This window comes from Myotis daubentonii, chromosome 18, assembly GCF_963259705.1.
Source record: "Myotis daubentonii chromosome 18, mMyoDau2.1, whole genome shotgun sequence".
NCBI lineage: Eukaryota > Metazoa > Chordata > Mammalia > Chiroptera > Vespertilionidae > Myotis > Myotis daubentonii.
Window position 1 is genome coordinate 17,471,223 of NC_081857.1, and position 131,095 is coordinate 17,602,317.

General features: G+C 37.3%; 3 protein-coding genes and 2 non-coding genes across 13 annotated transcripts; 3 read left to right on the forward strand and 2 right to left on the reverse strand.

Annotated features, from left to right (window-relative positions):
• Window positions 1-2,643: 2,643 nt before the first annotated feature.
• Window positions 2,644-32,190, reverse strand: ODR4 (odr-4 GPCR localization factor homolog). 2 transcript variants are annotated; one of them, XR_009449939.1, is made up of 15 exons: window positions 32,038-32,190; window positions 29,013-29,133; window positions 26,622-26,756; window positions 24,118-24,213; window positions 21,447-21,553; window positions 20,422-20,458; window positions 19,520-19,660; window positions 18,127-18,222; window positions 17,111-17,176; window positions 16,515-16,643; window positions 15,468-15,558; window positions 10,921-11,106; window positions 4,358-4,468; window positions 3,028-3,222; window positions 2,644-2,891 (listed from the first exon to the last, which is right to left on the reverse strand). XR_009449939.1 is itself a non-coding variant. In XM_059675485.1 (14 exons), the coding sequence occupies exons 2-14, from the start codon at window positions 29,109-29,111 to the stop codon at window positions 3,155-3,157; spliced, it is 1,362 nt and encodes a 453-aa protein (XP_059531468.1). In that variant the 5' UTR covers window positions 29,112-29,133; window positions 32,038-32,190; the 3' UTR covers window positions 2,961-3,154. The 2 variants fall into 2 exon arrangements, 1 of the variants encoding a protein (XP_059531468.1); XM_059675485.1 differs by lacking the exon at window positions 2,644-2,891 and having other exon boundaries at window positions 2,961-3,222.
• Window positions 32,191-32,224: 34 nt separating this feature from the next.
• On the forward strand, window positions 32,225-101,897 carry TPR (translocated promoter region, nuclear basket protein). Of its 5 annotated transcripts, none has more exons than XM_059675478.1 (52): window positions 32,225-32,382; window positions 32,730-33,038; window positions 34,438-34,542; window positions 37,025-37,098; window positions 39,790-39,886; window positions 41,234-41,337; window positions 41,671-41,835; window positions 42,291-42,383; window positions 42,764-42,844; window positions 42,925-43,012; window positions 43,734-43,874; window positions 44,748-44,839; window positions 45,084-45,281; window positions 47,431-47,538; window positions 48,460-48,686; window positions 50,357-50,520; window positions 50,935-51,068; window positions 51,150-51,298; window positions 53,562-53,724; window positions 55,982-56,116; window positions 56,613-56,753; window positions 57,895-58,054; window positions 59,109-59,275; window positions 60,276-60,428; window positions 60,822-60,938; window positions 62,233-62,436; window positions 62,542-62,726; window positions 63,130-63,277; window positions 65,163-65,300; window positions 65,398-65,529; window positions 66,233-66,363; window positions 67,775-67,985; window positions 69,454-69,597; window positions 69,956-70,154; window positions 71,270-71,475; window positions 71,876-71,937; window positions 72,532-72,740; window positions 74,149-74,421; window positions 74,647-74,795; window positions 75,415-75,498; window positions 78,476-78,673; window positions 80,733-80,864; window positions 81,068-81,158; window positions 91,187-91,368; window positions 92,478-92,546; window positions 92,659-92,753; window positions 94,973-95,079; window positions 96,908-97,015; window positions 97,143-97,302; window positions 99,244-99,362; window positions 101,056-101,151; window positions 101,693-101,897. In XM_059675478.1, the coding sequence occupies exons 1-52, from the start codon at window positions 32,313-32,315 to the stop codon at window positions 101,746-101,748; spliced, it is 7,323 nt and encodes a 2,440-aa protein (XP_059531461.1). In that variant the 5' UTR covers window positions 32,225-32,312; the 3' UTR covers window positions 101,749-101,897. The 5 variants fall into 5 exon arrangements, with proteins under 5 accessions (XP_059531461.1, XP_059531463.1, XP_059531458.1 ...); XM_059675475.1 differs by having other exon boundaries at window positions 32,226-32,382; window positions 57,895-58,060; XM_059675479.1 differs by having other exon boundaries at window positions 32,226-32,382; window positions 57,895-58,060; window positions 96,920-97,015.
• Window positions 45,558-45,685, forward strand: LOC132221429 (small nucleolar RNA SNORA66). Its single transcript, XR_009449980.1, has one exon. It is a non-coding gene; the product is annotated as a small nucleolar RNA SNORA66 (small nucleolar RNA).
• Window positions 51,337-51,438, forward strand: LOC132221418 (U6 spliceosomal RNA). The gene has a single exon (XR_009449972.1). It is a non-coding gene; the product is annotated as a U6 spliceosomal RNA (small nuclear RNA).
• PRG4 (proteoglycan 4) lies at window positions 101,840-116,609 on the reverse strand. 4 transcript variants are annotated; one of them, XM_059675481.1, is made up of 12 exons: window positions 116,526-116,609; window positions 113,827-113,949; window positions 112,374-112,490; window positions 109,493-109,642; window positions 108,885-109,007; window positions 105,908-107,527; window positions 105,280-105,357; window positions 104,194-104,330; window positions 103,766-103,922; window positions 103,118-103,315; window positions 102,580-102,705; window positions 101,840-102,031 (listed from the first exon to the last, which is right to left on the reverse strand). In XM_059675481.1, exons 1-12 carry the CDS (start codon window positions 116,605-116,607, stop codon window positions 101,934-101,936), a joined length of 3,009 nt encoding a protein of 1,002 aa, XP_059531464.1. In that variant the 5' UTR covers window positions 116,608-116,609; the 3' UTR covers window positions 101,840-101,933. The 4 variants fall into 4 exon arrangements, with proteins under 4 accessions (XP_059531464.1, XP_059531465.1, XP_059531466.1 ...); XM_059675482.1 differs by lacking the exon at window positions 113,827-113,949; XM_059675483.1 differs by lacking the exons at window positions 108,885-109,007; window positions 109,493-109,642.
• Between the last annotated feature and the right edge of the window lie 14,486 nt (window positions 116,610-131,095).

A 131,095-nucleotide genomic window follows, 5' to 3' on the forward strand; every position in this document is an offset into this window, starting at 1 on the left:
TTTGAACCTGCATTTTCCTAGACCATGGTCTATTTTGTCTAAGTTTTTAAATAAAGATGCTCCTGGTAGTCTCTTATCATTTTCATCTTTACTATATCTATAGGTACTTTATTATATCCTTTTTCAATCATTATGTTGTTTACTTGTGTCCTGTTTTCCTCTTATTCAAAATTTTATTTTGTCATGAAAACTCTGGCATTGTGATTTTATTTTCAAACTCATTTGTTTCTTCCATTGCCTGTGTCTCCTTGCTTCTACATTATTTATTCTGTTGTTCTTTTCCTTAAGTTACACACTTAGTTTTGTCGCTTAGTTTAAAACCATGTCTCTCAAAGTGCAGTTTCTGCTGCACCGCCCGATTTTCCAAATGTAGTACTTATAGATTCTAAGTATGCTTTCTTCTTTCATCTGTAAAGTTTTATTAAACTTGTAAATATAAGATTTTTAAGAATTAACTTTTATTACTGACCTCTAACTTATTTCTGATTATCCATTTAACATTAACTTTTTGAAATTTTACTATAACTTATTTCATGTGTAGCACATGGTCATTTTTTGCTGATATACAATGATTAAGAAGAATATTCTCTGTTGATTATTCTAAATATGTTCACTGGCTCAATAGTGAAAATTAAACTCAAATCTATATTCACTAATTTTTTCAGTCTGCCTGATTTATCTATAATTAAGAGCTATTAAAATCTCCCATTATGTTGTTCAATTTGTTGATTTAGCCCTATAGTTCATACATTTTGAGGTCATTTTATAGAGGAAATACAAATTTAAAATTGTTATATATTCCTAGTGAGTTTATCCTTTTCCATTTAGTAACCTTCTCCATCTTTACACATCATAAAATCTAATTTTAACATCATTAAAACTACACGTATTCTCTTTTGCTATTTGCCTAATGTTTGTTTTTTTAACCCAGCAAAATTTTTAAAAATCAACCTGTTGGTTAATTTATTTTGGTCCATTCATATTTATTTTAATTATTTGATGTCTTATTATCTACTTTTGTTCTTCCCACCCATAATTTCTTCCCCTTTTTTGTACTTCCTATCCCATATTTTAAACTTATTTTCCTCTACAATGATTCATCCCATATCTATTCTTTAGCAGTTATACTTGAACATTTTACCATATATATTTAACAATTTTAAAGTTAAACAATATCTTACCTATTTTCTGAATAAAAGAACCTCAGAATACCTTAATCCTAATCACCTTCCTCTCATAAGCCATTGTCGTTTTTCAATTATATCCTATTTTAAAAGTACACATTAATATTGCATAAAATACTGTTTTACATTTGTTTACAACTTAACTTCTTATAAACACTTCTTTCGTTACAATTGTTTTCGTTACAAGTGTTAAAGAACACTTGATTTCCATGTTTATTATTTTATTTGCTCACTAGCTCTTCAATTTCCAATCACCTTTTTGGAATCCTTTTCCTTCTTGAGATCATGCTTTTGCAGTCTCTTTAATGAAGGTCTACTGATGGCAAAATCTGTTTTTCATCTGAACATGTCTTTATGGTCATGTCTGAACATGTCTTTCAGTCTTGCTTGGCTCAAATTCTAAGTTGATTAGTTTGTTTTAGAATTTTGAAGGTGTTGTTTTACCATCTTTTGGGTATATACATTGTTGCCATAAAGAAGCCTACTCAGTATTTGTCTCATCTTCCTTGATCCTTTCCTCACTTTGATTGCTTTTAAAATTTTGTTTGGTATCTAGCAGTTACATTCATTGGGGTTAGGTATGAATTTCATCTATATATGCTTGGGATATATATTGTGTTTCCTGAATTTATGAATTCATGTTTTCCAACAAATGTAGAAAATTGTTATTTCTTCAAATATTGCCACTCCTCCATCCTCTCCATTCTTTCCTCCCCTAGTACTTTAGTCTTCATGATCTTCCTTCCATACCTCTTAGTATTTAGATCTTCCAGCAGCTCATTTCTCCTTGCTGTACATTGGGTCATTTTTTAGATTTAGCTTTCAGTTTATTCAATGTCTTTTCAGATGAGTCTAATATGACATTCAACATTTCCAAGGATTTTTTTTTTAAATTTCAAGTAACATTTCTCATTTCTAGAGAATGTAATCTGAAGGTGGTTATTTCTATAGGTTCTTTCTTATGCTAGTTAGTTTCAATTTGTGACTGGTGATCTCTAGTCATGAAATAACATTGATTTATCTTAATCTATGAGAATTTTCAGCCTCTATCTTGCTGCTGTCAGGCGTTATAGGGGACTACAAATTGAGGACCACTTCAACTGTCCTGGCTAGGGTAGCATCTCAGATTCAGATTATTCTCGTTTCTGGTCTGAGGCAAACTGCCTAAGGCAGTGCTGCAATTGGTATCTGCCATCTGAGCAACCACAGCCCACCCATATGCTTAATACAGTATTTACGATTTCCAACTCAAAATGTATTCATTTTTGTGGCAAAAGAAAAATAAAGGTATGGGTTTTGGAGATCTCCCCTACTTTCCTTGAGTGTATTAATGCATTCAAAGGTATATTTTTATTCAGGATCTAGGTGTTTTATAGTACCTAATCTAATGTACTGCTGGAAGAAAAAATCTTATTTAATATAGTGAAACAATTATGATATACAAACATGAGAAAGCACATGATTTATGGCAATCTTTACTGATTCAAATCCGGAAAGGTCTCCTACTCCTTGATCAGAACTTGGTCAATATTTTGGAACTGGGTAAACATTAGAAAGGTCCTACAGTATGAACTTACCCAATAGGTTGTTGCCCCACTTTGTAGAAATTTCTCCTTTTGTTCTATGACTAAGATATTCAGCCAACCCTGACTATTCAAATTCTCAATGTCCTGATGAATATGTGATCCAGATCAAGAGGACTAAAATCTGTGAAAATAAACCATCAGTTTGAACATTTAAAAATAAGTAATAATGATTTGTTACATGAAGCTTCCATCTAGATAAACAATTTTATTGCAGAGCTAAACAAGGCAGCTGGTGATTTCATTTGTCAGAAACACACCTAATAGGAGTTTGGCAGCAGATTGGCTGCTGTTGTCTTAAATGCAGAAGGCTTGTTTGCATCTTTTATTATTCATAATTGTTGGTCAGTGTTCTGTGGATGATCAGGAAGCTCTTTGTGCTTCACCCTAATCACTGAAGTAGTGAAAGGCGATACCCACAGCAAGGACTGCAACTGCAAATGCTGCAATCATACCTAAAAGTAAACAAACACAAAACAAATGGAAATGGAATGAGTGAAAGAAAGGTTTACTTGATTCTAGCCTCTAAAATGTAGGTAATTGATGGGCCTGAACAACAACAGCACACACACAAATACATATTTTTACACACATATAGACATGTCCTAAAAGCCGACAGTCTTAGAGGAAATAGAGCAATAAGTTTTAAAAAAAATAGATTGCAAAGGTTAGACTGGTAATCATGTACTTCATCACTTTAACGAAACCTTAAATAACAAATCATAGTGTCTTTCTTACACATGTATGCACTCACACACATCTAAGAGAAAAACTAACACATACTTTAAAAGGGTCCTATCTATTTATATTGAAATTCCAGTTGTCTCATGCAATTAAGCTTAAACCAAAAAGCTCTAATGTGCAGTGGTTCTCAATCATTAAATGCAGTCACTTGAACAACTATTGAAAACTACAGAAACTCAGATCACCATTCTAAAATCTAAGAACTAGTAACTCATTTTTTGCCCCCTGATTGTTAAGTTAAAAAACAAACAAACAAAAAACCGGACTAGAGAAACACACACACACACACCCATAAGAATTTATAAAATTAACTTAAGTTTATCTAATAAATAAGTGACAAGAAAAACAAAACTCTGGCTCTCTGTCAAAAACCTTAATACTTTCCATGAAACAAGAGTGTACATGCTCTTTGATCAGTAAGTCTGAAAAATGTGAAAGTGACTGCCATGCTATCATGGAATCTTTTAAATACTTAAGTGCATTATAAATTTCAGTCTCAAATTTGACTTTTTTTCATAGCAGATATCGAATCTGCAGTAACAATCCTGGGAGAAACAATTTGGAAAGTATTGGTCCTACTATAATAGTCAATTCCCCAAACTCAACATGCTTTTCTTCTAAAAGCACCAATAAAATTAGTAGGAAGAGTCATCTTTGAGGGCCCTTGGGATAATGCATCATTTGTACATCTTTCCATCTCCAGGTCTTAGCACGTTCCACAATTCTCAATAAATACTGGCTTAATCTAGTACCTTTAAGTAAACTAAAACCCAGTAATTTTAAAGTAACAAGAAAACGGAAATCCAAAATACCATCTTTTTCAATGTTACAAAAGAAATAAAATACCCATGTTTTGCCGAATTTTCAATACTATTGAAGTTTGCATTGGTTCTTTTGGCTGTTCATCATCTCTATTGTCCAACGGAGCTTCAGAATTCATAGAGGAACTCAGAAAAGCTGCAAGAGAATAATAATAATGAATCCTATTGTGGTTTTGGCAATTAATAATTTCAAATAATTAGATATTAGTACTAGAGATGGGATCAGCAAACTGCTGCCCATGGACCAAACTTGCAGGGGTTGGCCAGACCTTATGTGTTCCACAAAGCCTAAAATAGTAACTATTTGAACCCATACAGAAAAGTTGTCCTGACTCTTGACTTAACCTGAAATTTGAAATATATAAGCAAAATATGAAAATAAATCTGACCATTAAAAAAAATTGTTAAGCAAGGCAAGCACGATATCTCATTTTACAGATGAAATATAAAACCTGGGAAGTTAGTGCATAGTTGAGGTCATGGGCAGCAGATTGAGGATTCAGATACAAGGTTTTTTTCTACTTAATTACGGGTGAGAATAATTTTTGTAGGTTTGCTTAGCTGAATTTATTTAACACCGACTAAAAGCATTTGAAAAGAAAACATTCTTAGAGATCATATAGAGCAGTGGTTTTAAGACCCCTAGTGCTAAATAGACTGACATAAAACCCAAGCATGTACAACAGGTGACAGTAGCATTACTCTGGTTGAAGCAGGGATAGGTGGCTCCTGGAGCCAGACTCCCTTCCTCCTCTCACGGGGCAGTGGAGTTCAGGCCTATAGGACTCTGGGGAACTATGTCTGAAAGCAACTACTTCATGTTGATCCTTCTATTTACAAAGAAGAGGACCACGGTGAAAGACAGGAAACACTACTGTTCAAATTCCAAGTAAAGTAGCCTCGTACATGGATTTAAAATGTCCTTATAAACGAGTGTATCCCCATATACTAGCACATAAACCTATTGAAAGAGATACTTAGCGTATCAAAATGGATGAAAGAAAAAGGGAAAAATGCCTAGTTCTCATCAATTTCCCATGAAGAAAAATTTACTGTCATTTTTGGAAATAATCCTTAGTAACTACCTCAATTAGAATCAAGGGAAGTCTCATTCTATTTATATCCTCTTAACATATAACTAAAGAACTTTAAAAACAAAGGTATTTTTTTTTCCTACTCCACTACCAAGTTGTCACAAAGGCAAAAATTTCTTACTATGAACTGTCTCTAAAACTATTCAGTCTATTTCTACAGCTTCTTGTTTGCTAAAGGGCCATAACACCTTAGTTCTAGACAACATTAGCCTACCAGTTCCCAATTTCCCTTAACTTTATCTGACAAAAATTGAATCTCTGTCAATCTCTCCTTTACCCACCTCCTCCTTCCTCCCCTTTACCCTTTAGCCCAGGCGGGAAGGGGGGCGGGAGATGGAGGAAGGTGGAGGTGGGTAAAGGTGAGATTGACAGAGACTTGACTTGGGGGGGTGAACACATAATACAGTGTACAAAGGATGTGTTGTAGAACTGTGCACCTGAAATCTGTATAATTTTGTTGACCAGTGTCACCCTAATAAATTCAATTTAAAAAATGGAATGGATAACATAATTTTATTCATGTTAAAACACACGCACACACAAACTTTGGCTTTTCTATCAGCAAATATCACTGGTAAAAAAACTTTTTCTTTGGGCCATATATCTGTATCAGGTAACAAACAAAAATATTGGATAAAGCATGAATTATACCTATTTGCTAAAGGAATTTTTTTTTTAAATGTAAGCACTTGTACATAACGAGCACAAAAATGGTTCTATTTGTCATGATATATGATACATTTAATATTGAACTGTTACATGTGAAGATCATTCTGCACAAATAATATACTTCTATAAAAAAAAAAAGACATTCCATTGCTCTATTATTTCCATTTTTAAATCGGTCAAAATCCTGTGACTTGATACAAATTCAAGGTAAGTTTACTGAAACAGAGCACTTTTCAAGAACAAATAAAGCCCTGTCATAACAATTTACTTTTTGTGAGGGTCTGTAGGCTTTTAATTCAAATCTCAGGCACTATGTTATTTTACCAATACTTTAATTTAAATGCAAATGACATATGTTCAATAAGAAATTAGATTGTAACTATTCCTTAAAGCCAGGTAACTTAACTTCAGACAAATCATGTAAGAAAACAACTTTCTTGAGCAACTGTTAACCGAAGAGACAACAAGGGCCATGTTGAATACATGCGAATTGTCAATGTGTTCCATTTCACGACAAGTTAACAGCTGGGCAGGACTATTTAGAAGCTTAAAATGAAACATTAGGACGTGAATTCCTTTGGTTAGTTGTCTTCTTCTCCATCTCTGAATCCTAAATTAATGAGGTTTCCCTATAGTCAGTGATTTAGCCAAAAATTACATTTTCTGTGTTACTTTTTCCTCATAATTAAAATTAGCAACATTTAATGAAACAGCAAAAATTAATTTCAGTTCAGATAGCAAGACAGAATTAGTAAAATGAGTTTCATCCAATTTTAAAGGTGTGTCTCCCAATTTTAGCTGATATTGTGGATAAAGTACATCTGAATTATTAAGTTAATATCTACTAGGAGGTGACTAATGCATTTAAGTAATTTTAAAGCCATAGTTATCCCTCACCTTAAGTGAGTCATTTTGACAAACAAATTGTTCTTCATACCTTAAGTCATTTAAACCTATGTTATTTTAAGATATTTACTTGGCAAATATATATTTTAAACATAGCAACTACTTGGCAGCTATATTATAGAATAGAAATAAATAATAATCAAGCTAGATACTTATAAATTTAATGCAACTATATAGCAATTGACTTCAATTTTTAAATTTAAATATTTGAGCTCTACTTTTTATGGTTTATTATATATAAAAAGATTAATTTAAAATATTTAGGAAAATCTATGCACACTATAAAAATACTTTCCTACTTTAATATTACTATTTTTCATTATAATCCAGAAATCATTATTTTAAAGCCTTATAATGCTACTTATTATCATGCTGCCTTTATGTTTAGAAAGTATTTCACCTAACATTTTTACTAAATTCTCATACCAACCCCAAGAGAATCTGAGGTTCAGAGGGTACTTGTTTAAGGTTATACAGCTGTGAGTGGCACACCTGGACTAAGCTAAAGACCTATCTTGGAAAAATTATGCATCTAATATTTTTGAGTAAATTAATAAGTAAATGAATGAATGACTAAGGAATGACTAAATAACCAACAGGATATTTATGTAAAAGCACTTAATTTTTCTATTACAAGGTTTGTTTTCACCCTACCTCATAATTTGGAAATGTGTCATTTCATTATTAAAAATACACTAATTACTAAATCATTCCTTCTCATTTAAACATTTGATGAAGCAAAACCAATATAATTCTAGAAAAGTAATATTCTTGGCTACAATACAACTCCTATCAGTGTTCATTTCCTGAAAAGCCTAGAGTCACTTTTACTGTATTCATCCTTCCAAATGAACTCAAATGTTACCTGCTCTGAGAAGTTTTCCCTGAATCCCTTACAGGTAGAGTGCTTGTGCTAAAGATTAATTTAAAATATTTAGGAAAATCTATGCACACTATAAAAATACTTTCCTACTTTAATATTAATATTTTTCATTATAATTCAGAAATCATTATTTTAAAGCCATATAATGCTAGTTATGTAGTAAATAAATGTAGTAAATAAATAAGACTGCAGTCTTATAGTCTGTATTGGTTAGGTCCCATGGAAAGGTAGTAAAACAAAATTGTTAGAAAAAAAAACACACAGATTCTAGAATCAAACTGCTTAAGTTTAAGCTTCACCATTAGTAGGTATGTAACCTGACTAAGTTATTTGACCTTTCTGAGCCTGAAGTCTCTCATCTGGAAAATGAGAGAAAAGTCATCATGGAAAATGGGGCTAATAATAATCTGGATCATAGGGTTGTTGCAAGGATTAAATGATTTCATATTTGTAAGGCTCTTAAAACAGTGTCTGGAATGTAAGAGGTTCTATATAAATAGCTAATGTTGTTATTAGAGTATTAGGTTTAATTCATGGTAATATATTTCAAGGAAGGCAAATCCTATATAATAAAAGAGTAATATGCAAATCAACCAAATGGTGGAGCAGCCAGTCGCTATGATGCGCACTGACCACCAGGGGGCAGACGCTCAATGCAGGATCTGCCCCCTGGTGGTCAGTGCATTCCCACAGGGGGAGTGCCGCTCAGCCAGAAGCCCAGAAGCCGGGCTCACAGCTGGCGAGAGCAGCAGCAGTGGTGGGAGCCTCTCCCACCTCCGTGGCAGCGCTAAGGATGTCCTAGTGACGACTTAAGCCCCCTAAGCCATCAGTCGGACATCTCCCGAGGGCTCCCTGAAGGCAAGAGGGCGCAGGCCGGGCTGAGGAACCTCTCCCTCCACCAAGTGCACGAATCTTGTGCACTGTGCCTCTAGTCAGACTATATTTAAAGAAGGCCTTTTTATTTATTTTTATGTGTTAGTAGACTTTTTTTTCTTTTTAATATATTTTTATTGATTTCAGAGAGGAAGGGAGAGACAGAAACATCAATGATGAGAGAGGATCACTGACCAGCTGCCTCCTGCATGCCCTCTACTGGGGATGGAGTCCACAACCTGGGCATGTGCCCTTGACTGGAATCAAACCGGGGACCCTTCAGTCCACTGGCTGACGTTCTATCCACTGAGCCAAGCCGGCCAGGACTAAAGAAGTCATTTTTAATTTTTCTTAAGTCACCAACCCCTTGAAAGCTACAGATCTCTTCCCCAGAAAAAACTATACAATTACTTTCAAGTAATTTGTGGATCTCCCGAAAGCTATCTATGACCCCAAGGGTTTTGGACACCACAGGTTAAAAATTCCTAGTCTAGAGAAAGGCAACCAAAGTGGCAAGATAAAATGAGGTCTGAAAACTACAATAAAGAGATTAGTTAAAGGTATATGAGAATATCTGGCTTTAAAGTATTTAGAACATAACAGTTACCCTCAAATTTAAAGCGTGGACCCCCCCCAAAGTAGTACTCATGTTTTATTGCTGCAGATTACTGAACAAAGTATAGATTACAGGAAGGCAGACCAGTATTAGGAATAAGGAAGAATAGAGTCTAACCACCCATCTGCAAGGAATATAGATTCAGTATTATAAGACAGAGGATGAACCAGGACAACTCTAATGATCCCACATAAAGTGCATTCAGGTACCAACAACAGAATGGGTCAAGAATTATTGGTAGGCATTAGTGAAAGAAGTAAAAAAACAAAACAAATAAAAACCTCTACCCTCACGATTCTATGTTTGGTTTGCAGAGATATCACAGTCACTAATATGGGAAAACATATTTTGAAAAGTAGCAATTATTTTTTCAACTAGTCTACTTTCAAAATCTCTATTAGAAAATATAAGTTCTCAAATTATTGAACCACAGCTACTGCTTTAACATCAGGTACCGAGCAATTTGGAGTGTTGTTGTTGTTTTCCTTTAAAACAAACTTACTATTCCACATCATGATTAATACTAACCTGGAGCTGTTAAAAATCAAACCTGGTAATCTCCAACTAACTTGAGACTTTACTGACAGATTTGTAATTCACCAAACAAACACTTACTTGACATCATATTAACAAGAGAACTCTGAATCAAACACTCTACTTGGTGAGGGATGGGAATTAGTTAAACAACAGAGGAACAACGAAAAAATTAGAATTTGAAAAAGAACTTAAAAATTGCTATATTCTAATTTCATAAACATCCATATTCAAAAGTAATCTAAAGACTTTATTAGTATATCGGAAATTTCAAGATTGATAAATGACTACGTATGCAATATTCATTGATATTTGCAAATAACTACTTCTATGACATATTTTTTAATGTTTCAGGAAGTCTGTCAGACATGCCTGTACACATTTATTGACATGTTTTCATAGCCTACTTTCACTAGAAACAAAAACAAAAACAAAAACAAAAATGAAGCAAAGCCAAACAAAACAAAAAAATAGCCTTCCAAAATGTAAGGTCAAATGTGAAAATGATGGGTAGGAGAAAATTAAGATAGTTTGGCAAATCTATACTCCATAAAAATAATTTTTGGAACTGCCTATTTCAGCTTAATATCCAATTATATAAAGGGGGTTAAAAAAAATAAAGGCAAATAGTATGGAGAAGACATTTAATAAAGTATTTTTAAAAACTTTGTGATATCATGTTTAACCAAATAATTAATCAAAATAATGGGTTTTGAGAAAACTTCTCTTACAATAAAAGAAATACCTCAAAACCTCAATACCTACTTAAGGCTACTCTTGTTTTCAGATCTACTTGCTAGGCTTAGAAAAACCTGAAGTATCTTAAATGTTGGTACAATTTTCCAGGAAAACTGACTGCATGTTTATATATGCAGAAATTAGACACCTTTTTAAATGCTTCGGAAGGATCAAACAGAACTAGCTTTAAGGAAAAGACATGATATTAAACTAATGTCTCATAGGTAATCTTAGCAGTAGTCTAATCAGATTCTTAAATAACATCATGGTATTACCTGTGTTTATTTCCTCTGCAATTTCCAAATCTTCTATTTGAATCCTATGATCTAACATCTCTATAAAATGGTCTCTGATTTCTTCAGCTGACTCATCACCAAATTTATAATCACATAACATTACCGTGGATCCCAGAATGGGGACAAAAACCCGGTGAGGAAGGATGTGAAACTCTTTTTCAGAATCTAAAAGGAGAAGAAACATTATCAATATTTAGATAAGTCTGTCACTGGTATCAGTGCCATATATTTTGTAAGTAAATGAAAGTGTCATATACATACCAATAGAAATTTTAAAAAGTTGTTTTTATTCTCTAATTGACTTGACACAAGATTGCTGTTATTGAATTCTGCTTTACTTCAATATCCCTGGCCTCTCTGCAAGGGATCTAAATATTCCTGTGAAATATAAGCTTATCACTGCCTTCAATATGAGGATGTTGTTGATTATATATTCTTGTATTAATCACCCTTCTATGAAAGAATAACCAGGAGAAAATTTTGTTCCTGATTATTTTTCTTGTTTGTTTTAACTTTACAAACAATTTCCCCCTCTTCATGCAAGTATGGAGCCAAATTAGTGGCCCATCTATATCGAGTGTATAGAACATGACAGCATACATTTTTATACATGTATGTACAAAATAATCTCACCACTCACATAATCTACAAAGTGCTAGTCCCCTCTATCAAGCATGTGTATGACAGCAAGTTATGTTTTATATACTAACCTCACTACCAACTCCATCTTGCTTTCTTTTCATTTTCCCTTTGCCTCATTCTTATTACTAATATTTATTATTCTAATCATTAATCTTAATTAAGTTCTTAGTTACTCCTAGGGCCTTATTACATGCTGTACATAATTAATAATGCATACATATTCTATTTTTCAAATCACGTTATATGCTTCTTGAGGGAAGGAATCTGGTCATTGCCTTGTATCTATCACATTGCCTTGAACAGAACAAATGCTTAAGGATTATCTAATAAATAGACATACTAAATGCTATAAAATAGAAGTAATATTCCTGGGACAACAATTAGTGCAACATATTGTCATAAATAGCATTAAGTAATTTTTTGAAAAAATAATCTGGATCTAAATAAATAATGAAGAACTATGCTTCACTCTTCTTTGAATACTCACAAAGTAAAATATATTCCCCCCAATTTCTAACATCATCACTGGTCCACACAAACACAACTGGTTCTACACCATGATTCTAGTGAACTATCAACAAAGATCAAGATTTTGTGTAAAGAATGGATATGATTTTTAAATTTACCACTGTACAGGCCAACTAGAAAAGCAGGGCTCACTTTTATAGTAACCTTTTTTCTTGCCAAGAAACTAGTGGTAGTTTTATATAACTACAAACAGAAGACAAAGAATGTCTGCCAGGGGAAATGCAATGACTTAAATTATGTGTTCCTGCCATATTATACTTATCTGCTTTTCATATGAGAACAGGAAAAGTTTTACTCTTTGACCAGACTGCCACCTATCCGTAAAATTACATTACTACAATTTGTTCTGCAGCACGTGAACTGTCCACACAGATGGTTAGAAATCTATTATTTTATTTGGGGCCAGTTTCTTGAAATAGGTTAAGTTCAAAACTTTCAAAAATAGCTATAATGTATATGTATAATTGGCATGCAAACTGCACTCATTCTAGTTTTGCCTAAAAAAGGGATAAATATACTATAAAATTAAATGTTAAAAGAATTGGTTATGATGAATTTTAATTACTCATTAAAAAAGAAAAGGCTCTTATAATTTCAAATTAAAAAGTTAATTTAGCCATTTAATATCTAAATAAAACCAAGTTTTCTAATTGGTCTGAGGCTAAAAATGGGAGGGGAACCTTTGTAAAAAGACATCTTAAATAGCATTCCAAAAAGTAGTCCTTTAGGAATAGTCCCACAGCAGATTATCTAGTTCAACATTATTTCAAAAAGTTCAAAACAGAAAAAACATTTAAATTTAAGCCAATATGATAAGAATTGGGTTTCTGCTGATTAATATCGAGTCCCAATTCATACTGAAGTATTAGAGTAATTTTTGTAAAATAGGTGTTATCTAAGCTGACTCTTAAAAGATAAGTAGCCATTTGCATGAAGGCTGAAACCATGACCACAGGCAAAAAGGATTGCACATGTCTGAGAGGACAAGTGATATGAATGGATATGGTGTAGCAATGGAAGAAAGTAAGAGGTTTCAAAATTGATGGCCTCATTTTCATAAGGAGTGGGTCATCTTCTGAGAGTAAGTTGCACAGGATTGAATGGAGGCTAATACAGAATAATGAAGATGGTCTGAAATACTTTCTAAGGGGAAGACCCTACTAAGTAAAAAGAATGACTGGAATATATATATATATAAAATTTTTTTATAGTCATTGAAGTATTAGGTTCTTTCATCTGGAAAGCCAGAATCTAAAGACTATATTTGCTTTAAAATAAGGAATTTAAAGTTAATATGCCCTTTGCAGACTTACTGATGCATGCAAAAATATTTTATGGCATATATTCTACATTTTGCAATTCTACAAATCTACAAAATCTTACAAGCATAGGAGAAACATAAACTAAGTAAAATGAGTACTAAATCTAAGATCTAACAACTTGGTGTATATATATTCAACTTCACTTTTACATTTGTTTATATTATTATACTTGCAATTTAGTCTTTTATATTGATATCCTAAGATCAACTTACATGTTAGTGGAATAAGTATCCTGTAACTAAAGTTTTAAAAATATATATTTACACTTGGGTTTCTTTTGGAAATATAATGCTACACTTCCCAAAAATTAAAGTTAAGAAATTTTAAGACAAGTATCATTAATTAATTCTCTTCCTTCATTACCTCTAACATAATAGCAACTACTATTTACTGAGGGCTTGACTTAACAACTTTAAAAACATCATCTTGTTTAATCTCACAGGCTCAAAAAGTAGCTACTATAATCTGTTCTTTATATAAGATAATGGATGTTTAGATAGGCTGAATCATTTGCCCAAAGTCACTTAACCAGTGGCAAAATAGACAAGGAAACCAAGACATTTAGTCTCTGCTCTTTCCATCAAACTACAATGCCTATTCTCTTCACATAGCCTTAAAGGTTACTCAATTACAGTGAAAAATGTTTTTTATTTTTAAAAAATTAATTTATAACTACTGCAACTGCTCTTTGAAGCAATTAATCATACTGATTGGACCTCAGCAAAGTTTTCAATACTCACTCACTCACAAAATGATACCAGGACAGTCATATAATACCATTTTTATAAAGCATTTTTAAATAGAACAGAGTAATTAAATAATATGTGTGATTAGATAGACCTTTGGCATTAATGACGGATGTATGTCCACATCCCTGAAAATCTCAAAATTCACAGTTCATCTGTAATCATACTGTTGCTCAGAAAGTGAGTATTTAACACCACGAGAGCTATACCATCCCCAAGGTCAAGTAGCAAAAACAAAGCCTTTAAGGAGATGAGGTTGGTAGGCTGACTACGTGGTTAAGTTACCAAGTTTCACACAAATATCTCAACCCATTGCTGCACGTAAGAATCAAATTCATGTCTCAGCAAAACTATACATTTCACTATCAGTGGACAGAACTTCAGGGTTATTTGTGAAGTACCGCAAGGACAAATGTGAAATCTGGCAATTCCAGGAATCTATCATACTAGCAATATAAAAAAGATTGTGATTAGCCTACCAAACTAATATACTACTTACTAAAAGAAGTTAATTTTGTAGAGGAGCTATGCTTTCTTCTATAAATATAAAAATATTCCCTTAACAAGCTAATATATATGTTTCAATTATGTGTATATTCAACTGTGAATTGCTAATCTACTCACATTTGAATGGTAGCAAGGTGAAGATGAATATGTAAGCTCTAAAAAGCATACTCAATATTCTAATTTTCTTTTTGAATAAAATAAATATTCTTAATACAAATTACAAAAATGGTAGAAATTATTTATGTTTCACAATAGATATAATAAATATAATAAATAGGTTATGACACCATGGCCCAAACCTTTTAAATCTAATTAAAGCCTGTTAGAGTAATCGATAAGAAGTATATAAACTAGTACACAAAAAACTTGGTAAGAATAATATGTCAATTGGATATAGACCACAAATTAATACCTATTAAATAATCTATTATATAAATATTCAACATTAATAAATGTTTTGATTATGAATGAATTATTTTTAAAACCTTATATTAATTTTTAAAATGAGCTTTAAAATGTTAGCAATTTTCTAGTCTGGCAGAAATTCATGCATAATTTTTTTTTAAATCTTTCTAGAAATTTGTTTTAAATATTGATAGATTTCCTATTATAAGGTGTTCACAAACTATTTTTTGTGCAACTGAAAATTTTTTATTCAATAAAAAAAGATGACATATCATGAAAAATAGATATAAATATGGAAAATGACATATCTATTACATCTTGACATCCTATCTAGTGAAATCATGCCCCCAAAAAGTACTTAATTTTATACTCATAACTTTTTTTTCTGGAATTTCATTCAAAAGCAGATCCTCAAATAGTATTTCACAACGATCGGCAACTGTATTCAATATATCTCTCTTCACTGCCTATGGAAAAACAAGACAATGCAAATTACAGTAAGAAATAAAACTGTTACTTTAGATTTGTATTATTTCATTACTAAGAAACCCTCACATAACTGGTCTCCCTATATATTCACATCCACTAAAATAACTGATACATCATTCCTTTTTAAATGTCCACTTAACATCCTAATTAACATTAATAGTTTAAAAGAAAATTTGCCTGCCTCATATAAAGAATAAATAAAACCAAATAAATAAATGCAGTTTTTCTGCATCTAAACAAATAATGCTACTATTCCGAACTAGGAAATGTATAACTATAAAAAAAGTGCTAGTCGTCCTTTTTAAAATTTCTAAATTACAGAGATTATAGAATACTACCTAATCATTCTCTCAATAAATACTTTTCCTATTATTTAAAAAGTTCAAGCCCTGACTGGCTTGGCTCAGCGGATAGAGCATCTGTCTCGGACTGAAGGGTCCCAGGTTCGATTCCGGTCAAGGGCATGTACCATGGTTGCGGGCACATCCCCAGTAAGGGGTGTGCAGGAGGCAGCTGATTGATCTTTCTCTTTCATCGATGTTTCTAACTCTCTATTCCTCTCCCTTCCTCTCTGTAAAAAATCAATAAAATATATTTTAAAATAAATAAGTAAAAAAAATTAAAAAAAAATAAAAAGTTCAATTTCCCTTAGAGAAAATGATTTCCAATGTACTAATAAGTCACACCGTGGAACACGTAATGAATTTGTATAATCATCACTTTAAAAAAGACATAAAATAGACATTCTACATATGAAAATCTTGTGATCAATTACATGGTATAATTGTATTGCCTAACCGACTGGGCCTTTATTAGTCAAAGTTAAATTAATAATAATGAAAGCTGATACTGAAAAAATAAAATCTTAGGATTTTTGAATAGTCATGCTAACACGCTTCTGCTTTTCATGTACCAGTTATTACTCCTTCTGTACCTGCACAGCATCCTTAACCTTGGGTTTATTGCTATGAATGTAAGCTCTGCACTTCACAGCGCCCTTAAGGTTTACAGAGCCGCTGCAGATCTGGACGGTGGCTGTGGATCTGTGGTCTGAATTCAGAAGCTGAAAGACAAAAATCACTTTAAGTTCTAATAGCCAACATTATATTAACTATATAAACTACATTAATAACTACAAGAAATATTTAAACATAATAGGAACCATTTCGTAAAGTAATAAGACATTTTAGAGTTTAGACTGAACCAAGTGTTTAAAAATTTTCTTCATAAATTATTAAAAGGCCTTCATATTTCTCCTTATATAAGCTATATGTCATTTGTTGAGCATTTGAGTATAGTCAAATACTTTATGTTAAATTTTTAATAGTTTTGGGCCAAAAGACTCAAATAGGTTTTATTAAAATAATGTTTCTTGTGAATAACTTTCCTAGAACTGGACATTTTTTACAGTCTCTTACATCTCTAAAATTCTTTGACTCTCTAATTATAAATATAAAAACAGAAACAATTTCATTAAGGTTATTCTTAGAAATAATGTACTTTAGATAAGAAGGATTTTAAAATATTTACCAACTGTGTTAACACTCTGACATCAAAAGAACAACTACTTGCTTGAGCATTTCCTCTAGGTTTTTTCTAGGGAAAAAAAAGTTAAAACTTGATTACTGAGATCAAAATGAACCATAAAAGACAATTTAGGAACTATCCTACACATACTAAGTAACTTAGAAGGAAAACGTATTATTATTTATTTTATTTTAGCTATTTCTATAGATATGTTACTTTGTATATTCTATAGCAATCGATGTATTTTGAGAAAAAACAAAATAAAACATTAATTCCCTACTTTTATTTCTCTGCAGTGGTTCTCAACCTTCCTAATGCCCCAACCCTTTAATACAGTTCCTCATGTTGTGGTGACCCCCAACCATAAAATTATTTTCGTTGCTACTTCATAACTGTAATTTTGCTACTGTTATGAATCGTAATGTAAATATCTGATATGCAGGATGTATTTTCATTGTTCGCGACCGACAGGTTGAGAACTGCTGCTTAAAGCAAGGACTAGCAAACTATGGTCTATAGGTCAAATCCAGACTACCACCAGGCTATATAAATAAAGTTTTACTGGAACACACTAAGATCATTCATTTATGTATTGTTTGTGGCTGCTTTCATGCCACATCAGAACTGAATAGCTGCAACAGAGACCAAACGGCCCTCAAAGTCCAAAATATGTACCATTTGGTTATTTCTGCAAAGTTCGCTAACCCTTGCTCTGAAAGGAGAGATCACCAAAGTTTCTCTTCAGATCAAAGCTATTTTAGGAGCCCATAAAGACCCTTCTTTAAAATGGCAAAAGTTAGTCTTCAAACTGTCATAAGGGCAGGATTCTGGTTATTTCCGAAATAATCTCATAATTTTATGAGAAAAACGTCTGCCCTTTACTTCAAAAGGCCTTAGAAATAAGAAGTAGGTGAAAACTGTTTTCATGAAGGAAAGGACTATAGAACTAAGGATACGTCATCTTTGTTTTTCCTTAATGCAAATAATTTCATAAGTAAGATGATTTTCTCTGAACTCACCTGTCCTTCTAGTAGGTCACAATCTTCAGCTTTAACTTGTCCATTAATCAAATAAACACCATTTTCTATTTGCTTCGCCCAGCGTGCAAGTCCATTCTTATAAGAAACACAACAGGGGTATCTTTCAAATATCCATCTCAAACTCCCCACAATCAACTTTTTCCACCTAATTCACTGGCGTAGTGAAAAATCTCTATGTAGCAGTTTTTTGCACCTTACTCATCCTATGTAATAAAAGCCTAGTATGCTAAGTGACCCGTCGACTGTTAAACCAATCAAAGCATAATATGCTAATGATATGCTAAGGCCACTCAACCACTCGCTATGATGTGCACTGACCACCAAGGGGCAGACAGTCGACCAGTCGCCATGACGTGCACCGACCACCTGGGGGCAGACACTCCAACTGGTAGGTTAGCTTGCTGCTGGGGTCCGGCCTATTGGGACTGAGCGAGATAGGCTAGACATGCCCTGGAGCCCTCCTGTGATCCCTCCCTCGCCCCAATCGTGCACTGGTGGGGTCCCTCGCCCTGGCCTGCGCCCTCTCGCAATCTGGGACCCCTTGGGGGATGTCGGAGAGCCAGTTTCAGCCCAATCCTGCAGGCCACTCTCCTCAAAAGGGCGCCCGACACAGGGCTCATGGCTGACAAGCGCTGCTGTGGTGGCACGAGCCTCTCCAGATCAGGACTGATTGGGCGCAAGCCCGCCGCTGGCGCAGTGGGGCCAGGATGAGTGGGAGTGAGCTGCAGGCAGCTTTGGACTATGGGTTTTGGCCCAATCCCCACAAGCCACCCCGAGGGACCCCCCACCCATGCATGAATTTTTGTACCGGGCCTCTAGTATTTAATAATAGTTTTTCTAATCTTTATCTCAAACTACCATTTACATCACTGACTTAGAAGGTTGAATAACTACATGACCATAGTTAAATAAGTTCAATAATTCCCATTATCTTTTTAAAATGTGAGAAGAGAAAAAGCCTCAAATATATAAAGCAGTATTTGCCTCCTTCAACAGAAGAGAAATGAGACATAAACAAAAGAATGATACAAAAATTCTTAAAAAGGACTAAAAAAGAGAAAACAAAACTAAAGATCATGCAAAAGCAAAAAGACCAAACAGTATACCTTCTTACATAACTATATTTTACAATGTACGTAATTATGTTAATTAACAAATATTTATGGAGCACCTATTATGCTAAATATGTTAGTATTACGACATTGTCCCCCCTCTAAATTTGTAATCTGGGGTAATAAATTAGTTACCTCTAACAATATCATTACAATTAGGATGCAATTTTTGAGGATTATAAAATGAACAGTAGACAACCAGAATAAAAGCAAATTATCTATTCAGCAGTCACTACAGAAAATTCATTTAACCCTGATACCTTTGTATTTTTCTCCAGAGGATAGCTGACAGAAGTAGTAGACAGTGGGATGTGAATATTAATATGAACTGTACACTCTAAAGAAAGCCATGAAGTTAATAGTCCATTTTGATACTTCCAATCTGCTGGTTTTGCTGAACTCTTTAGTGAGAGAGGGGTAAAAACATAAAATATGTGCTTTAGGTCATCATATGTAAAACCTAATAACTTGAACAACCTGATAACTAAGACATTTAGCCAAATTCTTTCAACAAAGGGCAATAGGTTACAACTAAATAAAAACAAAGCATGCATTTCATTTTAGTAATCTTCAGAATACTGAACTTGGTGACTCCCCCTCCAGTGGTTGGCTGGAAAAGACCAGATGGTCCATGTTTAGAATTCTGAGGAGTCCTCTGGTCCTCTAGCTCTCATCTATAGCTTCAACAATGTTAATTCTGAAGCTTCTGATGTGAAGCAAATAGCCACTGAGTGGCTTTCAGGTGCCAGATGTTCTCCATTCTGTCCCATCCACTCTAACAGAATTCTAAAAAGTTACTTTTTCACATTGCTTTTAAACACCTTAGTAAATGTTAGTTTGGATTCTGCTGAGTGCAAATAGCTTGCTTACTAGGCACTATAGCTACCAAAAGCCCACATACTTTTATTGCTAGCCTCTCAAATATAATACTAAACACATAAACAAGGCAGGGGGAGTTTAATAAACATATGTTAACAACTAAAAAAAACAAAACATAAATTTTCCTTGCCTGTAATGAAATATTTCAAAATAAAAAACTATAGGTGGTTGTGGACATCAATAGGAAGGAACAGCATTGAAATTTTTTAAAACTAAATAATTGAATTTTGTTTTAAAAATAGTTTGCAACACAGAAAAATCTTTAAAGAGCAATTTTTCTTACCTTTGGATCATGGATATCATAAGTTCGACAAAGTATTCTTTACTAATTAAGGATAAAAATGACCCCAAAAATAATTCTTGATAATCAAAAGAAAATAAATAATCAAAAAATAAAATAACTATAAGCATCCAACAGTTTTTACAAAATTATACCATTTTACACACTTAAAAGATATATACACATATGTATGTAATTATACAAATATATACACATATAAATTGCTCTGACTATAGTTGTGGTGCTTTAAACTAGTTCTTAGGGCTTATAAATCCTGCTAGTCATAATGAATAGAAAGCACTTGCTCAAATACACACCCTGTATAACAAATAGGTGCGCTGTTTTGGATGGAGTCAAGCCTGAGAATCTTTATTGGGTCAAGGGGCCTGTACATGAAACTTTCTAGTTAAATATACAAAGGAGTTTAAAGCCCAGCTTCTGCAGGAGCGATCACTGTTTGAATTTTGTCTTTTCCAAATCCTGATTCATTAGGCCCTTGCATTGCTTCACTCTCTTCCTAAGGCTGTCGCTTGGGAGGCATTGTTGCCCTGGCAAGATGTATAGGAAAGGGGTCTCTATAACGGGCTTTTAGTGCCATTTGATCTTGGCTAAAGTCCTAAAAATTTCTTAGCTACCCTAACTGTCCAGTTCAGTGCACCTGTGCTTTGAATTGAACATTTTACCAATAGCAATTGGAGGTAAAAATTTAACATAATAAAGCATTACTTTGCCTAAGCTGTCAGCTGGGGTATCTACCTCTCTATAGGAGACCTATTGTGCTGGTAAACAGTTCTCATTCCCTAGTCCTTGACACCTCTGTCAAACTCTTTGCAACCTTAAAGCATGACTATATTAGTAGTAGTAGTAGTAGTTGTTATTGTGCTAAGGATGTATTATTTACAGAAAAACTTAAAAGCTAAGCTTATTTTTTAAATAATGATTTAAATAAATGTTTGGAGGGAAAACTTATAGGAACATTATTTTGGTATTATATACATTTAAAACATAAACACCTAAATAAAAGATACTTTTTTGTAGAAGAGCAAATATGAAGTGTCACTCGATCTGAGACTTCCTCCTCTGTGAAATTCCACAGTCTCTTTTTATTCATAGATTTTTCCACAGCAAATACTAGCTGAAATAGAGGAAAACACACACCAATTGAATGCAAAGTGAAAGAAGAAAGGTGAATGCAGAAAAACATACAATTATTATGTCCCTAAGATCCCATCTATTTAAAATTTCATGATTCTATAATTAAATTGTCTTTTCTTCAAAAGAAAGAGTGAAACTGATTACTAACCATTTGAGTTCCATTTACACAATTGGTTTTTTAAATAGAAAAATATAATCCACCACCATTAAGAATCAACTGGACATAAAAATTAATTTTGGGCAAACATTTAAGTGAAATATAGAATAAAGACTTTATTATAATAAGAGTGAGAAAGGACAAGTAATTTTTAAACTATAAAAATGGAGCATGTCACCCATTTGGCATTTCTTATTTAAATGTAACAAAAAATCTAAGGCAATATATAAGGACACATACAGTATAGTAGCAAAATAAATTAAAAGTGAAAAAAAAGTAGAAATAGTGACATATATTTATACCAGAAATAAGAATTATGGAAGGGCATACTTGATATATGGAGAGGAGTTATAAATTTGGCTCTAAGCTTTCTAACAATAATGTGCACAAAGAAACCTAATTTGTTACCTACTTCACATGGTCCATAAAGCTGAAAACAATTGATCAGAAGAGGCACAAGTTTCTTCATAACGATATCAAAAGAAATTTCTTCAAAGACAATATAATGTGATATAATGAACAAAGTTCTTAACAATGATCTTATGAAAGACACTGGCAAGTTTTATAATGTTCTTTCTTATAGTGTTCCTCAATGCTGGCCAATGGAAACAAAGTTAGATAATTCAAACTCAATAATTTCTGAAATACAGCATTTCTAAAGTTTCATATGATTCTTAGGAACAGAGATATAAAAGCAACAGGAAAGAAGATCTGACTATATTTCTCTAGCACTAAGTCCACATTCACCCCCATTCAATCCAGCACCAACCACAAAAGGATGCACAACCTTTATGTTATTAATACATAAAGGTTTTGATCATATTCCAAAATGCCATTAAGACCAACTGTAATATACATTTATTAGAAACTAGAGGCCCAGTGCATGAAATTCGTGCATGGGAAGGGCCCTAGGCCTGGCCGGTGATCAAGGCCTTCCAACTGCTGGCCAGGGCCTCCCTTCCCCAGCTGCCGGCCAGGGCCGCCCCCTGGAGGTCAGCGCACGTCATAACAAGTGATAGAACTACTCCTGGTCTCGTGGTCAAACTCCCATGGGGACACTTTGCATACTAGCCTTTTATATATATATATATATAGAAGATGGGAAAAATAGCAGAATGTTGAATAACTTCCCAGGGGAGAGGGAAAAATCTCCATTGTCTTCCCTTACTCCCTTAGGTACAAATATCAAAAGTTTGATAGTTAAGGTTATTAAACTGGAGGAATCTGTAGCATCTGGAATTCTTAGTTGCACTTTTTTACTAGAAAAAGTTTGGGGGATTTTCTGTGGGCTTTTGCACTCTTTAAGATTATGAGGTCTGCTTCTCTCTTGGTGGAGGAAATAACTTTTTTAAAATTTATTTATTTAAAAATATATTTTTATTGATTTCAGAGAGGAAGGGAGAGGGAGAGAGAGACGGAAACATCCATGATGAGAGAGAATGATTGATTGGCTGCCTCCTGCACAACCCCGCTGGGGATCGAGCCTGGCATGTGCCCTTGTCCGGAATCGAGCCCAGGACCCTTCAGTCCACAGGCCGATGCTCTATACAATGAGCCAAACTGACCAGGGTGGAAAATAGCTTTTTAAAGAGATGAAAGCTGGCTGTAGAGTTTACTTTAGGTTGTCAGGGGAAACAGCTTGTGAACCTTCATATTTACATGTAGACATTACTACCCAATTCACTGATGTGGGAATAAAATGAAAAACAGGGGATTCATAATACTCAGTCCAGGAATAAAGAATAAATATCTTATTATTGTGATGACTTTATGTTTTACTCTCAGGATACTGAGAGAATTGAACAGAAGAATCACAAAGCCTATTAATTTCACATTATAGCAATCACTTGGAACTAAATGAAAGGTCTAGCAGAATATTGCTATTGTATGACAAAAACAGTTAAATCATTATAACTTGTTTCATAAAAGTAAAAAACCTTTAAATGAAGACTATTTTAACATCTGTAGCTTTGATTAAAAATATAAATATTGGCATTACACACAAGATACCAAGCAATTGGGTGGGAAAGCTATGTCAACATAATCTATAATAAAAGCATAATATGCTAATTAGACCAGAAATCCTTCCGGATGGGATGTCCTTCCAGACGACCTTCCGGAGGAAGCTGAGGCACGGGTCCCGGGTGCCTGCTGGCGGCCAGAGGGAAGCCCGGGTCCCAGGTGGCAGAGCAAAGCCGGTGCCAGCAGCCAGGGGAAGGAAGGCCTACCCTTGCATGAATTTTGTGCATTAAGCCTCTAGTCTCAGTATAAAGAATTATGAGACAGAAATTCAAATATGTATACAAAGGTATACATATATACAAATAGCATCCATTAAAATAAGATGTAACTTGATCATATTAAGAATTTTTATATTTCATACTTACTCTGCGCAGGGTATTTTGAAAATCATTTCCCATTTCTAATGTTGTAATAATAAATACTCCAAGAACTAAAAGTCCCCCAGGTAGCATTCTGGATACCTAAAATAGAAATATAGTATTAGCTAACATAAACATTTGGCATTATATGCAATCCTTTGTGTCTGAGAAGCTAAATATTAAATCAGCAAATCCCTACTGAGTATCAACTATATGAACAGCATTGAGGTAGGAGCTTTGAGAAACGGGTTAAAATACTGAGAAATGGATGATAACCAAGACAATGGGTGTCATTATGAACACAATCTTCCTAGAGTATCCTGAATTTAACTCTAAAATAACCTTGTAAGTAAAACCATTAAATAATGAAACCCATTAGCTACAAAAATAAACCAACCCCTTTCTCATGAAATCAGAGACTGAAATATCTTGTAAGATTTTTTTTCAATGGCTTCCGCTATCAGCTAAATAAAGTATCAATTTTTCCTTAGACTGCTATTTCAGACTAAAATCTGGATAATCGGATATCCTTCATTTGACACTACTTACTCTGAAATATCAAAATGCCAGTCAAAACTTCTCACTGTTCTCCATACATATGCCTAGGTTTTCTAACTCTATACCTTTACTCAGGCTGAGAGCTGACTTTTTCTTATATTTTTGGGGACCCTCTGGGAGGTCCTTAAGGGAAGAAATAATTCTCAACTATCACTGTATCCCTATATTTAGCAGAATACTAGAACCTGGAATTTGATCAGAGGGTGTCTGACTTGAAAATCCATTGTTTCCTATTATCTAGATTTACCTGTTTTTAAAACCTATTTATTGATATAATTGAGTATTTATGTATTTTGTAATTTTTCTTTACTCTAAAATAATACTGGTTAAAAATCCTAGCAAGTCTTTCTGTGTTCACTGGATTATTTGTTTAGGATAAATCTCTTGAGGTGCGTTACTAGTTTAAGAAGTTATGCATATTTTTAAAGTGTGTGACACATACTACCAGTTTGTCTTCTGTAATACCTATTATTTCCCTTCACACAACTGTGGCTACTTTTTAATGTCACATGGACACCTTTCTACCATCTAGACTCAGTTAGGTTATCTTTCGTTTAGTTAATATATGAACAAATTGATCACAAAGTTAAGTCTTCAGAAATTAGATACCATAATATAATCCCTAATAGGTTGGTATAGCCACTGCTGGTGGCTCCCACTGGCTTCATCAATTCTATTTATTATAGTAACACAAGCTGACAATACAAAGAATGAAGTTTTCGTATTTTGCATGGGCAACTGCATACCTTTTCAAAACAGTAACATAAAATTAACCATTTCTTTCTAGAGGCACAAAAAATTGAATATATTTTGCTACATAAATTTTTATGTTTCTGTATGCGTATATACACATATACTTATGCATCTAAGTATATACACACATATATATTAGCTACATAAATAAACACTTTGCAATGAATATTATAAAAATGAATGTATTACTCACAATTCGTGTATTCTTGAATATTTTCAGTTGAAAATTCTCACAAAAAAAGATTTTTAAAAGTGCCTATAGACGCTTATGGCATACAAAGGGTTAAAATTAATTTCTAAATTACCTGCAGATCATATTACCTCCTTCTCAAACTAGGGAGCTCTGAAACTTTACCATAGAGCTACTGTCTACCAAACAAACTCCTCACTTCTTAGGAGGGGACTCCAAAGCCATCCATAACTGGCCCCTTACAGTCTTATGTATGTATAACTGTATTCTTTTATATATCCCGTATTTCAATTATACCCAATTGCTTGCTATTTTCCTAACATACATTTAACTTCAATGCCTTCAGGTCATTCATACATACCTTCCTTTGGACACTGAATTTGTTCCTTTACTTCTACTGGCAAAGCCCTATTCATTTTTCAAGTTCAGAGCCTTCTATCAAACTGTCTGAATCCACCCATTGGCAGGTAGTATTTAGTTATTCCCCCTCTATATTTCTGTAACATTTTTCTATTTTTATCTCATTTCTCTTATAACTGGTTTGTGCAATGACTTTTGCTTTGGTTAAAGCATAAATTCTGAAGATTTTTTAAAAATTTAATCGTCATTTGATTGCCTCAGTGACTAGATTAAATCTTTAAAACAATCTGACCAGAAACTATATTATCAATAACTAGTATTATTTTAAAGTTATATTTAAAGAAAAACTGAAAATAAGCTAAATGACCATAGTAGGAGATAAGTTAAAAAACACAACAGATAAAAATTAACAATGGAAAAGCATAGCATATAAGATCAAAAAGTCAGACTGCCTGGGTTCAAATCCCAGTTCCACTACTAATTCTGTAATCTTGGGTAGGTTACTTAACTTCAAGTAAAAAAATGCAAGTTGTGAAAACTTAAGAACGAGTACTCTGAAATCCTACTCTGGTAATCTGAGGATAAAGTGCTTTTATTGTGTCAGTCAATAAACACAAACTTAACTATATAAGGAGAAAACTATGGTGACCTGGTTAGCATGTTCTGTGGCCCATTCTTCATCCAAGTTATCCACTTTATCTTTGGGATGTTTGAGGTTCTCATTGTTTTCCTCTTTCGGTGGTGTTCTAGTGGCAAGAATCACATAATCCTTTTGTGAAGAACACTTAAAAACAAATTAGAAAAACTTATTAGAGTGATATCTCACTGAGGAATGCAAAGCTCTTATGACGTACAAAAAAAGTAATATTTATAACAGCTTAAGTTGTTAATGTCTATGAAATAATGGAATCTATACAGAAATCAATTTTCATAAATATGATGACAACACTTCCCTCACATGTCATCTTTTAATATATTTAACATCAGCCTCTTATTTATTTGGACATCCAAATGTGAATCACATAGTGGTCACTAAAAATGACTTACTGGATGAGTAAATGAACTGCATTTAAATCAAAAGAAAATAAATATGCTTGGTCAATTTTCTAGTTACTATATTTATTTCCTATATTATTTGAACACATTGGTGGTTCAGTGAAATAAAGCAACAAATGACCTTATGCATCTTACTTTCATTGAAATGACAAATATCAACAGAAACTAAAAAACAAAAAGAAAAACAAACAAACAAAAAATGACAATAGTGGGAAACCTGCATATATGTGTCCACAGAAAAACAAGGGGACACATAAGTGAAGTGCTATCAGATTTATGTTCCTCAGTTTAATAGCAGTTAAATGGTAATCAAAGCTTGGAAACCCAAATATAAATTTAGGGACATTTAATAGCCTAGTGTTATTACAGTGGAAGGTTCCTATAAAGAAAGAATGAAAATAAGGCTGATAATACAAGTTAGTATGTTGTCATCCTCAGACATGACCTGAAATTCCCATCATTAGTATCATCTTGGACTAGAAAAGACAGAGAACTTATTTCTATAAAAGTTATTTCCAGAGAGTTACATTCAAATGTACACAGGAAAAGGTAGGTGCTGATTAAGAAAGCTTTTCCTTCTCATAAAATCTATGACTTTGGAAAGAAAATGACCCTAGAAGTAGGAAACAGATAAGCTTGAGGAGAAGAAGAGAAAAATGATGAACCCTGGCATAAAGAGGAAGAAGGAACCTATAGAAGAGCCGAAGGAATGAAAAGGCAGCATGAAGCAACACCAGAAGGAACATCCTAAATTGGGAAACGCATTTGTGAGAAACCGTCTGTGTGCACTAAGGAAAGTTTGGAAGAGGGTATTTCTCACTGAACTTTTGTTTCATTGAACCCATCTTTCTCTAAAACTCTTCTTCCCTTAAATTAAAAAAATAATAATAATGGGAAGTAAAGAACCTTAAATAAAAAGTTCCTAGCAAAAGGAAAACTACATTAAATACTGAGTATCTGGAATAAAAACGAAGTTCAGATTGTATTGCCAAGAGAGGCAGGCTGGCCATCTCATGAGCGGCCTCTTGGGATGGGACTACTGGGTGAACAGTGCAGGGTCTGCCCTCTGATTACAAGTTAAGAATCGGGTTTGTGACCATGAAGGTGTGACCGGGGGAGTCATGGGAATATGGATTGCATCAGAACAAGGAAAGTTCGTTCTGTAGTTTGAATACTCTAAGCCGAGGCATCATGATAAAATACCCAGAACTAGAGCTCTGGACAACAGAGCTTCATTTGCTAACAGGCCTCAAACTCAAGCCCGTGGGCCACAGTGCACTTTCCCCGCAACAGTGTTTAGATGGATGCAGGCAGTTTGTCTATGTAACTCTCTTTTGTTGTTGCTGCTGCTGCTTTGTATTGCGAATGAGTCCTCCTTGCTTAGCATCACAGTCTTTGGTGCTTATGCTTTCTCAAGTAACTGTCCAAATCTCTATTCCATTTTGTGTTGACTTTTAAAGGCTTAACTTTATGGGGGAAATAGAATGTGTATAATTTTCAAATTTCTCCCACCTCTTCCACTGATTTTTTAAAAAAATCAATATGATAAGTATTATTACAAAATATAGGATGACTGTTGCTATAAGACGAGATAAGACAAATTACAATGGGAATAAAACTGTCAAAAGCTACTTCTATAAAGAACTGAACCACCAAGAATTAATAAAGATTAGAAGGAAGTACAAAACACTTTGGAAACACACACAAACATACAGATAATGTGAGCAGTAAAAATTCTAATTTTGAAGTTTCCACATTACAAATTATTTTTACATTGTCAAATGGGAATGTGTTCTGACTTGAGCACACCTGGACTAGGTTTGTCTTACTGCTCCACATTTTTCCTCAAAAACCCATTTTAAATTTACTTCTACATTCCATCCCTCCATCCCCTAACCTTGAGTTTATTGTTAAATAGCATGGTTCAACTTTAAATAAACAGGTAATTTGTTCTGTCAATAAATACGCAGTAAAAGATACATACCTGTCCTATTAGAAGACCTGAGACAAAAGACTTTCCTTGGAGATTGAGGTTTGAGAGATACTGGCCAATAGTCTCTTCTACAATGTAGGTTCTTCCCATTATTGAGAACTAATTCAATCTCCTAAATTACAAGAAAATAAATATAGTATTACTAGGAGGGAAAATTTAACCTGCAACATTTTCCACATGGGGGGAAGTAGAGAGAGAAGTGGTACTATCTCAATGCTACCCATGCTTTGCAGTGATTGCTTATTAAATAGGATATTCTTACTTGCAAAGTTCAAATGTAGCTTCAAAATTCTCTACACAGTGCTGCAGTAAACGACTAACCGACCAGAGTTGATATGAGAAACTTAATGCCACATTTGCGATAAGGGAAAGGACATTAAATTAGTAGTCAACACACCTGAATTTTTATTTCAGATGTACTACTCCTTAGCTGCATTAAGTAATCTATTGCTAAGCCTCAGTATGCATTTCTCAAACAGAAAAGATAAATTTTTTTAATCCTCGCCTGAGGATATGTTTTTATTGATTTTGAGAGAGAGCGAGGGAGAGAGAAACATCGATGTGGGAGAAAACCATTGACTGGTAGTCTCCATGAGTGCCCCAACCAGGGATCGAACCTGCAACATAGGTATGTACCCTGATTGGGAATCGAACTGGCAACCTTTTCGGGGTACGGGATGACGTTCCAACTGAGCCACATGGCCAGGACAAGGATGATAATATTTGATTTGCTCACTGGGAGGTACAGAGAATCTAAGCCTACTGTGAAGAACTACTACTACACGCTACAAGTTGAGGCAGGGGAGATGGTATGAAGGTAGTACTTGATGTCTGCTCTTGAGTAATTCATAGTGCAACAAGAGCTACTGAAGTAAATAGCAATGCAATAACATTTGTAGAGCTTCTACTAAAACAAAGAAAGGTAATGTAACCTGCCCAAGTGACAAAGCTGGTAAGTGGCAAAGGTACGATGTAAACTCAGTCTGGTTCTAGAATCCATGACCTTAAATACCATGCTCATAATGAGGAATCAAACTCAGTTTCTCTTCTAAACCATGATCAAGGGTAACTCCTGACTGCGGATGAGAACCAGTATATTCCTCTTACTGCCCTGTGCTCCTTTGATTTGATTTTCTGTAGCTAAAAAACAAAGATGCCAACTAAAAGAGTAGGCAATAACGAACGATGATCTCAAAGAGTTCACATTCGGTGTGGGAGACAAAAATGTAGAGAGATGATATTCCAACATGTTATAAAAAAGATATAAAAGACTGCAGGTACACAGTTGCAGCATATTGAACAGAGATAATAGTCATGTGAGCTTTATAAAAAAATTTCACTCTGAGTCCGCACAACAAAGCTGAGGCAGCTAGAGATGCGATGGGGTGGCGTATCTGACACCAGCAAACGGTCACAGTGATTTTGCATTCCCTAAAACAAAAGCCCAGAGGATTGGTTCCACTTTGACACGGCCTGGCGGATGCTGTTTTTGTTGTCGTTGCTGCTGTTTTTCCAGGAGCCTGCTCACTTTTGTCTCGACATGCATTAAATTTCTTCCGACCTCTTTTCTCACAACTGTTTGCACACAATGTTTGTTTAGATTAAGTCTAGAACTGCCTGTCTAAATCATTAAAGCCTCCATAAAGGGAAGGGCTTTTGACTTTCATAGTACCTTAAAGTATGCATTTCTGTGTTTTTAAACTTTCCTCCGCTTCATCACGCTATTCCGCTCCTTTCCTTCTGGCCTAATAATTCCTAGTTCTTGCAAGAAACAGCAGTGGCAGTGACTCCAAAGTTACGGTATGTAACTGTCTAACCTGATTTCCCCCAAGGTGACACCTACCAGCCATGCTAATGTGTAAGAAACCGAATGCAACACAACAGGAGGATGCAAATGTATCGGGTGGTAAAATCCGGTTAAATGTTAAGATTTTTTTGTTTGTTTGTGTAGTGCTCCTTTAAAACCTTGAAATGTGGCCAAGGACACTTTACAAAGGACACTCCTGAAAAGGCCTACACAGTTCAATTTTACCTGGAACGTTGAGCGTCAGCAGAGGAGCTTTCCAAGCTGTCCAAACACTGTGCCTTGAGACGACCCTCCCGCCCTGCGCTCTGATGACCCGGGTCCACAAAATAAATCCTAGCGGGATCCCAGCGGGTCTGAAAAGCCCATCTAAACTCAGGATCCTGGGGGTTCATGCACAAAATACCTGCACTTTCCACAGGGTAGAGAGCAATGCGATGAGACTGTGTACCTAGGGCAAAGTACAGTATGGCACACGCCTGCAACCTTAAAGTGGTTTACATGAAACATCTCAGAGACTTAAAAAAAAAATCCACCTCAAACGCCTTACTGATAGTCGGGAAAGGCCTACTACTGTGGAAAACTGCAGGGTGAACGGCTCTAGCAACGCTTTGTTTTCCACGAAGACTTGAACACGTTATTTTAGGAGCCATCCAACATGACGTCATCCGCAGACTCGGCTCGGAGGCCGGGGTCACATCTGGAAACCAGCGGTTCTCTCCAGGTGGCAGAGTGAGGAGTGCTTTATAAGAACCGTGTTTAAAAACGTCTGTTACGACAGGTTTTTTTTCCATTTTAAAAAATATAAACGTTAAGGTCACCTTTTCTGCAACGTTACCTTCGAGCGCAAAACAGAGGTTACACTCACAACTCCTCCGCGCGTCCTTTTGAAAAGACAAGCTTCGTCCTGGACAATGAACCGGGCTCCTGAAATCCCTGGCGGCTCACTGTTCCCCACCCCAACCCGCTCACACAGGCACACACTCACTCCCACGCGCGGCACCTAAATAGCTCTTTCAAATAAGGTGAGTCCCTCACAGCTGGATTCGTGGGCTGTGCCCTAGTGTCTGTCCATATGTGTCCTACGGTCTGTTTCCTCCTTAAAAAAGGAAGCTGTGTGTCCCAGTGCGCACAAACACACACACACACACCTTCGCACGCACGAATTACACCCTCAGGCTGAATCACCGGTCCGCGTGGCAGGCAACTTACCAGCCAGTCAGTCCCAGGAGCTCCGGGTCCGGGTACCAGCCTCCAGGGACCCGATTCCCCTCCGGCCTTAGGCAGTAATTCATCAGAAGGCGACGGACGCCCCACCCCTTACTTCCCACTCCCACCCCGGGTCTCGGGCGTCGGGTGGCGCCGACTGATGACGCAACGGCCCCCTGCCTTCTCCGCAGTTCCTCTGCCAAAGCGCCTGCGGGCCACCCCGCCCCCTTCCGGGTACCAGTCACCGCGGCGTTTGCCATCCGGTCCTGCCGGGACCGATGCCCTCTAGCGGCTCGGTGTCTAGGAGCCGCCAAAGAGGACTAGCCATGGCCTCCCGAAGCTTTGATGGTAAGCTTGCGCTGCTTTTTAGGGAGGGGCGTGGGTTAATTAGCGCCATGTGGCGCCACCTCGCGGACAGTGGCCACGCGGCCTGCTGAGGAGAGCCGGGGGGCGGGAAGAAAGGAGGAAGCTGACCCGACGTTGCGTAATTGGGCTCCGTGAGGCATTTGAGGGGGAAAAAAATACATTTCCCAGAATCCTGCGGGGCTTAACGCTGGTGAAAAAGGGAAGTCGGAGTGCAGGTCCGGGTCAGAGGCCGCCTCTGAACTCCTGTTCCCAGCAGGCTGCGCGCGCATTCGGACGCGGGCGCCGTAGCGCTGGCGGTGCCGCCGGTAACACAAGATTTCATTTCCCAGGGTCCCGCCGCGGGAACCTCCGGCGGGCCGGCGCGCGCGAGCCCCCGAGCGAGGCGGCAGAGGTGGCCGCGCAGGCTTCTGGGTCCTCCTGGTCTTCACCTTTCTTCTCCGCGTCTGGTCCGTCGGCCGCTGCCGCGGCGGCCCCCGGCCTGGCCGACATGGCGGCGGTGTTGCAGCAGGTCCTGGAGCGCACGGAGCTGAACAAGCTGCCGAAGTCCGTGCAGAACAAACTCGAAAAGTTCCTGGCCGATCAGCAGTCCGAGATCGACGGCCTGAAGGGGCGGCACGAGAAATTTAAGGTGGAGAGCGGTAAGTGACGCCCTTCCCGCGCTCAGGGGGGTGGGCCCGACTCCGGCGCGGTGGCCGGGCTTTCCCGCTTTCGAGCCCTCGCTCTGGCTGCGACCGCCCTGGCAGCCTCGCTTCCTCGCTCTCGCGGGCCCCTCTCTCAGTTGGATACGCAGGAGCCTTTTTGTTCGTTTCTTTTTGTAAATCTGAGTCCCCAGCCAGGCCCGTTTCCTTCGTAACGAGGCTAGTCCCACAGGACACGAACTTGCGACGATCTGGGGTCTGTTTACCCCGCCCTGAGCCTGCAGCCTCAGTCTAAGGCTAGAGCGCCCCGCGCGTCAGTTGCGCGGAAAACCGTGGTGGTGTCCGCCGTGTGGCCGGCTCACCTGCGTTCGGTTGGTCTAATCATTAGGCTCCAATCATCAGGCTCCAGTCATTAGACTCTAATCATCAGGCTCTAAGGGGCCGTCTCTGCGCTGGTTGCGCCTGTGAGCGGCGCTGGTCCGTGGGAACTGGATGCGCACCAAGATGCGCGGGTGCGGGGCGTGGCGCTGGCGGCCAAGGGAACGGGCGGCAGATGCGTTTACCGTGTCGGACTTCACCTCCGACAGCTGGCGTTTAATGGAAACTGTGACGACCTATTTATTACTAATGCCTGGAGCAGACCCTCAGGTGAGAGCGAAGTTACCGACCATAGTGGCTCGAACCATTAGTAACACACTGCCCGTCGCGCGCTGTGGTTTACCAGTTGTTTGGGGGGATTGTTTACTGGGTTTTGCTACGTCGGCTGAAAGTTCTGAATAAAGTCTTACTTCAAAGTGCGTAGCAGAATTGAGGTGTTGAAAATTAATCTCCCGAGTCCCAGAGGTGAAGGTAGTCCACGGCCTTCTATTCATGAGTTGACACAGAAATAGAGTGTCTTTGATGGTCCCGATAGCGGTGCTGAACAGCACTGACCCGGAGCCCTTCGCGTGATAAGTTAACGCATTTGTTTTCATTTAAACGTCGTAATTTTATACTTTGGGGCACATTTTGGCTGTTTTAACACAAGCCTTTTTTAAAGCAGAACCGGTTTTGTAAATAATTCTTTTCTCCCTTTAATCAAGCTTATTTGGCTGCTTTACGCTAAGATATCGACTGGCCCATGTGTGGGGGAAACACTGAGATGTAAGACATGTTTCCTGCCTTGAAGTGGGATAGATAGACCAGGAATTTGTAAAATCCCCCTCGGGTCTTATTTTCTTTGGAAGTCATTTTCAGTGCTACATGTATTTACCTTTTTCTCAAGTTTTCTTCCTTGGAGTGCAGTTCCAATACTATGTCTTAAATTTTAAAAAATGAAGCTTATTAAAAATAAGTGGCAGTATCGAAATTGTGGGTACATGTGTGTTTTATTATTTTTTTCCCCTCTGCTCTTCTGTAGAACAACAGTACTTTGAGGTAGAGAAGAGGCTGTCCCACAGCCAGGAGAGACTTGTGAATGAGACCCGAGAGTGCCAAAGCTTGCGGCTTGAGCTGGAGAAGCTCAGTAAGTATTACATCTTTTTTAAAAATATATATTTTTATTGATTTCAGAGAATAAAGGAGAGGGAGATATAGAAACATCAACGATGAGAGGGAATCATTGACTGGCTGTCTTCTGCACGCCCCCTACTAGGGATCGAACCCACAACCTGGATATGTGCCCTTGACTGGAATCAAACCGGGAACCCTGCCGTCTGCAGGCTGATGCTCTATCCACTGAGCCAAACCAGCTAGGGCTTAATTACATCTTTATCATATTCGTGGAGTATTGAGATCTTCTGACACTTTTGTATACTTTGGAAACATCTACTTACTGTATATGAAAATACTGTTTTCATTTATGGTAATATTTTTATTTTTCATTCAGTGGTAAAGACTATAAAAGAAAATAGGGTTTTCAGAGGTTCTCAACCTGTGGGTTGCCACCCCTGAAAATACATCCTGCATATCAGATATTTACATTACGATTCATAACAGTAGCAAAATTACAGTTATGAAGTAGCAACGAAAATAATTTTATGGTTGGGGGTTACCACAACATGAGGAACTGTATTAAAGGGTCGCGGCATTAGGAAGGTTAAGAACCACTGGTCAGTGGTCAGGAGGCCTTGATTCTGAGTGCTATTAAAATGCTCTTTTGCCATATGTAACTCATAATAGTGCCTGACTATTGTTTATAAAATGGCTAGAACCACATGCTGATCTACTTACTATACGACCAGCCGTGGGCAAACTACAGCCCGCAGGCCGGATCCGCCCGTTTGAAATGAATAAAACTATTGAAAAAAAAGACCGTACCCTTTTATGTAATGATGTTTACTTTGAATTTATATTAGTTCACACAAACACTCCATCCATGCTTTTGTTCCGGCCCTCCGGTCCAGTTTAAGAACCCATTGTGGCACTTGAGTCAAAAAGTTTGCCCACCCCTGATACAGACCAAATGTGATATTTTAGAAAGCGCTTTGAAAAAATAAAAGCAATTATGCAACTGAAAAGGTAAAGAGAGTGCTTAATTATTTTTATGTTGTTGAAAAACTAAAACCTATTCCATTTGTTTTAATTTTCTGTTATAATTTTTATAAATAATAATCTCAAGATATTTCCTACTTAATCCTAGTTCAGGTGAAAGAAGAGTAGCTAATTTCCTTCTTAGTTTTCTTACATCATTAACTACTAGAAAGTACACAAGATCTTAAAGTTCTTGACATATATTGGGAAGATGGTGTGTATTTGCTTTGTCTACAGTAGAAGAAAGCAAACGTCAGAAAAGACCTGATAGAGTAGGGGCATAGTATTTGTTACTAGATACAGATGGCTTTCAATTTGATTAGGAACTCAGGAAGCAAATGATAAGGAGAATGGTTAAAACATTGATCTTTCTTAACCAGTTTCATGCCCTTTGGCTATTTGGGTCATGTTTTTTTTCAGCTAATTTTGGCACAACTCATTTTTAAAACATGACATACATATGATGGTATGATATGGATACATTTGTAATGAGGGCACAAGTACATATTGAGTAACTAGATCCAGTTTATTGTCTATACATTGTTTTGCCTTGGAATAATAAAAAGGTCTGTACAATAGTGATGATAAAGAATTTCAGGAAAATGACTGATTACAGCTGCTTGTGTTAGATCTGGAAGAGGGAGAGGGAGGGGAAGATGGGGATAAAGATAAACAAACAGACCTTTGAGGTGTATAATTACATTTATATTTTTTTAGTGTATCATACTGGATGTGTAAGTTGGGAAAGCAGTAAGTAACTTTAAAGCAAAATAGAAAATTTAGATTAATTTCGTAGGGTTTTTTCTTGTAATAAGCCAATTGTTAATAAAGTATTTGCTCATTAAATTGCTAGCACATAATATAGATGTTTTAATTGAAGAAAATTTTAGAAAGTTAATTCTTTCCTAATTACCTTCATGTATTTAGCAGAGAAACTGTATTAAGGAGAGATAGCCCATTCATTATAAGTGGAAGTTGTGGGATTGGTAATTGAGTATCAAGCATAATTTCCTTTCTTCCATGTTAAAGGTTCTCTACAGTGATTAATAAGCTGAATTATAATCACAGTGTCTATTGTGATTTATTTTGTATACAGTTTATGGAAGTTAAATGTTACTAACTTTTTTGGTATGTTTTAGCTCAGTTTCCTTATTTGTAAATTTAATTCACTTTTTTTATGTTTGACTTGGAAGATGTCATTGAAAAATAAGGAAGTTGGTAATACATATGCTTTTACCTATAAAGTTTGGCTGGAATGATCACATGGAATTTTGGAGACAGGATAACCTATTTTAAAATTTGGTCTAGAAATACAGTAAATTTGGGATGTATTTATGATTTTAAATGCGATATATAACTCGGTCTTTCTGAGACTCAATTTCTTAATTTTAAAGTGTATATGAGTGGCAGTTGAATAAAACCTGTTCATTGCAAGTTTTAAGCCTGTGTGTGATCATAAAATTCCTTTTATCCAGACAATCAACTTAAGGCACTAACGGAGAAAAACAAAGAACTTGAATTTGCTCAGGATCGCAACATTTCCATTCAGGTAAATGTTATTCCTATGAATAAAACTAATTATAACATGATACTTGAGGAAGTTTTCTATTCTGACCTATTAGTTATTTAGTCAGTGGGAAGATGAAACAGATGTTCTATTAGAAAAAGCGACTAGCAAAAGCATATACATAAATTTCTTAATTGGATCTTTATATGTTTTATTGCTAGATTGAACATTTTACTCATTAGAATATATTAGTACAGTGGGGCCTTGACTTACGAGTTTAATTCGTTTCGTGACGGAGCTCGTAACTCAAATTACTCGTATGTCAAATCAAAAAGTGAACGAGTGAGACACGTGATGCTGGGCTGATGTTGTGGCGTTCACTATGACGTTCGCTGCGCCAACTAGCTCGTAACCCAAATTTTAGCTCGCAACTCAAAGCAAAAAATTGGCCGAGAGACGGCTCGTATCTTGAAAAACTCATTAGTCGGGACACTCGTAAGTCAAGGCCCCACTGTACTTGACATAAAAAAATGCTTGCTTTTTTAGCTTTGAAGCGCTCCTAAGTTGTGATTTTTAAAATTATCATTGTATGTAAAGTGCCAGAGAATTAGATGTAGGAGAGATAGATGTTCATAGGTCCATCTGTCCATCTAGTCACTCACCCACTTATCTACCTGCCTTCCATCTTTCCTTTCTCTTAGAAATTATCTACATAATGCTTACTATTGTGCAGGCATTATTTCAGTTATTGAGGATATGGGTGGATCCACATCTGAAATCATTTACTTAGGATAGTAATATGAAAAACACTGAATGTGATTACAAGGATTGTTGACCAATTTATTTAATAAAATGAGCATGCCCAGATAAAACTTTAGACTCTTTTCATTGCTTTTTTAAAATTTGCATTTGATTTGAGTTTGAAAGGTACAAAAAATTTAAAAGGGAAAATGGAATTTTAAAACAAAACAGAGGTAGCTGCATAAATGGTTAATGATGACAATGTGAGATGTTGCTCTACTTCACATCAGAAAAATGCAGATAAAACAGTAACGTAATTATCTTTCACCTTCCATGTTAACAGTAATTTCATTTTTTGTTTTAAGAGCAATCTGTACTTTGACATGGGTGGCTGGAGAATTGCTACTTATGACTCAAAAGCATATAAACTGCTGTTGTCTTGCTACAAAAGCAGTTTGACTATGACTAAATAATTAAGATTTTTAAATAATTCCATTTCTAGGGATCTCTTATTGAGAAACTAGAGGCCTGGTGCATGAAAATCATGCACTGAGGGGAGAGACGGGGCGGTCCTTAAGCCCAGCCTGCGCCCTCTCGGGACCTCTCAGGGGATGTCCGTCTGCCAGTTTAGGCCTGTTCCCTCACCACTACCCCGGGTTCGGGTCTAAGCTGGCAGTCAGACATCCCTCTCGCTGTCGGGGACTCTTGCAGTCTGGGACCCCTCGCTCCTTACTGCTCACCTGCAGCAGAGGCAGGAGAGTCTCCCACCACTGCCACTGTGCTCCCCAGAGCACTGCTCAACCAGAAGCCGGGCTCGCTGCTCCTTAGCGCTGCCTTGGGGGCGGGAGAGGGATAGCCATGAGCCCAGCTTCTGTCTGAGCGGTGCTCGCCCTGTGGGAGTGTACTGACCACCGGGGGCAGCTCCTGCTTTGAGCATCTGCCCCCTGGTGGTCAGTTCACGTCATAGTGACCAGTTGCTTCACCATTCGGTCAATTTGCATATTAGGGTTTTATTATATAGGACTAGGGGCCCGGTGCACGAAATTCGTGCACTGGGTGTGTGTGGAGGGGAGTGTCCCTCAGCCCAGCCTGCCCCCTCTCACATACTGGGAGCCCTCAGGCGTTGACCCCCATCACCCTCCAATCGCAGGATCGGCCCCTTGCCCAGGCCTGACACCTCTGGCTGAGGCGTCCGGCCCGGGCAGCGGGGACCTGCAGCTGCAGCGGCCCCACGATCGTGGGCTCCGCTTTAGGCCCAGGCAAGGGACCCCTAGCTCCTGGGACTGCCAGCTTCAACCATGCCCAGCTCCCATCACTGGCTCCACCCCTACTTCCTGCTATCACTGGCCAGGGCGGAAAAGGCACCTGATTCTCTGATCATGGCTGGGGGGCAGGGCAAAGGCGGCCCCAGGGCCGCCTTTGCCCTGCCCCCCAGCTCTTAGCTCCCACCTGGGTTTCTGATCACTGTCAGTGGCAGGGGGCTTCTTCCTGCTTTCCCTTTTGCCTCCCTGCATTGTGCCTACATATGCAAATTAACCGCCATCTTGTTGTCAGTTAACTGCCAATCTTAGTTGGCAGTTAATTTGCATATAGCCCTGATTAGCCAATGAAAAGGGTAGCTCGAATGCCAATTACCATTTTTCTCTTTTATTAGTGTTGATAATTGCAACTGAAGTGTAAATGTAGTGACAGCAAAAAATTAGTAAATTCAATGCCCTATGAAAGTGTATTCAAGTAGGACACTTTCAAGTGATAGCGACATGAGTTTTTCATGAGCCAAGGAAAAATAATTTTTAAAAATCCAAAGCATGAACAGAAATGTTGAGTATAGGTAATTTTTAAACTTTTTGCTGTATGAGTTAGAAAAAAAACAAACCATTTTTAAAGCACAGCTGACATGAACTAAAGTGACAATTTCATATTCAGATTCCTGTATTGATGATCAGCTTGATTTAATTATGTATGTATTATACTTACTCCTCTGTATGACAGAGCCAGTTTACAAGGACAAAGGAAGAATTAGAAGCTGAGAAAAGAGACTTAATCAGAACCAATGAGAGACTATCTCAAGAACTTGAATATTTAACAGGTATGAAGAAGTGCTTTAGCCTCTAACTTCACTCTTCCTTTCTCTTCCTACAGTGCTAGGAATTACTGTCCTGTTCATGTCTGTTGTTGGTGTTTATTTATCATAGCTCAGAATAGAGTTCTGGGTAATAGCCTATTGTTTCTCCCACTTATTTGAGATCATTACCAAGGATTTAAAGAAGTGTCCAGACAAGTACGCAAACGAAAAACATCTCAAGTAGTAATTTAGACCAAGATCTACATGCAAAGATACTCGATAGAATGTTCTTTGTAATATCAAGTTGGAAGTAGTTTAAATATTTATAGAGGCTGAAATCATTTATTTTATATATACATCTTTGCTAGTATAAGCTGTCCATGAGCATTCAATATAAGAAGCTAAATGGGGGGCCCATATTTAGAAATATACACTGAAGTGTAGTTAGGAGGCAGGAATATAAGATATATAAACATAGGCTGTAATATATAGTACAGTTAACATATTTAGGTAAATATGACATGCAGTTTACTGGTATCAAGTTCCCTTTGTTTACCTTTGGTAAGTGTTCTGAAAAGTTTTAGTTCTATAAAAGGAAGAATTTTCAAATATTTATGTTGCTATGTAATATTTAATTAGACATTTCCAGTCTCAGAAAAAAAGTTACTTCAAATTATTTGTTGATGTTGATCAGTTGGTGAGTAGGTAAAATTAAAAGAATTTTTCTTCATAAAAACCTTTGTAAGGAAAATAAGTCTGTTTTCTGGTTTTGTATAGGAGGTCTTTATATGTATCTTTTTTTTTTTTTAACTTAGCAGGTAGCTGTTTATGAAATATTAATAGAACTTTGGTTATATGTCAGAAAAACCAATGTTAATTTTGTATATTTAGCTTAAGGTATTGCATTTAAATAAAATAACCAGTATAATTTAAATATGTGGTTCGGTGCAGGAATTTGGTTCTTTATCATATACTTGCTAAAATTAAATTTGTATTAAGTAGCTCAGAAGTAAATTAAAATAGGACAATTGAGAACTACTTACTTGGTATTAAATGTTTATATTCCAAATATGCATTTTTTAAAATATATTTTTATTGATTTCAGAGAGGAAGGGAGAGGGGGAGAGAAACATCAGTGGTGAGAGAGAATCATGGATTGGCTGCCTCCTGCACGTGCCCCTTCTGGGGATCGAGCCTCAACAAGGCATGTGCCATAGACCGAAATCGCACATGGGGACCCTTCAGTCCTCAGGCCAAGGCACCATCCACTGACCCTGACCCAAACCAGCTAAGGCCCAGACAGGCATTTTTGATGTTCGGTTCCTCTAAGCAATAATGAGTTATTTTCAAATTCTCTTCTGACCTTTCTAGAGGATGTTAAACGTCTAAATGAAAAACTTAAAGAAAGCAATGCAACAAAGGGTGAACTTCAGTTAAAACTGGATGAACTTCAAGCTTCTGATGTTTCTGTTAAGGCAAGTAACAGATAACTCCTAATGCACAAAATATAATTTTTGCTTAAAACTCACCTAAATTAAATTTAGGCAAGATATCTATAAAGTAATTAAAGCTGTGTTTTGTTTTTTAATGTCAGGGAATTAAGCATTAAGATAGCTTTAATTGAACTGTTTTGGTTATGTGATATTTTAATTCCTTATTCTTTTCTGATTATGTTTTCTGTTAAGAATCCTTGCAGATACTTATTTCTGTTATAACGTATTCTGCTTGTGTTCCTTGGCTGCAGGCAAAATCATAAATAACCACACGTTATGTTTTACTATAAATTTTTTTTTTTTTAATTTCTTTAGCATCGAGAAAAACGCTTGGAGCAAGAAAAGGAGTTGTTGCATAATCAGAATACATGGCTGAATACCGAGTTGAAAACCAAAACTGATGAACTTCTGGCTCTTGGCAGAGAAAGAGGAAATGAGATTCTAGAGCTTAAATGTAATCTTGAAAACAAAAAAGAGGAGGTATGTTAGTAAAATTGTATTTTTGTGTTGGTTACAACGTAACATTTGTGTGACCATTTATTAGACATTTACTCAGTGGTATACACTTGTAAATGTATTGTAGGATTAAGGGTCATATGTGAAGAACATAACTCATAAACATTTTGCCAGGGAAATTAACCAGTTCCTTTGAAATAGAATTTATAACATTCTTTGATGACTTTTGTTATTACTACTGTCTTATGATACATCTTCCCTACAACATGTTTAAAAAGTGGTAAGTTTTTGTGAGCTAAATCCAAACATATTCCATAAACTATTACTCTTTTATTTTCTCAAATATCCATATTTATATAAAATGTTTTTAGGCTATTGGAGATTGTTTTGCATTTGGCAGCTAAATTTATATCATTTCAAATTAATTTCAGTTAACATAGCATTATCCCCCCCAACCCAACTCTACTTTTTGTTTCTAGGTTACTAGAATGGAAGAACAAATGAACAGCTTGAAAACGTCAAATGAGAATCTTCAAAAGCATGTAGAGGACCTGTTGACCAAACTGAAAGAGGTATAGTGACCACTGTAAAATCTCTCTTTTACAGAAATAATAAAGCACTTAAGAAACTGTTTATTTTATAAAATTATTTTATGTTTTGAACTGTTCCTGGCACTACAAAATAGTCGGGACACTTACCTAATCTGATATAGCAATTGTATGCTAATCCAAAGTAATGTCTAAAAATGAGTAGCATTCATTTTAATATTTGAGTATTCCCCTTTTATTATCAATATTTCATCCTTAAAGTAATTCATCTTTATCATGAAAACTGATTTTCATCTTATCTCATTACCATACAAAACTGTTTTTTATCTTGGTGTTTGATAAGCCTTCTAAATTCAGTTCAAAGGTGTCTGCTATAATTGATTTTTTTTTTTTTTTTTTTTAAGGCTAAGGAACAGCAGGCCAGTATGGAAGAGAAATTCCACAATGAATTAAATGCTCACATAAAACTCTCTAACCTGTACAAGGTAGGTACCCTGCCACACATTTTAGTGTCCTAGTGTTATATTATTAGATGTTTTGATGACTTTTTGAGATTATATTTTAGAGTGCTGCTGATGACTCAGAGGCAAAGAGCAATGAGCTTACCCGAGCAGTTGATGAACTACACAAACTTTTGAAAGAGGCTGGAGAAGGTAACTTTTCAATTATGCAAAGATTATTTCATTTTTACATAGGAGGTACTTTTTTCTTACCTTTGTGTAGATTGTTGGATTTAGAAGTTAGATTAACTTTATTATGGACAGAAACTCTGGTATAGAAGAAAGATCCTGGATTCAGATATTTTAAATTATTTTTTAGCAAATACTGTATTTAAAATATAGTTTTTCTATTTTGTTCAACTAATAATTTTATGTATAATCCGATTTCTAACAGAAAAAATTTTCCCCGTAAATGTTTACTTTGATAAGTATATAAGTTTATAGTTTGGGTACTCTCTTAATCCATAAATAAGCCTCACGTTTAAATTATAAATAGTGTATTTTAAAGTCTCTGATTTTTTTATATTCTTTTTTTTGAAATATGTTATTTTTTTTTATAATCTCTTTCAGTTATTTCGTATCTTCTAAATTAGAGATCAAATTAAAACCAAAGAGATACTTAGAGGCACTTTTTTACAATATAAGTTCCTTTATTTTCCCTGTGAATAGGAGACATCAAAAGAGGAAATAGATTCGCCAGGCCAGGGCACTTTAGGATTTATAAATAGAGCAAGAGCATTAGTGGGTACTATTGACTGCAGCCTGTCTAGAATATAATATTGTTGGATGGAGGGAAAAATGACTATTCTGTTACATTTTATAAGCTCCAACTTTTAATTATACGTTTGAATATTGTCTTTAAACATGTTTTTAGCAAATAAAGCAATACAGGATCATCTTCTAGAGGTAGAGGAATCTAAAGATCAAATGGAAAAAGAAATGCTTGAGAAAATAGGGAAATTGGAAAAAGAATTAGAGAATGCAAATGACCTGCTCTCTGCCACAAAACGTAAAGGTATGGATTAAAATGCTTATTAATGGCTTGAAATACTTGAACTTCCCTACATGGGTCTCATTTAATTTTACTACTAGAATTTCTCTGTAATGTTATTATGTAAGAAACTCCATCAAGCTATAGTGTTAGAATGTACTTTTAGTTTTAAATTAGTACTTGATATGTACCCTCACTGTATTATCAGAAGTAATAACATTTGGTCACATGATTGTGTCGATTTTCAGAATAGTTTTAACTATAATTACTGCATGATTTTTTTATTTGAATCATGTTATATTGCTCTTTGATGTCATAATTTTAACTGTTTGTAGGAATTTATATGTAACTAGAGGCCTGGTGCATGAATTTGGGCACAGGTGGGTTCCCAGGAGTAGCGGGGGCCCAGATGCGATTGGTCCTCCAGACAGGCAGTGGGATGCCCTTGCTGGGGATCCGGATCTGTCCCGCTGACATTCGCACCGGTTGTCAGCAGCCGCGGTGCCCAAGGCCAACTTCCAGGAGGCCAGGTGGCGCTGTCGGGATCATGCCGATGGCACTGGTCCATAGGTGCCTGGCCCATTCTCCTGAGATTGGACATGCAGGACTACTGAGGGAGTGGCTGCCGTAGGGGCAGTGGGCCACCAGGATGGGTCTCATCCTGAGCAGCGCTCCTGCTGTGGGAGTGCACTGACCACCTCGGGGCAGCTCCTGCATTGAGCATCTGCCTCCTGATGGTCAGTGCGCATCCTAGCGACCGGTTGTTCGGTGCTTAGGCTTTTATATGTATAGATAAAAGTGACACACAGTAGGTGTCATTTTTTACTTAAAAATTTTATTAGTACCTTTAGTTTCAAATTTTACAAAAATATACTAGATTTCTATGTGTTGGCACAGGAGCCATATTATCTGAAGAAGAGCTTGCAGCCATGTCTCCTACTGCAGCAGCCGTAGCTAAGATCGTGAAACCTGGCATGAAATTAACTGAGGTAAGAGAGGTATTAAATATTGTTATTTTCCTTAAGCAAAAGTGATCATATTTCTCCAGAAAAATTAATCTTAAAATCATCTGATGATTAATGCATTTTTCTGAGAAAGGTTTTCTTGGTTGTTTGTTCTTGTAATATATAGTAAATATTGCCTCTGTGTGAGTGCTACTGAATCTTAAGATAGCCAGACTCTGTACTCCTGTTGTTATGCTTGCATTTGAAATGAACCCTCTTTTACTTTCAGCTGTATAATGCTTATGTAGAAACTCAGGATCAGTTGCTGTTGGAGAAACTAGAGAACAAAAGAATTAATAAGTACTTAGATGAAATAGTGAAAGAAGTTGAAGCCAAAGCACCAATTTTGAAACGTCAGCGTGAGGAGTATGAACGTGCACAGAAAGCTGTGGCAAGTTTATCCGTTAAGCTTGAACAAGCTATGAAGGTTGGTTCCATTCCCAAATTTTAGCTATAGGAAAAATACATTTGAGAAACAGTAATTATACGTATTAAAGCTTGTCATTACATTATGAAACACTGGTAAGCACAAAATGTTCTTATCTTTACTTAGCTTAAATTGTGAGCACCTTTTACATTTTTAAAGACATTTGGGATTATTTCTGTAGGGTTCTATAGTAGATGATAAATAGCCATTTCAAGTCTACCTTTATAATAGAATGCTCCTAAATTTAGCATGGTCGTTTTTTGTCAAATAGTTGTGGTGCAGACTCAATCACTAACTGCATAGTGTTGCAGAAGTGAGGAGAACTAGGTTTGCTAAAGTAATTGAGGTGTTAGTAATGTATTAGCCTCAGAAATTAATGGGATCCTTTCTATCCTCATGTAATGTGGCAGGAAAAAAGCAGTTGTGATAATTCTATCTAGAAATGACATTGTTTCACCATCTTTAAGATTTATTAAATAAATTTTTTTAGGAAATTCAGTTAAATCAATTTGTATCTGCTGTTCTAAATGATACATTTCATTTCCTTTTTTTTGAGAACAGTATAAATAAGTTGTATCTTTAATTTAAACTTTGGTTGCTATTGCTAATGCAATTTCAACATTAGTTTAAATCGGTGTATGTTATATCTAATATTCTCTCTCCTGAATCAAATGACAGATACCAGTCTTACTTTGGTAGGATATTGGCTTTTTGACACCCCCTTTCCTCATCTGGTTTGAGAAGTGGTCCCTTGCATCTCATTACATCTTGAGTTTCTCACTGTTGAGAAATGAGCATTTTGCCTAGAGTTTTTTGTCTGAAAGGAATAGTGAGGTAGAGGGGCTTAAGAATCAGGAAATAGCAGCTGTCCATTATGGAGAAACCTGTTTGTTTCTCCACTAATGTACAGGTACAGTGATGAAAAAAAACAAACACGATTTTTTCATAACTGTCAAGGAATTTAAAGATGATTAGTATAGCTTTTTTTAACAGCTAAATCTTCTGTCCTTAACATACATCATGTGTCCTTCAGTCAAGATTCTGTGATAGTTATTTGTAGGAGTTTTAGGGGTTTATAACCAAACTTAGAGGCCCGATGCATGAAATGCATGCAAGAGTAGGCCTTTGCTGCTGCGGCTGCCTGGGTCCCTCCCTCGCAGCTGGGGCAGCTGCCTTGATCCTGTGGCTGCAGCCCCAGCTTCGTCCCGGAAGGATGTCCAGTCTAATTAGCATATTATGCTTTTACTATTATCGATAACTTCCTTCCTTGACATCTCAGTCCCATTTTGAATTCAGTAAATTTGTATTATTGTCATAGTTCATGAAATTTGCCTGCTTCATTTGCCACATACTTGTGTCTTTTGAAATTGGCTTATGCAGGCCTGTAGGGCACTGTGCTCAGAAATACTTGAAACACCAGGATAAATATGAGCAATCTTTCGCTTCAATTTTTAAAATTTTTATGTGAAATGTGAAAATAACATATTAGGAAGCAAACTGTGTGAATTTGAGGTAACACAACATTTAAAAGATACAGTGTTTATATCAGGCTCCTTAACAACTGTGCCTCGAATTCCCTAATGAGACTATGGTGCCAAATTTTGCAAAGCACTGCATATACTATCGCTTTGTTTTATTTTGTTTTACAGGCTTGTGACTTTGGCAACCGATTCTTTAGAATTCATTCTTAATGCATTTTTAAATAAAATCAAGTCTTTTATGCATCTTACCCAACATGTTTTACTTAGTTGATATTTTCAGATAACCAGTGCAATAATGATTATTGTAATGTAGTTCTTTCTTTTTGTATTAGTAACAAAACTTTTGAGATTATTTACGTGGTGTCAATTGAATTTGATGTGGATATAAAATTGTAAGTGACAGTTAATTTGGGGGGAGTGGCACATTGCCCATACTTTTCATATAGTGATGAGCTATCTTTGAGATATTAAATATGTATGTTCATATTTATAAAGAATATCTCTTTGGGGGCTTCTATACTATTGAATATATTATAGAATATTTTTAGTTTATAATTTAATTGCTGTAGTATTTGAGCACTATATATTTTTGTTATTTGCATAGCTGCTTCATTTGTATAGCTCTTAGAAGGAAATACAGAGTTTTCATTTGAATTTACATTTTGAAGGAGATTCAGCGATTGCAGGAGGACACTGACAAAGCCAACAAACATTCATCTGTGCTTGAAAGAGACAACCAGAGAATGGAAATACAAGTAAAAGATCTTTCACAACAGGTTAGAAGTTTTTGTTTCTTTTTCTATTTTTCCCCCTAAACTGACAGTCTGATAATGCCTGAATCTGTTTGCAGTTACCTAAGAGAGACCTACCACATTTGAAATTCTCATCAATTAGGAATACTACTTTAGCAGAATTGCAGCCTAGTCATTATTCTTTCACAACCCCTCCCTTTTTTCCTTTTGTCTTTAAGTGTTTGATAAATTTTGAAATTATAGGTACCAGTTGTGATAAATGAAATAATTCAAAGATTTTTAAAAAATTATTTCCCCCTACTCCTGTCCCAGAATATAACCTAATTGCAGACTTCTGTATATTTTTTCATGTCATTCTTTTTATATGTATAAACACACGAGCATATGTAAACATACATTAGTTTTCTTTGTTTTTACTGATATAGTAGAACATTACTCTGCCACTTTTTTTAACTGAACTTGTCAGGAAATGTACATCTATTTTTGTTCATGTATTTTACCCTAATTTTTGTTTATAGGTCTACACACATAAACACAATACAAAAATTTTACATGAAAGGGATTAAAACCTATTTTTCATGCTCTTCTCCATTATATAAAACATGCATAAGAATGCAAGTGCAAGCACATACTTGTACACACAATAAGTATTTCTGTGTATTTTATTGGGTCATTGTTTTACAACAAATTGAGCCAGCCGTGCTTCTGAAATTGTAATTTGGCTGCTTTTTAAAAATAACAGCCTTCATTATACACTGTTACAGAAATGAAAATAATTTTAAACGTTTTTTCAGTTTTTAATTTCTTAAACATATGCTTGATACTTTAAGATAATTTAATATAAGTTGATGGTGTTTATGAAGTAATCTTTTCATTTGAAAATTTCCATTTTTTCCAGAATTGAAGCTAATACTATTTGATAATATATTAAAACTTTGTTTTTAGATTAGAGTGCTTTTGATGGAACTTGAAGAAGCAAGGGGTAACCATGTAATCCGTGATGAGGAAGTAAGCTCTGCGGATATAAGCAGTTCGTCTGAAGTAATATCACAGCATCTAGTATCTTATAGAAATATCGAAGAACTTCAACAACAAAATCAGCGTCTCTTAGTGGCTCTAAGGGAACTTGGGGAAAGCAAAGAAAGAGAAGAACAAGAAACAACTTCATCCAAGTAAGTTATTGGCTACCTTCATTTGTTTAGCAAACACTGAAAACTTCTTATGTACCCCCTAACAGTGCTAGATATAGGGAAAATAGTGATTTAGGAGAGAGGAAAAATGGAGCAATAATACAAAAAATAATAATTCTCTCAGGGACCTGAGTGTGTGGATGAGCTCAATAATTAGATGAATAAATGGATAATTTTAGTTCAGTGTGATTAAAGCTATCTATATATATAAAGGGCTAATATGCTAAGTGTCTGACCGTTCAATCAGTCGCTATGACACACGCTGACCACCAGGGAGCAGACAACACAGGAGCTGCCGTGATGTGCAGTGGCCATTTACAGAGAAACGGCACCGTGGACCTGGCACCGACAAACCAACACTCAGCTTACCCATTTGGGACACGGGCCCCGCCACCACCCCGGAGCAACAGCTCACCAAATCGCAGCTGATGCTGCCGAGACCCCCTATGCAAAATGCAGCCCAAAGTCCAGCCCAGCAACGGTCACTGTGGGTGCCAGGTAGCAGCACCCGGCTTCCTCTCCCTAGCGACTAGCCTCCTTGGCGTTTCTTAGCCCAGGAACACAACTAGCTAGAAAAATTTTACACTTTTATCAAATTTCTATGAAGCATTTTCCCATACCTCATCTCATTTGGTCCTCACAGAAGTCCTGAAGTAGGTAGATAGGAGACTCGGTGGAATCCTATTTTCTTTTCAATTGCCGGAAAATGGAGATTTAGATAGTTTAGAAACTTGACCCAACTCAAAAGAAGTAAGAAATGGTGGACCTTGAAAATGACCAGATTTTCTCACTGCACAGAATATAGTCAAACACTGCTGCAGTTAAATATTTCACCCTGTGTTCTTCCTGCGTGATCTACAATAATAATCTGCTTCGTGTTGATATTTACTGCTGTGTTGCTGACAGTTGCCTGAAGAGAAGTTGGGATGCTTTACTGGGCTGGAAAAAGTTTAGCTAAATCAGAAAGCTGGTCTAATTAAGCAAGTTTATTCTATATATATAAAATGCTAAGTTGACTCACACATGTGCGATAAATAAAAAGCTCTCGCTGGCACCAGTGGCACGCATGTGTATCCATCTGTTATTGTTAGTCGTGAATTTGGTTGACACTTTTATCACAGAGAAAGAGCGGATAGCAATATTAAAATATTTCTCCTAATTTCCTTTCCATGTACACGAGTTAGTGCACCTGGCCACTGGTAATAGATAGAAGCCTACTCCTGGGAGCATAGAGATGGAGGACAGAGCCTAGATTTTAGAGAATAGACCAGGCTTCATGGGCAAGATATGTAGGAATTATTTAGGCAGAGTAAAGAATTTTTTTTTTTTAATGTGCTTGGTGCTAGAGGAGGAAGAATGGCTATGAACACAAGACTATAGTTAAGACTGAGTGGAATCGGTTTAATTTTTGCAAACAAATTTTTCAGATGACAGTGGTGAGTGCCTGAGTCCTGTGATGGGGCTTTAGAAGCAGTTCTTATAATATCAGTAGAAGAAAGGTCACACAAGAAACAAAAATGCTACGCTTAATGATAAATGCTCAAATACTTAGTCTGTATATACAGTAGAAATTATAACTGCTTCTTAAGCTCAGTGAAATAGACTTAGATTTTTGTTTGGTTCGGTTTCGTTTGTTTGATTTGGTTTTGTAGAATTACTGAGCTTCAGCTCAAACTTGAGAGCGCCCTCACTGAATTGGAACAACTCCGTGGGTCACGACAACATCAGATGCAGCTTGTTGATTCTATAGTTCGTCAGCGTGATATGTACCGTATTTTGTTGTCACAAACAACAGGAGTTGTCATTCCTTTACAAGGTAGGTTTTTTATGTGTTAAAAGTTTCTAAGTATTTGGGGGGAAATTTTATGAAATATATCTTAGGGAATGGATTTTGGAATATAAGCAGTATGTATGGTAACTTCAAATCTGACTACCATATGTGATTGATTATAACAGGTCATCGATCCTAAATACCATTATTTTAGGTATTAAAAAAGAAGAAAGCTGACCATTGGTGAAACGTGTGCATCTTAAAATCAGTGAATTATCTTTATTTTGGTCATTTGGTTTTAACATTTAATCTGCAAATATACCTAATGAGAAACCAACAATAATCTTAATAGGCTATTTAGTAAATTCCTTGTTTCATAATTTCTGTAACCTATTATTTTATTTAAATGATGTATTTACAAAGAAATGTTTTTTATGTGTGTATTTTACATTTCTGAAGCTTCAAGCTTAGAGGATAGTTCTGTTGTGTCAACTCCAAAACGTTCAAGTACATCACAGACTGTTTCCACTCCTGCTACAGTCCCTATAATTGAATCAGCAGAGGCTATAGAAGCTAAGGCTGCCCTTAAACAGGTAAAGGCCACACACCTTTATTATCTTGGATTAGGTATTCGAGAACAGTGTCATCTTCTAATAATTTCTCTTAATATTTAGTTGCAGGAAATTTTTGAGAACTACAAAAAAGAAAAGGCAGATAATGAGAAAATACAGAATGAGCAGCTTGAGAAACTACAGGAGCAAGTCACAGATTTGCGATCACAAAACACCAAAATTTCTACCCAGCTAGATTTTGCTTCTAAACGGTAAATTTTCTTTTGTTCAAAAATTAATGAAATGTAGAGCTCTCTTCAGCAGTATATATAATAAATTGGAATGACAAAGAGATTATCATGACTTCTGCACAAGGGATGACTCTCAAATTCGTGAAGCATTCCATCCTTTTTGACATTGGGTGGTGGGCACACAATACAATAAACAGGTGATGTATCATAGAATTATATACTTAAAACCTGTATATTTTTACTAACCAATGTAACCCCAATCAGTTCAATTTAAAAAAAGAAATCACATTTAGGTTATCAAAAAAATTAAGAATACTTCAGTGTTCAAATGAAACAAATTCAAGGCTTAATTTGCAATAGTACTTTTTTGTGGGCCATAATTCAGATGAAAAGGTATGGGGGTTCATTTTTAATATTGGTTAATGATTCTCATGGGCATTGCTAAGGGATCCAGATAGTTATTTAAAGCTGAAGTTCATGTGAGGAATGTTGGTAGTTTTCCTTCCATGAGGTAGAAAGGCATAATGTTTCTGTAGGACTTTATTATTTTATAAATGCACCAGAGCATGAGGTGTAATGTAAGCCAGTTTTATTCAGCCTTTGCTATTTTAGGTAGGAGATAAGCAGGTACTAGATAGTTAATTTGGGGAAAATTCATTTTCTTGGCCACTTAACAAAGGAATAATAATAAATTTCATTCCATAGTTGTTAGAATCATTGAATACTTGTTAGCTTAACAAATAGGACAAATTTTATCTCTATGAATGCAGGCATACCTTGGAGATGTTCCTGGTTCAATTTCAGACCACTGTGATGAAAAAAATACTGCATTAAAGCAAGTCACACGAATTGTTTGATTTCCCAGTGGATAAAAGTTATACTTACACTGTAATGCAGGGGTCCTCAAACTTTTTAAACAGGGGGCCAGTTCACTGTCCCTTAGACCGTTGGAGGGCCGGACTATAGTTTAAAAAAAAACTATGAACTAATTCCTATGCACACTGCACATATCTTATTTTGAAGTAAAAAAACAAATGGGAACAAATACAATACTTATATTTGCATGTGGCCCGCGGGCCGTAGTTTGAGGACCCCTGCTAATGTGTTAAGTGTGCAATAGCATTATGTCTAAAAAAATGTACATACCTTAATTTAAAAATTTTTTATTGCTGCCTAGCCAGCGTGGCTCAGTGGTTGCGTATCGACCTATGACCTAGGAGGTCACGGTTTGATTCTTGGTCAGACCATATGCCCAGCTTGCAGGCTCAGTCCCCTGTGTGGGGCATGCAGGCAGCCGATCAGTGATTCTCATCATTGATGTTTCTATCTATCCCTCGCTCTGCCTCTCTGAAATCAATTAAAAAAATTTTTTTTAAATACTGTATTGCTTTAAAATGCTAACTGTCATCTGAGCCTTCAAGTCATGATCTTTTGCTGGTGGAGGGTCTTGCCTTTGTGTTCATGAAATGCAGTACTTCAAAGCGCAATAAAATGAGATATGCCTGTATTACATGATAAAACTATGTTTTTGTTAGGATAAATTCCAAGTTTGTTATTCCAAATAAAAGCATCCTTTTCTCACTACTTTCATAGTTCTAGCCAGCTATTTTCTAAGATTTCAGGTAGTTAGTAAGATGAGCCCTGGCCATGTGGCTCAGTAGGTTGGAGCCACAAGTGGCGGGTTTGATTCCTAATGAGGGCACATAGCAAGGCTACATGGTTAATCCCCCATTGGAGTGTGTGTAGAAAGCAACTGATCTATGTTTTCCCTCTCACATCAATGTTTCTCTTTTGCTCTCCCTTTTTCTCTCTCAAAAAAATAAATTCATTCGTTTAAAAAAGAAAGTAAGATCAGTTGTAGAGGAGAAAAGAATGGCAAAAATCTATCACGAACCATGCATCCTTATCTAAAATTGTGTACTGCATTGTGGTGGGTGTCTGGTTGTATCAACATTGTATTGGCATTTCTAATTAAAATTCTTGTAAATGTATAAGATTAAAAAGTTCATTCAGCATGAAATACTATGCTTATTTAGTATTTGGATTTAACTGCTAATTTTAGAGTTTAGAAAAAAGTATGAAGGTGTTACATTTTTACAAAGCCACTTTTATGTATACTTATTTAAAATTAAGCTAATGTGAAGTTCTTTAAGGAATTAAGCTAGGCCGTAGTATTTCAGTGTATTACAGTGTGGGGACTGCACTTTTTCAGACTGGTGGAGTTAGTTTTATGGTTGATAGTTTATGACTTACGTCTTAATGAATTATTTTTCTTTCATAAAAGTTATGAGATGTTACAAGATAATGTTGAAGGATATCGCCGAGAAATAACATCCCTGCATGAGCGAAATCAGAAACTCACTGCAACAACTCAAAAGCAGGAACAGATCATCAACACAATGACGCAAGATTTGAGAGGATCAAATGAAAAGCTAGCTGTTGCAGAAGTGAGAGCAATTTTTCTCATATGATTTGCATTATGAATTGCATTTGAAATTTGTTTTTTAGCTGTTTTATTTTACTGGTTGGTATGACATAGATATTGGAGAAGTTTGTGTATTACAAGTCCTTGATCAAGGTTTGAACTGCACAGGTCCACTTATCCATAAATCTGCATATATGTGGGCCCAGTATAAGTAAACTTGTGCAATTCAAACCATGTTTGTTAAAGGGTCCATAATAGTTAGGACCGCCCTAGCTGTTTTGGCTCAGTGGATAGAGCATTGGCCTGCGGACTGAAGAGTACCAAGTACAATTCTGGCCAAGGGCACATGCCCAGGTTATGGGCTCGATCCCAGTAGAGGGTGTGCAGGAGGCAACCGATTAATGATTCATCATTGATGTTTCTATCTCTCCCTTGCCCTTCCTCCTGAAATCAATGAAAATAAAATTAAAAAAAATAATAATAGTTAGAATCCAAGACTGGGAATCTGTAGGTGAGTGGTTCTCAACCTTGGCTGCACATTAGAATCACCTGGGAATCTTTTCAAAATCCTGATTTCTGGGCTTCGTTCTCCGGAAATTCTGTTTCTTTGTTATGGGGTGGGGCCACAACATTACTAACAAAGAAACAGAATTTCCGGAGGATGAGGCCCAGAAACCAGGATTTTAAAAAGATTCGGAGGTGATTCTAATGTGCAGCCAAGGTTGGGAACCACTGTGGTAAGTGGAGGGCCAACTTAAATTACTCGTGGATTTTCATCTGTGTAGCTAGTTGGTGCCCCTAATTGCCTAGTTTTTGAAATGTCAACTGTATCTAGTTGTTCATCAGTTGGGTGCTTCTATAGGGCAGTGGTCGGCAAACTCATTACTCAACAGAGCCAAATATCAACAATACTTCTTCAAAATAGACTCGCCCAGGCTGAAAACCGACTTCTGCGCATGGGCCACGAAATTTGAATTGCACTGTACGTGCGCCTGCACATAGTATTTTGTGGAAAAGCCACACTCAAGGGGCCAAAAAGCCACATGTGGCTCCCGAGCCGCAGTTTGCCGACCACGGCTAATATAGGGGAAAGAAATTTGTTTTTTGTACTGAGATTTTTCTTACAAGTCATCGATTTCAAAATTTGTAAATCACTGTAGCTACAACAAAGACAAATGAGTATTTTATCCATTCTTGCTCATTTCTAAAAAAGTATAAAATTACATTAGCATTGTATTATATTTCTGAATTTCAACATGAATATAAATGTCTATCAACTGAATTATTTGATGACTAATTCTTATGTAATAAGGGTTTTGCTTTTTTATGAAGTCTTCTCAACTTGTTTTGTTTTGCTAATCCTCACCTGAGGATACTTTTTCCATTGATCGTTAGTGAGAGTGGCGGGGAGAGAAGCAGAAACATGGATTGGTTGCCTCCCACATGTGCCCCAACTTGGACTGGGGAATCTAACCCGTGACCGTTGGTGTGCAGGCCTATGCTTTAACTACCGAGCAGCCCAGCTAGGACTCATGCTCTCAACTTTTGATCACTACTTATGAAGTAGGTAAAGTTGTCTCCCACTTTACTTGTTGAGAAATAGATTGAAAAGCTAAGTAATTTGCCTATTTTGGGGCAGTCATATGATATGAGTTGGTTGGGACTTAAACCACAGTTTTCTGAATCTGTTGGCTATATTGTTTTATTTTTATCTTGCTCCCATACCTTTGTGGGGAATGCACTTTTTCAGACTGGTGGAGTTAGTTTTATGATTGATAGTTTATGACTTATGTAAATATGAATACTTTGAGGGTATTGATCTTCAAATCACCCTCCAAAATCCCCTGAGATTCAGAGTGTACTTGTCATGGGGAAAAAAGTTTAAGTCAGCACTCTCAAACGGATAGTAATCACACTACCTTCTAAAACTTGCATAACGTAACGCAAGTAGACTAGCATAATTTTGCAGTTGTTCTTTTACTCTGGAATTTATTTTATTTTATTTTTGTATTAAGGTCTGATTTGTTAGGGCAAAGAACTATATGAATTTATGGTAATCACAAGACTTTTTCCTTTGATCTGTTGGTGGTCACTGCTATTTTTGCTTCATATTTCAAAATGTGAAAATAAGTTATTTTTTTATATAATGGAAAGGTATAGACTCAATTAGCATTAAGAATATGTATTAATGAAGGATCACTTTAATTTTTTAATTGTATTACTATATTACATTTGACACATTGTTTTCCAACAATTTTTTCATTTGTATTTTCCTCAAGGTAAGAGCAGAAAATTTGAAAAAAGAAAAGGAAATGCTTAAATTGTCAGAAGTTCGTCTGTCTCAGCAAAGAGAGTCTTTGTTAGCTGAACAAAGAGGACAAAACTTACTGCTAACTAATCTGCAAACAATTCAGGTAACCAAACAAAAAGGCACATAGAGAAAACAATTTTAAAGTTAGTTTTCACATTGTATCTTCTCAGTTTTCATAATTAGAAAATGTACCCATTTTTATCATGTATTATGATGATCGTTGAATTTTGAGGTTTATTAAAATGTGTCACTATTCTAAGTAAAACATGAAAGATCTGAAATTCAGGCAATTGGCAGTTTTGGTATGCAGGTCTGCATTTACAGAGTTCTATGTACTTTACAAAATTTAAATGTTTGGTTTTATTTTTTGCTTTAAAACGTAAATGAATCTGAATTACTATTATAATGTTTCCTTTTTTCCCCTATTAAGTAGGTGTTTTAATATGTAAAATGTCAAAATAACTTGGTAAATGTCATAGATCCTAACTTCATGTAGAAATGGGTTGTAATCCTGTAATCCCCTATATCCTTTAATTTGTAATACTTTTGCTTTTTTGGCTTTTTGAAAAGTGTAACAAAAAATTTTTTCTTTGCCTTAGGGAATACTAGAACGATCTGAAACAGAAACCAAACAAAGGCTTAGTAACCAGATAGAAAAACTGGAACATGAGATATCTCATCTAAAAAAGAAGTTGGAAAATGAGGTGGAACAAAGGCATATGCTTACTAGAAATCTAGATGTGAGTCTATCAGGATTCTAAATTTCTGTGGATTTATGTTCAGCAATCAAGCTGGTGTGTGGACACATTGCCATCTCATGTTGAAGCATGGTTTTAACAAGACTTCTTACAAACTCAAGTTTTTCTTGCCTCTTTATATGCCTAACAATTTTTTTTTAAATATATTTTATTGATTTTTTACAGAGAGGAAGGGAGAGGGATAGAGAGCTAGAAACATCCATGAGAGAGAAACATCGATCAGCTGCCTCCTGCGCACCCCCTACTGGGGATGCGCCCGCAACCAAGGTACATGCCCTTGACTGGAATCGAACCCGGGACCCTTCAGTCCTCAGGCCGATGCTCTATCCACTGAGCCAAACCAGTCAGGGCACCTAACAATTTTTATTAGGTGCCATTCATTATGAATTATACCCTCTTGAGTGCTGGATATTTTTGTATTCCTGTAAATCTTGAGCTTTGTTCTCGAGTGTTGCTTTTTATGATTATTAGGCCCAACGCACTACTTAGTCTAGTACAAATTATTCCACATTACTGAGGTTAGACCTTCCTGAGTACTGCTCAATGGATTATGAGTTTTTTTAGTCTGGCTACTGGGAAAAAGCATTATTCCTGACTCTGTGGCATAAGGCACTCTGTCTGGTGTCTGTCTGGATGATTCTTTTTGCTGCCTGGGATAATTTCGCATGCATGTTTCACTGAATATTCAAGAGGGATCCTCTGCAAATCTCCAGGGTATTCTTATCTGTGTAGTTCTCTTCTAATAGTCTGTCTTACGAATTTGAGCTAATTTAGCCTTCTTGTACTCTCAGCTCTGTGTTCTCAATTCAGGGAGTCTGCTGGCCTCTGCCTCATTTCCTTACACTGTACCATAGCCTGGACACTTAAATCAGTAAACTAGGGAAATTGTAGAGCTAGCTAGCCTTTCTTGTGTCCTGTCAACCCACAATTGTGAAATTGTTTTATATGTTGTGTCTGTTTTTGTTTCTTTTTTGGGAGGGGGTTTGTTTCAAATGGGAAGGTAAATCTGGTTTCTGTTGCTTACCTTGGCCAGAGTTTTAAAGTTCTGTACAAAATTTGAACCACTAGTTATTTTAGAACCTAAAAACAGTGTTTGTAGGGTTAATGTATTTTTTCCTTACAGGTTCAACTTTTAGATACAAAGAGGCAGCTGGATACTGAGATAAATCTTCATCTTAGTACAAAAGAACTATTAAAAAATGCTCAGAAGGAAAGTGCTACATTGAAACAGCATCTCAGTAATATGGAAGTCCAGCTTGCTTCTCAGTCCTCACAGAGAACTGGTAAAGGTAACTAAATAATTATACTGATAATAAAGTATTTCTTAAGAAACAATTGTAACATCTGTCAATAAATAGCCTTTTCTTTGTGGATACTAGCAAAAGAAAAACACCTTAGTTTTATATCTAAATTAATAGATTTGCAGACTTGGAAGGTTCAGAATAGATCTGCAGGCATCTGACCAAGGTATGCTCTTAGTTTTTTAATTGTCGAAACCATTTATTGACATTTTAAAAATATTCTTTTGAGGGCTGATAATTTGAATTTTAAATTCTTTTTTTTTTTTTTTGAGATGTAGTTACTTGTTAAATCTGTAACTGTAAGGGTCATTTACAGAAATAATTGATTTGTTTAGTCTTTCCAGAGCAGTATTCCTAATTTTTGCTTATAATCTCAAGTAAAGATTTGTTTTGTTAGATTTTGCTTCTCTTTTGAAATACATTTCAAATGCAAAGCCTTTATATTCAGATAATTGTTTTTCTATATGGTTTTATTTCTAACGAGAAAAGAAATAAAGAACATAATTGTATACGTGTGTGTATATGTGTGTATATGTATGTGTGTTTGTATATAAATATTTAATATGTAATAGTGTACATATGATCATCTAATAGTCCTCTCTTATTGATACCATTTGATAAAAAAAGTTCACTCTGCATTTTTTTCTATTTCCAAGGATTTTAGAATGAAAATTTGACTAAATGATTTAAGATTTGGTGTTTTACACTAGCAGTGTTTAAATAATCAATTGATAATCAGGTAATTCCTTCAAGTAGCTCTTCAGTTAAGTGGAAATATTTTGTATTTTTCTCTTAAATATCCTTTCCTTAATGTTTGTAACAGCAGAGTTCAAACATTTTATTTTTTTTAAAGCATTAACATACTGACAAAATAGCCGTTTTTATTTTGCTATTCAGCATTGTTTGAAATACAATTCGTAGGTAGTTAGGTTTTTCTACATTTGAGCCTTAATTCTAATTTCACAAACTCTTTGATAACAGTTATTTCTTATATCATTTAAAATGTTAACTTTAAGAAAGCTGTTAAATCTTTTAGGTCAGGCTAGCAACAGAGAAGATGTGGATGATCTTCTGAGTCAACTGAGGCAGACAGAAGAGCAAGTGAATGACTTGAAGGAGAGACTCAAAACAAGTGCTAGTAACGTGGAACAGTATCGAGCAATGGTTACTAGTTTAGAAGACTCTCTTAATAAGGAAAAACAGGTATGTACAATTTTGAATTTAATTTGAATGCACGCACTTTTTTTTCCTTTTTAATTTCTTTTTTAAATAGGAGCCTGCTGTGTGTTAGGCACTGTGTGTTAAGAGTGAGTTGAACTGACATCCTTACACTTTTACCTCTTAAAAGTGCTTGATTTTAATAAGTGAGATAAAAATAACCCACGGAATTTGTAAAACATGGGAGGGTATAATCGCTTTAGGAAAGGTTAAAGATCAGATGTTGATGTGAGTGGGAGGTAAGTAAGTATTTATCTCCTGAACAAGTATGGCTTCACAAAACACATGGCATTTGTGCACAGCCTTGAAAGTACCATTTGGGTAGTCAAAGAAAGTTATTTTGTAGCAGGAACCCTCAGCCAAGATAAAAAGGCTTCAGATGATGACAGTTTAACAACTAGTGTATTGAATTTGTGAAGTTAAACACTGAGGAATCAAATTGTAAGTGTAGTCAGAGAACCAAATGTGAAATGTTTTGAATGTCATATTTTGTAAAATTGCTCTTTCCCCTCCCCCCAATATTTAACAGCAATAATTTGCTTTAATTAGAAAGATTAATGTGGTAGATTGAAGGATACAAAATTTGTTTTGGAGACTATAGCAATGTTCTAGGGCCAAGTTTTAAAAGATCTTTCTGTGTTTGCGTCATGGAAATCAGAGTATATGCAAGGGGGAATTCTTTTAGTAGTAGAAAGGACAGATTTGGCAAGTGGATATGAGGATTGAGGGAGTAATGAGAATTGGAAATTTCACTTCAAAAGAGAAAAATGGCCAAAAATATCCAAGTTGAGAGGTAAATAAATTATGCTTAGAGTTTTAAATGTTTCTGAACTCTTTAATCAGCATTTGATAGATTTTTTTGTTTAAAAAAAAATGACAAACAATAATTCTAGTACTTTTCAAATTTAGTTTAGATTTGGAAAAAGTAATGTTGAATTTTAAATGTGTCTGATATTTGTTTCCTACTGTTTGCATGATGGTGAAGGTGACAGAAGAAGTGCGTAAGAATATTGAAGTTCGCTTAAAAGAATCAGCTGAATTTCAGACACAGTTGGAAAAGAAGTTGATGGAAGTGGAGAAGGAAAAACAGGAACTTCAGGATGATAAGAGAAAAGCCATAGAGAGCATGGAACAACAGGTAAATGAGGTTATTACCATATTAATCTTTTTGTGTGTATTTGAATTCTTAAAAAGCTCCTTTGTTATAGTTTGGATCATCTCAACAGATACTGATTGAACACATACCCAACAATTTTAGTTTTATGTTTTACTTTGCTCTGTATATATGTTTGTTTTCTTTGAATATTTTAGACTATAGTAGTAAGTATCAGTGCTGCTTTTTAGAAGCCTCTGCCTGAGAACTGATCTTTGCAAGTCTTAATAAGGATGGAATATGGAGCTTCAACATGTACATTATATCAGGCTATAAATTTTGTAAAAAGTCCCTTTTGCTAATTGGGCTTTTAAAAGTCTTTACTATTTTAAAAGTAAGTTTGCAGTTGACTCTGGTTTTAATCTTCTTTTAATTTAGTTATCTGAGTTAAAGAAAACACTCAATACTGTTCAGAATGAAGTACAAGAAGCTCTTCAGAGAGCCAGCACAGCTTTGAGTAATGAACAGCAAGCCAGACGTGACTGTCAGGAACAAGTAAGTGTTGCTCTCGGTATTGATAAGTGAGCTTTGATCCTAGAGAACAGTTCTTGGGCTGTATTAATGCATTTTGGGAATTGGTGAGCCTTACAAAAATATAAGGTTATTTCTACTTTTGTGGAACTTGGACTAAGAACAGTTGAAAAGGATAGATGGAGTCTAAATGTAGAGCAATAATTATTAACAAAACACTCTTGGTAAATGGGAAAAATTAAAGATAAGAGTAGGAGATTAAATGTGTACTTGCTCTCATTTCTTTCTTGTTTTTTTTTATTATTGCAGTCCACTAGTTCTGATTATAACTGTGTATTATAGACAAGATGGTTAGAGATACTTTTTTCAGCAAAACATTTTAATATATTATTGAGGTTACAGATTTTTGTACACCACTTTTTAAAGATTATTTTTATTAATTTTTAGAGAGAGAGGAGGAAGAAAGGGAGGGAGAAAGAGGAAAATCAATGTAAGAGCAGAAAATTGATACCTCCCCCACTGGAGATTGAGCCAGCAACCTTTTGGTTCACGAGACAAAGCCCAATGATCTGAGACCAGTGAGGGCACACACCACTCTTTATAAAGATTAAAAAATACAAAATCACATTATTTGCTTTAAGTATATGTATACGCATGCATATGTGGTGAAGCTTTTTATTATTTTTTTATGAACAAAAATTGATAAAACAATTCAGTGTAATGGGGATTATTAAAACAGTAGAATGGGAAATGAATATCTGCAAGAATATTACTAATGTTCTCATTTTTAAGTTCATTGGTACATTAGTAACTATTTGGTTACTATTCTTTATTGCTTCCATGTACATAGCATGTATGTGTTTTTCAATTACTTTAAACAATGCAACACGAGAAAATGCTTCAAAGGTAAATTAGACAAAAATGAATTGTCCTTGGCTTAATGCCAAACAGTAACATTGGAAGTTAAATTCAGGGAATGTATCTATAATTCAGTTTTCAAATTAATTTTTAATTTCTTTTTGATCACTGTAAGTTTTTTTGTGTGTGTGCATGTATTTTACATAAGTGAGTTATATTTAGCTTTTACTTTATAAAATTTGTTCCAAATTGCTACATAGTCCTCATAATTTTCATTTGTACCAGTTCTTTAATATTTCATTAAATGGATAAGAGTATAACTTTTAATTATTCCATTTTGGTGCATTTATATCGTCTCCACTTTTATTATTTTAAATAGTGCAGTGTGCATCTTTTCTTTTGTACTAACCAGCTTTGGCAATTTAATCTTTTGTGTCAATGGTGGAATAATTTCTTACAGGCTAAAATAGCTGTAGAAGCTCAGAATAAGTATGAGAGAGAACTGATGCTCCATGCTGCTGATGTCGAAGCTCTACAAGCTGCCAAGGAACAAGTTTCCAAAATGGCCTCAGTTCGTCAGCATTTGGAAGAAACAACCCAGAAAGCAGAATCACAGTTGTTGGAGTGTAAAGCATCTTGGGAGGAAAGAGAGAGAGTGTTAAAGGTATTATTGTACATCATAATAGAATGTCCAGAAGGATTGAAAGTGGGTTTTTCTTTTTAACATGCGTGGGAAAATCTGCTATAATGACAGAGTCTTGGCTTACAGGATGAAGTTTCCAAGCGTGTATCTCGCTGTGAAGATCTAGAGAAACAAAACAGATTACTTCATGATCAGATTGAAAAATTAAGTGACAAGGTTGTTGCCTCTATGAAGGAAGGTGTACAAGGTCCACTGAATGTATCTTTTAGTGAAGAAGGAAAATCTCAAGAACAAATTTTAGAAATTCTCAGGTAAACCAAAAATATTTTTAATGCTTTATTTCTGTGGTCAACTATGAAATGTAATACAAATATATAAATTAGAGAAGTGATATAAAGCTCATACCGTCTCTTGGCCAACAAACCCACTGCCACTCACATAGAGGTTACTTGACATGCTAATTTAAATAAATGGCTTTAAGTTGAATTTAATAGTAAGAATTTGAGTGGGTTCTTTGAAAAACTAAATGCTTTTCAAATCATTTCAAAGATATACAAAGCCACTATCTATAATAAATATCATTACTTATTAATGAAATCATTATGTAAAAATAGTTATTAAAGTGAATGGACCTTGGGTCATATTAAAATTACCCAAGTTTTAAAATTTTGCTGTCATTTTTTTATTCAAATAAAATCTTATATATTCTTGTAGATTTATACGACGAGAGAAAGAAATCGCTGAAACGAGATTTGAGGTGGCTCAGGTTGAGAGTCTGCGTTATCGACAAAGGGTTGAACTTTTAGAGAGAGAGCTGCAGGAACTCCAGGATAGTCTAAATGCTGAAAGGGAGAAAGTCCAGGTATGTATCCCACGTTTTAAGAAAGCAGTTGTTAAATCAATGTCATTTTGGTTTCTGATTGCAAAAAAATTTAATTTGAAATGCATGTTTCTCTTAAACTCAATTTATTAAACATTATTAGACAGTGATACAGTATAGTGGCAAGACACTAGTGTTAACCAGACTGTCTGGTTTCAAATTCTAGCTTTATGTCATTAGATGTGTGCCTTGAGTACACTGTTTAACATCCTTACTCTTAAATTTCCTTATTTAAATAATGGGATGATAATAATGATGAGGATTAAGTGAGTTGATGCACATGAATCATTGAGAATCATGTCTGGTGCATAATAAGTGCTTAAATTTCAGTTACCTTAATTTTAGTTATATATGCATTTGTACAGTTATTCTAGGATGACATGGATTGAAACTGCTACAGAATAGTTTTTGCTCAGCAAAGGAGCAAAACAATAGTAATAATTATCAAACAAAGAAAGGAAAAGAAGATGCTGCATATAGTAAATGGATGGTCACAACACAAGCTAGACTCCTTAACCCTCACTAACACCCAAAAACTTATTGCATGACCTTATTGTGAGGAGATGCATTAATACAGCAGGCGCCAACCAGTGGTCCATGAACCACTGGTGGTCACTGAGATCCAAAAGGTGGGTGACTGCTGTATTAATATATAACCGCACATCTGGAAGGAAGGGAATTAAGGCCTGGAATCATTTATCATCTGTTAACTGATAGGTAGTTGGAATGACTGCTAGAGAGAAACCATTGACATGGGAAAGTGAATAGATTTATGGATTTATGTTTTCACACAGAAATCAAAGTTCCAGAATTACATCATGTTGAGAAAATAGTCCAAATTCACATAGATCCCATCATAGAAATAATAAACAGACCTTCTGATTCAGTAGAGTTAACACTTGGAGGAAAGTGGCAGAATCAGTGTTTCTAAAAAAGATTGCATATTGTCTCCTCTGCTGCTGCTTCCTCTGCTGTTCCTTTGGTCTATAGAAATGCAAACAATACTAGAAAATGTCCGGCCCACAAACAACTTCAGAGGGGAAAAACCAATCCTTACATACAGTAGGAAGAAAGTGAAGAAGTAAAACATTATATCAAAAGTAATAGAATATATACCCACTATGAACACTGTAGCATGGCAACCATGATCCATAGCTTTAAAAATGGTTAGGGAATAAGGTAACACATGTAAAAGATGGATAATTACACCCAATGAAAACAGGATAAAAATTCTTTACAGTTCAGTAAATACTTAGTAAAAGTGCTCAAAACCAAAGTGATGAAACAACTGAATGAAATGAAAAAATTTCTGAGCAAAGGGCAGAGGGAAAGGACCAAAATAACATTATTTTAAAACTTAATAAACTAGAGGCCCGATGTAGGAAATCCATGCAAGAGTAGGCCTTCGCAACTGCAGACCACTGCCTCGATCCCTCCCTCCCAACCGCAGGGGGCTGCCTCAATCCCTGGGCTAGCCCCAGCTTCATCTGGAAGGACATCCAGATGGTCTCAGCCGTTTGGTCGATTTGCATATTATGCTTTTATTACAGATTTTGTATACCAAGAAAAAAAATATATATAGAAAGAGAGAGATCTGGATTACTGTTTTTACCTAAGGGTAAAATGGATTATTTGTTGGTGGGGTTTGTTGTATCTCTTTACTTACATCTTTGTGCTTTCTTGCATTTGTTTCTTGTCTTTGTAGTAAGCAGGCATCAGAGAAAAATAAACATGTAAAACTTTCAAAAATTTTAGTTTTAAAACGACATAATTCTCACTTTTTGTAGGGAAGATTAGAACTGGTAAGAAAAGGTAGATCTTTACCTATTGTTAGATGCTGGTGTATACATGTCTTTGAAATCTTTAGGTAACTGCAAAAACAATGGCCCAACATGAAGAACTGATGAAGAAAACTGAAACAATGAACGTAGTTATGGAGACCAATAAGATGCTAAGAGAAGAAAAGGAGAGGCTAGAGCAGGATTTACAGCAGATGCAAGCAAAGGTTTGTAACTTACTAATCAGTAGTGGAGGCATGTTGTTTTTATTAAATTATGAATTTTTACGTCAGGTGTTAAAAAATAAATTGGCATTATTTTCAGGTGAGGAAACTGGAGTTAGATATTTTACCCTTACAAGAAGCAAATGCTGAGCTAAGTGAGAAAAGTGGTATGTTGCAAGCAGAGAAGAAATTATTAGAAGAAGATGTCAAACGTTGGAAAGCACGTAACCAGGTAAATGCAATTAAACCTATTCCAACACATGGAAACGTTGTTTTTATTAAATAGGGTAAAATTTAAGGGGATAAATTATTTGAAGAACTAGCAAAAGTTACTGTATTTAATAGTGAAAGTTGAATATGCTACATGTGTAAAGCAGCAGTTCACCCATCATCTGGTACCTAGAAAATGTTCTAGAATGGTAACCAACATCTGAATAGGACTGTAGAATTTAAGAGCCCATTTAATCTTCATTTTTCTTAATCACACAAGTAATCTGAAAAGTCAAGAAAGGAGGATCATCTACCCAAGTCTACATATACTTCTATTAAATTGTGCTACCTTCTGTCCTATTTAATTAGTTATATTTGATTTTTTCCTAGATTATAATGCATTAGAAGCATTTTTTTCCTTATAAATGTCACTTTAATGAAAAAAGTGTTTAATGTTAAAAGCTTGTAGATTTTTTTCTTTATTTGGTTCCATTGTAACTATTCTGAAATTTTCATTTGCAACTATGAAAATACATTTCCCTTTCTATTTTGGCTAGACGTTTTAGCTAAACCAGCTAAAGCTTTGATCTTCATTATCTTGCAGTTTGGTGATTTATTATTGTGTATGCAAGACACCTAATGTAAACATAATTAAGTATTCTGTTATATAGCACATTGGTTTGATAAAACCTATATAGCTATGTTATGCATTTTTGCCATTTTAGCATCTAATAAATCAACAGAAAGATCCAGATACAGAAGAGTATCGGAAGCTCCTTTCTGAAAAGGAAGTTCACACTAAGCGCATTCAACAGTTAACTGAAGAAATTGGGAGACTTAAAGCTGAGATTGCAAGGTATAAGGAAGAAGCCTTAAATTGTATATAATACATGAACTCAAAGAAGTCTATTTCTGCTCTTTATAAGGCTCCCCAAGTGCTTCCTGATTTAAAAAGAATGGAAAGTACTAGAGCAGTGATGTCGAACCTATGACACGCATGTCAGAGATGACACACGAACTCATTTTTTTGGTTGATTTTTCTTTGTTAAATGGCATTTAAATATATAAAATAAATATCAAAAATATAAGTCTTTGTTTTACTATGGTTGCAAAGATCAAAAAATTTCTGTATGTGAAACGGCACCAGAGTTAAGTTATGGTTTTTCAAAATGCTGACACACCGAGCTCAAAAGGTTCGCCATAGAGCCTTTACTTTCCCTTTATTATTTTAAGGAGCCAAGCAAGCAGTGATTTACTTTATGCCTTCATATATGAAATATTTCTCTATATTTTATGACTTTTAAAAAAACTACACAGTTATGAGTCTAAAGCTAAATGTGATTTATTTTCTAAGCCAAAATAACTTATAAATAGGTTTTTATTTTTTCTTTGGTTAGAATATATTTATGTACCTATTTTGGAAAGATTTTAAAGAAGTATTTACATAAAATTTTAAAATGAATTTATATTGTCCTTTTAATGATAAGTTGAATATTAAAATTAATGTTTCTGGTTTACATTTTAAAGGATTTAATGTCAGTTGTCCATGTCATAATCTCTATCTATATAATGCTGGGTAGCTTACAAATTTTTGTCACATGTATTTTTTACTTGTTTTATAACAGTAGTCCAGCATTGTATTTCTTCAATAATATTAATTTTAAAAATGAGAAAGCTAAAAATTCAGAAAGGTATCTACATTTGCAGAGTTAATAGTTGTTAAACCCATGCTCTTAATTCAGGGTCATCTGATTTAAGTTAAGTTTATGCTAAAGTACAGGGCTTGGCAAACTTTAACCCACAGACCTGTTTGGTATGGCCTATGAGCTAAGGATGATTTTTACATTTTAAAGCATTTTTTGAAAGGAAGAACAGGTGACAAAGACTGTATGTATGTGGTCTACAAAACTTAACATTTACTCAACACCCGATCAAGTGGGAATCAATTTTGCTATCAGGCAAATGTGGATTATAATCTGCGTTCCAACACTTAATTACGATGTGAAATTGTGCATGTTACTTGACCACTTACAACTCAGTTTTTCTCATTTTAACATGGGAATGTATGCCTATCTAATAAGCAAATAAGATCTTTATAAAGGATCACAGATTATAAATGAAATATCTTTTGAAGTATGTGTAGAGTTTTTAAAAGATTTTAAATGAAAATTTTTGTTTGTATTACTAAAGCAATACAAACAAAAAGTGTAAAATTAAAGGATTTTAAAACGAGTCTCATATATTTAGTCTTTAATTATTTTTTTTAGATCAAATGCATCTTTGACTAACAATCAGAACTTAATCCAGAGTTTAAAGGAAGATTTAAATAAAATAAGAACTGAAAAAGAAAGTATCCAGAAGGACTTAGATGCCAAAATAATTGATATCCAAGAAAAGGTCAAAACTATTACTCAGGTCAAGAAAATTGGACGTAGATACAAGACTCAATATGAAGAACTCAAAGCACAACAGGATAAGGTATTTTGAAGTGATTTTTTTTATTATATGCATATGTTCACACGTATGTATATATATGTATAATACATAAAATATTTTTTTAATATATTTTATTGGTTTTTTACAGAGAGGAAGGGAGAGAGATAGAGTTAGAAACATCGATGAGAGAGAAACATTGATTAGCTGCCTCCTGCACATCTCCCACTGGGGATGTGCCCGCTTGACCGGAATCGTACCTGGGACCTTTCAGTCCACAGGCCGACGCTCTATCCACTGAGCCAAACCGGTTTCGGCAATAAAATATTTCTTGACATACAGTTTTGATATATATCAGGATTACATATAAAAATCTTATTCATAATTTTGATTATTGGTTTTTAGGTCCTAAATTTTCATATAAGCTAATTTATGATACTGTTATTTAAAATTAGTTCTTTAATATGTCCCAGAATGCACTATAAATTCATAAAGAAATTTTAATAAATGAGGTATTTTAGATCAATTTTCCTATTTCAAATATTGTCCCTTTTCCAAAGTATGTTCTCAAAACTCATTGCTGACTAAAATCATGTATATCAAAAAATGATAGTTCTTTATAATTAGGCTCTGTTGTAGTTTTATTTACATATTAAAATAACTTTTTTTTTATCCTCACCTGAGGATATGTTTTTATTGATTTTAGAGAGAGAGGAGGGGAGAGGAGAGAGAGAAAGAGGAAAACATTGATGAGAGAGAAACATCAATCGGTCTCCTCCTATACCCACATTTGCACCCTGGCTGGGATGGAACCAACAACCTGGGTATGTGCCCTGGCCAGAAATCAAACCTGCAACCTTTCCTTGTGTGGGACGATGCTCCAACCAACTGAGCCACACCAGTCAGTGGTGGCTGTTTTCTAGTCTTAAATAAGTAGTCAATATTAACCACCTATCTAAAATAATTTTTAAATCCTTGTTATATTTTGAATCTGCATTTTGTTTTTAATTCCCAAAGATCAAGAACTGTATACTGACTTAATGACATATTTCACATATGTTAGATTAGAAAATACATAAAGGAAAAAATCCAAAATTCTTACCGCTCAGTGTTAACTGTAAATACACTTGTGAGAAATTTGTCATTCCAAATAATTTTATGTTAATGCATCATTGTCCTGATTTGCTGGTTAATACTCAGTTTTATGGAAAACCCTAAACTATTTAATTAATAATTTACTTTTGGACACTAAAGTTCTTTTTTTTTTTTTTTTTTTTTATTGCTTAAAGTATTACAAAGGGTATTACATATGTATCCATTTTATCCCCCCACCCTAGACAGTCCCCTAGCCTCCCCTATCCCCCTAGACACTAAAGTTCTATTGAAAATTCATTTATGAATACGCTTAAATTTCTTGGCATAATTAGTTTTCTTAGATAAACTTGCAAAGTGGGATTACTGAATATAAATGTGGGACTGGAGTATATTATGACTGTTTACTATATTATATTAGATAATGGAGTCCTCAGCTCAGTCTTCTGGAGACCATCAGGAACAGCATGTCTCAATCCAGGAAATGCAGGAGCTCAAAGAAACACTTAACCAAGCTGAAACAAAGTCAAAATCACTTGAGAGTCAAGTAGAGAATCTGCAGAAGGTATGAGTGTGAAATAGTGGAAGGTGCGCGTCCCAATTTTTTCCTTGTTGAATACCTAAAGAAACAATGCAATATTATTCAGTCATAAAAGGAATTTTAGAAAGAAATATATCTTAAACACTGACACTTTCTCATCATATGGATGTGTATTTTATCCTTTTTACTTTGAATAACTCATGTATGAAAGTAGTATCAAATTATCTTTAAGTGTTCACTTACTTGGTTTGACCAGCATTTTATATTTATACTTCCATTTAACCTAAAGTAAAATAATGTTTTACATTTTAAGTCTATAGTCCATACAGTTTATATTGATTTGATTGCTTTACCAAGTAAATACTTGGTTTTCTTTTAAAAGACATTATCTGAAAAAGAGACAGAAGCAAGAAATCTCCAGGAACAGACTGGGCAGCTTCAATCCGAACTTGCACGACTTCATCAGGATCTTCAAGATAGAACCACACAGGAAGAGCAGCTCCGGCAGCAGATAACTGAAAAAGAAGAAAAGACAAGAAAAGCTATTGTAGCAGCAAAATCAAAGATTGCACATTTAGCTGGTAAATTACTATATATATTAGGTTTCTTTAGTTAAACACAAGATAAGAGCAATCTTAATTTTTAAGTGATGAGGATGTCCTTAATATAGAAAGTCTTTCTTGTTAACTGGTAATGAATAGATAGGGAGTACTTGCTATCTTTCTGCTTTAGTGTGTAACTGTTATGACCTTTTGATGGAGATCCTTTGGGGCCACTGTATTGTCCTAAGGCCCTCTGTAAACTCCTAGACAGCATTGGATCTTACCAGCCCAGGGATTTTTCTGTACCTCACTTCACTGAGGACCCCTCTAGTATAGCTCTTCAGGGAAAATACCATGTCAAAATATCATCTCAAGTTAAGGAGGAGCCCTAAGTTGCAATAGACGGGGTCTTTCTGTGCCTTGCTTGCCAGACTGCTTAGTAGGTAAATAAAATGCCAAATTAGTTAGGTTTTATTATGAGCAATTTTTTTAATCTCTAAGATAGTGTCCCAGCAACAAATAAGATAAAAAAATAGTTAATTATTTTTTAGCATATACGATAGGTTATATGAAATGAAAGTTTTGCAATTTATAATTGTACTTTTAACACATTGAAAATTTTTTTTAATATCTTACTGATTTTTTTACAGAGAGGAAGGGAGATAGAGAGTTAGAAACATCAATGAGAGAGAAACATTGATCAGCTGCCTCCTGCACACCTCCTGTTGGGGATGTGCCCGCAACCAAGGTACATGCCCTTGACTGGAATCGAACCTGGAACCTTTCAGTCCGCAGGCTGACGCTCTATCCACTGAGCCAAACCGGTTAGGCCACATTGAAATATTAATGGCCATATAAAAGGACTTTTGCTGGCTATCGTTTATGGTGGATCCTTTATATTTTTGAGATGTTTGCTAGGAAGAGTAACATGTTTTTTATATTGGAATAAGTATATTTTATACTGGAGTAATAAATACAGATATGTTTAGAATTTTTGCCTGTTGAGATATATGTATATCAGAATTATTGTAAATGTAAAAGTTTAGGAATAGAATCTTACTAGTATATGACCTTTGAGTATCTATTAAGCACTTAAATATTCTTTATTTCCAGTGTTTGGAATAATATTAATAGAATCACGATTACTTCTTTAGGTGTAAAAGAGCAGCTAACTAAAGAAAATGAGGAGCTTAAACAGAGGAACGGAGCTTTAGATCAGCAGAAAGATGAATTAGATGTTCGTATGACTGCTCTTAAGTCCCAATATGAAGGTCGAATTAGTCGCTTGGAAAGAGAACTCAGGGAGCATCAAGAGAGGCACCTTGAGCAGAGAGATGAGCCTCAAGAACCTACTAATAAGGTGATTATCTAATTCTGTACATTTTACTTGAAGGTACCTGGTGATTGAGGAGCCCTTGGAGTGAATTTTAGCTAAGCCAAGAATACAGAGAGTATTAACAAAAGTAAAACATTCTGATGACATTTTTTAGTACAGCGGTTCTCAACCTGTGGGTCGCAACCCCTTTGGCGGTCGAACAACCCTTCCACAGGGGTCACCTAAGACCATCCTGCATATCAGATATTTACATGACGATTCATAACAGTAGCAACATTACAGTTATGAAGTAGCAATGAAAATAATTTTATGGTTGGGTCACAACATGAGGAACTGTATTTAAAGGGCCAGAAGGTTGAGAACCACGGTTTTAGTGGAATCTTGTGGGATAGGCACAGTAATCCATAGTCTTCTTTTTGTTTAGGTCCCAGAACAGCAAAGACAGATAACACTGAAAACAACTCCAGCTTCTGGTGAAAGAGGAATGTGAGTTTTAATCTTTTAATAGTCTATCTGTTTTTCTTTTAAAGTTCAGGAAAGATTTGGTGATCTTTGGGGAGAAAAATCTGTATCTATTACAAAAGTATGTCCCATTAGGTAGAGCTTTGTGACAAAGAAAACATCTTTCATCTTTTAGTTTGTAATTGACATCTAAGATAGGCTACCAATTTTCCCTGTCATGTTAAGGATACCAATACAAGAGGCTGGGCTGAAACTTAGGTAAAGTGGTTAACTGTTGGATACATTTCACACTGTCAGGATGCACCACTGCATAGTATTTCCTGCACAGATTTTAATGCTTAAATTTAAAACCTCAATAAGAGTTTTGAAAAATTTAGTGAAAAAAAATGTATAGAGCTATATTTACTGACTTTTTAAAATTGTTTTTTAATCCGCCAAAAGTCTACCCAAAGCAGTGTTAGGAAAAAGAGAATTATTAAGGTCTGAATACAAATTAAGGTCATATTTGTTGAACACTCACTTCAGAAAATATATGTGCTTTGATTTTGATAGAGTGTATATACTTTATAAACAATATTTATAGTAATTCAATGATTCTTGTATTTTCCTCTTTATAAGTGCCAGCACATCAGATCCACCAACAGCTAATATCAAGCCAACTCCTGTTGTGTCTACTCCAAGTAAAGTGACAGCTGCAGCTATGGCTGGGAATAAGTCAACACCCAGGGCTAGTATACGCCCAATGGTCACACCTGCAACTGTTACAAACCCTACTACTACCCCAACAGCCACAGTGATGCCCACTACACAAGTGGAATCACAAGAAGGTAAGTAAAATAATACAGATATGAGTGACCTGGCTGCTTATTTAGATTTACTGTGAGAAGATGACAATAACTTTAAGGATAGATGAGGCTTCCACTAAAGCTAAAGTCAGACATGTAATAAAAGTGGGCAGTTAATAGTTTCAAGTGATACCTCTCAGGACACTTGTTAATGCAGCAAATTTCCGAACCCTCCCTTCTTGCTTTGTTGTGTTTTGAAAGAAGGGGGAAACTTAACCCAATAAGTATATGGCATGTTTTTCCAGGACCAAAATTTTCACTTATCTTAAGGCACTTTTTAAAAATATATGTTTTCATTGATTTCAGAGTGAAAGGAAGGGAAAGAGAGAGAGAAGCACCAATGGGAGAGGATTGGCTGCCTCCTGCACGGCCTCTACTGGGAATCGAGCCCACAACCCAGGCATGTGCCCTGACTGGGAATCGAACCAGCGACCTCTCAGTGCAAGGAACAGTGTCCATGTAACTGAGCCACACAGGCCAGGGCAAATTTTCACTTTTAAGATCTAAGAATTATGATACAAAATCCACTTTGGAAAACCATACTAAGTCACTGGTTGAACCCAAACATCACTTTTTTGTTGAAATTTTCTGATCTCTTCATGGCTTTGCTTTGTTCCCATGACACTTTCCTATTCACTACAGCAGTTATAATTCAGTTAAATACATACCTTTTTATTCCACTAGATTGATTTCTTAAAGCGCACGTATTTTCATTATTTAATCCTTTTATCCAACCTCAAGATAGGTAGGTGTTTAGTAAAACTTTACTGAATGCAATTTTCTTGGCTTCTTGTCTAAACACAATGATGCTTAGTAAATACTCATATTTGACGCTGGCTTTTAAATTTCATTTATTTTATACTAAAGGCCTGGTGCACGAAATTCGTGAGTGGGGGGCGGGGGGGGGGGTCCTCTCAGCTCAGCCTGCACCCTCTCCAATCCGGGATCCCTCTTAGAATCCTGGACCACTGGCTCCTAACTGCTCGTCTGCCAGCCTGATCACCCCTAACTATCTCTGCCTACTGGCCTGATCGCAGCCCCCAAATACCACCACCCCCCCACCCCAGCCTGGTTGCCCCATGCAGCCTGCTGCTCAGTTGTTTGGTCGTCCCTCACAAACCCCCCTGCCGGCCTGGTCTTCCCACGCAGCCTGTTCGGTCGTCCCTTAGGTTGCAATGGTTGCTTAGGCTTTTATATAGATAGATAATTTAAATAGAATAATAGATCAAAAATTGTTTCAGATATTTAATTCACCTGTCAGTTCCATAGGCAGTACAAAAAGCCTAATACATTGCCTTTACCCTGTTTTTGTCACCTATAACACAGAATGGGGAGGATAATTCCAGCTTTGATAAGAAGATTTATATTAAGTATTATAATTACTTTTCAGCTATGCAATCCGAAGGGCCTGTGGAACATGTTCCAGTTTTTGGAAGCACAAGTGGATCTGTTCGTTCTACTAGTCCTAATGTCCAGCCTTCTATCCCTCAATCCATTTTAACTGTTCAGCAGCAAACACAGGCTACAGCTTTTGTGCAACCCACTCAACAGAGTCATCCTCAGATTGAGCCTGCAAATCAAGAGCTGTCCCCAAACATAGTAGAGGTGGTTCAGAGTTCGCCGGTTGAGCGGCCATCTACTTCCACAGCAGTATTTGGCACTGGTAAGATTAATTTTAAAATGAAGTTATAGTAGGCCTTTATGCTTGTAGTTTCTTGGATAAAATACATTATCTTGAGTATTCTTTGTACATACTTGTTTTCTGCCGGGTATTAGAGTGGATGAATGTATTCCTAACATTTTACGTCAAGTTTAGTTTTTAAAATTAACTTTGTCTAAATTGAGTTATCATGCTCTAATTCAAGATTTAAATTATGTAATTTCAAAGTTTCAGCTACCCCAGGTTCTTCTTTGCCAAAGCGTACACGTGAAGAGGAAGAGGAGAGTACCATAGAAGCGTCAGACCAGGTCTCTGATGATACAGTGGAAATGCCTCTTCCAAAGAAATTGAAAACTGTTAATCCTGTAGCAACTGAGGTGTGTAAAGGTCTTTCTGTTTATTTTCTTTCCATAGAGTTAAGGTATTCTTTCAGTTACAGCATTATTAGGTGAATAGACCTTTGGGGTCCTAAATCCAGAAAACTTTCTTAATTTACTGCAAAGTTTCCACTGGCAATTCAGCTATTGTTACTGTTGCCGACAGTGTTTTATATCCTTTACATATCTTTGATTAAATTAGTTCCCTTTTCAATTTTAAAAATACAGCTACAAAACATAATTTGAATTCCCTTTCAGTGTTTCTTTTTAATTCAAAGAATAAAGATATGTATAATCTTGTGCACATTTTAAACTGTTACCTGCTATCTTTTTCTCAGATTAACCAAAATTATAGTTATTTTCTTTTTTGAGGATAAATTGTAATGAATTATAGTACTATCAAACATTGAGACTACTAAATTTCATGAGCATGTATTTAATTAATGCTCATAAGACTTATTTTCTATTACTAAAGATGAGGTAATATAAGTAGGTATAAGTGAACATTTCTGTTGTACAGTTTTATAAAATTACAAGTGAGTTTTATTTTATTGGGAGAACTAGCTTAATGCATTATCTCATGAACAGATGTTACTAACACTTGTTTGTCGTGATTCAGGAAGAAGTTATGGCAGAAGAAAGTACTGATGGAGAGGTAGAGACTCAAGTATACAACCAAGATTCTCAAGATTCCATTGGAGAAGTAAGTAAAACATTGAAAGTAACAAATTGTTGCTTTTAATGAATGAAATTAGCTTTGACAATTGAATCATCATTTGGACTTTAATTGGTTGCTTTCATATCTAGTGAAATATTAGAATTACCAATGCAATTTCTGCCTTCTTTTACTCCTGATTGGTGTAATGCCTTCTAAACTTTATTGAAGAAATGTTTTGTTTATACTTAGCACAGATTTTCCATGCTAATAGTCCTAATGAGTAAAGACTGTCCACTTAGTTATTTTGGAAGGACAAGTGCTGGTTGAGTCTTGAGTTAACCCATGATGTCCAATATGGTGGCCCTCTATTGCTTCCCTTACTGAATTAATTAATCCATGACAGGAAATGCATTTATACACTTACTCATTTTTTGAACTCTGATTGAGACCTCTCCAGAGACAACCTCACTAGTGGAAATGCATAGACTGAAGTAGCAAAGCGCTAAGTTCCATTCCTAACTCTTACTACTTAGACGCTGTGGGACTATAAGCAAGTTGTTCATTCTCTTGATAAGCCTCAATTTTCTCATCTGTTGGACTAATATAACATAATTTTTAGCTTTGAGAAATACCTAAAGTGATATCTGCCACATATTAGGCACTCAAAGTTTATTTCTTTTCTTCCATCCTTTTTCCCCACATATTGAGAATTCATAATATAGTAATCCTCACAGAATTCATTACTATAAGCCTAGTGTTGTTTCTAAGAAATTTGCATTTATTAATTAATTTAATCCTCAAAACAACCCTATTTTATATGTGGAAAAAACCCAATTCCCAGATAAGTCATATACCCAAGTTCTCACAGCATTAAAGCTGGGATTTGAAGAGGGTATCTATTAATCTTGAAACAATATTTTCTGCCTGGATAAATTTTCAGGATCATTTTATTCTAAAATTATTTTATCTGTATAGAATAAAGGAATTATCTTAAGCTAATCATAAGAAACCATAGATTGTAAGTAAATTTTAGTTTCTTAGCTGCATTAATTTTTTAAGTTACTTTTTCCAGTTTTCTTTGGCTAAAAACATGAAGCTAAACCTTTAGGATGAATACATAGCACTCTAAATTACATCTTTTTCATGTATTTTTCAGCAAATATCATCTGAAGAGCATAACAATTGTGAAATTAAAAGATGTGAATTTCTATTTTATTGTCAGATTTGTTTAAATTATACTAAAATCTCTGCAAAGTTTTTCCTTATGATTAGCAAAATGGCCTATGACTCAAAAGTGCCATTTGGTTTTTCATTCTGCCTTGTAGCACTGTCTACTAAATGTGTAATCGTTTATTTTTCTGATTTTCTGGCAGTGAAGCAGATGTTCCTGATAAGTGTTGCTTTTCTTAAAAAGCATGTCCCTTTTAGGCCCATTTTTATTATATCATGACTTCACTCTTTTTTCCGTTACAGTAAACATAATCTTTATGAATGATTTTGTTTATAAACATTGTTTCTGGCTTATATAAAAAATAGATTTTACTGAGTGTTTAAACAGGAGACATTTCATTTTTTATAATAAAAATAAAAAGTAAAGTTAAAATTACAGTTTATTTGAGCAGCTAGCAAAATGGAATTGTGAGGAAAGAGATTAAGCAAATAATTATTTTTAAATCTAATATCTTAAATGTGGTTTGAAGAGTTAGGGTAGTCAGAGTTTGGAGGGTAGTAGAAGTGTCTTTGTAAAAAGACAATCCTATATAATAAAAGGGTAATATGCAAACTGACCCTAACAGCAGAACGACTGGGAATGACTGGCCACTATGACACACACTGACCACCAGGGGGCAGACGCTCAATGCAGGAGCTGCCCCCTGGTGGTCAGTGTGCTCCCACAGGGGGAGCTCTGCTCAGCCACAAGCCAGGCTGACGGCTTGCCAGTACAGTGGTGGTGGTGGTGGTGGTGGGAGCCTCTCCCGCCTCTCAGCAGCGCTAAGGATGTCCGACTACAGCTTATGCCTGCTCCCTGCTGGCAAGGGGACATCCCCTGAGGTCTCCCGGGCTGCCAGAGGTATGTCTGATTGCCAGCTTAGGCCCAATCCCCCAGGGAGCAGGCCTAAGCCAGCAGGTGGTCATCCCCCGAGGGGTCCCAACCTGCGAGAGGGCACAGGCTGGGCTGAGCCCCCACCCCCCCCCCCCCGAGGGCACAAATTTTTGTGCACCGGGCCTCTAGTAATAATAATAATACCTTATTTAGTGTATTTTCCAGACTATTTCAGGTTTGGGGAGAAAAAAATTAGGTTGCAGAATATTTGCTTAATCTGTACATTGATTACATGTTGAAATAATGTTTTGGCTCTGTTAAGTATATTGTTAAAATTGATTTCCCCTATGTCTCATCTTTTTAAATGACTACTAGAAAATGTTAAATTGCATATGTGAATCACACTGTGACTTGTTAAATTTCAGTTGGACAGCACTAATCTTACAATATCATGTTAGTAGTTTTGACACACATCTGTATATTTTGTGTGTGTGTATTATAAATTATTATTTTTACTTGATTTTAGAGAGGAAGGGAGAGAGATACAGAGAGAGAGACAGAGAGAGAGACATGAACAGGAGATACATTGATCAGTTGCCTCCCAAAGCTCCCCAACTGGGGATCAAACCCGCAACCTAGGTATGTACCCTGATTGGGAGTTGAACCCTGGACTTTCTAGTGCATGGGACGATGTTCTAACCAACTGATCCACACTGGCCAGGGCTATTTTTTTTTTCTTCTTTTTTATTGGATTATTACCCAATGAGACTTATAATAATTCCTCTATCAGAAAACAATAAAGAAACCCAAAGGTTAATCTTCTTTTATTTGTTTTTAAAATTCTTTTGAAAACCATGTTTTAAAAAATAAAATGCTCGTAACCCATATGTGTTCTTTAGTTTTTCCTTGGATCTGTGGTATGTTACTGATAGATTCAGGTATATTCAGTTTTTTATAAATTTTTTTTAACTTTTAAAGGGAGTCACCCAGGCAGATTATACTCCAATGGAAGACAGTGAAGAAACCTCTCAATCTTTACAAATAGACCTTGGAGCCCTTCAGTCAGATCAGCAAACAACTTCATCCCAAGATGGTCAAGGCAAAGGAGACGATGTCATTGTAATTGACAGTGATGATGAAGAAGAGGATGATGATGAAAATGATGGAGATCATGAGGTTTGAAATCATCCATTGTTTTTTTTTAATTTATCTTTATTGTTCAAAGTATTACATATGTCCCCGTTCTCCCCCCACCCCCCTCCTTTCACTACCTCTGGCCCACACCTTTCCCCCCTCCAGGTCTATCACACTGTTGTGCATATATGCATACTAGGGGCCCGGTGCACGAAATTCGTGCACTGGGTGGTGGTGGGGGGAGTGTTCCTCAGCCCAGCCTGCCCCCTCTCACATACTGGGAGCCCTCAGGCGTTGACCCCCATCACCCTCCAATCGCAGGATCGGCCCCTTGCCCAGGCCTGACGCCTCTGGCCCAGGCATCAGGCCTGGGCAGGGGACCCCCAGACCCCTCCGATTGCTGGCTCTGCCCCTTGCCCAGGCCTGATGCCTCGGCCAGAGGCGTAGATCCCCATCACCCTCCGATCACCTGATTGGCCCCTTGCCCAGGCCTGACACCTCCGCCAGAGGTGTCAGGCTTGGACAGGGGACCTCCATCTCCCCCCGATCACTGGCTCTGGCCCCTGCCCAGGCCTGAGGCCTCTGGCCCAGGAATCATGCCTGGGCAGGGGACCCCCATCTCCCTCTGATGGCTTGCTCCACCCCCGCCCAAGCCTGACGCCTCTGCCCCAGGCTTCAGGCCTGGGCAAGGGGACCATCATATCCCCCCAATCCCCGGCTCCGCCCCCCACCCAGGCCTGATGCCTCTGGCCTAGGCATCAGGCCTGGGCAGGGGACCCCCAGACCCCCACCCAGGCCTGATGCCTCGGCCAGAGGAGTTGACCCTCATCACCCTCCGATCACCAACCACCAGATCGGCCCCTTGACCAGGCCTGAAGCCTACGGCAGAGGTGTCTGGCCCGGGCAGCGGGCACCCGAAGCTGCAGCGGCCCTGCGATCGTGGGCTTCGCTTTAGGCCCAGGCAAGGGACCCCTAGCTCCTGGGACTGCCAGCTTCGACCCTGCCCAGCTCCCATTGCTGGCTCCACCCCTACTTCCTGCTATCACTGGCCAGGGCGGAAAAGGTACCTGATTCTCCGATCATGGCTGGGGGGCAGGGCAAAGGCGGCCCTGGGGCCGCCTTTGCCCTGCCCCCCAGCTCTTAGATCCCCCCTGGGTTTCTGATCACTGTCAGTGGCAGGGTGCTTCTTCCTGCTTTCCCTTTCGCCTCCCTGCATTGTGCCTACATATGCAAATTAACTGCCATCTTGTTGGCAGTTAATTTGCATATAGCCCTGATTAGCCAATGAAAAGGGTAGCGCTGTACGCCAATTACCATTTTTCTCTTTTATTAGTGTAGATAAGTTCTTTGAAATGCTGAAATCATCCAGGCTACTAATGCATCAAACAATAAATTCTGATTTTCTGTCAGTATGAATCAGTGATTTTGCTTTTTCTTTTACCCTGATTTGCTCCTAAATTAACATTTTATAGTGAAATTGAGTGTAGAACAGTGATGGAAAACCCATTTGTTTTTTAAATGATTGCTAAGCACTTTAGGATTTGTTAGATTAGTTAGACTTAATCTTAAATCTTACTGATGAGTGACTGGATTTAATTGTAAGATCTGTGGCTTCTAGAAATAACAGAAGAAACTTTTTTTTCCCTCATGGAACCCCGTAGTTTTTTTCAAAAGAAAATGAGATATAATAATTGAGACATATTTTCAGTGACACTTTGTGTTTTATTTTGAGAGTTAATCCTATTTGATAGCTTCACATTTCAGATTCTGTTATTAATCAAACACTGTGTTTTAAAACCTCATACTAAAAGCATAATTTCATCCGTCTTCAGTACCAATACTAAATTTAGAATTAAAGTGGACCACTTGACACCTTGTGGACATCCAGGAGCTTTAATCATTGAACTGATTAGATTCAGAATTGATTGTGATTGTACTACTACTGATAAACTTCACAGTTGCTACCACTGAACTAATCCCATAGCAACTCCTGTACCCTGATCAACAACATGCCACATAAATTTCTAAGTATGTTATCAAGATGTGCAGAACTTGTGTGCCATATCCTAGATCTTTATTTATATGTAGGTTTTTTTAATAGGATTATGAAGAAGATGAGGAAGATGATGATGATGATGAAGATGACACTGGGATGGGAGACGAGGGTGATGATAGTAATGAAGGCACCGGTAGTGCAGATGGCAATGATGGATATGAAGCTGATGATGCTGAGGTAACCGGTTAGAATTTTGACCATCCATTTTAAGGACTTCTTCAAAAAAATTTACTGTTCTCCAAGGGTATTAAAAGGTCACTATTAAAACACTACAACTTTTTATACCTTTGGGTTTGTTTCTACACCTTTTGTATAGCTGATTAATATTTCTTAAGACAATTATATTTAATTTGCACTTAGTATTTAAATTTTGTTTTTAGGGTGGTGATGGGACTGATCCAGGTACAGAAACAGAAGAAAGTATGGGTGGAGGTGAAAGTAATCAGAGAGCTGCTGATTCTCAAAATAGTGGTGAGATTTTTAGTCTTTTTCATTGAAGATTCTGATAATATTTTCTAAATTAAGATTGCATTTAATTATCACATATGTCATAAAACTTGGTTAGTAAATTGGCAAGCTAAAGATTTATGCTTGTCCTAGCTTTGTCATGTTATTCTGTCATAAAGTCTGCTATATTTATACCTATAAAGTGCAGACATTATACTATCTTTTCTACCTCGTTGGACTACTGTAAGGTTAAAACATTGAAACCTATAAAATATTACAAATACCATGTGTTGCTGCTGTTCTTGTTAAGTGAAAAAATTAAATCAGGGACTTCTAACAGCAGTTCACAACCAGAAGAGGTCAGTCTAACAAGCTACATGTTTCAAGATTGTGGGTATTGGAGCTTCGCAATATTAATATTGTCTGTTTATCCAATGAATAAAAGACTTTTTGACCAATATAGCATGCTTTTTGTTAAATTTTTGAAAGGATGAGTTCTGGAGGGCCATTGAAATGTAGGCAGTAAAGGATTATAAGATTCATAGAAAAAAATTTAGAATCATTTTAAAAAATTGGTGATCATCTAGTATTAATATCCTAGTTTTATAGATAATATTAAGCCAAAATCATGAGTACTAGTATAATAAGAAACTTATATATTTAGCCTAATGAAAAACAGTGTCTCTGAGTTTTCATATAGACCTACGTGTTTTAAAGTTCAAGGTATATGCTCATTTGAATTAAGGAAATTAAGGACGGGCCACTTTCCATTTTAAATTTTTAGGAGAAAAATAAACTAATGACTATTAACCATATAATGAAGAATAGTATTTAAGTGATGAGGTAGGATAAGTATCATTAATCTTAGGTAATATACATTTTATAAAACATTTGTAGATTTAAGATACATCTTTTGTATAGTTGGGATAAAGAGGGATTTTTAAAATTGTATTTATTTATTTATTGCCTTATTGCTGAAACCCCTGGTGCTTTGAATGGCCAAAATTACAATGTCAGAATTCAGGGTGAGGAAAAGTTTATTGATGGAGAAGGAGAAGATGGGAGACCTAATAGTACCTTAGATCCATCTTGCTCGCTGGACTAAGTTAAGGGGCTGGGGGAATTGGTATGTGGAAGCACTGACAGGGCAAGTTTTAACTGGAGGACCTTGGAACTTAGCCATTTATGATAAAGGGGTGAACAAGACAGGATCTTCCTAGACAAGGGACCCTTGGCATTGGGAAGGATTACAGTGTTCAAGTTCTGGTCCTATGGTGGGGAGTGAGACTTTGGTTCCAGGTGCAGCTGAAGGTCAAAGTTTCCTTGTTTATGTTTCATCTGTAATTTGTGGTTTTGGTCTGTTGTTTCTGAAAAGCACTATAGTGTTTTGTTAAACAGAATAGGACCATGTTTCTGTGGTTACAAATTCCCCCTTTTTGTTGTTCATTCCTTAATCTTGAAAATAGAGCAACCAAGTCCAGGTTCAATTAAGAGGGAGGATTAGCTGTCCAGCTTTTACTCCTGTCAATTCCACGATGGTCCCTTAGCCTTAGAGGGGACATGCACGGTGTTCACTTTACAAGCAGAGACCACAGCAACGGTAGAGATAGCAGCAGGCCAGGATACCTGTACTCTAATGAGATAAAGAGTAAAGTAACTTTTGTTATTATGTCCTCAAACCATGATGAGCTGGCAAGGTTCAGGAAAAAGGCAATTTTAGTTCTTAATGATTTCAAGTCACTACAAGGATTCAGCATCCAGTCCAGTTTACAAGTAGCAAACAAAACTCAAAAGACCATGGACAGCGCTAGAATCTAACATCCACAAAGGTATATTGTAGTTCTAACTGAAACATAATTTTATCTCTAAAATCACCCTGATTTTTACCAAGATGGCCAAATTAATACTAGTGTATCTGCAAAATAAATCTAGTGTAAATAAACTTGGCCTGTCTATTTGTCTAACTGCAGCAAGAATAGTAAATAATCATAGAAGTACCATTAAATGTGCTTTGCTGGAATTTTCCTAAGGAATATTAAGATTGAACTTTAGCCTCTCAAGACTAAGAAGCCATAAACTAATGAATATTAACCATATAATGAAGAATAGTTTTTAAGAGATGAGGTAGGGAGAGATTAATGATACTTGGGTAATAATACATTTTATGATATATTTTGTAGATTTAAGATACATCTTTTGTGTAGTTGGGATAAAGAGGGATTTTTTTTTCCTTAATTCTGAAACCAAAGTTCACGCCCCTGGTGCTTTGAATGGGCAAAATTCAACCTGTCAAACTTCTGCAGTACCTATAGATTTTGGTGAATTCCTCTGTTAAGGTTTCCAACATATTCTGAGGTTCTTTCTTTGCATCTCCCAAGAAGTAACGTTAGTTCCTCACCTGGTAAGTATCAGGCTATTTTCCCAAAGGGTTTTTTATTGGCTTCAAAAGTCAATCTTAACTCCTCAAAGACTTCTGGTCACATCTGTATCTGCCTGTCTCTCTGAAACATAACTTTTCAGTCAAAGCCTTGGTAATAAAACCAGTTTCCAGTTGTATCCCGTTATAAAGAAAACATTATTATTGAACTTTGGCAAATAATCACTTTGCCGTGAAAATAAAAACACTCTTTGGAAGATTCTAGGTTCTGGAGGGATCCAGGAGGGAGGAAAAAATGTTTCAATTCTGCTAAGAGATATAGTTTACCAAATTGCTAAGTCATTGGTAAACACATTTCCTTTTATTTGGAAAACAAAAGATTAAAGAAGTCAATAATTTCAAATGAAAACGTCATAAAAATTGTAACCATTCTCATCAATTCATTCAGTTCTATGAAATTGAACTTGTTCTCGAATCCAGTTTTTCCTGTTAATAGCAAGGTTGTCTTTCAGGGTTCATATGGCTTGCTCAGTAAAGTGGGTATCTCAGTCACTAGAGATTGTGGAAGGTAGACCCCAAGTGGGAAACACATTTTCTAACAGTTTCTTTGCCTTTGTAAAGGCATCAACCTTTTGGCAGGAGAAAGCTTCAACTCATCCAGATTACATACACATAAAAAGAACATGTTGATAACCAAAACTTAAGTGGTAGCTGAATGAAGTTGAAATTGTACCACGGTGGATGAAGGCATGGGAAAAAAATGCCAGGGAGCTGAAGTAACCAGTGACCATCTTGGGTTTCCCATAGCCCCAACTATTCATTTAATGTACAATCATTGTTTACCCATATTTATGTTACCCATGTAATTTCAACACACTAAAATAAGCCTAGTTTAATATTTCTCTTTTGTAAGGAGAGAAAACAAATCTTTTGAGATGTTTCAGGGGCATTTACTTATAATTTATTTATTTTTTATATATATATTTTATTTATTTTTTACAGAGAGGAAGGGAGAGAGAGAGTTAGAAACATCGATGAGAGAGAAACATCGATCAGCTGCCTCCTGCACATCTCCCACTGGGGATATGCCCGCAACCCAGGTACATGCCCTTGACCGGAATCGAACCTGGGACCCTTCATTCCGCAGGCCGACGCTCTATCCACTGAGCCAAACCAGTTTCAGCTACTTATAATTTAAATTTGGGGACGTTTGTCAAAATACATCAAAAGATGTGGACATTTGACTAAATAAGATCATAAGCCATTATGAAGCAACTAGAGGCCCAGTGCACGAATTCGTGCACCAGTGGGTCCCGAAATCCCCAAAGGGTCCCGGATTGCGAGCGGGTGCAGGCCAGGCTGAGGGACCCCACGGTGCACAATTGGGTCCAGGGAGAGATGCAGGAGGTTGGCCAGTCGAGGAGGGCCCCCAGGAGGGCTCCAGGGCATGTCCGGCCTGTCATGCTCAGTCCTGATTGGCTGGACCCCAGCAGCAAGCTAACCTACTAGTTGGAGCGTCTGCCCCCTGGTCGTCAGTATACTACATAGTGAGCAATTGAGTGGCCTTAGTATACCATTAGCATATTACACTTCGGTTGGTTGAATGGCCAACCAATGGACCGGTCACTTAGCATATTAGGCTTTTATTATATAGGATACTTAAGTATACATTTAAAGAAAAATACATGCATACAGCCCTTACAACACAAGCACTATAGTGACAGGTACTGACCTCAGGAGAGCTCTGGCTGAAACTACCCTTATTTCACTGTTTCTTTAGGAAAATATACTCTAACTTTCAAGTAACATGATTTTGCTCTGGAAGATAACCTATTCTTAGTGCTCACAATAAGAAAATATGTACATTTTTCTTTGTCATAAAGGTGAGTGTCTTTTTTTGGAGCCTTCTCCCAATTTCCAATAAAGTTCCGTAAATTCTGAAAGAAAAAGAGAAAATGCTGTTTACATAGCAAAACTTTAATTCTTACTGTTTAGGAGATTTAGTTTTCTTAAGTAATCAAATACCTAATTAAGACAGTAAAACACAAAATTATTTTGATAAAGCACAGATTATTTGCTTTCTAAGCAGAAAACTTTTTCAGTTTCAGTAATAGATCAGTAGTCCCTTTTTCAGTGGAGAGAAATCTAACTCCAATTTTGTATCAGCTTACTTATTGGAGTAATAAACACAGAATAAAAATATTTAATTCTGTTGATTCTAAAGATATGCCTATTTAACCAAACCCATTTAAAACCAGCTTTAATATCAAATATTTTTTTAGGTTATGTGATTCTGAAAAGCATTTGGGTTACTCTGTTGTTTTTTTGAGAATTCTCATATAAGCACTTGTTTGTTTAAGCCAATTTAATATAAATTAGCAATACCATACAGGGTAGAAATATCCTATATCTAGAACAAACATATAGTGATATACATAAACATACAGACCAATGGAGACAAATCTCATAGCTTTCATTTTATTTATTTTTAAACCTTTATTGTTGAGGGTATTACAGATGTCTCCTTTTTTCCCCCCTGAATTGTCCCCCTCCACCAGGTTCCCTCTCCGCCCCAGGCCTTCACCACCCTATTGTCTGCGTCCATAGGGGATTAATATATATGCATGTAAGATCTTTGCCTAGTCTCTTACCATCCCCCTTCCTGACCCCTTCTCTCCGAGATTTGTCAGTCTATTTCCATGCCTCTGATTCTATTGTATTTACCAGTTTATTCTGTTCATTAGATTTCTTACTCGTTTGATTTTTAGATTCAGTTGTTATGTATTTATTGCCTCTTTATTGTTCATATTTTTTATCTTTTTCTTTTTCTTCTTCCTCTTCCTCTTCTTAAAAGAATACCCTTCAACATTTCATGTAACACTGGTTTGGTGGTGATAAACTCCTTTAGCTTTTTCTTGTCTGTGAAGCTCTTTATCTGACCTTCAATTCTAAGTGTTAGCTTTGCTGGTTCTAGGTCCTTATTATTCATCACTCTGAATATTTCTTGCCACTCCCTTTTGGCCTGCAAAGTTTCTGTTGAGAAAACACCTGACAGTCAGTTGGGTGCTCCCTAGTAGGTAACTAACTGCTTTTCTCTTGATGCTTTTAAGATTTTTCTCTTTGTCTTTAGCCCTTGGCATTTTAATTATGATGTGTCTCAGTGTGGGCCTCTTTGGGTTCCTCTTGTTTGGAACTCTGTGCTTGCTGGACTTATAAGTCTTTTTCCTTCACCAGGTAGGGGAAGTTTTCTGTTATTATTTCTTCAAATAAACTTTCAATATCTTGCTCTCTATCTCCTCCTCGTGGCACCCCCATAATGCAAATGTTGGTATACTTAAAGTTGTCCCAGAGACTCCTTACAGTATCTTCGTATTTCTTTTTCGTTTTTCTTTTTGCTCCACTGATTGGGTGTTTTTTGCTTCCTCATTTCCAAATCATTGATTTGATTCTCGGAATTGTCTACTATTGAATCCCTACAAATTATTATTTATTTCAGGTAGTGTATGCTTAATTTCTGGCTCATCCTTTTTCATGTCTTTGACATTCTTACTAAGATCCTTGAAGGTGTCTCATTATGTCCCTTGAAGCTCTGTTTGAGTCCCTTGAAGCTCTCATTAAGATCCTTGAGTAACGATGTAACCATGGTTTTGAACTTGGTATCCAATAGTTTATTTGCTTCCATTTCTTTCATTTGTAACATGTTTCTTTGTTTACATATTTTGGCTGCTTCCCTGTTTTTGTTTCTATGTATTAGGTAGAGCTGCCTAATTGATAGAATTGCCTTGTGTAGTAGGTGTCCTGTAGGGCCCAGTGGCTCAGCCTCCCCAGTTACTTGAGCTGGGCACTCTAGGTATGCCCTTGTGTAGGCTGTGTGCACAGTCTTGTAGTTGGACCTTGATTGCTGTTGGCGTCACTGGGAGGAATTGACCTCCAGGCCAATTGGCTGTGAGTTCCAGCTGCAACTACAGTGGAAGAGCAGCTGTGCAGAAGACACCCCTATGGAGCAGGACTTGCTTCAGTGGTGCTTTGATGCTCACTGAGTCTGGCCCTTGAGTGTGTTGCTTGTGGATGTGTACAGTTAAAATCTGGTATGGTCTGAATCTGTCCAATGGGTGTACTGGCTCTGGGACATCCTGGGAGGTGCAAAGTCAGCCACTTCCTGGGTCCACCTAGCAGGAGCTACAGAGAGGAAATCCTGTAGATGGCTGCTACTTGTATTGGACTTGAGAAGTGTCCAGGCAAGGCCCAGCTGTGAAGCAAGGCAGGCTGGTGCTAGTGCAGGCTCCTGGTTGGGCCTTTTATGTATAGGTTTAGTACACACTGACTCCAGCTGCTGCTTATTTGAGAGATTTTAGGAAAATCTGAAGCCTGAGTCAGGACAGGCCATTCATATGGAAAAGCTGCTGCAAACAGCTTGGGTGGGGCTGCAAATTGGATGGGGTGGGGTCTCAGAGAATCACCAGGGCAGAGGGAACAGTGTGAGCCAAGCTGATGGAAACTCAGGGCTACCAGTCAGCTCTGAGATGGGGGAGGTCCCAGCACAGGAACAATGATCCCTGCAAGGACCCCCGTTTGGGGGAAAGCCACCCCCAAGTTCCTGCCCTGATGCCAGACAGTCCAGTTCCTTCCTGTAAGTGTCTGGGTTTCCCAAAGCTACCCAGCGCTAGAGATTGAGTCTGAGTAAGTTCATGCACTGGCCCTTTCGGGGAACACATGGGTCTCCAGCAGCCTCCATGTCACTCAGCCACAATCCCCACTGGATTTTACAACCCAAAGTTATGGGGCTTCTCTTACCAGCTCTGGAACCCTAGGCTAGCGGTCTGGTATGGGGCTGGGACCCCTTATTCCTCACAGGAAAAGCAGCCAAAATGTCCCTCCTGATTAAAAAAAAAAACCAGCATGGGTACCAGTTCAACCCATTCTGTGCCTCTGCCCCTCTTACGAGTCTCAGTGTGCTTTCTTCTTTTCTTCTCTAGTTGGACTTCCATTTAGCCAGCTTTCAGGTGGTTCTGAATGATGGTTGTTTCGTATTTAAGTTGTAATTTTGATGTGGTTGTGGGAGGCAGCAAGTACCAGTGTTTACCTACTCTGCTATCTTGGTTCTCAATCATAGCTTTCATTTTAAAGCATTAGCTTTTATGGCCCAAGTACAGTGAATAATTTGGGGCTGTAAAACTGGATCCAAATGATGTTTCTGGCAGATGGTCTGAGTGAGTTTGGATTTTACTCAGATGACCAAGCTTTGCATGCTGTAAGAATTTTCCTTTAAAGCCTTTTTAAAGTAATCTGTTATCAATCAAAGAATGCATTCCATTGTCTCCAAGGGGCCTGAGAGCTTCTCCTTCAAGGGTGCCCCTTATCATGGACTTGTCAGCAAACACAAACAACAGAAAATGGAAAGAAAGTGTACACAATAAAGTTCAAATTCTCAGGAGGTAAAAAGAGTGGCTTCAGGATGCCTGAGTTTAAAAGTGGTAGATTTTCCTGGAGGATGATGGCTAGAATGGAGCCCGAGCACACGTGGCAGCTGCCACTTGTCTGGAGATGAAGATGGGGGAGGGGAAGAAACCACAGACCCAATATCACTTCTTAACTTCAAGCCAATGAACAGAGTACACACAGAGCGAGATCAACATATAACACACAAAGTAATTGAGTACTATCCTAACCAAATCTTAGATAAACTATACAAGTTACAGATTTCAAATTCAAGTGGCCAAACAAATGCAGCCAAACCAGTTCAAAAATCAGGTAAAAGTCCTACAATTATTCTCTTCTCCAGCAGGGAAATAAAATAAATGTGGCTTATTTTCAAAGGAAAATGGAGGAGAAGGGAGTTCCTGGTTGTACACGCCAGGATGACTTACCCTACTTCCAAATCGAGCACATCGACTTGCAGAGACACAACAAATATACTTAATACTGTTTACCACAAAGACACAAGCGGGTAGAGCCCCGAAATCCTGATCCTACTCTTAAATGGAGGCCCCCAAGTAAGTTTAAAATGCAGATAGAGCTTTGTCCAAAGGGGGAGAAAGCCCACATAGAGGATTCCTGGCTGCACACTTACCCCAAAATGGAGCACCTTACCCCAAAACAAAACCAACGTAGATTGAAGTCCAAAGGCATTTTCTTATTCCAAATGGGCTCTGTGCTGATTTGGCCAGTGCCTGCCAGGGAAAGTACCTTCCGAGCCCCCAAGGCAAAACATCCTTCCTTGGAGGCTGTTCCACGTTTGGCCTACCACGAGCACCAGCTCCTGGCTGGCTCACCAAATTGTTACTGAAAGCCAAGTTGTGTGCCCATTGTTTAGAAAGGCCAAAACTCAAAACGTTCGAGCTTGGAGTAAGGAAAGGTTTATTGATCAAGAAGACACCAAGGGAGAAGATGGGAGACCTAAATGGTACCTTATATCCATCTTACTCCCTGGCCTAGGTTAATGGTTTTTAAGGGGCAAGGGGAGTAGTGCTGGCAAGGCAAGTTATAATTGGGGTCCTTAGAACTTGGTCATTTATGGTAACGGCATCAACACTGGATCTTCCTGGACAACAGTTTCTTGGTGTCTGAAAGGGTTCCAGTGTTCAAGGTCGATTATGTCCTGGTCCTTTGCTTAAATGGGGAGACTTTGGTTCCAGGTACAGCTGGAGACCAAAGCTCTTTCCTCTGCACATGCTTCACTACGTGACCTGCAGTTTTGGTCCGCTCTGAAATGAGCTTCAGGGTCTTTTTAGGACGGGTGCATTTTGAGCTGATTCTATGGTTACATCTGTACGTATTATCTCTAAATGTTACGTGTTTTAAGGGAAAATGTTCATATCCATTTTTCCCAGATACAAAGCATATAACAGATGCTCACTGAATACTTGAGAGAGTTTTCCTTTTTACAATCAAGCAGAAATTGGCCTAGTAGTCTGGATAAAATTTGATTAGTGGATAGATTATGTACATTGCCAATAGTTACAAAAATGCTTTTTCTGAGCATGTGTGCTTGTCTTGAATTATCACAATAAGCTTGTCAGGTTTAAGTACCAGTATAGAATCTGAGAAACAGAAGCAGAAATAAAGTGACATAACCAAGGTCACAAAGCTATTAAGTGTTAAAGCTAGGATCTGTTCTAGACCTAACTTTTAAACTACTAAATTCTGTAGTATCTTATTGAACTTTCAAAGTAGGTAATAGCTTTTGATGTTTCTATAATGTATATAGAAGACCCAGACATCTGAAGGACCATAAAATTCAAAATTTAGGAAAACCAAAATGTCAGAGTGTCATTATTGGGCTTTTCCCAATAGTCTTCATCCTGTTTGAGTGTAATACTGATGCCATAGTGGTCTCACTCTAAATAATTTGCCCATTTTAATAATATGAGCCAAAATGTATTAAATATTTTATCATGTGTTAGACTAAGTGCTTATGTCTACTATTTGAATCCTTCAGAAAAACCTTTCTTGTAGATTACATCTGTTGCATTAACCAACCAAAGAGGTTCAGGAACTTGGCTAAAAGCCGATAATTGCATACCAATTATCTCTGGGCCCACCATACCTCACTACTTTCCTTCTGAAAATATTACTGAAGTAAACATTCCTAGTGGCAAGATTGATACTTTAGGAATTGTCCAAGTTATTTTGCAGTAAGTTTAATAGTTCAAAATAAGCTTCTCTTTTCCTGTAGGTGAAGGAAATACGGGTACTGCAGAGTCCTCTTTTTCCCAGGAGATTTCTAGAGAACAGCCATCATCAGCATCTGAAAGACAGACCCCTCGAGCACCTCAGTCACCAAGACGTCCACCGCACCCACTTCCCCCAAGACTAACCATTCATGCCCCACCTCAAGAGTTGGGACCACCAGTTCAGGTATTGAAAGTAGTGGTCATTCTGAAAAATGAACTTTTAAAAATCTTGGCTCCTTTCCCTTTCCATTAGATATTGCCTTTTTTCTCCAGAAATTAAGTGAAACCTGTAATGTTTTGGCATATTTTTATAAAATTCATTGAACTGAAATGAATCTCTGATTTCCTTGAAAGTACAAGGCTGACTAGAAGTTGTGCATAAGTTGAAACTGTTATAGTCATAGCAAATAAAAGTCTGGTCAATGTTTCTACAGGTTACAAAAGGAAAAAGATATTCTTGGATTTTAATTAATGTAAAATGTATTTTAGCAGCTGACCACCATCTGTTTAGAAGTGTTTTTTTCCCTCTAAGTTGCATGTTTTTTTAAAAAGGAAATTCTGTTCTGCTTAACAAAACATTTTTCTCTTCATTTTTTAATAATCATATTGATTCCCACTTTGAAAATTAATGAAAGTGTGCATAACCCTTTACATGTAGCACTCTTTGGACATCTGTTAATCAGAAGCTCTTGCAGAAACAGGACAAGTACAAAGGCTCCGTTAATAATCTAGCTTGAGTTTTAACCCTTTAGAGCATAGAACATTTTCAAGTGTAGATCTAAAATACCACTGGTGAAGAAAACTGCATTATGTGAATGTATAAAGTCTTAAAAGAGTGTGTATGGATCCTGCAAAATCTATCAGTTTAAAAATGACTAAATTGAGAAACCATTTATATATAGTTAGTACTGCTAGTAATATTTCCAAAGGATAAGTAAGCCATAAAATCCAAAAGCATACTTACTAATGAATAAATTAGTTACAAAGAAATAAGATATGATCAAAGATTAGTTTTAAATATTGGTTAATATTTTGTCTATTAGTTAATGAAATATTTGTTAGTTTAATGTTATAGTCTGTATAATTAAAAAAGTTGTCATAGTTTAAAACGGGTTTCTTTAGTATAAGATTAGTGGCAGTTTTTCCTGAAAAAATATCCTGATGATTATTACATCATCTGCTAACATTTTGGTTATGGTATTACCAAGTAAGCATAATAAGCTCTATTGATATTTAGTGTTTGTTTCATTGTCTAATTCCTTAAAAACAAATGTAATTGCTTTCTTGGCCCAGAGAATTCAGATGACTCGGAGGCAGTCTGTAGGACGTGGGCTTCAGTTGACTCCAGGAATTGGTAGCATGGTAAGTACCTACCCCGCCCCCCCATGTAAAATCAGTTTATTTGTTCAGCAAATATTTGTGTAGTCGATATGTGTGTTTCTGTCATGCCTGTTTAATTCCTTTTTTGTTTTAGCAGCAGCATTTTTTTGATGATGAAGACAGAACAGTTCCAAGTACCCCAACTCTTGTGGTGCCACATCGTACTGATGGATTTGCTGAAGCAATTCAGTAAGTGAATGAAAGAGAATCATTTTGTGACTAATCAAATTCTTACTGTTTCACTGTTAATTTGTTTACATTTGATTGACTCATTATTCCTTGAGTCTTCTACTGTGTACAATTTTCAGGGGGTATTATGGGAGGGTTGAGAATGTGGTGTTGGGGAGAATTATATAGAGGGAATGAAATACAGTTGCTTCCATCAGGAATTTGTAGTTTAGAGTCAGTATAACAGTGGTTAAGAACATGGAGTTTAGAGTTAGAATACCTGGGTTTGAAACCTAGCTGTTCTGCTTAATAGCTGTATCAGGTTATTTAGGTTCTCTGTTCCTGAGTATCCTTATATTACTTATGGGGATGATGATACAATAGTTTCCACCTTATACGTTGTAAGAATTAAAGAACTTATGTTAATATGTTTAGAATATTATTGGTAGATAGTAAAAAGCTTTGTAGATTGGTGGTGTTGATAAGTACAGTGATCATGGTGGATAGTATTGTGAAAGTGCTAAGCATATGAGCATTTAAATATAATCTTAGTAATCTAGGAGAATAGAAGTATAAGCAATAGTCTTTGTTAACACAAGTGAAGAAGTGATTTATTTCAACAATTAAGAGGAAAGAGTCCGAGAATACTTAATGGGAACATCATTGAATCCCTAACACTTATTGAGCATATCCATAAATCAGTTTATTTAATCCTCATACCAAGAGAGTATTATTGTTGCTCTTTTATAGCACAGAGATGTTAATGAATTTGCCAGAGGTCAAACAGCCAGGAAGTGGCAGTTTTTGGTTTCAAACCAGTCAGTCTGGCTCTAGAACCTATGTAAACTATTGTGCTATACCATTCCACGTAAAGGATAAAAAGGCTTTCCATGTGAAAATATATGTGTTTAATAGATACATAGAGATATGTTTAATATATATGTTTAGTATTTACATAAATACATAGATTTCTAACAGATTCAAGAAATATGAGGCATATAGTTCAGAGACACGAAAGTTATTTATATATAAACTAGGGGCCCGGTGCACGAAATTCGTGCACGGGGTGTGTGTGGGGAGGGGAGTGTCCCTCAGCCCAGCCTGCCCCCTCTCACATACTGGGAGCCCTCAGGCGTTGACCCCCATCACCCTCCGATCGCCTGATCGGCCCCTTGTCCAGGCCTGACGCCTCCGCCAGAGGCATAGACCCCCATCACCCTCCGATCACCTGATCGGCCCCTTGTCCAGGCCTGACGCCTCCGCCAGAGGTGTCAGGCTTGGACAGGGGACCCCCATCTCCCCCTGATCACTGGCTCTGGCCCCCGCCCAGGCCTGAGGCCTCTGGCCCAGGAATCATGCCTGGTCAGGGGACCCCCATCTCCCTCTGATCGCTTGCTCCACCCCCCGCCCAAGCCTGACGCCTCTGACCCAGGCTTCAGGCCTGGGCAAGGGGACCATCATATCCCCCCAATCCCTGGCTCTGCCCCCCACCCAGGCCTGATGCCTCGGCCAGAGGAGTTGACCCTCATCACCCTCCGATCACCAATCACCGGATCGGCCCCTTGACCAGGCCTGAGGCCTCCGGCAGAGGTGTCAGGCCTGGGCGGGGGACCCCTAGCTCCCCGCGGTTGCAGGCTCCGCCCCTGCCCAGGCCTAACACCTCTGGCCTAGGTGTCCGGCCCGGGCAGCGGGGACCCGCAGCTGCAGCGGCCCCGCGATCGTGGGCTCCGCTTTAGGCCCAGGCAAGGGGCCCCTAGCTCCCGGGACTGCCAGCTTCGACCGTGCCCAGCTCCCATCGCTGGCTCCACCCCTATTTCCTGCTATCACTGGCCAGGGCGGCAAAGGCGCCTGGGGCCGCCTTTGCCCTGCCCCCCAGCTCTTAGCTCCCCCCTGGGTTTCCGATCACTGTCAGTGGCAGGGGGCTTCTTCCTGCTTTCCCTTTTGCCTCTCTGCATTGTGCCTACATATGCAAATTAACCGCCATCTTGTTGGCAGTTAACTGCCAATCTTAGTTGGCAGTTAATTTGCATATAGCCCTGATTAGCCAATGAAAAGGGTATCATCGTACGCCAATTACCATTTTTCTCTTTTATTAGATAGGATCAATTCCTAATCAACTTTATTTTCAATCTCTTTCCTTCTCATTTTGTTTATGCTCATTTTTTTCTATATTCTTTTTATCATTGTGCATAGGGTAACTAACTTTACATTTCATCTTAAATCAATTTTTGTCTATTTAGTTCCCCACAAGTTGCTGGTGTTCCTAGATTCCGGTTTGGGCCACCTGAAGATATGCCACAGACAAGTTCTAGTCACTCTGATCTTGGCCAGCTGGCTTCTCAAGGAGGTAAACAGCTAGATAAAGGCTTGTATCTCCTGGGGTTTACTTATATTTGCTAATAAACTATTGTGATATGATTTTTTTTAAGTAAGCATATATAAATATAAAAGAAATTGAGATCTAAATAATTCCTCTAATTTATGGGGAAAGCTATAATATATGTACTATTTACAAAACATCGTCTTACATATAAATCTTTTCAACAAAGTTCTGAGTTCTTTAACACTAGATTGCCCAAGGAAGTCATTTTGACTGCTTTTTAATTTCAATTAGAAAAACAATTATGTATATAAGGACACAATGTCTTAGAATTTTGTGACTTTTTGTACAACATATAAATGCGTTTATTAATAATTGTAGTTACCTCCCCCTCCTTCATTTCCGTTATGTATATATATATATGTTATACCTATATTGCCCAAAAGCAGTCATTTTGACTGCTTGGGGAAATTATGACTCTTATTATTGAATTGAGTAAATTTCTTATATGACCAGTTCGGCTTTGTATTGAAATAACAGTTTTCATTTTTTTTCGATTACCGGCACATGATAACATACAAGTACATGATAAATTGTCAATACTTGATAAGTTGCAGTTGCTCAATAAGCTAAACTAGTACTTGTTATTCGAATCTTTATGCAGTGATACTTGTTCTAATAAGTTGTTTATTTTATTTCTTTTGCGCCCTAAATTCATGAAAGAAATGTCGAATAGAAGTGAGTTATTGGAAAAGCTGAGGAACATAAGTGAAGAGTGCTCTGATATTATTCTTTCACAATGCAGTCATTTTGACTGCTTTTGGGCAATATAGGTATATACTAAATTTCAGTCTTTCTAGTGTTAAACATAGACCCTAGCTGTTACATTTGTATCTCTTCTGGCACCTAGTATAGCATCATCTACTAAGTGTTAAGAAATATTTCTTAAACCAGTAAACATATGTAAATACTACCACCCGTTTTAAAGTTTCTGGAAGAAATGCAACATATTTTGTGTTTGATTTGACAGTTTCCATTTTACCAATAAAACACACAATTTAACATTTCTAGTTAAATGCATAATATAAGTTAGATATTTTCTATTGACATTACAAATAAGAAAAAATGTTAAAAATATGTGGAATAAAATGACTCCTAAATTAAGTAATAGTAGTTGATTATTTGGACATGAATTATGCATTTCTGGAATTAATGACATTTAATCTTCATTTGGTACCCATATAGCCTACTATATTTCTGGGAAGCTATTATATAGCATTGTATATTACTTTAATAAGTCCTAAGCAAAAGACTAATCTGTAGTCCTCATCTAAGTCATGTAGTATAAATTTGTCCTTAATGGTTTAGGATATTAGGTTTAACACTATGCCTCTACAATATGAAATTGTGAGTTAACTTCATATAAATTCAGAATTTTATGTGGCAATTTTTAGACTTGGAAGTTGCCACCACCTACTAACTTTGTAACCTTGGGAAAGTTAATTAACCTTCTTGAAATTTAGTTTTGATAGCAAAAAGGGGACTAAGTAATACCTTGCAGTTTTGGTGATAAGTAGAATCTAACATAGTTGGATATTCAGTAAAGTTACCTTCTATAAAACTATAAGAGCAGCTTTAAGCTGTTCTTTTTTTTTTTTTTTTTTAAGATACTTACATTAGTGTTAAGGAGCGTAAAGGATGTGTTTAAATTGTATTTACATTTTGAGGGATTGATGTTTGCTTGATGGGCTAATTGTGGATTTTAACAAAGTTGTGTTTTTGCTGATTAATTTTTTTCTTTCAGATACCTCGCATATTGGCACTTTTGTATTCTTTCTCATTCATTAATATTCAGAATTGTCTTTAGGCTTAGGAATGTATGAAACACCCCTCTTCCTAGCTCATGAAGAAGAATCCGGTGGCCGAAGTGTTCCCACTACTCCTCTGCAAGTAGCAGCTCCAGGTAGGTATCATATTACTAGATTGTGTGTTTTATTGGTAAAATGGAAACTTATGAGGCATCTTTGGGCTGAAAATTAGGTAAACCACAAAGTTAAAGTGTTCGTTGCTTTTCTGGTCTTGTTTTGAAGTGAACGTATTTACTGAGAGTAGTACCACCTCTGATGCTTCAGAGCATGCCTCTCAGTCTGTTCCAATGGTGACAACATCAACTGGCACTTTATCCACAACCAATGAAACAGCAGCAGGTGATGATGGAGATGAAGTATTTGTGGAGGCAGAATCTGAAGGGTAAGTGTTTACTTTGTAATATTTGCTTGCCTTACACTTGCCAGACTTTTGCATTTGTTTTTCTTTAGCCAGGAAACAATCTGTTGATCTGTATTTTCAGTCGCATCTTAGTACAAAAGTAAACCGAGCCATCTATTTTGAAAGATTAATTTTTGCATATAATAATATTTTGGGACTTGGAGGTTGTTATTACAGAAGACAAATGTTAGCTCCCTGAACATTGCATAATATATTTATTCTAGAACAAAATATTTCTTTAAAATCACTGGTACCCTTCCATTAATGTAGCTGCTTGAACTTTTCCCCCCAAAAGAAGTCTTTTTGTGAAAGTTAGGAATATTAGGAAATGATTCAACTTTCCATTTAGTAGTGGGCTTTCAAATGAACCTCACTTATCCTTAATGTGCATTTAGAACTTCTTATAAATTAGAATTTATCTAGTAGTTTTCAAGACCTGACTGTATTGGTAACACATCTGTTATAAACAAAGTTGTCTTGGAGAAGTTTAACTTTCAAGATGGAATCTAATTTATTTTTAAATATATTTTTGTTGATTTCAGAGAGGAAGGGAGGAGAGAGAGAGAAACATCAATGATGAGAGAGTATCATTGATCGGCTGCCTCCTGCTCACACCCCACTGGGGGATTGGGAATTGAACCCTGACCTCTTGGTTCATAGGTCGATGCTCAACCCCTGAGCCACACCAGCCAGTCAGAAACCTAATTTTTATAAATAAAATAAAAAGTTGGGCTACTTCATGGATAGAAGCAGAGCTAGAAGTAGAACCCAGATTTCCTATGTAGAGCTCAAATATTTTGTTTTAATATATTTTATTGATTTTTTACAGAGAGGAGGCGGGGGTCGGGGGGGAGAGAGAGAGAGAGAGTTAGAAACATCGGTCAGCAGCCTCCTGCACATCTCCTACTGGGGGTGTGCCCGCAACCCAGGTACATGCCCTTGACCGGAATCGAACCTGGGACCATTCAGTCCGCAGGCCGACGCTCTATCCACTGAGCCAAACTGGTTTCGGCAAAGATTTTGTTTTATTTAGCAATATTTTCTTGGCATAATCATTGGCCAGTTCTATATAAGGAAACAAGCAGGTCTACTTATTATGCTCTATCAGGGCTACTTAATTTGGGGGAGGTTATAGACCTTACTGAGAACACTAGCTGCCGTTAATTCCATGCCATGTATGCAGGTCATTTCATATAAGTCATTTCTAACCCATACAATACCTTTGCAAAGTGTCATCATTTTACAAGTGAGAAAGCTCAGAGTCAGAGCATGTATCTCTGGTGACTGACTCAGCCCCATGTGCTTTAGCTTCACACCTGACCAGCACTGTTCAGTGTAGGCACACAGTCATGAGAGAGAACTTCCAGGTACATTGTTAACTAATAACTGTACTAAGATTGAAGTTGTTTTGTACTTCTATCTCCTCACTTGCTTTTGGATGTGCTTTCTGGAATGGGAGAGAGAAATGGACTTACAGCCATTGAGCCAGGGATTTCTACCAATAGCCTGTCTCATCTGCGCTAGAGCCCCTTTTGAGTTAGTGATCTGTTAATAGTTGTGACTTGTGAATTATTTTACTACTATACTCTCCTAGAAAGTTGTTCTGAGGTTTATCAAAATCTGGATAGTCTATCTCCTGCAAATGTTAAGAATGTAAACATCCCTTGTCAAAAAGAAAAAAATTTATAAAAATGAGAAGAAAAAAACTAAATTTGGAATGTGAAAAGAGGCATGAGGAAGAAGCAACTTGTCCCCTGCCCTTTTAAAAATATATATGGCTACCAGTATCAGGGTTGGCAGTTTTGATTTGGAGTAGAACTCTGCATTAAGTGATAAACTATATGGAAAAGAGTTTGGAAACAATAGGATACACTCTAGGATCAGTTTTATATTTTCTAATCAATTTTTGTTTTCCTTTCTTAGTATTAGTTCAGAAGCAGGCCTAGAAATTGATAGCCAGCAGGAAGAAGAGCCTGTGCAGGCATCTGATGAGTCAGATCTTCCTTCCACCAGCCAGGACCCTCCTTCCAGCTCTTCTGTAGGTAAGTTCCAGCTGTTGACTACATGTAACTTTACACATCACACTTGTTTGCAAAAGACACTTCTATTGCTAACAATTTTATCATTTTTTCCCCCTGAATTGTAAAAAGCTTTATTTAAGAGGGAAATTTTATTTTCTTACAGGGAACTTGGTTTATATTAAAGAAAATTGGTTGTATTAGTGGTGCTAAAAGGGCTGTGGGGGGGATGGTTACTAAGGAGTAGTACTTTAGGCCTCTCTCTTGCCTAAACCAGAGCAGCTCCATTTTTGTTTGTTCTACATATTGGAGTTCTACAGCGGTCTGATACACAGTAAGTGCTCAACAACTCTCTCTATCAGACAGTATGCAAAGTCCTTTATATATATTGATTCATTTAATTCTCACATCAGTCCAATGTGGTAAGCATTCATCCCCAATTTATAGTTATGGAAACTTCTCCAAAGTCACGTAACTAGTAAAGAATAGGCAAGCCCTGAGCAAGCTCACAAGTTTGCCTCCAGAGACTCCAATCTTAAACAATATACTATCCCAACATGCCTATCAATTTTTAGGTAGGGAATTACTTTTATTAAAAAAATATAGTCCTCAGTCATCCATTCCGATTATTTTCACTTTGAATTGTTATAGCAGTCATTCTCCAACTGCCAGGTTTTATGGAAGACATGCTCAGTTACCACGTTCTCAGTCATGGAACACTGCTATCTCAGGTTCTCTTCTCCTTCAGCTGCTACTCTGGCACATCAGCCTAGAGCCAACATCCCTAGTTTCCAATTTCACATCCACCTTTTAGCAGCTGGTAACTTTAAATCAATGGACATTCATAAGTAATCTTGCAGCTGAGATTAGAAATGTCTACAACTATCATTATTAATAATACAATTAGTGAAGTGCCCCCAGTTATACTCTAACATCTCATGAAAATTGTTATTTCTCAGCAGAATTGGAACTAGTTATATCTTACTAGAGCTTGCATGGAAATATATGGTTCTTGTTCTCTTTTCAGTATAATATAAAATTAGGATCTCTTTAAATTTATTTGAAAATATAAAACACTAAACTTTCCCACCTGAGCAGTTATTCATTTGGTTAACAAATATCTGAGTGTCTACCATGTGTTGTCAGGCAGTTTCACAGAAAGCACTATTAAGTGACATTTAAGTAAACACCTAAAAGAGGTTCGGGAATGAAGCTGTGCAGTCATTTGGGGGAAGAGCATTCTAGGGCGAGAGAAACAGCAAGTGCAAAGTCCATGAGGCAGGAGTGTGATGTGTTCAAGCTCAGCAAGGAGGCCAGTGTGGATGGATTACAGTAAGGATGGAGAGATTAGCGGGTGACAGGATACATCTAGTAGGTCATTGTAATTGCATTGACTTTCATGGGTAAAGGGAGTTTTGAGAGGGCTTCAAACAGTGACATGATCTGACTTAAAGACTTGACAGTGTCCGTTTGGCTGCTGTGTAGAGAAGAGACTGAGAAAAGTAATGAACAGAAACAAGGAGAAAATTTGGAGGACATTCCAGGTAAAGATGATGTTTTAGACAGGATTACAGAGTTAAGGCTGTGGGAAGAGGTCATATTGGGATATAAATAAAGGAATTTTCTTTTTGCCCTTTTAAAAAAACTTTCAAATATTGCAAACAATGAACTCCTGCATTCATTTAGTTTTTTTCCATCTTAATGTTTTTCTTCTTAGATACTAGCAGTAGTCAGCCTAAGCCTTTCAGACGAGTAAGACTTCAGACAACATTGAGACAAGGTGTCCGTGGTCGTCAGTTTAACAGACAGAGAGGTAAATTTCTAACATCCTGACTACATAATAGGATGTGGGTGATGATGAATGAAAGAATTTTTCTCATGCTTATTTAAGATGCCAGCTAGTATCTCATTTTTTTTAAATGTTCCAAGGATTAACTATGCCTTGAGTATGATGTTCAGTAATAACATATATACATTTTGTAGACAGATATGTATACCATAGGTGTGTAATGAATATGTGCTTCTATTTCTTCCTTGAATTCAAAGTAAGATTTAGAAAAGTGCTATGTAGTTATTTGGTATATCTTTGCCTATTATACTAGCTAAACAGTCACAGAGCTTTATTCTATTGTTCAAAAAGTGTAAAATTTTAATATCTCCATGTTTTCTAATGTAAGATTGCATTTGTCATAAAAATATTAATCTAATTGTAATGATTATCATTGAAGATGTGAAATGTTTAATTACTAGTTTTTGAAAACAATTTATAATGAACCAGAGTAAGTGAATACTCTAGTTGGGGCTAGCTTCTTAAAAGATTCATTCAGTTTGATTTTTTTCTCTCTCTCTTATAGGTGTGAGCCATGCAATGGGAGGGAGAGGAGGAATAAATAGAGGAAATATTAATTAAATGTTCTATAAATTGTAATAACTGTGAATAAGATTGTCCAGTCTGTTTTAGTGTTATGATTGTCGAGTTTAAAGACATTTTTGTATTTAAATTGGTATGCTTATCTCAACATTCTTTATTAATAAAAGGTATTTCAGTGTCAGATTTTATCATTGTTTTACTTGTCTGTTCCTTTGCCCACCGGTCTAAGGACAGTTGTACCAGACATTGGATAAGGTCTTCCCAGAAGGAGTAGTAACGGCTCTTGCTGTTCTGCTGGGCACATTCAAGTTATAGGCTTGATCTAAATAGAAGAGAGGGATCATTTTATTAAACATTTCTGAGAGTACTGCCTTGACAAATTGACCTTTTAATCAGGTTTAACTCTCCTTAAAAGTAAAAATCAAAAACCACTTGGGTTTTACTCTTTTTTTAAATCTGATGTCATCTGTATAGGCAGAATAACACATTTCTGGATTTTTCAAAGAAAAGTGTCTCAGGTAATATAATTTAATAAGATTTATTTCTCAGGAACTTCTAATCTTATGGACTGTAATGATGCAAATCAGTATAACTTTATGGTTTATAACTAAATGCCAAATATTGTTTCAGGAGAAATTTTACGTAATTTATCATAATAGACTCAATCTCATGAAGGATAGGGTAGCATTCAGTTGCAGTCCTTTCAATTTAATGTGAAAGAAAAGCAAAAATTTAAACTTTCTCTTGAGGGCAATTATAGTTTAACTTCTCACCTTCAGCCTCCATTTGAACACTTGGTGTTTTGATTATGTTTGTATTTCAGAAATTAGATCACATCTTTAAGAAGCTATTGAGATTTAACTAACTCACCCCTAGAAAAAGCATAGTAATCGTAGCCATCGGGTTTTCTGATGTTGGGCAGGGATATAGCTGAGGTAACCAAATTGGGAAGTCCTCTCCACAGTGTACTTGTTTGGGCTTCATTGTGGAGGAAACCTGTAGATGATATTGGAAAGAGCAGCTGTTAGAGTCAGACATACCACAGTATTAACTCCAGTGTGGTCACTCAATAGCTCTGTTACCTTGGATGTTATTTAACCAGTGCCTAGTTTTTGGCCTCTCAGAATTGGTGCAAATAACTACCTTTTATCACTGTTTTCAGGGTTACAGTTTTGTATATATTGTTCTTGGTAAGAGATAATTAAAATAAGTACCATTTATCAAGTAACATTTAAACTGCATTCCTTACCCACAACCCATAAAGGAAAAGTATTGATCTTTGATGTTTTGCACCAATAAGCTTAAAATATTAGGGTTGTTTGGACAGTATTCATATTTAATAAGCCTTACATCTACTTCGTGTGTAAGAATTTTTAACACAGTAAAAAAAAAAACAAAAACACATTACCTTTGTCTTGATAAAGGACTCTGACAGGCCGCGAATATTGAATGCTGATGGTGTGTGTTTGAGATCCAATAGCCCGTTCAAAGCGAAGTCTCCTAACCTGTGTTGTTTCTCCATACACCGGATAATTCAGAGCAGGTCTTCTTCCAGAGCACTGCCTGTTGGGTTCCTGTTTATAAGTATACTTCTGAACTCTGCCCCCTATTAGAAAAAAAAACACAAATTAATTTAGTCCCCAAAAAAAGATGGAAAAGAGCTTTTACAAGGTGGAAGAAACAATGTTTTTCATAAAATATGTCTAGACAATAATGGCTATTAGGGGTATTATGAAAATAATTACTAAATCCTGAAATACTTGAATGATTAAATTCAACAGACTGCATAGCTATGTATTGAACTTAGTGTGAGAGTACATCGATGACATTCATTATGTCAATAACCAGAAAACAGGTGAAATTGTTATTTGCATGTTGAGAGATCTAAATGCTTCTTAGTGCCCTCAATTTTTTTTTTATTGAAAAATATTTGATCCAGCTATTAAAGACATCTTTTCACAGTAAACCCAGTAGTAAATGAAAATATTCAATAAAACTTTTCTGGCAAATCAACTATTAAAAGTTGTGTGATTTTTGTCAATTATGTAGCACATACCTCTCTTGAAAAAATACACAGATTCAGGTCTCTCCTTGTATTTAGGTATTGAAAGAGCTGCCAGTATTTTTCCATTTAGTCCTCCAAATCCTTTTACAATTTGTTTGGGATACCCAGGATCTTTTACATCATTGGTGAAACGCCAGTACTGAGAACCCTAATCATTTAAAAGAGGAAGTGATGTTAACCGTTTTTGGGGGGAAAAGGTTAGGCATTCATTCTTAGATTTTTAAGTATAGGAAGAAAGTTTTAACTCAGGTGTTTGAATAAGTTGACCATTAATGCTACCAAATTGTGTTAACTTTTGATTAAATTTTGATGGTAGTCATTAAAATATGGAACCCCTCTGAGGTGAAATTTAAGCTGACTTATGTTTTCATAAAATAAGAACTATTTGCTGGTTTCTCTTACAAAGATATTTTTCTTACCTTAAAGAAGAAAGTTTTTCCGTCACAGTTGCACCTAGTAAAAACAGTATCAATGGGAGAGGGAATACCCCAGACTTCAGTAATTCTACGAGGAGGAGATGGTGGACTGAGTGGATTTAGCATCCAGAAGTAATGACCTAAAATTAAAAGTGATAAATCAGTCTATAAGCTGAATGAATATTAAAACCTATCCCAAAAGAGACCAAAATGAAAACATTTTTAATTATCCTGACAACACTGAATGTGTTAATGACCAGAAGTTTAGTGAGAACTGTACTAGCACAGAACATAGTGTTTGAACATTTCTGAGAGTAAATCTCTCAAGTTTGAAGTTTGACATATTTTAGTTTTCTAGAAAGAGCCTTCTGACTTTGTGACTTAACAGAAAATCACTTTTCTCTCAATTTCTTTATCTTTCAGAAATAAGGAGTTAAAATTAAAGGACTACTAAAATCTCTTCCTCTACTGAGCAAGTTTATGTCTGACTTCTCTTCAGATTTAATCTAAGTAAACAAAGACTGGACTAGTGTCAGTACAGAGAATTAACATACAATTGCTGTTCTGGGATTTATAATATTCACCCTTTCTGGTGTTTGTAAGTGGTTAGAACGCCGGCCCTTGTACCAAAGGGTCTCAGGTTCGATTCCAGGACAAGGGTATGTATGGAAGGCAACCAATTGATGTGTTTCACATCCATGTTCTTTCTCCTTCCTACTCTCCCTCCCTTACACTCTCTAAAAATCAATGGGGGTGAAAAATGTTATTTTCAAATATAGTAGAACAGGGAAAATAAATCCTGGCGTCATTTCATCTGATATGAAATTAAAATTTGAACTACTTTTTAATTCCTAACGGTAGGAACAATTAGCATCATCTCAAGCTCTTTGTTTTGTTACTCTAATATGTCTAATTTTATTAGTCTAATATTTTGGTAATTACTCTCAGGTTTTCATAAATTTCGTGAGGTAAGGTCATTAGTCAGGTTCCCTTTCAGAAAGCTCAACCCAATACTAACTCCTATGGCTTTGGTTCTCATAAATGCCAAGAACAAAATGATGGGCAGAAAAGAGTATGTGCAGAGCTCACCTCGAAATGCAACTAATGTCCCATTGGCCAGAGTCGTCAGTCCATCTACTGATCTGCCATTGCATAAATTGGTTTCATCTGAAACAAATTAATAAGTCAATACAAAACAAAATGAAAAAGGTTAAGTTCTCCAGTTTCATTTCCTCTCTTCATTATTTCCTAAGCTCTTGAAGGATATTACAATCTCTTTCTCCCCTCTCTGCTAAAAAAAAAAAAATGTGATGAATTGGAATAGACAGGTTACCTGATCTTAAAGTTAATTATTTATTGGACGTTTAATCTCAACATTCCATCTTTCGGTTCTTACTGCCCTTTAGATTTGGTTTGTAAAAATAATATTGCAGATTTTTGCTTTGCATTGTACTTTCTTTTAAGGGTGGACTCCCAACTAAATATTTTTGGTATTCTGTACACTGGCCCTGCCTACAGACGCACTAAGTTCCTAACACTAGGCCATTACTCCTTTCTCCAAATATCAATCTTACTGTGATTACTCCTCTGCTTCCAAAACTGTAAGACTTCACAAGTTAATAAGTTCAGGATTCTAGACAATGTACGTATTAATCAGGGCATTCCAGTTCTGATAGACTTATGTTAACATTAGAAACTAAAAAATCAGTCTCTTTACCTGAAAGCATGGGGTTGACGCCAATGCCTTGATCGGATCCTCTCACTGTGAAATCAGCTCCTGGGATAATTAGAGGAGTTATCACAGGGGGCCTGAGAATCACATAAGGTTTTTCTCCTTCAGCATCATTTGCATCTTCATTCTTTGGATGTTCTTCAGCCATCTCTGAGTTACTAGCTTGGTCAGAGCTGGTGGTGGTTTGGAGCAAATCTTCCTCTGAAGAGGCAGGGTTCATTGTAGGCACCGTTGATGTGGTGGTCTTTGGGGGAGATGGTGTAGGCTTTGGTTTTGTCACTTTAGGTGTTGTGTTGGGCTTTTTGGTGGTGGTGGGCATTTGGGGTGCTGTGGTTGGCTTTGGGGATTTAGCAGTCGTCACTTTGGACGTAGTTACTGTGTCTTCAGACGTATTTGTAGTCTCTTCAGTTGTAGTTGTCTTTTTTGTTGCAGCCGTCACTTCAGGTGCAGGAGTTGTTTCCTTAGGAGTAACTTTGGCCGATGTGGTGTCCTTGGTTGTGGTAGATGTCACCTGCTTGGTTGTACTTGTTTGGGACTCAGTGGTCTTGTCTTCTGTTGGAGTCACTTCCGGTGCAGGAGTTGTTTCCTTAGGAGTAACTTTGGCCGATGTGGTGTCCTTGGTTGTGGTAGATGTCACCTGCTTGGTTGTACTTGTTTGGGATTCAGTGGTCTTGTCTTCTTTTGGAGTTGCTGTCTCTTTCGTTGTAGAAGTAGCAGTTGTAATTTCAGTTGTAGTGTGCGTGCCTTTTTCTGTTGTCTTATCCTTTGATGTGGTGGTCGTTTCAGATTTGGTCCCTTCAGGAGCCTTTGGTGTGGGATCTACAGGATACTCAGGAGTTGATTCATCAGGGTTCTCAGGAGGAGTGGGAGGCACCATGGTGGTAGCTGGAGTAGAGGCCTCTGAGGTGGTTGGAGGTGTCTCAGGAGAAGTTGGAGCTGGCTTCTTGGGGGTGGTAGGCTCGGGCTTTTTGGGGGTGGTGGGCTCAGGCTTTTTGGGGGTGGTAGGCTCCGGCTTTTTGGGGGTGGTGGGCTCGGGCTTTTTGGGGGTGGTGGGCTCGGGCTTTTTGGGGGTGGTGGGCTCGGGCTTTTTGGGAGTGGTGGGTTCGGGCTTCTTGGGGGTGGTTGTAGGTTCCTTGGTGGTGGTGGTGGTGGGAGGCGGCGTTTGAGGAGTGGTGGGTGTAAGAGATGTGGTTGTAGTTTCAGCTTCGGTTGTAGTTTTAACAGAAACTGACGTGGCTTCCAAATCTTTAGATGTTTTTTCTGCACTTCGCGTCTCTTTACCTGAAGTCGTCTTCTCTGATGTACTAGCTGAAGTCTCTTTTGTTGTTTTAGAAGTCTCTTTAGTTTCAACCGTTTTCTCCTTACTTGCTGTTGAAGATGTGTCTTTGGATGTTTCAGGTTTCGGTGACGGGCTGGGTTTAGGACTTACTGTTGTCACTGTTGTAACCTTGGAAGTTGTGGTAACCTTAGTGCTTTGAGTGGTGGGCGTGTCAGGAGTTGGGGTGGGCTTGGAATCACCTTCGTCCAATCCACTTCCAGCTTCATCTACCACTGGTGGTTCCGGGGCAGGTTTCTTCTTAGGATTTTCTTTCTTGTTATCTTTTACTAGAGAAAAAAATATACATCTTTTATTCTTGAATAGTTTGTCTTTAGTAATTATGTAAAGCTCCCATTCTTATCACTGACTGTGTGATTCTAGGCAGGTTGCTAACCTCTAATATGTCTATTAATTTATTGTAAAATGTTAAATACTCAACCTGTCTTAGTGGGCTATTTTAGGGAATGAATGAGATAAGGGGTAAAATGCACAAGTAAAACTATACAATTAATAGACGGAGACAAGTGGCGAATTTGAAATTACCCATACGATCAATAACACTAATTCATCTCTTTACATTAAAGCTCTTTGGCCTTCCCTTTCTCTGCTCCTCCTCTTCCTCATTGCTCAGTGCCCCTTTCTCCTGGAAGCCTAGTTCCAACATCTTGTAGATTCACTGCATCCATTAGCTGAGAGGCCTCTACAGCTACATCCAAGGATGCTCCAGTCACCCCCTCCTGCTGAGTTATTTCCATACCCAGGGCTGTTAACTCTTCTCATTCTTCTGCCCAGTCCCACAGGTATAGAAAGGAAATTAGGATGCTATGGCACCTCAAAGACCCTATTTAACAGGATTTGCCATAGCAGCTACCCCACGGGTGAACTACAGAGCCCCAGGGGCACATCATGAGATGAGTTCATTCGCGTGCAGGAATCTGGATGACTCAAAGATTAAATATCTGGCTATTCATTTAGAGAGAAGGCTTCAGAGGAAATCACAACCACCCAGGAAATAGTTCCTTAGAACTCCAGTATCCAAAAATCCAGTACTTCCTGGGGAAAGAGAATATTGTTTAGAATTTCAGGAAATAAAAAGCAGAACAAAGGGAACCTCTTTTCAGGAGGGAAGAGCCTTCTCTGTAGTACATTTTCTATAGAAAAACCAGCCAGATATGACATTTAATTTATTATGAAAACGGTAAAGAGGATTTGTAAACAAGAATAATACTGAGTTTCCCAGAGAGGTGTATGAGAATTTAATAAATTAGCATTTTAAAGCAGTATATAAGTATTTGTTAAGTAAAATAATAAATCTGGAGAAGGAAAAATGAAAACACAAGAGAAAGAAGAAAGAAAAACGATGTCAGGAACTAGAATAGAAAACCACAATCATCATTGGCGCCATCCTGTGGTTTCACAGTTTCTAGAGCATCTTACCCTTTGCTTTAGTTGGTTTCTTAGCTGCTTGGCACTAATTTCCTAAAGGAAGTTTGCATTGGTATTTTCTAAAATAGCTTTTATAGAGTTATACACCTCCCTCCCCAAATATTAAAATATCTTCAAATCACTCTATCAACACGCATTACTTTAGATAATTATTGTTATGGCATTGATATAGTCTTTGATCTTTATCAATGCTCAAACCTTTGGGTTTCTTCTTTAATTCTTTATTAGCAGCTGAATTTTTGGAAGACTTGATTTTCCGAATACTTGAAGAGGAAGAAGAAGAAGAGGAAGAAGACTCTTGATTTTCAGAAACAGAATGTTCTATAAATCAAATAAAAAAGTGATCACACCAATTGTGATTTAAAGCAAGAAAGAACTGCCAGTCCAAATACAACAAGAAATGCTATTTACTAATCAATAAATGTCTGTGTTCTGATTTAACGGTAGCATAATCAACTGCCCTTCTAATTTAATTGTCAGTTAAAAGCAAGATACCGGAGCTTATGACAGATAATAGCAACATAACTATTAACTTTCTCAGAACTCACTGAATGTAATCTGAAAAAAAAATCGTCTTGCTTTTTTAACATTAAGACTTGTTTCCTCTGATTATTTTAACTTAAACCCATACTGGGTTCAGTAAATAAGGAAAATAAATATCTGAGGGTTTATACTTTGGCTTAAACTTTGACTTCAGTAAACAAAAAGCATAATGAGCCTTTAACGACTCATAAGATTATCCTGTTCTATGAGGAGTCAGCTATAGGTTATTTCATCTCAGAAACCTCCTTCTGTCATCTTCCTACCTTCTGTTATTTCCTCTGATTCTATAACTTTCTTAGTCGTCTTCTTGTCTGTTGGTTTGGGTGAACGTTTGGTTGTTGATTTGATGGGTTGACGTGCTCCTGCAGGCGGAGGTGCAGCCTTTGAAGATGGTGGTGATGTGGGGCTATTTACTGAGGCCAAGCAAGACAGGTCGGTTAACATCTGTTTGTACTCATCAGCAACTCTAACTGTGAAAGCCATGGATGCATCTGTCTTCAAGATTAGATGCTGGTTTGCCCGGCCGGCGTGCTCAGTGGTTGAGCGTCAACCCATGAACCAGGAGGCCATGGTTCCTTTCCCAGTCAGGGCACTTGCCCAGGTTTCAGGCTCAGCTCCCAGTAAGGGGGGGGGGGGGGGGGGGGCGATGCAGGAAGCAGCCCACCAATGATTCTCATCATTGATGCTTCTATCCTCTCTCCCTCTCCCTTCCTCTCTCTGAAATCAATAAAAGCATTTTTTTAAAAAGAAAAAAAGAGTAGATGCTGGTGAAAACCAGTGTAGGCAGGCTGTGGCCCAACACTACTCCAAACCAATTAATTCTGAGGATGTGTTGCTATAAAATATTGGTTCTCTTATGGGAGCAAAGGCTCAGGGCTCAGGAAAATTCCAGTCCTGGTCCTGCAAAGCTCTCATTGAGACCTTAGGGGAAAGTGTGAATTCCTTTTGAACTTCATTTTCTTGTTTGCAAACAGTTATTTATTCTAGATGATTTCTGGACGTTTTTATCTAAAAAGTGCTTGGGTTTATAAACTCCATCCCTTGTGTCTGCCTTCTGTGGTGAAAATAATTATTGCATGTGGGTGAGAAATAGAGTAATTACATTTTTTGTTTACATGTTCTTTTACAAGTAATGATGCCAATTTATCATGAAAGTTCTAAATGAATATTCACTTTTGTAAAACTTCCACAGCTTCCCATGATGCTTTTCTCAAACTTGTTGCCCTTCCCCAAGTCAAACGGCTGCTCATGGTTTGATGTGTTTCATTTAAACTTTTGTCACCCCTCCTCCCACCTCTTCTCATGTCCAGAAGAGAAGACATGTTTTGATCATTAGGAACCAGAGGAAGAGGAGCAGGACCTGTGGGAAAGTGGGAAGCAGAGAACAGTGGGGACGCTCTGGGGAGTGGAGGGTTGCCATCAACCCGCTGCTCTTACCAAGCATCTCAGAAAGCGATGGCTGCAGTCTCCATGAACTGACCACCGCACCTCTCCCTTTCTCCCCCCTACAAAAGCGACAAGTACCTCAACTTGAGAAACTGTTCTGCCACATACTAGTGATCTTCAACACACACTTAACCTCTTGGCTTTTCTCACCCACGTTCATAGCTCAACTGCTGATTCCTCCAGTTCTTGAAATGTGATCACTGAGACTTACAGATGCCTACAAGCAGAATCCAGCAATCTTGAAACAACTGAGTGGCGAATTAACGACATAATTGGTTGCTATTCTTTAAAAATGAAGTATTGAAGCTCTGGCTGTCCTTTATTTTCCTCGCGTTTTCCACAAACCTCATGCAATCGGGCCACCCTAAGGCATTATCTTTATTAACAGGTTCTCTCAATGCTTCCTCACTCCCCACCTATCCTCTTCCCAAGCTGCATTCCTAGCGTTCTGACTCACAGCCAGCAGGGTTCTCAGGGCGGTGAGTAAACATGTCCTGCCCACATGGGTCCTTCTGAAAGCTGCAGGGACTCTGCTCTGAGTTTTCCATTACAAGGGTGTCCTCTCCGTTATTCCTGGAATGCTTTCCAGTGAAAACATTGAAGGGTGAAAAAAGGCCCCTCAGCTCAGCTGCCTGACAGCCTTCTGCCCTCTCCCCTGCTGGAAAGGAGCGGGCGTGCAGCCTTGTCTAAATAAAATGATCGGGTTATGCAAGCGATGCACATCTACACTTCCACAAATTGTCTTGTTTTAACAAAAGCCTTTAAGAACAAACGGTAACAGAAAGAAATCTATTGTTTAAGAATATTTTTAAATCTTGGGGTGTTTTTTTTGGTAAAATTTAGATGGTTTTACTACACTCTCAGAGTACTCCTTTGGGACCCATAACCAGAGAAGATTTTAAGATGAGACTATCCCTTGTTATTGACTATTAGGCACAGGATTGGAGAGAGAGAACTGTCAAGATGGGAAGAGACATACAATGCACAGTTAACAAATTCTTGGTAGGTTTGCTTGTAAATGTAATGCCTTAAACTAATTCACTAATGTTCTAGTTTAGAGAAGCAAAAAAGTGTTGATTCTCCCTTTAGATACACACTGAAGCCCTAACCGGTTTGGCGCAGTGGATAGAACATCAGCCTGCGGACTGAAAGGTCCCAGGTTCGATTCCGGTCAAGGGCATGCATCTTGGTTGCAGGCACATACCCAGTAGGGAGTGTGCAGGAGGCAGCTGATCAATGTTTCTCTCTCATCGATGTTTCTAACTCTCTATCCCTCGCCCTCTCTGTAAAAACTCAATAAAATATATTTAAACACACACTGAAAAACATTACTTTGTAAAGCACAGATAGTTCAAAGGACAGCTGACCATTCAGGTGAGACAAGAAATCATCAAGGGAGTTGGTTACTGTTGATTTAACCTGAAACTGAACCACACCTGCAGAGAGAAGCATGTACACTCAGGCCCACCCTCTGTTACTCAACCTGCGCGCCTGGAGCCAGGCTGAGCCAGGGAGTGCTGCTGGGAGAGGCGGCCGTCCCTCAATTCATCTTGTTGAAACAAAATTTGAATGAAATAACTTAAATGTTAGTGAAATCAACACCTCAGAGGGTCGTACTGCCAGGCGTTATCAGTGAGGCCAAGGTGTGTGCACAGCTCTGGCTGCACCCCAGAAGCACCCCCTGGCACTGATGCTTACCTTCACAGAAATCGTCGTAATCGGGACAGCACTTGCCATACTTCTTACATTGGTTGTCACAGTCACACTCCCTCCCTCTTTCAAAGGACTCGGAGCAGCGGCCTTTACAGGAGAGCTCTACCCAGAGCAAAACAAAACATTGCGCATTAGGATTACTGAGGACAACACAGCCACCCCCAGGAAGGGGAGCCCTTTCCCACCTTCTTTCTAGCCCACTAGAGCCCCAACGAGCATTTCTAAGTCCTCTGCTTAGGAAAATGGATGGATTCCCAAGTGGAGACAGCCCAAGTCAAGAAAGAAATATGGGGACTTAGGGAAACATGTTTGCCCTTCGAGGTTCCAAGAGACACCCCAATGCTACCCAAGTCATTTCCATGTATGGACAATGGAAAATGTTTCAATAGTAAATGACCCTTCATGGGAAATCCCTCCATCTTTTTTCCTCCTCACATCACTCATTGTAATAGATTTCTGTTAATTTAATATTCAGATCCTACAACAATATATTCCAAATGGATCAGTGTTTCAGCTCAGAATTAAAGGTCTCTGTTTATAATGCAGAGACCTTTATTATGACAAACTATTAACAAATTCTTGGTAGGTTTGCTCGTAAATTTAGTGCCTCAAAACTAAATTTTAGTAGAGGTGAAAGACACAGCCTAATCCATGGCATGGACTTGTATATGAGAGGCTTGCTTATTTATTTATTTTTTTTTTAAAAAAGCCTTGGTTAGAGATCCAATGACTCCAACAAGGCCTATTTGAAATAGTTACCTTAACACAACACAACACAACATATACATTGTACAACAATATACTTATGAGCTTCACATGCAAATTCTAAAAGGAAAGATAACTTTGAGACAATTTTAATTATAATTTTTATGAATTAAATATGACATGTCTCTGTGTTAACAAAATGGCCAAAAATATAGTCAAGTGAAATATTACCTACCATTCATTGAAAATTCAAACCTTTTGGGTTTTCATTGAAACTCATCATTAAACACTAATGCTTCATCATTAAATTGCCATTTTTAGGTAATTTAGAAACATGTCAATATATATATTAAAAAAGTCAAGTAGTAGACAAGATTTTAGGACCATAGATTCTTCTGGTGAAACTTCTGAAGGGCTTCCTGACTAAGCAATGACAACTCATTACTTTTTACTTCATGATTCCAGAGTCACAGTGTTAAGTCTCTACTGAAGACAAGACATTGTATGTGGCACTAATCAAAACCCTTGTGCAAGCGACAGATCTCCAGGCTTAAACTCCCCCAGAAGTGACAAACTTTGACACCATCCTTAGGTACAACACGCTGCGACATTTATGCAAGGGAAGGGAAAGACACTTGAGCAACAAGATGCGCAATAGTATGAACAGAGCACAGCGAGGGATGCTCAAGAACAGCGATGTTTGACAGGGGAGATGCCAGCTCTTGGCACTTACCCACAGTGCAGAATTTCTTGAAATCAGGGCAGCACTCCATGTAGAGTTGACAGTTATAATCACAGTTGCAGGGGGTATCTCTAGAATACCCTTCCCCACATCTCCCTGCACAGCTTGATACATCTAAAATCATACAATATAGGTAAACACGGCCAAACCACTTACAGAGAGGGAGAGATCTCAGGAGGAGGACAGAGCCCTTTGGGGAGAGAGAATTGTGTCCGTTGGGAAAGGATGGGGATGATAATTAGCCACAGGTCCAGGTGATCTTTGCCTGATCTTTTATAAGACTCACTTTATTCTTTTCTAGACTGAGAAGACAAATACTCTTGAAAATCAAAGTAGGAGCTTTGCACCTTTCCTGGGAGGGGGGTGGCAGCTACAGCTCTACTGGTGTTGCCATCATTGGAGCCTCTCTGTGCTGGGTACCGAGTCATATATTATCTCTAACGCTTTTAAAAATGTTGCCAAGAGACTCTGAGTAGCTTCTCTTTAGAGATAAGGAAGCTGAAAGATTGAAATTTTAATAACTTGCTTCAGGGCACCCAGCTAGTGAACAGATCCAGCATATACGTATTATAGGTCAATGAATACCTGTTAATTATTCATATTGACCTCTTTCACTCTCAGAAGTGTCCTGATTTGGCCCTAAATTATATAGTTAAACTACTAGAGGCCCGGTGCAAGAAATTCCTGCATGGGGAGGGGGGGGTGAGGGTCCCTCAGCTCAGCCTGCACCCTCTCGCAATCTGGGACCTCTTGGGGGATGTCCGACTGCTGGACATCCCTCTCGCAATCTGGGACTCCTGGCTCCTAACCACTCGCCTGACTGATCACCCCTAACTATTCACCTGCCTGCCTGATTGTCCCTAACCCCTCTGCCTTCCTGCCTGATCGCCCCTATCTGCCTCTGCCTCAGCCCCCACTGCTGTGGCTTCATCAAGAAGGACGCCTGGAATGACATCCAGAAGGTTGTTTGGATGTCTGGTCTAATTAGCATATTAGCTTTTATTATTATAGATTTTAAGTCAACAGCCCATTTAGAATTTGAACTCTAATATATCTGATTCTAAAACCCAAACAATCACAGTGCCTCTTGTTCTTGATGAGCTTGAAGAAAGCTGGTTATACCTGCACAAACTCTCCTAGGTGTCCTTTCCCTTTTATTGGTGGGGGGGACTGGGTTCTTTAAATGTCAGGGAAGTCAGATGTTTACAACCACTGCTAAAATGATGCAAGATGAATAACTACTGAAATAAGACCTGGACATGAATGTAAAGGTCATGAACAGAATATTTCTGGGTAAAACAAAAACCAAAAAAAACCAAAATCATAATTATCTCCCAATATAGTTTCAAAATCATTTGGAAAACACCTTGAAATCCTCCCTGAAGAGAGAACCATAGAAAAGCAACCACTGCATCTGTCTCTGGAATAGAAATTGGCAGGTGGTATCTGCCAATCCATAGAAGGACTTTTGAAACACACTGGGGGGAAAAATCTCAAAATGATGATTCCAGGAGAGTGAAGGTCTTAATATGCAAATTAAACAGTAAATACCAGGAAAACTTTCAGAAGTGTTTGCATACATATACACACAATACACACAGATGCATATATAGTGTATGTATATAAATACATATATTATATATAAAGAAAAAAGGGAATGGGGAGAGGTTGAGAAGGCAAGAAAAGCAGATGCAACATCAAAATGTTATTTACCGTTAGCAGATTTCTGAAATAGGAAATCAAATGTCTTTACAGGAAAAGTTTATTTTCATAGATTAAATGTCTGTACTTCTCTTGCTATTCATTTTAATAACTAACCTTAAATTCATTTACTTAAAGGAGAGTAAAGCGTTTTAGTGAACAATTGACTATCACAGAGGAAAGGTGGGTTAGAAAAACACACCCAGTGCTGCGAACCTTGTAATTTATCATGAAAGAGCACGGGGGTCTGGAGATACCAGAGCCGTCATCATTCCTTTTGAAATGTTTACATTTGCTTTTATGCATTTTCCATCTTTTCTTATCTCAGCGATTCTGAAACGATGCCCATCGCAGGCAGTTACCTTTCTTGCTCGGGTTCATGAGAATTTTAATTATTTTACTGGAAATGTCTATTTCATAAATGTAATTTCACCATAACAATCATGCGCCTAATATCAAATGACATTCACATCTGTGTAATTCCATATCTGGATGAACAGTCCTTATATAAGAAAGAGAGCATTTTCAAGATTAATAAAATGCCATTTCAAATATTGCAGATGTCCGTTGAAGTGCTTTATCAATACTTTATTTGATGTAAGAAATTAAATTTCTTTGTAAACATTTAGATAAAAATCGTATGCTATTTAAATACTGATCTTATCAGTTAATCAAATAATATTGTATCACCCCAGCAACATCTGTATATATTTTTTTTAAACTTTTGGGATAACCCTAGGAATAATGAATACAAAAATTATTCTATAGAAAAGCTCAAAACTTCTTGAAAGATTCTGTAACACAGGAGACAAGAGTGAGAATTCCAAAATGCTCATAAAAGGTACGTTTTTACATAATAAGGTTGTACTCTGCATTAAACTTAAACAAACATACGTTTTTAGACATCTATTTCTTTTGTTGGCCTAAGAGTCAGAACTGAATGATTAGCAATAGTTGTGAAATAAAACAGTTTTGGATGGTGAAGGTACCTTGAGAAGAAACTTGCTGAATCAAGAAAACAGAAAGTAGCAGCAACAAGTGAATGGGAAGTATCTTCCACTCCATGGCCATCGCTGAGAAGAAAACAAAAGTATCAGAGAACTCCTCTTTGATCTCACCACCAGCTTCTGCCTGTGCTGCATTCATGCTTTGGTAACTTTTAAAATGCAATTTAAGGACAAAACCACCCCATTCTTGAAGCAAGACTTTTAGTCAGCTTTAATTCTATAGTAATTATTTGACCATTGGATTTAATCTTATGCAGAAGAAATCAAGTCACCATCTCAGTCATGTCATGGAACATTTTAATTCTTTAGAATTCCCCCCAATAGAATACAAACTTATCTTAAAATTCTATTAATATTAAAACAGGTACTTACAGTGCAAGGTTTAAATTCTATCTTAAGGAACAAAATAACCAGCCTCAGTAAAATTTAATTTGATAAACATAGAAGTTACCATTCCAACTTCCCCTTCCCTCTCAATATCAATTTACAAGCTTCCAACAGGTGGATTGCAGAAATGTGATCTTTTCCCAAACTGTCCAACTACTATCCTTACACATCTATTTCAAACACCTTTAATAAAGTTTATCCCTATTGAATTGAAAACATTTAATTCCATGAAGCAAGTTAACTTTGACACTTACCGGTAAGAGGATAGATGAATTTCTCCAGTGTCCTGGAAGTCATATATATATCAGTGCAGATATACTGGGATGAACCCATTAGTCCAAAGGTTAGACAAAATCAACAGTGACAACCAATGAAATCAAACTTTCCTCATTTATTGGAAGAGGGCCCGGACGACTAGACTTAGGCAACATCTGGAAAACACTTCCATTAAGAGAAATGACTACTACAAAATAAATTTCGATTTATTGGCCCAAACACCTCTAATTTCTAAGTGAACAAATTGTTCTGAGATGGCAAAGCACGCTGGCTGGCTTTGACAAGTGTACTGAAACAGCAACTTTAAATGTCAAACGCTGGTATCATGTCTTCGTTTTTCTTCCAGTTAATCTAGCAAAGAGTGGTTTTGAAACTTATCTAGTGTTAGCCTGTGGTATGTATTTTCTGAACTTACACTATTAAATCAAACGGACATTTTTGTTCTTGAGTATTTTTGTTTCCCCGGAGCTCAAAAAAATAAGTCCTGCTACCTACAACTGCATAATCCACAGTGTGGATTTTCTAGGTTCCTTTACCATGTAGAAATCTGCTTGAAATTTGTATCATTTCCTTAGTTCCTGAGCCCAGCAGTGTTTGGAAAGGGTCTTTTTAACCCGCTTTGATAAGCAATGTCCCTGTTCAAAACCTACCTACCTGCATAAGGCCTTGCTTTTGTCCCAGCACCTTTGCAAAACTTTCTCAGGTCCATCACAGATCAATCACATCCAGAATCATAGTCAACGCTACATTTTTTAAAAAAATATATATTTTTATTGATTTCAAAGAAGAGAGAGGGAGAGATAGAAACATCAACGATGAGAGAGAATCACTGATCGGCGGCTGCCTCTTGCATGCCCCGCACTGGGGATCGAGCCCACAACCCTTTGGTCCACAGGCCGACGCTCCATCCAAACCAGCCAGGGCTCAACGCTACGTTTTATTGAACTTATCTGTTCATCTGTTTCCTTCCCACCACAACAGACTGCAATTTCCTCAAGGATAACCAACGTCCATGTCTTAATTCTGTTCCCAACATCTAGTCCAGCAATCCACCCAGGTTGTTGGCCACAGGCTCATTGAAACACACCGTTGTAACCTGGGATTCCACCATGTTAGGTATTTGTTAAGTGCTGCACTGAATCATTACAAAACGCCTTTAAGTGGAATATAATTATCCACATTTTACAAGTCAGATGAAGACCCACGGGAGAATAACCTGTGACCCACGAAGAGCACATAAGAGCAGGAGGCAGAGTGAAGCTTTGCTCCCATGTCTTTTTTAAGTTCCACCACGTTCCCCCGATATCCAGCCGCCTTTGAGTCAAAGCCATCACTTCAGTATTTAATCACAGTCCTCAATTTTACTCCTTCACGGACACATGTAGGTTGATGAGATCGCGACCTTCGTAAAGACAGAAGCTATGATATAAGCACCTCTTTTGTTCCCACGGTGCTCATTCTGGGCTAAATCCTGTACAAACACAATGTAGAGCCTGTCTGCCCACCTCTAAGTAATCGCCTTTCTCTGGAAACTACCTCCTCCTCTTCAGGGGCATTTATTTCCCTCTTGGCCGCTTCTCTATATGTGATCTTGTCACACCTACCACAGATGATAGGCCTAACCCACACTAAACGGGGCCAGCGTGTTTCCCTGTCCTGGGGTTCGGAAACAGTGATTTTGAGATTGCGAGTCTGTCTAGGCCAGTGATGGAGAACCTATGACACGCGTGTCAGAGATGACACGCGAACTCATTTTTTTGGTTGATTTTTCTTTGTTAAATGGCATTTAAATATATAAAAAAATCAAAAATACAAGTCTTTGTTTTGCTATGGTTGCAAATATCAAAAAATTTCTATATGTGACACGGCACCAGAGTTAAGTTAGGGTTTTTCAAAATGCTGACACGTTGAGCTCAAAAGGTTCGCCATCACTGGTCTAGGCAGATGTTTCACATGCTCATTTCTGTCCAAGGTCTAAAGAAGTAAGAGAAAGGGCTTCCAAATAAAGAGGGAAAAGAACGAGGCAGCCAGCAGAGAGAGGCAGAGCGGGTCCTGACAGCTTTCTAGGTCTTGGTTACTCTCTGTTCCTGAGATCCAGATGCCTTCTTGCTCTGCCTCCTCATGTAGTCTCCCCCCCCCTCCCCACATCCCCTCCCCCTCCACACACATCTGCTTTGGGGCTGAAGCTGCTAAAGAGATGCTTTCTGTTACTTAATATCACTAATCAAAACATAGCAGATATTCAAAACACCCTACTGGATGGAATTAAGCCGAATTCTCTTAGTTCTTCCTTTCCTGAGGTCAAGAGGGGCTAGAAGTTTTTTCAAGCCAGACCTACACACTGGGAATACCAAGAAAGCAGGTATAGGTAGACACACATAGACACACATCCTTAAAGCAAATATAAATTGCTCTCTAATTATTGCCTCTTAGAACTATCCATACTATCATTTTCCTCCTTTACACAGATGTATTATAATGATGGCAAATGACATTTTAAAATTGGTTGAAAATCTGTTCCAGTAATATGTATTCTCGAGTTCAAGCTCTAAGCTGGGAAAACTGACAAATAAACCACACACACACATAATTATGGTCAACCGATTAACACATTCTCATTGTCTCAAATATATTTTTCTCTGTATAATTAAGTATGAAAAAAAAGAGAAACTATTAAATGTCAAGTTCCTAAGGCTTAGGTTATAAATACCTGCTTTGCATAATGCCATTGGCTAATCAGACTGGGTAAATAAAGTTTGCCCCTACAGCATGGAAGCATTTTAATTCCATCTACTTAATGTATCTTTATAAACTGTACTACATGCTCCATTCTGTGGCTACTGGGCCATTTACCCTTGCTTGTCCATCACACAGAAATTGTTCCATTAGGTTTAGGTTCTCCCTTTGAAATTTATTTTCTTATTAAAAAGGTATTTTATTAATTTTCACTTACACATTTAATTGGGGAAAAATTATCACAGGATTGGTTTTTAATAAGGGGGAGATGGGGAGAGGAAAGAGCTGGAAAGCACATAAACAATATTAGATCCTCTCCTCATCTTCTGGGCATAACTTCCATCCAGTTCTCCCTCATGAACCTCAGTTTCTGAACGTGGCAGCCCCCCAGTGCTGCCTTCAGAGAACACTCGTGTGTTTCCGGGCATTTTCTCTGCAGTAAATTATCCCAGATGGCTGTGCGCTTCTGCTTGACGTGCTCCGTCTCCATCCCTGCTGTTAGCCGTCACTGTCCTATAGCCAGTGGGTCTGTACCTAGTGGCTTCTCTCCACCTTTCCACGTCTTTGATGTGTTTCATTTCCTTCCAGCAGCAGCCCAGGAAAAACTGAAGCATGCTGGGGGAACACCACAGAGGCAGGCCAGCTCTTTATGGCCCTATTTGCTCACAATGCTCAGTTAGTGTTCTCCAGAAGTGGAAAATCTCCTCTCCTCTCCTTTGGAATAAAGACCTGGATGTGGGGACTGGCTCTGTTTATTCCATTAGGCCCTTAGGGCATTTTCATGTAGGAGAATGGATCGTGGCTTTTTTTTTCTGGATGTTGATCAAAAGTCAGACCATTAGATAAGAAAAGTAATATTGCATTTGCTTTGGGGGATTTGCATACTACACAACAATGCAAAAGAATGAACTATGAGTAATGAACTATTGGTTTTGGGAAGGAAGAAGTGAACTGTTTTTATTTGTAGATGACATGACTGTATATGTAGAAAATCCTGAAAAATCTAAATCAAGCTCCTATGATACAAGATCAATCACAAGGTTCATCACACTTTAATGTATGAACTCAGATGTGCTGTCTCTTTTGAATGTTCATAAGAGTTCCTTCATTTGTTCATTCATGCAATTATTTTTTAAAGAATATGTTTATTGATTTCAGAGTGAAAGGGTGAGGGAGAGAGAGATAGAAACATCAATGATGAGAGAGAATTATTGATCGGCTGCCTCCTGCACACCCCCTACTTCGGAATGAGCCCACAACCCAGGCATGTGCCCTGACCAGGAATCAAACTGTGACCTCCTGGTTTATAGGTCAATGCTCAACCATCAAGCTACACCAGCTGGGCTACCATAGTTTCTTTCTGTACATGATTGCTAATCCTGTATCTGCTTGTTCACCTTACAAGTTTACAGTCTTTCTTCTAATGGCCACTTTGCCATCAGACCTCTGTTTTCTAGCTCTTACCAGTAAGCTTTGTGACCATTTCAGTCTATATCCTTTGGATTTGAGATATCAAAAAAGCATACTATGTCACAACTCAGACAAAAATCATTACAAATTTATTTTTGAGGAGTCAACAACATGAGTAATTTCCACATTACTATTAAGAGAGTGAAAGTGAACTGGGGTGCTATAATAACTCAGTGTGACAAATCCTTGAGAATTGGGAAATTCAGAGAGTGGGAGCAAAGTTGGGGTGTGGTCAAAGGACCACAGATAGGTGGGACAGGAGAGAAGTCTCCCAAGGGACGCCTTGAGGACATTTCGTTGAGTCATTCCAAAGCAGGAACACCAGGCCCTTTAAAGATATCAAGTGTAATGCAGGTTTGGCTTGCAACATCTCCTTCCCTGCAATGGTAGCTAATTTCTGTCAAGAGGACTGACAACCGATTCCCGTCAGCAGGATGTTTGCTTTGAACTGCCCCCTTAGGACTTTTATTAAGCTGGTTACAGAAAACCAGATCGGAAACTTAAAACTCAACATTCCCCCCTCTCCTGGTCCTTTCCCCGATGCCGTATGAAAATAGGCCTGGGAAGATCTTACCACTCTGGGGACCGATAGATGGTGGTGGAACGAAGAAATTGGTAAATGTCACTGCTAACACCAGCCCTTCTACTGCCTCTCAGACTGGAAGGGAGGACCTTGGTATTTCCAAGCCCCTGCACACGTTAGTCAGACCTCAAGGGTGAAGGGATGGAGAAGGGATATGAAACAAATGGTTATTTATCCTTTTATCTGTATCCTGCTCTTTGCACAAAGGAGCACAAATGGAAGCCAGATCTTTCTGTCCCCCTAAGTCCTCCTTGAAGTAGGTTAGTGAAGAGCCAGGCCCTTCATGGAAGCAAACTCAAGGTCACAGTCATGCCCCCAGTCCTATAAGGCTTTACATAAACTCCCACAAACCATCCACATTTATTGAGTACCAAGTAGGTACCAGGCACTTAGTGTCATTAAAGCAAAACAAATATAAATAAAAACAAGACAAATGGCAAAGAAGGTTTTTAAAAATTATCCTCTTTAGGAATAAGGAATCCAAGCATCAGAATTTCAGCAGCCTTTCCTATGAATATGGCAGAAGCAGGGTTCCAGCCTACATTTGCCTGAAAATTATTGAAGTACACTTCTATAATATCATATTCCACCTTCTACCACTGAATTAGTTTAGATCTTTAAAACATTTTTCAGTTTAAAAGAGAAATATGTCTTCCTCTTTCATAGATGGGCTGTCATGATGAATTCAGCAGAATAGAACAAGGAACTCTAAGCATCTTTCTTTTTATTTCTTTGTAAAAATTTTTTAATTGATAACAGAAAAGTATTCACCTATAATTTTATAACCCTAAAACAACTATGTACATTCTTACATATTCTCTTGCAGATTTTGTCTTTATGCAATTAAAACTGTTATACATATATTCAAGATTAATAATTTCTATTTTTAATTTTTTACTTATTGAATTAGCAAACATGTTTATGCTTTTTCATAACTGTCATGTTCATTGTTACATAATACTCCATGTAGTTAAGGTATCATAACTTAGTTTTATGGAACTATTTCTCTATTGGAAGACTATTCTTTTGGCTATTTGGTAATGAAAGTATGCATTTAGCTTTTTTTCTTTTTATTAAAAAAAAACTTGGAGGCTCTGCACAGAAGAGATTTTTAGAGGTTCAAAGAGGCAGTCATAGAAACATCTAGAACTTCATCTGCATAAATTAAGACTTTGGTTCCTAAAGAAAAATTAGAAAAATTATAAAAAGGCTCCTCCCAGTGGCCAATGTACAATTCTAGGGCGTTTAAAAGAATTAGCCAACTAAGCTACATCTACACAATGGAATACTATGCTGCTATAAAAAAGAAGGAACTCTTACCATTTGCAGCAGCATGGATGGAACTGGAGAGCATTATGGTAAGTGAAATAAGCCAGGCAATGAAAGAAAAATACCACATGATCTCACTCATTTATGGAAAATAAAGACCATTATAACCTGATGAACAAAAAGATAGATACAGAGGCAGAGAAGCATTGAACAGACTGTCAAATTACAGCAGGAAGGCTGGGGAGTGTTGAGGGGGAAGGTAAGAGATCAACTGCAGGACTTGTATGATGCATATAAGCGCAACCAATGGACACAAGACACTGCGGGGTTGGGGGAGGCAAGCCTATTCTTGCACAAAGGTCAATGGGGAACAAAAAAGGAGACATATGTACTACTATCTGTAATACTTTAAGCAATAAAATAAAATTTTAAAAAATGAATGTTGACAAATTGAAAGAAAAAAATAAAAAAAGAATTAGTCTTGCCCTGGCCGGTGTCATTCAGCTGGAGTGTGGTCAGGGCATATACCAAAAGGTGTCAGGTTTGATTACTGATCAGGGCACATACCCAGGTTGTGGGTTCAATGCCCAGTAGGGCAGACAATTAATGTTTCTTTCTCACCTCTCTCAAATAAATTTTAAAAATTACTTAAATAATTAGCCTCTCCTTGTCCTAATTTTTATAAACTCCCTGACCCAATATACCATAGTTCTTAGGGTATATATGTCCTTAAATCTGTTTGATTAACTATAAAAATTAGATTGAGCATGCATCATCATGAAATTGAATGTAGTAAATATAAGTAGTCTATGCTTAGGGTTAATCTTTGTTTTGCCTTCAAGATTATTTTATTTATTTTTATCTTTTTAATTTTTTAATTTTTGTATTCTTTTATTAAATCTTTTTTGTTGAAGTTTACATGTTTCCTTTTCCCCCCTCATTGACTCCTTCTAGCAAGATTATTATTTTAAATGATGATATTTATTTCAATCCTTACTTAATGTTCTATTATTGACCTCTCTGCAAGTTGCTTCAGTTCTTTTGCTTATGATTAATGCTGCAATAAACTCATTTCCCTCCCCCCCATGCAGTTTGCATTGCACTTGACTTTTTTCATTTTATTAACCACAAATTTACTCTTGTTCATTCTTTTCGCAAAGGTAAAAAGCCTTGATAGTCCATAGAAAAACTCAACAAACACAGGCTAACATCAATGATAATCAAAAAACAATGACACTGAAGTATAGGGAATGTTTGGACAGTCATTTAGATTAAGTTGCATCCATTATTTAAGTAGTTGCCAAGTAGTTATTAAAAAGTTTAAGATAGGCCCTAGCTGATTTGTCTCAGAGGATAGAGCATTGGCCTGCAGACTAAAGGGTCCCGGGTTCGATTCCGGTCAAGGGCACATGCCGGGGTTGTGCAGGAGGCAGCCAATCAATGATTCTCTCTCATCATTGATGTTTCAATCTCTCTCTCCCCTCTCACTTCCTCTCTGAAATCAATAAAAAAATATATACCCTATATAAATCCTAATAAAAGCATAATATGCAAATCGACCAAAGGGCTGAACAGCAGAATGACCATTCAGGACCACACTATGACACCCACTGGCACCAGGCCAGCCAAGGCAGGTGCGATGTGATTGGTCAGGGGCCTGGCCATTGCCCCATGATCGCCCCGCAGAGGGAGACCCAAGGCCACTAACCAGCCAGCTGCAGTGGGTGGGCACGGCCGCCTCCCTCTGTAAGGGAAGCCGGTGCCAGCAGCTGGGGGAAGGAAGGCCTACTCTTGTACGAATTTCATGCATCAGGCCTCTAGTATGTATATGTGTATGTGTGTGTGTGTGTGTGTGTGTGTGTGTGTGTGTGTGTATATATATATATTTTTTAAAGTCTAAGGCCATCCCAGAAAAACAAATAAAAAATGTAAGGTTCTATCAAATCAGTTCAACAGTAGGGACATATAGGAAATCCAATGTTAAAATGAAGACTGACAGAGGCAGCCGTTTTTGTTCCATGAAGGGATGTGTAGAACCACCTAGAGCAGTGGTTCTCAACCTTGGCTGCACATTAGAATCACCTGGGAATCTTTTTAAAATCCTGATTTCTGGGCCTCATCCTCCGGAAATTCTGTTTGTTATGGGGTGAGGCCACAGCATTAGTAACAAAGAAACAGAATTTCCGGAGGATGAGGCCCAGAAATCAGGATTTTAAAAAGATTCCCAGGTGATTCTAATGTGCAGCCAAGGTTGAGAACCACTGATCTAGAGCAACTTTTCAAGAATCCAGAAATATAGACCTTTATGCGGATATTCTAGTTTTAAATACAGGCTCCCCTCCCCCAAACTCTGGAGGCTAGTCAGACCACCAGTTTACCTCTAGGTGCAGTGTTCCTCTAACACCAGTGATGCTCCCAAAGTGACCAAATTGCGATTAAAATATTTAGTAGCTAATTACTATTTTCTGGCCCAAATACAAAGTCTTAGGAATTAAGTCACTAAAATTTAATTGGCAAGCAGCATTTCATTACTCAAATTTGATTCATGGGGACAATTACTAATCAGAGCCATCTTTATACCCATTTCTACTAGTCAAAGCACCAGAATAAATTAGTAATTATTTCCTATATTCTACCTTACATGCTATTACCTTACATTCCAAATGTTGTACTTTTTTTTCACTCTACACAAGACTAACATTGGTCAGTGGAACATTTATTAAGACAAATATTTCAGTTTTAGGGAATAGGTCTAAAGGAAAAAAATAAAGCTCTTGAACTTAATCTGTATACAACACTGGTTTTCCTCATAATTAACTAATTATCACTCAGGGAGAAAAACCAATGCACTCCTTTGAGATAAAGGGGAAGAATGGAAAAGTAAATTTTTTCTCCCCCTTTAAATAAAAAAAGGAAATTAGTATAGAACTAAAGTCAAGTTTGCATTTATAAGGTAAATTGCCAACAAGGTCGTGTCCTTGTAAATAACATCTCAGATTTTAAGACCAAGAAACAAGCTACATCCCATAGTTTTGGTCAAGAAACTAATATTGGGATAATACCCAAATGAAAAAGTACACACATGCTCAATTATCACATTTCGTATTTCAGAGAAAAGGCATTAAATCCTTACTGCCATACGTTTATTTACAAACACATCTAGTAGGTTGAGTTCAACAGCTTGATACATTTTTTTCAGAGAGACGGCACCTCTTAAAATGCTCCTCTTTATATCTGTTTCATGGATCAACTAAATATCCTCATTTGTTAAGGCAGTTGGTGTCTTACAATAAAGAAAAGGTGCAGCAAATCCAGACCCAAAGTACAGAGTCATCGGAGCTAGTAACCACCACTTGTTTTCCACTGAACACAGCAAATCGCTCCCTGGGCCTCCTCCTGGGGGCTCCCAGGGGCCACAGAGGTTGGAACCCCGGAATGCTCTGCCCCACAGTCGCCTGTGGGAAGCTTTGCAAAGGCGCAGACACCGAAAGCAGGAGAAATGGCGGTATTCGAAATTTACCTTCTAAAATAAATTATTAAGAGTGGGAACATCTTTATGACTTGATAGCTACTGTCAAATGACCCTGCTGTCCAGATTGTAAATTCATCAAAGGCAAGGAAAATATCTCATACATTTGTGTCCCCAGCACCTAGCAAAGGACTTGCACATAAGAACTGTTTGATGCCAAGAGGCAGCCAACTTGAGGGGGAGATGTTATTTGCAAACAGTAGCTCCCGACAAAGGTTTAATTTCCAAAATATACAAAAAAACGTATAAAACTCAACACCAAACAAACAAACAACCCAGTCCAAAAGTAGGCAGAGGACCTGAAAACACACCTCTCCCAAGAAAACATACCAAAGCGAATAGATATATGAAAAGACATTCAATCTCAAAGCCAATTAGGGAAATGCAAATCAAAACTACAATGAGATTCCACCTTACACCTATTAGAATGGCTATTATCAACAAGACAAGCAAAAACAAGTGTTGGAGAGGGTGTGGGAAAAAGCGAACCCTCATTCACTGCTGGTGGAAATGTAGACTGGTACAACCACTATGGAAAGCAGTCCGGGGATTCCTCAAAAAATTAAGAGAGTTACCATATGACCCCACTCCTGGGTATATACCTGAAAAAAACCTCAAAATCATGCATTCACAAAGATAAATGCACACCCAATGTTCATTGCAGCATTATTCATGGTGACCAAGGCATGGAAACAACCAACATTGCATCGTCCTGTGACAGGGAACTGGATAAATATGGGATACATACACACAATGGAATACTGCTCAGCCATAAGAACGGATGAAATACTGGCATTTGTAGCAACATGGATAGGCCTTGAGAACGTTATACTAAATGAAATAAATCAGTCAGAAAAAGCTAAGAGCCACATGATTTCACTCATATGTGGGATATTTAACTGAAACTCATGAACACAAACAGCTGGGTGGTGGTTGCCGGAGGGAAGGGAGTGGGGGGAGAAGGGGTCCCAATAGAAGGTGACAGGAGAAGATTTGACTTTGGGTGGTGGGCACATGGTGCAAAATACAGATTTTGTACCAAAGAAACCCACACCTGAAACCTGTATGTTCATCTTGACCAATGTCGCCCCAATCAATCAAGAAAATTAAATAAAGAAGTGTTTGATGAAATGCCAAGTTGGATTTCATGAAACTGTAAAATTGTCATCAGTATTATAGGCATTTTAAAACTTCATTTTCCCCATCCAACAACGGAAATGAATTGGGACTTAGACACACACAATCCTTGTTTACCTTCCACCTGACAGCATGCATATGTAGAAACTGAGATTTAACAGATGGTTGTGATCTCTGGCCTTGGAAAACGGGCTGTGAAAACCGGTAAGATAAGGAACTATGCCAGGAAACTAGTGACTTCTGAAGGAACCTTCCACGGAATGGTCCCAGAACTCAGGAAAGTGACCAGCTCTCCATGGCATTGAAAACAGAAACAGCCACCTGTTTTGGTTCTTTTTCTTTTTTCTTAAAACACATTGCTAGAGGAAAGCTAGCAGATAAACGCAGAAGGTCAAAGTTGAGGAACATAGCCAAAAACTAATTTTTCCTGACACCCTTTATCTCCTCCATGCTTCTCGTAGAAGAGGGCTGTGGAGTGTGGGGAGAAGACGTGCAAGGCCAAGAAAGATAAGTTTTGATGTAAACTGATGAGATCTGGCAGGAACCATCTATCTTATATCTGGTAGAGGGCAGGTAGGAATACCAGTGGGTAAAAAAGTAGTCTTATATAAGAATGCCAGGAAAACTAAAATTTGGGGTTGCTTAAAACTTTTGAGAAATCAAGTGAACTATTTTGTGGCTCTGTTTTTGGATCTAAAAATCAGTTGAACACAGTTAAGTAAAGAAACTATGTATTGTACAATGTAACAATCTGGAATAATTTATTTTTTTTAAACAATAACCCATTTTCACTTCTATCTTGCCTTCCTGAGAGACATGCTTTGGCTGACATAGATTTTCAGTAAGCCCTCAGCAAAGGCACGCGGGCACTCTGCATAAAGAAGGAAGAGGGAAGCACAGGAATGAAGGCTGGGTTGGTAGGAAGAGGGAGAGAAAGGAAGGGATCTCCAGTGGGATGAGAGTGGGCTGAAGAGGGAATTGAGATAAACAGCAACTGTCTAGAGCGGTGGTCGGCAAACTCATTAGTCAACAGAGCCAAATATCAACAGGACGATTGAAATTTCTTTGGAGAGCCAAATTTTTTAAACTTAAACTATATAGGTAGGTACATTGTTATTAACTTAATTAGGGTACTCCTAAGGCTTAGGGAAGAGCCACACTCAAGGGGCCAAAGAGCCGCATGTGGCTCTCGAGCCGCAGTTTGCCGACCACCGGTCTAGTGGATATGTATTGTCAGAGGCTGTGTGCTGTGCTGTGCAGTGCAGCTAACTCCTCCTCTCTCTGCTCCTTACAATCTAACACAATTTCCACAAAAGCTTATGATATCAATAGATCTAAATAGCTTCTTTTAGAGATAGATATAAAATGAGAATGAGAGAGAGAGAGTCATGGTTAGCACTGGGCAAAACCAGAAGTCACATGTGGATTACTCTAATATGTTACCTCTAAGGAAACTGAATGAGATGACATCTAATATGTAACATGTTAGGAAAAGGCAGGTCCTCTCAGACCTGCTTTCAGAGGCTCGTAGTCATGACGAGGGGTCTGGGCCGGAAGCATGAGGAGCTCCAATAAATTAACTCATCGTTAGCGGTCATCAAAGGGTTTGAGGGAACATGCCCCACGCCTGGGAGACTGAGACGGAAGGCCCCTGCCCTCTCTCCCCGGGGCTCTGTCGGGCACAGGCTCCTGGCTGGGCTGATCCTGGGTCTGCCCCAGGCAGCAATGCCAGAGCCCTGGGTTAAGATACCCAAGGACGGGAGGGATAACTGTCGGGGGGCAGGGGCTTTGTTTATATCTTGTTCTGTCGTTGAACAGAACAGCAGTCAATCATGATATGAAGGAAACAATTCTAACAGCAGGGAAAGTTTTGAAATATGAAAAGGGAAAGGTAAGAGTGGATGTTATTCATGGAGTGTGGCCAGTTCCTCCTTCCTTCGCGGTGATTCTTATAAGTGACGCCTTGTTAGAAACCGGAATGGAGTCTCCCAGCCCCAGTGACTCAGAAGGGGAGGGATAATGGGAATTTGGTCAACAAACGACCGCAACGTTTGGGTAATAGGCCGCTTTCTACCTTCTGGCTTTGCGGTGGGCAGTTAGACAGACGTGAGCAGAGCAAGGACGGCGCGCCAGGTACCGGAGGTCGCCGGGGCTGAAAGCCCAGGGAACCGAGCAACAGAGAGCTGCAGGGTGGGCCCTTTCCCCGGGGTGACCTCTCGTCCCCTAGGATATTGCTGGCGACACCGTTTGGACCCCCCTACCTTTCCTTCTTAGAGATGACATCTAGGCCTCAGTTGTATTTCAGCTCCAGGCCCAGAAAAGCCGTGAAACCAGACGGAGCGACGCCATGGCTGACCTCAGGACCAGCTGCAGTGACTAATGACCTTGAGCCCTGGAGCCCACCAATTTATCGGTGGAGACCCAGCCCTGAGAGGATGCACCTGGGAGATCTATTGAGCTCTTCTGTTGGGACCGCCCCTGAAATCTCCAGCTTAAACCCCTTAGGATGGAGGACTCGGTGCTCTCCCGCCTGGGGCGTGCCTGCCCCTTTCCCCTCCCTCACGCCCTCCCCATGCCTCCAGGTGGGTCACCTTGACCTTCACTGCTAAGCTCCAAGGGCCCTTCCTTTAGTTCTATAACTTGTTTCCTAAGCCCCTTTCTTCTAGGAATTACTTTTTCTACCTCTGAGATTTCCTAAATAAATGTTCTCTTATAGTTTGAGTTTTGGCTCTGAATTCTTTCCTCGTCAGAACTCAAGTGCCGAGGTTGCTGAACCCAGGTCGGGTCTGACCCCACTGGTCTAACACCTGGTGTGGTTTCCACCACCACTGACAGTTTGAGCTACTATTTCTGTTTTTTTTTGCTCTTGGAATTTCACCTGAACCTTTTATTTTTTTCCCCCAAATCCTCATCCAAGGGTGTTTTTTTTTTTTTTTATTTTAGAGAGAGAGGAAGAGAGAGAAACATTGATGGGAGAGAGAAACATCTATCAGTTGCCTCCCACACACACACAAACCAGGGATCAAACCAGAATCGAACCCACAACCTTTTGGCGAACATATTTCAAAACTTCCCCTGCTGTTAGAATTGTTTTCTTTATATCGTGATTAACTGCTGTTCTGTTCAACGACAAAACAAAATCTAAACAAAAAGTCACACTGTTAC

What these genes read in the sequence shown, in the direction of transcription:
- PRG4 (XM_059675481.1), bottom strand. Translation starts at nt 116,607, where the DNA reads ATGGCCATGGAGTGGAAGATACTTCCCATTCACTTGTTGCTGCTACTT. An exon ending in TCAGCAAGTTTCTTCTCAAG is followed by an intron (nt 113,950 to 116,525) that starts GTACCTTCACCA and finishes GTATGATTTTAG; the next exon opens with ATGTATCAAGCTGTGCAGGG. An exon ending in GACATTAGTTGCATTTCGAG is followed by an intron (nt 104,331 to 105,279) that starts GTGAGCTCTGCA and finishes TTTTAATTTTAG; the next exon opens with GTCATTACTTCTGGATGCTA.
- TPR (XM_059675475.1), top strand. Translation starts at nt 32,313, where the DNA reads ATGCCCTCTAGCGGCTCGGTGTCTAGGAGCCGCCAAAGAGGACTAGCC. An exon ending in TGCTTACTAGAAATCTAGAT is followed by an intron (nt 56,754 to 57,894) that starts GTGAGTCTATCA and finishes TTTTCCTTACAG; the next exon opens with GTTCAACTTTTAGATACAAA. An exon ending in CCAGCTGGCTTCTCAAGGAG is followed by an intron (nt 95,080 to 96,907) that starts GTAAACAGCTAG and finishes ATTAATATTCAG; the next exon opens with AATTGTCTTTAGGCTTAGGA.
- ODR4 (XM_059675485.1), bottom strand. Translation starts at nt 29,111, where the DNA reads ATGGGAAGAACCTACATTGTAGAAGAGACTATTGGCCAGTATCTCTCA. An exon ending in TTCAAAATACCCTGCGCAGA is followed by an intron (nt 21,554 to 24,117) that starts GTAAGTATGAAA and finishes CCTCTATTTCAG; the next exon opens with CTAGTATTTGCTGTGGAAAA. An exon ending in TGCAGAGGAAATAAACACAG is followed by an intron (nt 4,469 to 10,920) that starts GTAATACCATGA and finishes ATTCTCTTGCAG; the next exon opens with CTTTTCTGAGTTCCTCTATG.